This window comes from Mytilus edulis, chromosome 3, assembly GCF_963676685.1.
Source record: "Mytilus edulis chromosome 3, xbMytEdul2.2, whole genome shotgun sequence".
NCBI lineage: Eukaryota > Metazoa > Mollusca > Bivalvia > Mytilida > Mytilidae > Mytilus > Mytilus edulis.
The window spans coordinates 93,994,845-94,139,023 of NC_092346.1; the positions used below are offsets into that span (position 1 = coordinate 93,994,845).

A 144,179-nucleotide genomic window follows, 5' to 3' on the forward strand; every position below is an offset into this window, starting at 1 on the left:
CACAAAAGTCAATTTTGTCTCACACAATTGACTTTTGTGATTTAATTTCCATATCAGGTAACAAAAGTCAATTTTGTATGCAAATATTGCATACCTTTTAGACAAAATTGACTTTTGTCATGACAAATATGAATTTTGTCTACAAAAATGAATTTTGTCATCACAAAATTGAAGTTCTCACAAAACAAGTCTGTAGCACATAGTTTTGTAAGACAAAAATGATTTTGTTATGACAGAATTGAATTTTGTACAAAACCACAAGAGTCCCATTCGGCGCCCCGTAAGTATAGATGGCCAAATCAAGATTTTGCACATTTTTCAACGTCCATATTTCCTAGTCGTTTCAGCTGTTTTGATTTGAGCGTAACTGACGAGTCTTCTGTATACGAAATTCTATTAAGACGTACACTATATTATAAACGTGTTGTATTTGATAAGGCTCCTGTTTTTTTTATATTAAGTTTAGTCTTCTTATACATAGATATAGGAAGATGGTGTATGAGTGCCAATGAAATAACTCTCCATCGAAGTTACAATGAAAGTAAACCAGTATAGGTCAAGGTACGGCCTTCAACACGGAGTTTTGGCTCACACAGAACAGCAAGCTATAAAGGGCTCCAAAAATTAATAGTGTAAAACCATTCAAACGGGAACACCAACGGTATAATCTATAAATAAATAAATAAAATGTATGTATTATCAAGGATTTGTATAGTAAGAAAACAAATCCTTGGTATTATAATGAATTAATTGCGTATCATTTGTGGGATTTGATATATCAAGGATTTGTATTATACAAATCCTTGGATATATATAATATATATTTACTTTTAAATTGATACCCAATTAGCATTTATTAATTTTTCGTTCATTACCTCATGTACATGTACTTCAATATCATCCGTGTGATTTATGGAACCAATGAATGGAGACGTCACCAAACGGTTATAAAGTTTAATGTATCTTTGACTGAATTTAGAGTTTGTATCCATAATTAGATTGTATTAATAGTAATAATGATTCTTTTGTCGTCATTATTTGTATAATGATAGACCTCAATAACATTCATTGTAGGTCAATGTTACCCATATAATAAAATAAACCATACCAGGTAGAAATAGAAATCATTACAAGACTTTCAACTATTTAAAGTTTTACAGCTAGTTTGACAGATGGTGTCACAAGGAGTCGTTGACAATGCGGCCTAATTATACCTATAAATCTTTTTAATTTCAGATTTTCAATAAATTTTGTATGCAAACATAAAAAAGCCATAGCAAACTTTTAGGGACGACATAAAAAAATCAAGGGTAAAAAACTTAATTAAAATAGTTTTTTTTGGGGGGGGGGGGGGGGGGGGTGTATATATACAAGTCATGAATAAAACGCAGAATACATGCGAATGATATCTATACGAGAATCATCTATAGATCAGTCTTTGCCTGGTACTTGTAAGACTTTTTATTCCTTTATTTGACTCACGAGATAATAAAGTCCATCTTGTTTATAATGGTGAACATTCTAACTTGTATGGGCGTTTTTCAATAAAAACGTTCTTTCTTGTCCAAGCAACTTTAAAAAAAAATGTATTTGATCTTTGCAAGTAATTTTTTGTGCAGTCAGTACATTGAATTAGATTTAACATTTTAAAGCAAAGAAACAGTTTATTTTTAGAGGGATTGATAAGATATTGATTCCTGAATGATTCAAAACAACCAGAATGGCATGTCCCTAGACCGCCTGTTCAACAAGGGTTAGTTTCATGTAAATCAATGTTTATTATGTTTTTATTAACATAGAATAGGGGTGATGTCAACTACGAAACTTTTTGTCCACTACGAAACGCATCAAAATGTCCACTACGTAACATGAGTTGTACCTTCATATAGGAAGTACTGTCTAATCTTTATCGATAAAAAATGGTTCTCCAATTAAAAACAAAATTGAGATTTTTCTAGTATATAAAGTAGCAAACTGGAATGTCTATAGGAAACATTTAAAATTGCAATAATATGTGTGTTTACAAGCAGTTTCGTAGGGGACTTTTTACGAAACAGTACATACATTATGAAAATAATATCCTTTTAAAGAATATTTAAGATTGCACTTTTATTTACAAACAGGTCTATAATAGAGGTATTCAAAATAACTCTTGAAATAAAATTTTAGAAAAGTTGATTTTCCATTCTTTTTAGGTCTGAAAGTCACGCTTTTATTGAAAAACGCCCGTATACGGGTTGACAATTATAGATGAGTTCATGTGTAACTATGTAAGTTGACCGATGAAATAGTTCAAATATATTATTTTTTTTTATCTTTAGTTAATTTGTTTAAATTATTCAGTTTTCAGTTTATTATAACAATATTAATTTCATGTATTTGTATAAATCCACGCAAATGTTGTAACTTTTCAACCGGTAAATTTTGCTCAAACGGAATACGTTATGTGGCGCAAACGTGGATTGTTTTTCGCGCAAATGTAGGATCAATCCGCGAAAACGTAACGCTTCGGAATTAGCAACATTAACCATGGAATTATCAACATTAATCTTGGAATTTCCTACTTTGATCTTAGAATTATCAACATCTAAATATTATATATTTCTGTAACTAATATCCTTCATCAGTAAGATATCAATGGGTTGGTACTGTAACTAATATACTTCATCAGTAAGATGTCATATGGTTGTTATCACAATGTAATAGTAATCTTGAAAGTTATACAAATTATCACGAATCATCAATAATTTTCAATATCGATGTTTTAGAGAAGGAATAAAATTAGAAGAGTCCTGTACTGAAGCAAAAGAAACAAATGATAGTAGAGACTAATAATTTATATAATAATAATCCTCTGATAGAACCATGGCAATGGTTTTACCAATATAAATCATGAAACAACGTTATATGTAGATGAACTCCAGTGAAGTTGTCACAACTCCAATTATCGAATGTCATGTGTACACTAGTCTCTCGTCCTTAGTGAATGGAATATTGAATAGAATTGAATGTTTTTTTATGTGTGTAACTTACACAGAAACTATAAACTAGAACTTTGGTTCAGATCATTTCAATTCTATCAACAAAAACTTGAATGAACTTCAACTTAGACACACAGAACCCCAAGGGTGACTGGGGTATAGAAATATGGTCACTTGGTCTTCTCCCGACCGGCAGTAAAACGCTTGCCGAAGTGGGGCGTCCGTTTGGCTGTGCGGGATGTATCAAGTTCGCAGTCACGTCCGTCAGAAGGGGACGTTAAATCCGATGCCTCGTGTAAAGAGTGTGCCACGCTCTTTGCACGTTAAGAACCCTTGCAACAACTCTTTGAGGGGTCCGTAGGTGGCCTGTTGCAAGGCAAAATTTCTGTCCCTATCCAATATACCCTCATTTTCCAGTGGCAGTCCAAATTTCCCCGACTATCATCCTAGATGGCCTCTATTACAACAACCTACCTATTGTATTTATTGTGAACTTGTTCTCGTCCTGAATATGCATGAAATATTTGCCACTGGACGTTAAGCAACCATCAATCAATCAATCAATCAATCAACTTAGACACATACATTTTAAATTAGTTGTTGTTAGTTTTCAACTTGCTTTCCACTTTGTCTTCACACGACTTGCCAAATGTTGGTCGTCCGTTTGGCTGTGCAGGATGTATAAAATTAATACGTAGTCACGTCTGGTCAGAATGGGGACATTTAATCTTATGCCTAGTTGTAGAGAGAATGCCACTCTTTGAGGAGTTCGTAGTTGGTCTACCGAAAGGCAAAGTTCCTGCTCCTATCCAATAATCTCTCATTTTCCAATGCAAGGCATTTTCAAATTTCCAGACCTTCGTCCTGTACAACACCTATTACAGGACTAAGCTCCCTGTTGTGTTTATTGTAAATAATCAAATTTTTTTTGTTCTAAACTTGCATAAATATTTTACACTGGATGTTTAAAAATCAATCTATCAACTAGCTTCCAGTAGTTTTGAGTACTCTCAGATCTACGTGTAATGCCCACAATTATTCAAATTCCTGAGCAGGTAGAGATTTTACAGTAGAGCGGGATATAAAGAAATACGAATTTCTTGAATTTTGTTACGTTAGTATGAACAGACCAGAACTTTTGTATTAGGCATCGACTATGTGTGTATGTGTTTGTGTGGCTAGGGTGAAGGTTTAAGAATCAAAAGATTGATGGTTGATGTCTTTCTAGCCAAAAGGATAGTGTTATTATATAGTAATATCAGTGTTTATGTGCAGGTGTCTATTTTTTTTAATGCAAGATCGTCAATATGTACTATCAATTAAGTTAAACGTATATATCGATCATAACGGAATAGATTTGAAAATACCAAACAGGGTGTACTGCTTAATTAAAGGGATACGCGGATCTATGCTGGGCAGTATAAGTACCCGGCCACGTCCACTTGTATTTTTGTCCATCTGATGAGTTAAGCCTTTTTCAACTGGTTTTTATAGTTCGTTCTTATGTTGTACTGTTATACCACTGTCCCAGGTTAGGGGGAGGGTTGGGATCCCGCTAACATGTTTAACCCCGCCACATTATTTATGTATGTGCCTGTCCCAAGTCAGGAGCCTGTAATTCAGTGGTTGCCGTTTGTTTATGTGTTGCATATTTGTTTTTCGTTCATATTTTTTACATAAATAAGGCCGTTAGTTTTCTCGTTTGAATTGTTTTACATTGTCTTATCGGGGCCTATTATAGCTGACTATGCGGTATGGGCTTTGCTCATTGTTGAAGGCTGTACGGTGACCTATAGTTGTTAATGTCTGTGTCATTTTGGTCTTTTGTGGATAGTTGTCTCATTGGCAATCATACCACATCTTCTTTTTTATTTGGGCAGTACATATTGTAAATATTTTCTTTTTAAATATTTGATGGTCCAATTGTACTGCGTTATTTAATCCACCATTCAGATGTCATAATTCTTCGAACTTTTTATCATGTATATTATAATTATCAATTTAATATTTTTGTGCATAAAGTTTTGCAGCCAAAACGCTGAAATCAGTTTTCCGAGGCCCTGAAATCCCTATTGCTGTGGGCCTTGAGCGCCCCCAGACCCGCCGCCGATTTGTGCCTACAGTTTAATGAATACCTAGCTACACCCCTAAAAACCCATTTTGAGTTTAATATGTATGTGTATATAAGTTTACAAAAATGCGCTCTATAACATATTATAATATTTAGAAGAGAAATCCTCTCTGATTTTTATTACATTTTACGTCGAAAGAAAGGTGCCGGGGAAAACTGCTTCCGAGACAATAGGATGTTACTTGATCAACAGAAGTATTTAACATTGTTCTATGAAAAACAAATATTGTAAATATATATAAACATTACTGTACCTGTCATTTTATTTACTGTTTTTCCTTTTTAATATATAAATGTAATATATTTTTGTACTTTAACCGTTAGATGTTCGACTTCTGAACCTTTAATTGACAAGATGTTACACGTTATTGCCATAAATCATCAAACAATCGCATCAATACTGTAATAATTTAAATAGCAAATTTCCCTCGGCAGATTAATGATATTCCGCCCGTATTGATGTCCGAATGAAACACTAGATATTACAGTGGTTAGTATGTGCACTGGCTAACACTGATTGATGTCGATTATGTTTGAGGTGTCATTTCTCATAATTGATGATTGATTGATTGATTTGTTGTTGTTTGATTAACGTCCAGTGGAAACTACTTCATGCATGTTCATGCAGAAAACAAATTAACGATTACATTTGTGTAATACAATAATATGATACAGGACGGGAATAATGAAATGTCATTAGAAAATTAAGGGTATATAATTAAACTCATCATAGGATTGAAATTTGGTACGTCGCCAGAGGCGCATTTCGTCTATAAAAGACTTATCAGTGACGTTCGATCAAAAAAAGATAAAGAAGTCAAATAAAGTACGAAGTTGAAGATCATTGGGAACCAAACATTCTTTAAATTTTTCCATATACAGCTGAGGTTATCTATTCCTGAGATGAAAAAGCCTCAGTATTTAAAGACTTCAAAGTTTTGTTAGCAGTTAATTTACATTTATGACCTTATCAATGATAATTCATTCCAGCACAGACATGCTGACTACTAGGCTGGTGATACCTTTGGGAATAAAAACTCCACCTGCAGTGGCATTTACCCAGTGGTTGTAAATAAACTCATCATAGATACCAGGATTGCAATTTTGCCAGACACACGTTTCGTCTACGAAAGACAAATAACGTACGAAGTTGAAGGGCATTGGGAACGAAAAATTCCTTAAAGTTTTGTCATATACAGCTCAGGTAACTAATCTATTCCTGAGGTAGAAACTCTTTAGTATTTCAAAATTTTATAGTTTTGTAAGCAGTAAATTTATTGGACTTTATAATTATGACCATATGAATGATAGTTCATGTCAGCATGTGCTGACTACTGGGCTGATGAAACCATTGGGGAATAAAAACTTCACCAACAGTGGCATCGACCCAGTAGTTGTAACTCATCATAGAAACCAGGATTGAAATTTTGTATTTCGCCAGTCTCGCGTTTCGTCTACAAAATACACTCGATAAAAAAACAGACAAAAAGGCAAGATAAAGCACATTTGTACGAAAATGAACAGCATTAGAAAGGGACAGAAATTTAGCATATCAATAGCCCATCAACCGATACTTTTTGGCATTCATGTTTTCCCTTTTTTATTTTCTTTTTATACAAAATGGCAAAATGCAAATATTATGGAAGTTCATAATAATAATTATATAATAATTATTGCAATTTCAACATCAATATCAATCGAAGGTCATTTGAGGCATTTTCATATTAATAAGGCCTTTGACTCATTTCATAAAACATGAATGATCCATTCATATATCGCCTTCACCTGGCTGTGCACAAGTAATAAATCTAATTATAATACTTAAATTGATAAATTAACAATAAATTCTTTACAAAAAGTCATATTAGATAGAATCCCGTTATGTCCTAATCTAATAAAGCATAGTTTTTATTTTAGTTCTCAATTATTAAATTTTTTTTCTGTTTTGGTTAAATAATTTAAAAAGCTGCTATCGTATCAACTCATACAAAACGTTTAAAAAAGGATAGGGTGGAAATTTGAAATGATTGCCAATGAGACAACTGTTATTTACCAACGACCAAATGACAAAGATGTAAAGAACTACCGATCAACGTAAAGGTTTATAATAAGCTGTAAATTCAGAAATTATTGAAGTATTTATTATTGCGATTTTGTCATTTAAGACTAAAATGCTATTTTAATTTTTGCGATATCGAGAGAAATCTTGTTTAATTCATGTAACAAATTTGAAAAATTAATGCGAGTTTAAATTATGGCGATTATAACCCTGTCGCATTTTTCGCAATAATAAAAACATCGCATTAATTTCTGAATTTTCTAATTTGTTCTCATTGATATCGTTAAAAAAATCAGTAGTCAGCCAAAACGCTTGCGGCTGATATTTCACGTTATCTATATATGAAGCAGAACATCTGATAACATGCTTACTATATTATGCGAAAAAGATACTGCTACAGTCATAGTTACATTCTGTCGATACCTTGCATTTGGTTTTGCACAATGTTATGTTTTTCTATGAATGTCTATGGCGTCTTTACTCTTAAACTATTGGATGTTTGATTGTACTAATTGATAGTTTAGTCTACATTCATGATGTTTTGGGAGTAAAGTTTGCAGTCTTGCAATCAAATATTTGGTTTGCTTGATACAATGTAGTTATCATGTTTCCCGATTTAATATACAAAACACATTGAGCACAACATTCTATACATACTACCTAACCATATCAATAAAATTACATAAATTGTGCATGTTTCATGAACCTAGTAGTATCTGTTTTAAAATTATTTTGAAGTTAAAGTTGAGTTATCTTCCTTTTTACATAATTGTTGTTGAAACCATTCTCCAATTAATAGACCTTTTCAACATCTCTCGACACCTACAGTAGTCTCGATCATCCAGCCGCTTTATTTTTCAAAGTAGAGCGTCTGGATGACAAGTGATATAAAAATGGTAATTTATGACATTCGGAATAGTATCGGCTTTTTTAGCTAGTTTTTAAAGATAATGTCCAAGACGAATAACCAAGAAGTTGGTTATTGACTTCGGAAGAAATTATATTACGATAATACTATTGAAAAGCCCGAGTGTACCGATTGTTGTTTAAAGCTATTTATATTTTGTTTGTGACGACATACAAGTCGTGGAAAACACCAGACAGCATGGCTTCCATGACCGCGAAGGAAAATAACAGCACATCAAACCTTGGTAAGATGATATAACACCACAAACTGTTACATAAATTTTAATGCAAACTGAAACAACGAGTAGTTATATATTCTTTCATGCATGTCCGTGCTACGTAAGCAAGTTAATAATCATACAATAAATGGCAATTTTTGTATTGACTGGGACCACTCGAACAGTCGTGTGTACGCTATAAATACATTTTGGGGTTGTTAACTTTAAAAATACTTGATGGAAAAGTAATATGACGCCGAAATATGAACTTCATCCAAGATAAGTTTGTTGTATTTATATGTAGTGTATAAAGGAGTTTGCATTTTGATATGTGTAAAAAAAAAGGGGGGGAAGGAGAGATGCGCAATGTTGTACACATTTGAAGGAGGGAACGCAATTCAAAAACATAAGCAGACGAAAAACAAACAAAGTATATCTAGAAGATGCCACTGATTTTGTACATACACCAAACGGTCCAAATGATTTATGCTCGATTTTTTTTTTAAACAAATGCATTTAGCTTATACAAACATTTAAGAAGTGCGACACGTTGTTATGAAAAGTAATTTAAATATACTGTTAGTAAACAAAGTCTGGACTGGTCAACTTAAAAACGAAAAATATTTTTTTGCACTTTAAGAGGCATTTTTTTCACACTAAAAAAAGTCCTTAAAAGAATACAAATGTTGTCAGTGAATATATACCAATTGGCTATCTAAACCTTGAAACAAAACCATGGCATGAGGAATACACTGTAAATTTGTTTTTGATGTAAAACAAGACAGTAAAACAATAGATGCAGCATCAATGAAAGGAGGTGTCAATGAGGCAGCAACCGGTGAACCCAATGACATACATTACCAAAAGTAGACATCAACATGATTAAGAGGACATCTTGTTGACTTAAACAAAAATTGAGAATAAAAGTACCAAAAGGTCAACATTATACAAGCAAGAACATGCGGTATGAATACAAATGAGACAATTATCCACCCCAAGTTCAAAGGAGGTGGATGAGAGCAAGTATAGGCAACTGCATGTATGGCCTTTAACAATGATAAAAATTCATGCATAATTTTGATAGAGAATACAGACAGGGAATGTGTCAAAGAGACATTAACCCGACAAGAGAGCAGGAAACAACCCAATGCCACCAATGGGTCGTGTCATCACCACAGCGAGATAATCTCGCATCCCGTAGCGGAATTCAGCTTGCACCAAGACATTTCTAAATGTATATTTCTATATGATTTATGTTTTTTTCCAAACATTTTGTTTTTCATATATGCTATGCTGGTGACCAAAAATTAATATGATTTTAACATTTACTTTATTTTGTAGACAAACCAATGATGATTTCGGGACACAGTTGTTATGTGTAAAATGTGAAGAATTAAAAAAAACTATATAAATATTCGAATTTTCATTGTATCATAAACAGCTTCAATTTTATAAGAAAAAAGATTCAAAGATTTTTTTTTAATTACTGCAGCAGCAATCATTATAAATAAATCACAGTATCAAAAATGTTGGGTTAACATTATTTTGACAGCAACCACAAAGCGAAAAAAGGTACACAGACATATATTAAGTAAATGAAACAAACATCAAGAAACACATTGTTGTCAGATATGTCGGAGAATTTTAAAGATTTGTATTAACAAATTAAAAATCATATAAACAATTTAACAGTTTTCATGTTTGCGTTGTATCTCATTGACATGTCTGGCCCTTCTCAGTTAACTATATGGTATGGAGTTTTCTTAATATTGGAGGCCGAGCAGTGATTCTATTTGCGAATATCTATGTCATTTGAACTCTGCTGGGTTGTTGCCTCATTAGCAATCTCCTTATTTTATATAAAGGTTCACATGTACAGGAGAATTCGAAGTTGTTGTTTTTGTGAAGCTGCCCTTTTATACAAAAGTCATGATGGATATTATAATAGTTTGTAGTAGGAGAATACACTTTTCAGTTATTTTTTGTATTTTTCATGCAGTATGGATAAATCCCATTCCACCTTTTCAATGTGATTGATTCAAACATGCATTCAAAGAGTATTGGGTTTCATGAATGACTGGTTAACTTCTGTATTTCTTCATAGACACGGAGACTGGCAAAGTGGTATTGTGTGAAGGTTGGTCCCCAAATGTTTTCTTCCCAAAAGGATTAGGCGATATAGATTATTGGTGAAACATTCAGACTATTCTGTCGTTAGCAATTTTAAGATCAGTTAATTTTGTAAATACAAATTGAGTTGACTCATTGTGTGATCTCACTGATCTGCCAGTGATAAGTTGTTAAACAGGGTTTTTAAATTTTACATTGTAATCTTAGAGTTGTTTTTCTTTCCATAAACGTAACTTGATGTGTGCTTTTCGAGTAAGGTCAGTGCGTCAGATATTTGAAAGATTATTATAAAATGGAAAGCATAAATTATAACAAGAATTTACAGAAATAAGAATGAGACAAAACTAAGAAAAATGGATAAAAATTAAAATTAAGGAATACAGACTAACGTGGCTACAATATACCGACTGTTGGTTGCTTAACGTCAAGTGGCAAATATTTCATGCATGTTCAGGACGATGTGATACAATATAAAGAATAGAGAATATATATAGTGGTGTGCTATAATATGAAAATAGAGAAAAATGGTAGTTTATAGTATGAAGATAAGAGAATATTAAACGTGGTGTGTTAAAATATAAAAATAGATCTTCAAGTTGGGTTGCTTGGTTATCGTCTTGTGGATAAATAATGGTAATGTTCAGGACGAAAAAAAAATAACAATAATTATAAAGATGAGGTCCTAAATTATAGCCCGTTGGGGATACATGTTCGAGAAATTATAACTCGCCAGAAAATTAAGGTATATTGGATTATGTACAACGGTCCACCTACAGATCCCTCTCTTAGCGCACAGAGAGCGTGGTATCCTCTATACACGACCAGTGGCGGATCCAGAACTTGTTATAAGGAGGGCACTATACAGTCATGCTACAGTGTTTCCTTATATGATATAATCAACCAAATTTTTCCCACGAAAAAAAACCATGTCTTTAATTTTTTTTTACATGTGACAAAAATTCAGAAAAAAAGATCGCCGCTAATTACAGTATTTTTTATCGTTCTTTTAAGATTGCCCATCTGCAAGTTGGGCAACAGGATCAGCCACAAGAATGTCAGTTTTAATAGATATACATGTAACGTTACACTGTTTACTGATCTTTACTGTTGTTATTATTTTTTTTTAAAATATAATGGGGATAACGGAAGTGCTATTTATAGATATGTTCTATATTTAATTATTTGTTACGCCCCCTATAAATTTCTGACCAGTCCGGTTAATCACCCCAGACGCTATATATATATGCGTCTGGGTTATCGAGACTACACCTACAGTTGAGAACGACTACGACAGGTAAAATATGAAGGGTCGTCTCAAAAATCAAAAAAAAAAAAAATGAGGTCATTATTGATTTTATTGCTTTCAATCATTGACAATGATACAGCTTTCCTACAGAGTCCAAATGACATGGTTTTTTTATTTATTATAAAGAAAATGATATACTTTAAGTCACATTTCATCTTTTAGACGTTTAGCTTCTAGCTGTCCTGGTTGAATTTGGAAAACGAAAAGAACAAATCATGTTTTATTTCAGTTGATATTTAATTAAACAATGATTATGTCGGTTGACAAGGGCGGCACATGTCTGTTAGTTTTGGCCTTTGGTGCCTCCATAATGTACTTTTACTTTGTGTCATTTCAATTCACCAATTGGGTGTTCCACTTGAATTCTGTGTTCACCAATCACTGCTTTAATGTTGTAACATTGAAACGAGGGGTCAATTATATTTTTTTTCTCAAAATTCATCAAGGAAAAACTTTACCTCGAACAAGATATCTTGAAGCGGAGGAGACCATCGTTGATAAAAAAAACGTGATATTTTCCTTCGACCTAAAAATTGAATATGTAATTATGTAAAAATTGAATATGTACATCAACTAAGGTGAAGATCGGTAGAAAAACACAAAGTTGGTTGTGTTCACAAGTGTGATACGGACGGACGGTCCAGTATTCTTTTTCATTTTTGAAAAAAATCATAAAAGCTTTTACACCAACAAATTAAATCGTTATTGGCATGCGGCAAATATTTGGCGAAAGACTCACATAATCACAAAAGTGAAGAGAAAATGGGTAAGGATTCTGAATGATTGGAATGTCGTGCAAATACATACGAAATAAGAATATTATATGACAGAGACATATGTATGGTGGTCGGATGCGGACGTTTCCCCTTTTCGTGTTTTCGGGGAAATCCAGAAATCGAGAAAGCGAAATCGACAAATTGAAAAATCGGGAAATCGAGAAATCAAGAAATTGGGAAATCGAGAAATAGAAAAAGCAAAAATGCAAAATCGAGAGTTCATTTCGCGTTTTCGTGTTCTCTCTTTCTTGTTTTGGCGTATTTACTTTCTTGATTTCTCAATTTCTCGATTTCCCAATCTTATCTATTTCCCAATTTCTCGATTTCCCTTTTTCTCGATTTCCTGATTTCCCGATTTCTCAATTTTGCTTTCTCGATTTCTCGAATTCCCAATTTCGCGTTTGCAAAATAAAAGGAGAAGTCACGAAAACGCGAAAAGGTGAAATAAATGGCCGCATCCGGCCACCATACATATATTTATTTATTTATTTGGTTGATCTATATTCTTAAACTATATAGTCAAATCAGTATAAAACCGCCAATCCAATATGTTACGTAATGGTAATCATGATGGTTTTTGTCTTTGAAACGACCCATCCATTTTACCTGTAAACTGTAGGTGTCATTAGTCGATGTCGAGAGATGTTGAAAAGGTCTAATAGTAACTAGAGCATACCCGCGAAATCGCGGGAATTAGAACCTGCTTAAAAGTATGTAATCTGTTGAAGGATGATTTTTTGTAAAAGATTTTAAGAGTGGATAATTACAGGAAAGGTATCAAAAGTATCTTAAACATGAACTGGTATCAATATAACGTTTTGAATTTTTCTTCACTTAAGTTTTGTCATTAACTTCATTATGTAAAAATGTGTGGGCTATGGAAGGTTTCTGAAGAATTAATAGTGTGTTCTTATGTGAAACATGCGAGGATGGAAAAGAGGAAAAACTGCGGAAATTAGTTTGACGTGACAACTGACAACGACAGGCCAATGGCCTGAAATTGTGACTGTATTGAAATGAATCAATATTTACAATGAAATCCGTAAATATTAGGTGAATTCCATTTAAAAAATAGATGTGAAATATGACAATTTATTTATTGAGTAGTCAATGATGGATAACGCCTTCATAAACTATGTTGTCTGTATAGTATTGTCCATCAAACAGAGAATCAGCAGCAGGTAAAATGGATATTGATTTAAAGTCTCTAACTCTTGAAAATGCAACATAGAGCTGGCCATTAGAGAAAACAGGTTTTGTTAGATCTAGTCCTATTTGTTCTAAAGTTTATCCTTGAGCTTTGTTAATTGTAATGGAGAATGCTGGCCTAATAGGGAACTGACGTCGTTTTAGATTGAATGGAAGTCCTGCATCTGATGGGATTATGGTAATTCTTGGAAGGAAGACAGTGTCTCCTGCATGTGTACCAGTCAGGATTTTTGTCTCGATAAGGCGAGTTCCAAGATTTAGAACAGAAAGTCTAGTCCCTTTAAGAAGTCCTACAGCTGGGTTTAGGTTACGTAAAAGCATAATTGGTGCATGTTTTTTTAAAGTCAATTTATGTGGTGGTGTTCCAGAGGGTGTAATAGTGTTGAGGAATTCTGTAGGATACAAATATCCAGTAGATTCATCTTCAACAGTATCAGCACTGAGACAGGTTTTACTTAACAGTTGAAGGAAACATGTCCATAACCATTGTATTAATTGTGTCTAATTCATCATTTGTTGTTGTTAAAATGGCGCGATCTGTAAATTTTGAATAGTCTGATGATTCTAAAATATCACCATAAAGTTTATGTGTAAGATTCTTTAATCCATTTTTGTCTGGGCATATGCAAAGGTCTTTAGGGAGCTGTATTTTTGCAGATCCAACGTTTGGATATAGTTTTTCCTTCCCATTACCAATACGTAATAAGAAGTTTTCGAAATCTGCTTGATTGTTTGAATGTGCGTTACTACGTACTCTCATGTTAATTGTTAAATTGAACATGGTAATGCTTTCCCAGACTGCATAATATTACTATTAATTATTTCAGCTTGTGTTCCTTGGCGAATGACAGGTAACACCTGCCTGAAGTCTCCACCTAATAAAACAACTTTACCACCAAATGGTTCTATCTGTGTTATATCACATAATGTTCTATGAACACACTCTAACACATGCTTATGTATCATTGGCGCCTCGTCCCAAACTATAATTGCAGTATTTTTAATAAGATTAGCAAGTGCACTGTTTCTTGAAATGTTACATGTACTTGTCTCTGAAATTGGAATGGGTATTTTAAATCTGGAATGTGCAGTTCGTCCACCTTCCAACAATTGAGCAGCGATTCCTGAAGACGCTACTGCCAGTGCAATTTTACCTTTAGATCTAATACGGGCTAAAATTGTATTATATAGGAATGTTTTCCCCGATCCACCTGAACCATCCACAAAGTAAGCTGTAGTATTTGTATGGTGTTCTGTAGCATCAACTACTTTTTGGTAAACATGATGTTGATCTGAATTGAGAAGGGATTCATTTTTGTCTGCTATTACAGTTTGTTCTTCAATTTTGTACTGACATTGTTCATGTAGTAAATTTGATGTAAAGGTAATATTAGATTCATCAATGTTTGGAAATCCAGGAAAATCTGCCAAGTTTTTACCATGAGATTTCAACAGTTGCTGTATGAGACACAGGACTTTGTTGCATACAAATTGTTTTGAATTGTGTGTTATATTATTGTTCATGTTATGAACAATGTCTTCTGACATGCAGTCTTTAAATTGTTCCCACAACTTTGCTGGTTCAGATGGCTGACAAAAGAGAAGAATTGTTACAAAAAGCAAACGAATCTGTGTTGGGGTTTCAATAGCAGCAGCTTCTGTAAGACATTCTACCCATTCTACATCATGTTGTAGAAAACCTCGTCGCATTGCAGTTTCTTTACAAGTAGTACAACCAGTACCATCTTCCAACTTTCTGAGGTCCTCATTACATGTGGCACCTGGACAATGGTGTAGTAATAGCCTTAAGAAAAAACGTTCTCCTTCTGCTGGGTTTGCCCTATAAAGTCGTCCAATAACATTACCTTTTTTCGGGGTGCCCATGTATGTGAAGACTGATTCCATGTAAAATGTTCCGGGAAGAGGTGATATGGTATTGTTGTAGCCAAAGGATTAGTCTGGTTTATTTTAAACCAACCTGTCAATGTTATGTTTTTATTGTGTTGAAGTGCCTGTTGTGCTTTTCCCTCACTATAAACTACCTGCTCCTGCCCTTGTAAATGAACTGCAAGTCTCTGAATTGCTGGCGATTGAGTATGTAAATCATAGTGGAATATGCGCCAACATGCCTCTGATGCTGAAACATACCTAGCATCAACATAATGAGTAATCTCATTATACACATTGGTTCCTTTCTGGTCAGAATCACTGGTTTCTGCTTTTTGAAGTCTTACCATTATCTCGTCATGTCCTTTATAAACATATTTATAAAGATATTTGACTGGTTTTACAGTAGAACATATTTCAACATTTATATGAGCGGAATATTTGGTGCAAAGATAAGGATTATAAGGCACAACCCACCTATTATCCATATTACACCATTTTTCTCTACATAGAGTCCATTATCTCTACGTTTATAAAGTGGATAGCCATCTGATGTTTGTAATGTTGCAGGATTAAAATCTTTTGGAAAGCCTTTTGAGCATTTTCCATCATTCATGCATGAAGATTGTTTATTGGCTTTACCACATGGTCCATTGATCATATGCTGTGTAACAATATGATGAAGATTTGGCAATAATGCAGGGTCCGGTATTTCAGCTGAGACAAAGTCATCGAAATGATCAGGAGTTAAAGGTTTACTGTTGGGTTGTAAAATAAGAAGAATGTGTGAGTGGGGTAAACCACGCTTTTGAAATTCAATCACATAGACATAAGCAATAGTTTTGCCAAATACATTGTTTTGTGTAATGTCATGAAGAAGCATTTGAAGTTTTTGTTTGAATACTCTTGTAATCAAATCAGGTCTACCTGCTGGGGTTTGATTTTTAAGTAGGCTATGAACGATTTCTGGCCATTTCGGGTTGCATGTAAAAGTAATAAATAAATCGAGTTTTCCAAAGCGACGTACTATGGACATGGCATCTTGATATTGTTCATACATATTTCTTGGACTGCCAGTGAAAGATGATGGCAAAATAATTTTTCTGCCAACTGTGACGCCATCAACATCTCCTGCATGAACAGCATCATTAAGTCCCTGATATAGTTCAGCTCGTAAGTCGTTCTGGTGGTAAAAGTAATAATTTAGTCTAAGTTGCTCAATCTTTGCAAACATATCTACAATATACTGTTGTAGTAATCTCCCTCCTCGAAGCAAAATGTTAAAGTTATCTCTCTGCATCAGATGGTGTGCATAAAATTGCATTGTTGATACATGAGAATTAGCATTTCCACTATGAGAATTAGCATTTCCACTATCAATTGTCCAACCACTATGTCCATATGGTAGAAAGAGAACATAATGCAAAGGGTCATATTTCGGGTGAGTTTCATTTATATGTAAGATTTCATACCCCTTAGGGTGATTTGATGAATTTTTGTAAAGTACAATGTCTCTGTTTGTTGGTTCTTTCATTTGAGAACCTGGTATGATGAGTGATACTTCAGATGCTGTTGGTAAATTATAGCGCCGTGTGTCTTTACTGGTATCTGCATGTAATACCAATTTAATATTTTGGTGTGATGCATTATGATCATCATGCATTATTTTTGCTGCATTTTTAAAAATGTCAATGAATGGATTGCAGTCGTGTAGCATATTTTGTAATGTTAATAGCACAGACTTATTTAAGGTATCATTCCATTGCATTCTATTACACAATTCATTTTCAGTATCATGTATGTATATTTGTGCAAATTTAGGTGCTTTCCATTCTATGATGGACAGAACCACAAATACGGAAATTATAAGGTCCATTATGTGGAAAGACATCTTCATGAACACCTAATGAGGCAAATGCTAAGCTTGAGTTATATGCTCTTATGTTTGTCCTGAAATGTTTTCCCTGTTCAGTATTCAAAATGAATAAATTTTGCAAAGAATGTGGTGGGTCTTTAATAACAGGCAGTACAACTTTGCCTTGCATGCAACAGGTGGAAAATTTAGAATTTATATTTATTTGATCACTATGAGTCTCATTTTTCCACATCAGAGCTTTGCAACATTGACATTTATATTGCATTTCACCAATGTCACTATATTCAGGCAGTTTTATGTTTGTGGAATAATAGTCAATCAATGATCCTAATGCACTGTATAGTCTTTTTGAATTTCTTTTTGGTGCCACAACAATAGCGTCTGAGTTGGATTTGTTTTGCGTTTTAATTCCCTTTTTTGTCGTAGAGTCTGTTCTTGTGGTTTGTGTTATTTCGGCATGTTACTGTACTGTAAAAACAATTGTGTCATATTAAATGAAAGCATTGAACTGAGCTTTAACATGTTTCATCACTTCAGCATATTATGACTATTTAGTGATGATAAATAACAACCTACATTATAATGGTAAGTAAATGAAGCATAAAATATACAATGTCTTTCCCGTGTATTTTCATTTAGGTTTGTCCTGTGTGAGAAGTTTTATGCAATAATCATAAATAGATACTTTCTGTTTCATTACACATGCAGAATACAGAATAATCGATATGCTTTTTGTTTCGTAAAAGAATTTGTTTAAGTAAAATGTTGTTTAGTAGGAAATTTTGGCAATCAAAATTTAAGTCAGAGGTTACAACATATGTAAGGTTGCGACTAAGCGGTTACTGAAAACAAATATTTGTATGTGTCATAAAAAAAAGTGTAGAAGGCGAACCGCTGTGCTCATGGTTTTTGTTGCGTTACACATGCCATGCATGCAGAATAGAGACTACATGTAAGCGGTTACTGAAAACACATATTTGTGTGTGTCATAAAAAAAGGTGTAGAAGGCGAACCACTGTGCTCATGGTTTTTGTTGCGTTACAAATGCCATGCATGCAGAATAGAGAATAATCATAATGTTAACCTTTTTGATTAAAGTTGATCAGTAGGAAATTTTGGCAATCAAAATTTAAGTCGGATGTTGCAACATGTGAAAGGTTGCGACGGAGCGGTTACTGAAAACACATATTTGTATGTGTCATAAAAAAAGGTGTAGAAGGCGAACCACTGTGCTCATGGTTTTTGTTGCGTAACACATGCCATGCATGGAGCATCTATAGAGAATAATGATAATGTTAACCTTTTTGATTAAAGTTGATCAATCAAAATTTAAGTCGGAGGTTGTAGCATTTGAAAGGTTGCGACGGAGCTGTTACTGAAAACACATATTTGTATGTGTCATAAAAAAAGGTGTAGAAGGCGAACCACTGTGCTCATGGTTTTTGTTGCGTTACACATGGCATGCATGCAGAATAGAGAATAATCATAATGTTACCCTTTTTGATTACAAATGAATCTTTTTTGATCTTTTTTTTGTGTAAATAATCAGCAGAAGAAGCAAAAATAAAAGCACGGGAAGAAAGAGAACAGAAAAAAGAAGAAACTAAAGATAAACGACATAAAGAAACGGCCGACATGTTAAGAGCAATTGTAGATGCTTTACAAAACAAAAATCAATTTAAATATGCTACTAAAAATCAACATACATTGAATTAAAAAATATCAATATTCATTCATTGTATTCATAAGTTTGGAACAAGATTATTTCTTTTCTGGTTTCCACTTTCTACAATTCCTTGTAGTACATGTCCATTGTTCACATGATCGTTCACTACTATTTCTTCATTATTTAACGAGTATCGCTCTGTGATGCAAAATGCAACAGAAAGTAACAGAATCTGTCGATTTTGGTAGTGTACAATCCAACATTTTCAATTTCCTAGATCGTCCCTTTAACTGACCTATGGATCTTTCTACTACCGGTCGGGTGGAACTTTGAACAAAATTGTACCGCTGCTGTTCCCTGGTTAAAGTACCAAAGTCTTCAAATGGTGTCATCAGATTTTGAAAAGAGGGTTTGGCCGGTATGCTGCATCCCCAAGCAAAATGAAACCTCTCAGGCTCAGGCAAGATGGTTCTATTTATAATCCTCTTCCACATTTTAGAATTTCGGAAAACACGAGCATCATGAACAGATCCCGGCCATCCAGTATTAACAGGAATACAGTTCATCTCATGGTCGAATACTACCTGGGCAACAATACTATGTAATCCTTTTCTGTTAATATCGCTCACAACAAAACGACCTGCAGTTGACATATAACACTCTGTATTTGCATAATACCACAAAATTAATATTTGTTTCTCTAATGTTAGTTTTGGTCTACCTCCTTTATATTCTCGTCGGTCTACCTTTCCAGCAAGGTGGCCTACAATTCTGTGAAAAGTACCTACAAAGCAATATATCCTGTAGAGTTGAATAAAAAATATGGATATTTTTCACAATAGTCAAAAGTAGATACGGTTAAAAGTTAGCCTGAGATGCCAAAAAAAATCTACCCACTGCTATCACGTTAAAAACTGGACAATTTGAACAAAAATTTCCAAAAATATCAAATGTTATGAAATAATAATTTTTTTGAATATTTTGAAATGAATACGTACCCCTTGATAGCCTGAAATTTCTTCGAAATTCCTGATACTAGTAGTCATAACTTAAAACAATGTCAACAAATGATCCATTTTTAGGTATTGTCCGCCTCTCTATCATTGAAGTAGCTGTTTTTAATAAAAGAGATTCATCATCACTGTCTCCAGATGTTTCATCAGATGAAGATGATAACTGTCAATAAAGTTATCTTTGTATAGGAGAGATAAACGGGCGATATTAGCCATTTTCCGCGGAATAAATCTGTTTACCAACACCATGTGTTTGCATTCTTGAAAGTTCAAAACAGGGTCAGAAAACACTGATTCAACGTATTTGTTTCTACTTTTGTACCGTTTAACAAACGATAACAAACGCCACACAACGTTCAACCAATTTTAGTAAGAAAGAAGTGCACTCTTTATTTGCTATCAGAGAAAAAAAAGATATAAAAAAGACTACCCCAGTTTGTTCCCAAATTTAGGAAACAGTAGATTAAAAACAAACAGTTTGTTGTTAACTTTTGTGCACGATTTACAGTCAGGACATTTGGAGGATGTATATTGTAAGGAGATTCGTATTTTGAAAGATTGATATATTTATATTCATCCAATGCAAGCATATGCCTACATGATACAAGATAGACTTCACTACAGATATATTTGTGATAGTCATATAAAACATATGTTACGATGCAAAATAAAATAAGATCATCAAAGGTTGTCTCTCTTTTCTGGTTACTGAAATGAAATGTATGACCCGTTATTGCCAGTGTTACAGTGCTAATTGAAATCCAGAACGCTGCCGTTTACTTGGATAAAAATACAGTCCGCTTATTCTGATACATTCTAGTCAAATCGGATATTAGAACTCATAATTGATTGATGTATATATGCTGTACAAAAATATCACAATTTAGATTTGGAATCCATATTTTTTCACTGTGCTTAATAAGTGGGAATAAGAAGCAGTATAATTATAACAAATATCCTATTCAGACAGCGGAAAGTATATTTCATGCCAACACATGGGTCTTCAATACGGCGAGGAAAGCCCGCATCCGGAGTTGGTCTTCAGCTGACCCCTTAATAAAATGTACTAGTTTAGTGCAAAAGGACGTCACACTAAACTCAAACACATATTAACACACACTCTTCTTTGTGTTCAGATTGTGACACAGTGATGACTGTTGTAACCATATTTTGACTATTTTACCTATTATGTCTGTTTTGTTCACGCATCGTTGTAAATATAACGGAATTTGATGCGACTGTCATACAAGTGAGAGGTTTAGCGCTTTAAAACAAGGTTCAATCCACCATTTTCTACATTTGAAAATGCCTGTACCAAGTTAGGAATATGACAGCTGTTGTCCATTCGTTTGATGTGTTTTATCCTTTGAGTTTGCCATTTGATTAGGGACTTTCCGTTTTGAATTTTCCTCGGAGTTCAGTATTATTGTGATTTTACTTTTTTCAATATCTAAAAAATGAAACATAAAAAAGTTATCATTTCAAAAAGGCATTATTATACTTATGCATCATGTTTCTTTTTGGGTTCCAGTATTGTCAAAAGGAATGTTGAAGATTGGCTAATTAAGGGAACTATTTGACCTTTCACAGTGTAGGAACTTCTTGATTTTCCTCTTAGCATGTCAATTTTGTAGTCTTGCCTCCATGAAATGAATTGAAAATGTGTTGCTAAAATGTGATTGTTGATATCTTTGATATACAGATCATCTGGTTTGCCTTTGACATGAGATAACAAAAAATTGTGTAGGTTCCAATGCCTCAGGCAAAGATGATATTAGAAGAAATTTACTATCATTTTAGGTCCTTTTTGGTCATATCGCTCTTAACGTGTTTTGACACATATACATCCTTTGCTTTTGAGCGTTCGATTTCCCGATGAAGGTAAATCCTGAAAAGCGCTTCACATGCATAAATTGTATAGCGTGCTTTTTTCGTTGTTTCTTTTCTTTTCTGAATTACGTACGAAAATTCAGTATGCTAAACGTTTGGAGAAACAACAGTTTTATGTTTTCTCAGCTACAAAATGTATCCGTATAATCTATGTTTATATATAATATTTGATTTGTTGTATTTGTTTTTCTTCTGTTGACAATAACTCCTATGTAGTGCATTCATTGGTGTTCTTGCTTAAGCATAAAAAAACCCAAACAAACAACCATCTCAAATAAATAATAATAGTTAGTCTATGTTGGTTCAATTGCCGTTTTTGGCAAACAAAAAATGTTTTATAGATAAATGAGGTTAAACTTTACTTGATCATTTTTTCGGAGTGTTCATATCAGATAACAAGGATAGGATAAAGAAAAGTGCAATACAAACAGTGTCTCCAATTGCATATAACATTTCTGCAAGTTTCTACTGACCGTCGTTTTGTTTAGTGCATTATAGTATATTAGATTAACTCATTTATCGATTTTTCTGAGACATATAGTAATTAGTCTGTCTCATTGTTAGGCAAATTTTACAAATAACAATAACGTTTAAAGATTTTCCTATTAAGAAGTCTAAAATTACAACATCCAATACCGAAAAACACATCAAAGGAATGCGCAATACATCATTAGGTGTACTAATTTCTAGTTTTCTACAAATTTAATACTACTGCAAAGTCTCATATTCCATAATATACTACAACATAAGTATACATTTGAACAGCTATATTTAACTTGATGGGATATAAAAGAAAAGAAATTCTTTATGTTCACTTCATTTAGAAAAAAAAAGTTAAAAGAAGCACTAACATAACATGTCTCGTCAGTGATGCCCGTGCATGGCTAAAATATTTCTAAGTTGCATTCAAAAGTAGTGAGCGATCTTCCTAAAAAAAACTAAAGACGTCAACCAACGTTAACAAAACTTATCGACCAGCATGTAAACATTTCTTTCTTACCAGAAGCAACTGTCCTACCCGAAACTACACACACAAAGCTGATCATTAAATTTTCCAGCAAGAATATGGTACTAAGTCTCAGCATTCAATCAATCAATGTACTGAAATTTGCGTTTCGAGCACAAATTTGAACTCTTTGAGTATTGAGTAAAGTTTTATAAACGAGAGCCCGTTATCATATTTCGCCCGAGTTTGTGACAGCCTTGACCCGAACATGCCGCCACAAGCACATGCTGCCTTACCTATGAATGCAAGGCACCATAAGCTACTATTTTCCTAGATCTCGGAACAATAATCAGCAACCTAATAGGGCTTATCTGCAGAGAATCCATTCGTACCCTACTCAACACTTGAAATTCAAGGAAAACCTAAAATAATAACCAAATACCAACCTGATATTAAATATTTCTCCTATACGTAAAGAGTTTTTTTAATTAACCAATTTAAACGACCGTGCTGCATTCTAGTTTCAGATGAGTAAAGAGTACCCCCCCCCCCCCAAAAAAAAAAAAAAAAACAAAAAAAAACACTACATGCTTCTTGCGTAATAAGCACTTTTCTAAACTTAATTTGTTGACCGTTAAGACCAATCTGGATAAAGATGATGACTACATATATTTTCTATATGTCGTACCCACAGTTCCACCCTCAATTAGATAGATATCGACATGACTGAATTCGATTCGGAATCAACATTTTACTTGTCTGGAAGAAAACGACTGATTCCATTGTTGGAGTAGGAACAGACACCCGATCTTATCCAACGTTTGGTGGAGTTCACATTACTTCTGTGTTTTGGTTTGTTTGTCATTTGACTTTATTTCGTCGGCAGTGGAAGATTTTTTCGACTACTAGTATTTCAACTTGTTCGACTATTTGGTTTCAGATCATTCATAGCAATGGAACTGTACCTGTTGCTGTCTTTACTAAAATGTAAAAAATTAAGAGCTTGCAGTTATTTTCTTTGTTTTGACGATACACATGTGCAGTTTCCATCCTTAAAGAATCATACCAAACAGTAGCAGAAATAATTAACAGCAAATAGCTCAATAGCTACAACCGTTTTTGCTGTCTGAACGATATATTATTTCTTAATTAGTTTGCCTGTGGATATCTTTTCCAGCTTTTACAAGCATAAATAAAATAAGCATCACACAGACTGTTTATTTTCTTTATATATCTTTGAAGTTCAAAATGTTAATGTCGTCATGTTTACTTTGTAGGCATTCTGGACGATTTAAATCAGAGATCCAAACGATAATGGTATGCCTAAGAGCGAATATTTTAATTATTGTGAAAATATATATATGGTTCAGACATGTTAATGGATTAAACGGCATAACACAAGAGGATGATTCCCAATTGTTATCATTTAGTCAAACATTTGTTGTTTTAGAGGTGCATTTTTGGGCATTAAATCTTTATTAGTACATTGAGTCAAACAAATACAATTTTTTATTGGAATAATTTCCATTTCAAAACTATACGTGATATATGAAAGAATTAACCGAATTTATGTATGATGGTAGATATATGGAGTGCAAAAAAAAAGAAATACTCATTTTATGCGACTACAAAATACCTTGTCAAATCAAGCACACATATATCAATTGATTGAACACTTCAGTAGGAATAGAGACATCTCTTAAGAACTTTTTTCACTCATGCCACATATTATTGTGACTTTCTGTAGTCAAGAACCTTGTCGTTTATTGTCTCAATGTCATGATATATCCTTTTTTTAATTACTTTTAGAATGTGCTACCGACGACAAATCCTTGATAAGTTTATTTTATTCAAACAATGTAGTTCGTGGTTCCCAACTTCACATGTATTGTCTTTTCTAGTGTGGTTCCAAGCATCGCATGTATTGTCTTCTCTCGAAATTTGAAGTGTTTCCGATGAAGTCAAGATAAATAAGGAAGCCCTTCGGTCGCACGCAATTGTTAAACGTTCAATTCTTATAAGAAAATCTCCATCATGTTAAGTGAATTATAAAATTCCAAGGTCAAACACATCTATTTTTATAAAGAAAAATGAATTATATCGTTTTGCAAATAAACTTCATCAGTTTCCATATATAGGAGATGATTACCAATTTTAGTATTTTTACCTTGTACGCTTAAATATGAAAAAGATAGACCGACACTTTGAACATAAAAAAATATAAGCTGCAAAAGATATACAAACAATCGTGTTATAACAAGATTTGTTCTTCTTCACCTTAATCATAATTTAATGTAAAGGCATAAACTCGGTTCAGAAAAAACGACAGCATGTTTGCCAAAGGAGTTTTCAAATAAATCAACACATTCAAATATTATTACATTGTACTAATTTGATGCAAAAATGCCAAGTGAATGATGAATTAAACCTATAACCTATTGTTACTGGAACCAATTCACCCAAACTCGCGTTCTAACTTGATCCAAAACTTCTATAGTTTCTTTTATTTACCATTTATAAAATGTACTTATCAAATGGAACATCGTAGATTATTTTTTCATATGAATTAAGTATATTATACGCCGGACTTAATAAACACAATTAAATGTCTTTGTCTTTTCCCGTTGCACAGGAAACAGATAATTAGCTTTGTCTGCAGTAATGTTTTGTTGTTTCGGAATGATTTCAGACTGAAAATTAACTGAGATTCTGCAAATTTGGATAAACTATAATGTGTTTTTGTTTGGATCTGTACTTTTATTTCTTGTGGCTATTTTTTATTTTAAATTTGGGATAGTTTTACCGCAATAATCGTTAAAAAATTTAACGAGCACAAAACATTTAGAAAAAAACCGCAACACGTCATGATTGTAACATGCTGCTGCCAAGCAGTCTTATAAATAGATGGACCCTGGGGAATCACCCTATATATCATTCAGATCGTCTTGACATACAAAACAAGATAACAAACGGAGTAAGGATGGGGGATATTAAATAATTTAAACTAAAGATATTTGAACACTTTTAAATGACAAGAGTGGGTTGATCCGTGGGGATTCTTTCTACATATGATTTTATTCATCTTGACATGACAATCGAGAAAGTATGAAGTATGAGTAATTGGGATTTCAATGCATTGATTCAAGGTTGTTTTACGTCAAGTGACAACTTAACCCACAGGACGTCAACATGTTAGTTCGAGAATATGAAACCTGCTTTGTTTGTGTAAAAATTTAACCGGATTCTTAAGTACACTAGGTAACAGTTAGCAATCTTTATCTGTTTGAGACCAACAAGCCTCCGTACAAAAGGATATAACTAATTTTAAAATTATCAATTTCCCCCACCTTAGTAGCAATATACCAACTTCACCTGCAAATGGGATAAACATTTCCCAACTTATTCGGTATTTAAGGGCATGCAGCAACTACTCAGATTTTGTAAATCTTTACCAGTGTCGGAGCAGAGAGCTGATGAACCATGGGTGTGTCAAATAACGTCTCGTCCACATTCTAATAAAGTTCATCAGAAGGTATCAAGACCTTGCTGATGAATATTGCGTATCAACTTCACAAATAATACACGATGGTCTTGAAGTATAGATTATTAGTACTGACGTTGTATATCATCTTAAAAACGTGTTATATTGTTCTTTTATTTGTCTTTGTTCTATTATTAAAATTAATTTTACTGTTTGGTCTGTATGTATTATAGTATTGTTTTATTTTTCTATATGAATTTATTTTTACTGCTTAGTCTATCCTTTTGTTGTTATCCACTTGACGTGGCTATGTACTTATACATCTCGTCATTGTGTTATTGTTCTATGATAATTTTTGTATTCTTGTCGTTCGTTTTTGCTATTACTAGTATGCTTTTTCTGTATGCCTTTGTGTGTTTCTTGTTACACTGTACTTACACATCCCGTCATTGTGTTATTGTTCTATGATAATATCTGTATTCTTGCCTTTCTTTTTTTGGTAATGCCCTCGATCGTCTGTGTACCTGTTTTGTGCATTTTTCTTGCATGTTACGTGGCTCTGAACTTAAACATCTCGTTATATTAAATATCGTGTCATGGGAAATGTTTGATTATATATTTCTTCAATTTATAGTGAGTATGATAATAAACCAACGTTGACTGCCGTACCCCTATTTTTGACATTTTTACATATTATGACTGTTTAATTTGTTCACACATCGTTGTAGTTTTAAACATATAGAGTGGATTGGAAAACAAGTTATTGCAACTTTAGTTATATTAATCTCTTTCCAATATGTGGGTGCGAGTGCTACCTTATAACGGCATTAGCCTGCTCATTTTCGAAATCTATACAAGGGTGTCTGTTACATGAAATGTATATGGCTCTCTCTTAACACGGGGCAGTCATTTATCGTCCCCTTCCGACGGACTAGCATCGTTTCCTGAAGACCATACTCGAAAAAGGTGACAAGTGAGATCCAAAAAATTCAATCCCTGAACATTTCTGTCCGAATTTGTAAAAGAGATGTACAGCAAAGTATATAATGCATAAGTATATCCGTATTATATAAGTTACACAAGGAGCATTTGCTCCTAATTTCACAAGCGTCATAAATTTTGAATTTACAGATCGATAATTTACCGCTAGTCGTAACAAACAATGCTCCGTCAAACATGTATGTATTTTATACATGTAGTACCGCTTAAGTTCTGGTCGCCGTTCAACTGAGTGTTTCAATTTGTTTTCTTCGTATATGTCTAAAGTCTGTTTTACAAATTTGCTCCACAGTAGTTTGTTCTGGAAATTTGTTTTCAGCCATAAAGTTTTCAACAAAAACATCAAATTCATATGTCATCAAAATTTTGATATAATCATAAGTCAATGATATTTGACTGGACTCACCGGTTAATATTTATCTCAAACGAAAATTAAACATCCGTTTATGTATTGTTGTCGATTGTGCACGACACAATCTCCCGAAAAACAAAAGTTTCATTTTATCAGTATTTCCTTCGACAGACCACAAACCAACATTACTAATACAAGAGTTAGTCGGACTTCACGGTAGGGTAGCTGACCCCAAGTTTCACATACATAAAGTGCAGTTGTAAGGATAACTCTTATCCATATCAAGTTATTTGTTAAGGCACTCATCCCTGGTAGATTAACACGAACAGTATATAGTGTGTGAAGTTTCTGTTTTAATTTTTTACTGGATTTATCTGATATATGGAAAGTTTTTCCATCTGAGTTAATAAGTGTTCCAGCGTAAGTACATATACGTTTTCTTTCGAGTAAAATATTACCTAGGTTAAGACATGCTGCAGAGTCATTATTGTTGCGAGTCTTTCTTGGTGGTGTAAAAGTGTGACACAACATAGAACTTTTTGATTACCAATAAATATGCAGAAAAGAAACTTTTGGTTAAAGAGAAATAGACCATTTTGAGCCAAAATTTACTGGTTTATGAGTTTGCATTACAAATTGAGGATTATTGCGCCTCAATGTATACTAATTTAATATTTCCAGGGGTTATTTTTGGAGTACCTCTGTTCAAAGGTTAGTTTTTTTTCTTGAGAAGGCTTTAACGGTATGTTGAAAATTGGCTTGAAGACAGCTAATATATGTACAATTCAGGATATACCTGGTTTGTTTGCAGTTAAACTTAAGGTACAATAATTAGAAAGCTTTGAAAATTGCAAAATCTGGTTGAAAATATAGGGATTCTTAATTGGTGGTCTGACACATTGGGCTTTTGATTTTGAATTTTCCTCGGAGTGCAGTATTTTTGTGATTTCACGACACGATTATACATCGGTCCACAAAACCGAAATACACTAAGTACAAATCGGAGAGTACTCACAGCTACTGACATTAAGTTCAAATCCAATAACAATTTATGAAAAATCATACCTCTATTAAAGACTAAAATTTAAATCAGTACACATCAAACATCCCTTGAAAAAGTGTAAAAGAAGTCCTCAACAGTCAGAGAAAAACATGACCTTGTGCAATGCAAAGATACAGGTACATCACGTGATACATTGTATGTCTTACATTGTTTCCAACATGAAAACCATTGAAAAGAAAGGAGTTCATTACATAATATATAAATAAAGCCGCGGTTGACAATGTTTTCTAGGGTCACCAATCTACTCAATCACCCTCTCAGCTATGTGTTATTTGATTTATTATACTGAATGTCCTATCATTATTGTCTTTTACAGATATTTTATTTAAAAGTATTTTCTAGGTACGTCACGTTCATAACAACGTTACGGGTATTAGAACGATAAACAGTAGTGAAGCAAGATGTTTTATTATTTTATTTTGACTGTCAAATAATAGAATATGAGCTAAAATGTAGCACTTAGACATTGTCTTTAATAACTTGATGTAAATTCAATTCATTGTCCTTTAAATTATCGATTTTGATTGGTCTTGACGAGAGGGTGACATTCAAAATAATTGTCACCCTCACAGCCATGTGATAGAGTAAATTAACACCCTCGTATCAGCCAATCAAAATATGACATTTTAACGTGAAGTATAATAAATGAAATAACTATATTTTTTTTCAACCATAAGAAATTGAACATCAACATCATGATTTAAAAATTCTTTTAGTGAACTAGACATTATTGTTACTTTTAGCAGGCGTTATGAGTTTTGCTCAGCATTGTTATAGGTTTCCTCTAAAATAAGTGGTAATTCTATATTTTATATCTATAGTAAAGGGTTAATTGCTTTTACTGTTTTTGTATGTTTGATCTATCATAAAGTTTTTTTTCAGTTTAATTGGTCATTATCATTCCACTGCTGTAGAAACATCCTGGTAGTTATTGAGCTATTGTTGATTTCTCTACGTCTTGATTTATAAACTTGCGGTTGTTTAGTCTGTGAAAATGGGTGTGTAAGCACTAATGTTTTGTTTTGTATCCATATATTGATCTTTAGATCTTCTTTAAAAGAATAAGTTGGTGGGCTGCTGTTTTTATGGACATACCTAATAACCCACTTCTTATTATTGAATGGTCAAATTCAAGAATTTCACATGATCCATAAAGGATGTACACCTCTGAGGAGCAAAAAATGTCTTGATTTTTGTTGGATTTCACAGAGTTGAGTTTGATATAATATTTTTAAAATTCATTGATAATTTCCACTTGTATCACATGTTTTGGAAATAATTCCAGAACAACATGAACAAGATTTCAACGATACTGAAACGTCAGAAGAAAACATCCTTAAATCAAACTGCTTTTCAGGTAAAACATTACATTTAAAGAAAATTCACTATCATTTATAAATATGTTATATTTCTTATGTAACAAAAATGAATCGATTTACATTTTAAAGACTGGAAATACAACTTTAGCTACCCGTATAACTTTCATATTGTTTTTTTTTGTCCTTTTTATTTATTTTTGAAAAGTCTAGCAAAATCACTGTTTTAGGGTAAATCACTTAAACTATCTATAATCGTTTAAACTTATTCAAAAATAATATACGCTGTTTTAGAAATAAAGTGTAACTGTGGTGTGGGAAGACATATATAGACTTCATTGTGAAATGGAAAACTGGCCGTACGAATATGGTTTTGTACTATTTAATTGACATACATTTTGTTCTTATAATAACCAGTATTTCCATTTTTGGGGTGAAATATTCAACCTAAATCAGAATGATTTCCTTATGACGTAATTGTATCAGTATATATATAATATATATTTATATTTAGAGTTATATCATCGTTAATAATGTTTTCTCTTATATATTTGGTATAAATAATTGGAGGAAGTTTTAAATTACTTCTTTTGATGTTTTTTTACAAGGGATTGCAATGGTTAAAATTAATTAAGGGCATAGAAGCTGCAGTATGGGAGACACATTCAAAGAGAAAACTAACGGCCTAATTCATGTACACAAAATGAACGAAAAACGACTGAATCTGTTTCTTAGATACTATAAGCGATTTTTCAAGTATATTTGATGCGTGGAATAATATTAAAGTGTATATGTCTCTCTGGCAGGGTTTTTCTGACCTTGACCTCATAATCATAGTTCATTGGTCGATTTAAAGTTTTAAGTTTTGGTCTGTTTTTATGAAATTCGAACAGCGGTATTCTACTGTTGCCTTTATTTAGTAAACTATAATCAATATGTAAACTATATTCTGTGTGTGTAATGGTTGTATGGTTGAAAAGATGGCGTCCGATGTGAATGGACGTACATGTATGACGACAGGTGTTGAATTGTCTGATACAAGTATTATTTCTGATGTAGGAGCTGATAAAAGTGGTAACGTAGATTCCTTATACAATATGAATGACACTTTCAAGCAATACTCCCCACAGAATAGTCAAATAGTGCATATATTAACAGAAATCGGCACCCCTGTCCGCCAAAATGTAAACATTGATGACTCCATTGTTGATAGCCAAGATTTTCAAGACTGTATAGTCAAGGGACACATTTTATGCCTAACCAAGATTTTATTGCAAAGTTAGATCTTGAATTGATAGATCTTCCTAGAGACTCATATATCGTAAAATTAATTGAATTAACGAATGATTCTGATGATACTATTACATGGTATAGGAGTATGTTGACCAGTCGAGCCAAGTCAATACAGGGGTGTCCGTTAGGGAAATTAATCACGAGGAAAAGTACAAACAGAGGTTCATCCTCACAAAAGTATGCAAAAGACTGTTACTTATTACAACAGTTTATTTCTGGCGACCCGTCTAGCATTGATGAAGTTTTTCGTAAGGACGAGCCTAAATCTGTTAGCGAACCTAATATATTACCACTGAATTGCCATCTTATCGAATTAAGAACAACTCTTCATATGACTATTGATAGGTTAAACGAAGTTGAAAAAATTCTTTTTTAATCACTAAATAACTAACTGAAATACCAAATACAACAAGAAGTATATGTGATATATGTACAAGGAATTTTAAAGATGTTTATGTACACGCTTGTTGCAATTGTCCAAGTACTAATGCACAGCGAGAAGTCTGGTGGGACATTTTAAGTGACAATTTTCCAGTGCAGCTTTACTGTGAATTAAACATGTATGACGACGAAATCCTGTTTCAAATGTTACTCGGTCGAAAACCACTGACAATTTTTTCAAGCATAGATGAATCGGTTCAATTTCTCAAGCTGTGTCATGCACATGTTATTCAGTGTGTAGCAGAATATAGTCGATCTCTTAGACAGTGCTATTAGATGTGTCAATACACGATGTGTCAATACATGATGTGTCACTGCAGTTATACTTTAAATATTGCTTTTATAGAAGTTATTTGTATATCATATTTTTTACCTTATACTTTGCTCTTATACTAATAATTTGTGTGTAATTATGTTGTAACGTTTGCTTATATTCATTAATTGTATGTTCATTGAATCTCATTTATGAGGAATTAAAGATATGAATGAATGAATGCATACAAATGATACATCAAAAGAATAATTAAACATGAATTCGTGCGCCACCTTCAATGACGATTCTAAATTATCTTTATGACCAATAGTTGTAAATCTATAGAATAGTGACAGCTAATGAATGCTTACCCATAGTGAAATACAATTGTTTGAATTCTTTTTTTACCTACTCGAAAAAAATGCCCAAACTACTCAACATGATTTCCATAGCTCAAAATTAAAGTGTTTACACATTGATAAATTATGGTGGTTTAACATTATAAATCTATAACAGTTTGCCATTCACTATGACCTCGTATGCTTGCATCAACTTACCCAAATATATATTTATTAAAAGCCAAATATTTGTATTTGTTTACATTAAAATCCATCTTGGAAATTTTAAAATTATCACAAATCCCGGTTAAGATTTGACTAAATACCAACATCCAGGTATGTTGAAGTAAATATGCTACCTAATTGGCAAAGAACTCGACGTGACATGTAAATAATGACCAAACAGTTTCCCTTTAGAAACTTACTGGTATTTGTTTATACTGTCAATTAGAAAATGTATAACTGGTATTTCGCACGAACATCTGGACTAATATTACGATTTCAAATTGGTATGAAAACGTTACTTAATCTAGATAATAATTGATGTATACAGATATTGTAAACAGAACTTCGAAAAATAATCATCAGTCGAGGGAAATGACTCCAATAAGGAGTCGGCAATGTTGACTTATTTGTTATTCTTATTGTCCTGAATACTTTATGCTCATTTTTATGGTGACCAATGGTGTTGATTTAAATGTCATTTGGTCTCTTGTGGAGAGTGTCTAATTTGCAGTCATATCAGATCTTCTTATTTCTAAAATAATTCTTTACGGATCGATTATAGTTTTCAAGATAAAATGCAAAGCAACTCAAATAGACATTATTATTTAACGTGATAATAATTGGGATCCAGCTGCCGAAACTGGGTACACATATTTCACAGACGTACATGTACAACACAAGATACTGAAAGATTTAAACAATCAAATAATTAAAGAGGGACGAAAGATACCAAAGGGACAGTCAAACTCATAAATCTAAAACAAACTGACAACGCCATGGCTAAAAATGAAAAAGACAAACAGAAAAACAATAATACACACGACACAACATAGAAAACTTAAGAATAAACAACACGAACCCCACCAAAAACTAGGGGTGATCTCAGGTGCTCCGGAAGGGTAAGCAGATCCTGCTCCACATGTGGCACCCGTCGTGTTGCTTATGTGATTACAAATCCGGTAAATAGTCTAATTCGGTAGGTCACATTCATGAAAGGGAAGGGGATTGTAGTTACGACGTAAGGAACATATCCGATATCATTTGTGAAACGGTTATTCCATAACGATCAACCAACTCGTGATGGCGTCCGTAAAATTTACGAAGGAATGATTTCAACTTCACCATTTGGAACTCTTGGTTAAATAGCTTCCTTGTGAGGAGTAACCCTCTATCAAGAAAATCGTGATAGGAAATGCAAGCACGGGAATATCGTATCAATGGGAGATATATACCCCGTATGCAGGTGCTGCTGGAATGTTGCTACTTAGAAATGGAAAGTTCACAATTGGAAAGCTGAAATCATCTCTTTTGTTGTAAAGTTTTGTTTTCAACCGACCCTCATTGTCAATTTCTAGATGTAAGTCAAGATATGAAGCCGACTTAACTGTATATGTAGTATCCTTTATCTCCAATTCGATGGGATAGATGCGTTCCACATAGTCACCAAATTTTGAATTGTTTAGTGAAAGAACGTCATCTATATAGCGGAAAGTAGAGTTAAAGGATATTGCTAACTTCTTATCTTTCTTCCTAAGAAGTTCCTGCATGAAGTCAGCCTCATAATAATAAAGAAACAAGTCGGCAAGTAGAGGGGCACAGTTTGTTCCCATTGGGATGCCGACAGTCTGTTGAAAAACACGACCTCCGAACGTTACAAATATGTTGTCAATCAAGAAATCAAGCATCTTGATAATATCGGTTTCAGAGAATTTTTTGTTTCAATCAGAGTGATTCTTTACAAAGTATGATTTATCCCTCCCTAAGACAAGATACTTGTATCTACGTTGGCCATTCTTTTTTATGAAGCAAAGTAATACCAACTCTTTCAATTTGTCTTTTAGTTTGGAATGTTGAATACTTGTGTACAGAGTAGAAAAGTCAAATGTTTTAATACTGTTACAAGATGATAGAGAGTTAGATTGTATGTATTCTAAAAGATCTTTGGAATTTTTAAGTATCCACATCTGATTCACGCCACCTCTAGAATAGGCAGTTTCACAATAACTTTGAAGCCCGTCTTTGATTGCTGATAAAATAGATGTTAATAATTTAGAAAGAGGTTTCGTGGAGCACTTGGAAGACCCAGCAATATACCGTTGTTTGTAAGGACACTTATGTAGTTTAGGTATCCAATACAGTGATGGAAGATCCAGTTCTTCATCTTTGGTTGAAATACCAAAGGAACAAAGAACAGACCTATGATTATGCAGGATTTCCTCTGTGGTAAGTGTCGTGAGGGTATATGTTGAGTTTCCAAGTGAATTATCTATACCTAATTCGTTTATCAAGCAATTAATGTAGTGACTTTTACAGACAAAAACGATGTTATTTGGGGCTTTGTCTGCGGGGACAACAACATATTTATCATGGAGGTCGGATAAGTGTTTAGCATCATTTGGGTCTTTAAAGATTGACGTAGCATGGGCATTGATGGACCCATTCAGTTTCTTAATTCTGATTTGTATTAACGACCTCACTGCCTTAATCCATTCGGATAGAGTGTCTACGTCTTCCTTTTCACGTTTAGCCCATTGCCTGGCATAATCCTCGACTGAGTCCATCAAAATTTTAAAGTTGTATTTCCAATTGATGGATTTAGGCTCTCGATATTTCGGACCTTTCGATAACACATTTCGTAGAGAAGTGTTATTAACAATGTTAAGGTCCCCGGTAATAACGTGGCCTGCAGGATTATATGTGAATTGGGAACTAGCACAAGTGCAATCAGGAGGTTTAGACTTGAAGTCGTCAATATCGAGATTCTGCAAAACGCGTTTGTAATTGAAAATTTTAGTTGCAATAGGTTTGGTATAGGTATAAGAAATTATTGGTACATACTAGTCTTTGGAATAAGGAGGTATTTTCGATTGAGCTAATTTATGATAATCTGACACAGACACCAAACCATATACATGTAGTTGATAGTCCATATAGTATAGTGTCAAACATAATGTTATATACATATATGTAATGACTCAGATAAAGAACAAACAAAGTAAAACATAAATACAAGGGTATACCAAAAGAAAACACTATAAAACCTCATGCTCCTGAATGACATCTCTTGATCTATCCACATCAGGATCACCAAAACGCCAAAAAAAGATTTTAAAAAAGCCGGGCGCAAAAATTTCAAGCTTTGCAAGACTCACACACCCTATTAAAGCTATTAATTAAAATATAGAGAAGAATAAGACGCAGAATACACAAAGTTCTTGCGACCACTATCATACTACAATCCATTCATTGTGTCATTGTTCTATAATAATTTTGATATTCTTGTCTTTCAATTTTGCTAATGTGCTTTGTCTTTATGACTTTTTGTGTGTTTTTTGGCACATATGACGTGGCGCGGTACTTAAACATCCCGTCATTGTGTTATTGTTCTGCATGTATTATACATTTTTGTATTCTGATTTGTCTTTCAGTTTTGCTATATGATTTTTGTGCTTCTTTGTTATATATTTGTATGTTTTTACAGTGAATAAGATTATAATACAATGTTGACTGCTGTACCTCTATTTTTGACTTCAAAATGACGGCTACATATAATAAAATATGATACATGTACATAATATGTGGAAACACTCAGACACACACATGTGTAAAAACAGAAATAATATATATTATTATTAATCACATTTTTTAATGTTACTACAAAACAATGTTATCATAATCATATAACTTAGACTTAATAATTTAAGTAGCTTCTTAATTAATAGTGATAACTAATTTCCTCATAACTTATGTTGAAATTTAAAGAAGGTCTTTCTTTTTCTGTACACATGGATAAATGTAGATGAGATCAGAATTAGCATAAAGTTTACATTGTCATGATTGTCCAATAAGCCATGACTTCATATTTTGAATAGGAAGCTTTGGTATACATTGCAATATCTCATTACATTGCTCCTTAAACACAGGTAGTAGGTGTTAATTTGTTGTTACATATATTGTTTGCATTTACATATTCCACTTTTAGGACTAATGTTCAGGAACTATAGTATAGACTTCTTAATGGATAATATTTATACCAAAGATGTTCATAAACATGCAATGAAACCTTGGCAGTGAAACTTGAAAATTAAAAAAAAAAACTTTAGCTAAAACATTCTTAGGTGACAATTTAGGAAAAGTAAAGACAAAAATAATTTCAAGATTTAACACAAATCTACTTTTCACAATCAAAGGGAAATAACTCAAAAGATATTCATTGCATTTGGATTTTTTTTTTAGTATATTTAAAAAATATTAACTAATTAAAACTGTAAAAGAATGATGTGATGAGTACAGCTGAATTATTCATAAATCAAGTTATATTTTCAACTCAATGAATGATCATTTCATAATGTTAACCTTTGATCAAAGTATAACAAATACCCCCCCCAGAAGACTATAAATTGTAATTTCAGTAAGCTGGGTGACTATACCATTTGCAGGTATATATCTTGTATTTTTTAACTAACTTGCTCTTAGGCCACACCAATTTAATTCCTTGTTCAACGGACCCGCCCGCACCTATTTTTTTTAAAACAGATTTTTTAATTTTTTTTTATAGTCCCGCTTCCCGCATCCGGAAATGTAATCATGTCCATTTCCCGCACCGGTTTTTTTTGGTAAATATAAAAAGATCTCAACATTTGTTTTTAAAATCACAGTCTTACTTGTATGTAACGATTTTAAAACTTTAAGCACCCCACCACACTGTAAATAGCCGTGAAACCAATTAATCCCAAGTGGGTGTGCTCCGATATAAATATGTTACAGCGGAAATACCTGTACAGAACAAAACATTGGTTTCTGTCCCCCTTACTTATATTCCCTATAAAAAATGTTCGTTGTTAGAATAAAGTATGTAAAGAACTTCTGAAAGAGTTGCCTTCAACTGCAATTATATTGTATGTTGGTGATACTAAACTATCCACACTTGCTGCAGGTTTGATTCAGGGACCTGTCGTTTAGCAGTTATGGTTTTTGATGGGGTTCATTGGTATTTTCCCGATTGGATATATAAATTAGATCGTTGGTATTCCTGTTCGAATTGTGTACACTAATAATTTTAGGGTCCCTTATAGCTTGCTGTTTGGTCTGGATCAAGAACTGTGTAAAAGGCCGTACTTTGGCCTATGCTATGTTTGTTATTATCACGTTGGGAACAACCCTCCCTCAGACAAGAGGTCATTTTACTGTTGTAGAAAAGAAAATAGAAATACCAAGGATTTGTATTGTGCTACTATACAAAACCTTTGAAAACTTAAAGTTTTTTACTCAAAAAGAGGAGAAATACATCATATTTTAAACAACTTTTCTAAAAGAGGGGTCCACTTATTTTGAATAATATTAAACTGTTAAAGTGAATGTGTTAACATTGTTAAAGTCCAGGAATATTACAAAATTCTAGTACAAGATTTGACCATTTAATACCAGATAGATATTATAGTTCTTTGGAAAATATGAGCCCTTGTGTACTAAAAAGTGTTTTTTTTTTGTTACATAAAAATAGATTATAACTTATATTGACCCCTCATAAGAGGGATATTTATATATTAAGGGGTTGTTCTGAACCTGATTATGACTTGGATGAAGAATTGTCTCATTGTCAGTCACACATACATAGACCAGATTTAATTTTCAATTATTTCTTGTTGAAAGGGCAAACAATACTTCTTAAATTTAAGAAATGTCAAAAGTACAAGTTTAAATCAAGTTTTAATATTGTCAACACCTACTATTTTATGTTTACAAAAAAAAATATAATCGCTCGACTTTGCTTTTCAAGCTTCGCCTCCAAAATTTGCAAATTAAATATTGTTTTATTAAAATTTTCAAATCGCTCGCTCGCCCCAATTTTTGGAGTCTAAAAATTCGTAGAACAAGAAATTAAATTGGTGTGGCCTTATTTATTATTTTCCTTTATTTTTTACTCAATGTTTTTTTATTTCTTTTCTTTACAATGTTTTTTTATTTTGTTTATTATTTTATTGGCATTATACATGAAGATATAGAAATCATAGCAGAAGTATTACCATTAACATCATGTTTGAATCAGAGACCAGACCATTACTACATAACACACATTGTGTTAACTTTGCTTAACTTATTGCCAGTTGTGTGGGACTTTTTCTGTCATTTTATATATAAATTATGTTTCAAACTATTTGTGTCATTTATACTCTAAATGAAAAATAATCTTATTCAAATTGTCTCATACAACTGCCAAGGACTTAATTCAATTGAAAAGCGAAGAGATGTTTTAGACTATCTAAGAGCAAATGATTGTAGCATGTATTGTCTTCAAGAGACACACTTTTCTGAAAAAGATGAACAATTTGTTAAGAATCAATGGGGTGGAGAATGTGTCTTTAGTTCCTTTTCTTCAAAAATTTCAAGCTTTGCAAGACTCATACACCCTATTACAGCTATTAATTAAAATATAGAGAAGAATAAGACGCAGAATACACAAAGTTCTTGCGACCACTATCATACTACAATCCATTCATTGTGTCATTGTTCTATAATAATTTTGATATTCTTGTCTTTCAATTTTGCTAATGTGCTTTGTCTTTATGACTTTTTGTGTTTTTGGCACATATGACGTGGCTCGGTACTTAAACATCCCGTCATTGTGTTATTGTTCTATTATACATTTTTGTATTCTGATTTGTTTTTCAGTTTTGCTATATGATTTATGTGCTTCTTTGTTATATATTTGTATGTTTTTACAGTGAATAAGATTATAATACAATGTTGACTGCTGTACCTCTATTTTTGACATTTTTACCTATTATGTCTGTTTGTTTTGTTCAGTCATCATTGTCAATACAATGAAATTTGATGCGACTATCATACAAGTGTGAAGTCTAGCTAAATACCAAAACCAGTTTTAATCCACCATTTTCTGCAAAATAAAATGACTGTTCCAAGTCAAGAATATGACAGTTGTTATCCAGGCGTTTGATGATTTAGAGCTTTTGATTTTGCCATTTGATAAGAGACTTTCCGTTATGAAATTTCCCTCGGAGTTCAGTATCTTTGTGATTTGACTTTTCGCAGGTTTTTTTTTGCCATGATCATAATAATTGGTTTCTCATCGACTTTTGAATTTGAATGTTCCTTTGTCTTCTCTTTGTTAAAGAAAAAATATTTGGACTATCATAACGCTTATTGGAACGTTTGACTAGTTTGCCCTAGTTGTAAGATGGTAGCCCTAAGCTTATACACACCCTAAACAATCCTCCATTTTTTCTTAAGATGAAGAACATCATTGAAAGCAATGATCATTTGTTACATTAATTATTGTCTTGTATTCCTGAAACTGTATCATTCATATTTTTCCATTTGTTTTTCTTTTACAATGCACGTCATGTTCTGTCTCATTAACACGAAAAGGGTCGATTTGCTTAGACCGACTAGAAACTTTGGTCTTAAAAATTGAAGTATAAGTTGATCATGTATGATTCAATATTAAAGTAACCTTGATAACCTTGATCGATTTCTTATTGCATATGACTTATTTTTAAGTTATACACTCATGTATTTTTAAAGTATCTATAAAAGATCTTCTTGATCGTACTATTGTGTTAAATGTTTACTCGTTTGTCTTTCGTGCACAATAGCTTGAATGAAGCTTTTAGTTTTCTTTCTTAGAAAACGATTTAAAATTTGAAGAAATTCTCGAATGAAATGAAATATTCTTTATTTTTATAGACATCTCGGACTTCTTTAACTTCAGAAATCTTAAACATAAAGTTCCCTAATGTTATAACAACAAAACAATGACAGACAATAATTCTTGTGACCTGCTAAGAAAGCAAAATATTTCATACAAAAAGAAATATGATACATGAACCACAAAAGGACAGGGTTGTTAAATATCAAACGAAAAATAAAAGAACTCATTTTTATTGTATACAAATAACGATGAATGTATCACCCTAATAAACAACAACGTGAAATATCTAATTTCTAATCTGATACTTAATGATCAACGGAAGCTCTTAAAACTCCAATTATATTTGACTTTTTTGAGTTATGACGCATGCATACTTATTAAATCGTTCTTCTTCAATTTAATTGGAAGGAAGATTCTACTAGTACTATACATTCCTATGCCATGAGGAATTTGAATTGTTCTTTCTGAGATGACAACAGTTGAATTTTCAGACTGTAGCTGTACATAATGCGTGACCTCTGAATCCCTTGTCGACATTTTATACCATGTTAACTGTAGACACGCATATAAGTAGTAGTGACCTTCCTGTGGAATAATTACTCCGGTTTCAACGTTATTGCCTTGTGCTCGTAATAAAGCCTGTTGAGTGTTGGGGTCTGCAATTGGAAAAAAAGGTGTGTACTTTAAAAATTGTTAGTACATACATTTCCAGTTAGAGTTTCACGTCTCTCACTATTACATTCTTCTACATAACGTTATCATAGAATTATTGGTAATATGATAATAGTTGTGAGCATAGGATTCTTTAATAAACTTCATAGCAAAAACAAATTGATGAACATAAAATAAATTTCTGTATCTGTAAAATGTGAACATGACAAAATGATATTCCGATAGTGCATGGCTTACACGGTGAAACTGAAATTACGGCTTCGTTTAACGATTCGTTCAGAGTAACGTTAATTTGTTTATGAAATAATATTTCATGAGTATACATTTAAGAGTTTACAATACAATATTGTTATCTCAATTCTAATGAAACTAATAGAAAACAACGTTAAAACATACATTTAGAATCTGGCATACGTTACAAACGATGTTGGAGTGCATTAGAATATCTTTTAAATTGACTAACAACGCTTACATTTAGTTTCTTTTATTTATATTGTGCATGTTGTTGCATGTACATTTCTATATCTGACATAGAATTATACTTGTCTATTTTTGGCTATTGTGTAATCTATTTCCGTTTAAATATTTGTGTGTTTATTCTTACTCTTTATATATGTATGCATAGTTTTTGGAATTTACAAACCTGTATTAGATGCTGAGTATTCTTCTTTAACCAGTTTAAACACTGCTAGGTCTTTAAGTTTCTCTTTACCAGTGTAAGAGTTGGTATTGTTGGTTGTTTCGCTTTCTTTTGAACAGATATGCTGACCTGAAATCTAAAAGCTTTCGATTGTGAATTATTTAATCTTTCCATCACAAGGTGTGTTTTGAGTTAGACCACTATTATATTAGCAGATTTGGAGATTGCTAACTTAATCGAATTCAACCGTAAAAAGAACTAGATACATTAACTTCCTAATATCATTGGTTAAAATACTTTTACAAATGATTTGCGAATGCAAATTTGAGCACATTTTGTACGAAAAAAAGACAAAATTAGAATATTCTGTACAAAAACATGATACCCTCTTTATTATTTTGTACCGCCTATCATTAATTACAACTCGTGCTTGGCATATTGTTTATTAACAAGTAACTTAAAATTAAAGGTAACAAAGACTGATATCCAAAAGTAAAGGCTTACCACAGTTTACGTTTGTATTTAAAAGGGACAAGATTGATTGTATAAAGAACTTACCAGTTTAATGAAAATAACAACAGATTCTGTAGTAGAAACCATGCGGTACGGAACTCTCTTCTGTCCATTCCGCACTGATTTTGTGTCATTGATAACATGTGACGGCATCAATATGTGGTATGAATTCTCTTGTGTTTTGTTTAGTTCTATTTGATGTACTTTGTTACGATGAATAGTTGAGATACTGACGCATATAGCAGTCAATGTACAGCAAAATACGACACAATTAATTATTACTCCAACTTTATAACTCGAATTATTACGATATTGTTTTGGAATATATGTTATTTCGTTAGATTCATTATAGTCAGAATTCATGTCAGAATGTTGTAGACACTAGACATTTATAAAAAGAGATAAGAAATATCGATACTTGATGCAATGTGTATTTTCCCATGCTGATTATTAAAATATCACCAGTTCATAGTACATGTAGTATATTTATTTATACTTCCTGGGTTTTATTTTATAGTAAAAATAGTTGTTAAGTACGAAAAGTGATTCACATTGTGTAGGGGTTTGTCTCACACGTAAGAATTTCAATCTAACATAAATATTTAGCATATATTTACACGCAAGTCAGTCATTGACATGTACACTGATTCATGAATGAATGAACTCAAATCATAAATAAAATTGTATTTTCTCCATATTAGACTTATGATACATGTCGTACTTCCTAGTTATACTAAAGCTTTCTTACAATTTAAGGTACGGTACGAAAGCTCTACTTTACGGATACAAATAAGAAAAATACAGTGTTGCTGTTTGTCGACACTATCTTTTTACATACATGCATGTTCTAGTTATCTACGTCAAACGATTAACAGGAAAGAGACTCAACTGCATGGGAATGTTTTGCCTTCGATGACTATTTTGCCCCCTAATTGCTCATCATGTTAAACAAACAATCATTTTCCATTTAGCGAAACATTTGTGGCAAATGCACTTTCAGCGTCATCACTGTCCCCACGTACTACAGGTATTATTTCTGTTTGCAGTTTTATCGTTATGCAAACGGACACTGCATTTACTTTCTGGAAGCGACGAATTAGACAAAGCCTATAAAGATATGTCCTATTATTCTGTTCTACTTTAAATTGTTGTGAATTAGTCGGCTAAAAGTATTAAATCGAAAGTTCATAGTATTTATAATAAGCTCTAATGTTCAAAAAATCTTTGGATTTTGGAAAATCCATATCAAATAAACAAAACATGTGCGAACTCAAATAAAATCATTCATACGTTTGTTATATTTTAAGGAAAATTAACAAATTGAATTGAAATGACAAGGCACGAATTTTAGTCAATTAATTCCACATTCAATGTGTACACATATTTGATAAACTTTAGTTGTGAATAGGAACATGCGTTATTCAAAAGATTTTTTTATTTCAATTTATTCGTATTTAAAAAAAGAACTATGACATGTGATGAAATATACATAAAAATGCATTCATTCAGGTATCATTTAAGAAACGTAACAACATCAACGTTTACAGAGTTATTACTTATTTCTGGCGGTTTCTTACAACTTTCTTTCTCTAATATGAATGGTTGCAACATTAGTACGACTATCGCCACATTGGTGGACATTAACTATACTTCTCAGAACTGAAGAAGAACGAATTTTGCCATGTCAAAAATTGATAGTGAAGTTTTCCTCGATATCAGTTTGTTTTATTATTGAATTTATTTTCTTTGTTAGTAACACAAGGTTAAAAACCATGTATGTTTTTTTCGAAGACACATAAAACAAGTTTCTTGAAATTTTAACGTTATCGAAATTATTTAACCAATGCCATTATATATAGTAAACTAAGTCTTGCATGCACGTTTTTTTTTAAATACACTTAGTAATACGGGTGCCCCATGTGGAGCAGGATCTGCTTACCCTTCCGCAGCACCTGAGATCCCCCCTAGTGTTTGGTGGGGTTCGTGTAACTTATTCTTTAGTTTTCTATGTTGTGTCATGTGTTCTATTGTTTGTCTGTTTGTCTTTTTCATTTTTAGCCAAGCGTTGTCAGTTTATTTTCGATTTATGACTTTGACTATCCCTCTGGTATCTTTCATCCCTCTTTTACATACAAATACATTTACACAGATAATATTTCATTCATTAGTTGTTGATCGCAAGCTAAATAGCTTTAAAGTTTTAAAGTAGTGTGACAATGATAAACAAGATCACGTGGTAAACGGGGCAGATAAATGAATATACAAAGTTTCGACATTTATTGTTATATTTTCTATATTGAAGATGAAAAACATGTTTTATTAGAATGCACAGATTATGTAGATTTAAGTACTATATTTTTAAACAGTGAATGTAATATAGATAGTAGTTTTAGTAATTTGAGAAATGAGGACAAGTTTTTATTTGTGTTTCATGATGATAGAAAATTGATATTTTACAGCCATAATCTGCCACGAAGTACTTTTTAAGAGAAAGTGTATTTTATACTCGTACTACGTGTATATAAGTTTTTTTTTTTTGTGTATGATTGTTTTTAATATTATGGTGTTTTATGCTAAGATATATTGATATATGTTATAGATGTAATATAAAAGTATTTTAATGTGTGTTTTACAGTCTTTCATAACTCTTTTTAGAGTAGTTCTTTTATAAATTGATCTTTTAATATGATATTTGGCTGTTAGAGTATATAAAATGTTTTAAAGAGGCGAGACTCTTATAAATTATTTGTTGTTGTTTTTGTTGTTGTTGTGATAAATGAATATAAAAAGTTTCAACATTTGTTTTTATATTTTCCATGAGTTCCCATTTGTTAATTAAACTGTTCAGTAACAGTTGTTAAATGTTTTGTTGTATTTGATTTTTCTATAAGAATCAGTTATAACTGTTTACCGTAAAGAGCCGATTCGTTTACATTCTTTCATCACATGTTTCCTCTAGCACTTGCGTTGTATGGTGGCTGAAGTTAAAACGAGATTTCTCGTAGTTAAGGTCACGGCGTAATGGAAAATATCGGCAAATTAATTTCTATGAAGACAATAATTCAGTATCGGTTAATTTATAAACATTTTGATAATATAAAGGATTTTCTTTTTAAAAAAGTTCACGTTCCATTCTGTTAGGGCAAAACTTAGCCATTTAAGTAAATAACACATATGCAACTTATTTTTGAAATTAGAAGTTTCAAAGAATATAAGTTATAGTTCACTATAACAAACTAGATGTGTGCTCAAATACAGTTTGACTGCTTATTGTTTGCGTGCAGACTAATAACAACCATACGAGTGTAAAGAGTTCTGAACCTAACAAAACAACCTACTAAATTTATCCTCTATCATGTATTACCACGAAAAGATAGTTACATAATTGAAAATATACATCTTTTATTACCCAGATGGGCGGAGTCCAAAAAAGGTCTGATTTCTTTAATTCAATTGTCAGGTAGATATTTGCACATTATAAAATATTGACACATTTATATTATTTAGACCTACCGTCTTCATTCTGATGATTATTATTTTGTTCTTCTTCTGCCAATTTTATTTCTTACATGTAAGTTTTGTTTGTAAGATATTTGTTATTTGGTATAATATATGATATCACACAGTTAATGCAGAGCAGGAGCAGGATCTGCTTACCCTTCCGGAGCACATGAGATCACCCTAAGTTTTTGGTTTGGGTTTGTTTTGCTTAGTCTTTCGTTTTCTATGTTGTCTTCTGTACTATTTTGTCTGTCTTTTTATTTTTAGCCATTTTCAATCTATGAGTTTGACTGTTCATCTTGTTTCTTTCGTCCCTTTTTAATGTGCCTTTGAAAATTACCCTGCTTAACAGAATACTTTTCTTTGTGAGTCCACTCTACCATAACTGTAAGAGAAATCGAAAATTTCTTTAAAAGAATCGTTAAATCCTTATGAGGCTTTGTCCAATTTCGACCGAAGCGACATGAAGACTCCATATGATAGTAATTTCTCTATCTGTATTTGTCAACAGTGATATATCAATGCATATCATGAATGGTAAGTGTTAGAAACCTAAGGTATTTTGTTTTGAAGTCCTTGGTTCACTTAAATTAAATTGAGGTCAAGATTAAAGGTTAAGGTCATATTCTAAGTAAATTTTGACTTCCTTATTTTATTATCTCTACAGCTACAGGTATCAAATAAGACCAGAAGGGACATTTTCTAGACAGGAAGTTGTCAATTATCTCCCTTATTTCTGGCCACACTCTGCATTAACCATGTTCTCATTGAATCAGAGTGAATTCGCCTAAATTTTACTCTTGTTTAGTTTAAGTACAGCTTATTAGAAAAAAATAATAAAAATATAGGTCACCGATGAGTTAAACAAAAGTTTCAATTTTAATCCAAACAAATGGCATATTTGCACCAAAATGGAGATAATTTGGAGCTTTATCAATAATATAAACAATTTAAAAGTCACCTGGGGTCAAAACGAATCGACTTTCTTGGTTGATTTTTGTACCATATCATGAAGTAACAATTGATAGTGTAATAAATAAAATATATAATGAAAAAAAATACCCTGGAGCCTCATTAAATCAGTTAAATATCTTTAACGATACTGGTTTTATAGTATCAAATACACAGTTCGACGATTAATTGTCCAGTCAAACTAAATTTTAACCTTAAACTACTTGCAACAGAAAATGTTCTAGTTCTAATCTATAGCATTAACCCTAAATACAAACAGAAAAAAGATCCAATTAAATCTAACTTGAGGAAAACTCAAAATCAGCATTTTAATTTGCCTATGGAAATTAACATTGGAAGGGGAGATAACTACGCGTATTTTTGTCAGTTGTTTGTTGATCTTCTTAAAATTTAGGTAAAGTATGATACTTTGAAGGTCTTATAACTTCGTATTTGACTATTTTGATTTTATGATTAAAGGCGACAAGAAATCTTTGGTGACCCCACAGTTTAAATGTCTATCGTAGGTACGTCGTTCACAGTGGTCGTTACAGACAAACGTTCACGTAAATTGTCCCAGTCAATACATACTTGAATTGAAGTGGTTAAGTTATAATTTTTATTGATATTTCTGTCTTTTTTACAGAGTTATCTCCCTTTTTAATGCAAATCTCCATAGACATTTTAAATTGTGATTTTTTTAGTCTTCCTCAACTAAAATTTTATGGGACTTTTTATATGTATATTTTGAGTATAATTCTAAAGATTAAAACTTTAAAATCCTCTGTTGCAATTACTTCAAGGTTAGGTTCAAATGTATGCTATATTGACTGGACTACAACGTCTTTTAAAGAATAGTCTTTGCCAAACTTAGGAATATATATAAGACTTAAAGGACCACTAGTTACGAGATATATAAAAAAATATATGATATATTTTTTTGTTCATTGATTAATAAAAGTGAAATAGTGAAATACTTATTCGCTTATTGCATCCAGTAATGTTCAATATTTTCAAAATAAGCTAAGAAACATTGATGATAAATTATTCACTTGCGAGTGAATAGTTTGACCTCATTGAATCCTTATTCAAACTTCAATTTTACCACTTAGTTAGATCATGAATTGTGGGTGTGAAGAGTTTTTTTTAAAAGGAAAATAACATTGAAAGTGAATGAATTTAGTCTTAAATTGGTCCATGTGACCTTAACATCATCTTAAACTTTTACGAAATTATTATAATGTAAAGTAAAGTATATTTTTATATATTTCATTTCTAAGTTGATTTATTTATTTATTAGATTGTATGTGATTGTATTTTGTATGAATTGACCTCTTGTTTCACATGTCAATGTGATAGAATGTTTCAAAATAAAGCATATATTGATATTAATATTGATTTTAGTATCTAAGTAAATTTTCTAGTGTTGTCAATTCGGTATTTAGATAGATATAGGAAGTGGTATGAGTGCCAATGAGACAACTCTCCATCGAAATAACAATATTCAGAATATTCTGCTTGCAATCAATACAGTACAATGCAGGCAATTCGGTTGCAGCCTAAACAGTACTTTTCGCACATTTCAGTATGATGTTGATTTTTTAAGGAAACAAATATTGAACAGTTTCAACATGGACTTAAAATGTTAGTATTCAGTCGTTTTTAATAGAGCTGTTCAGATCATAATGACTCATTGTCTATAGAGTATCTTCATGCCATTTGTTTTCTTTGATAACATATATTTGATTTTGTTATGCGAGGTCCAAGGACCAAGTTATCGTCCTTCAAAAGGTGTTGTGTGGACAGTGCATATTATAGAAATCATTTTGATATACTTTCGAAATTTATTTCGTATTTCTCATTTATATTCTTTATGTGAAATACAGTATGTAAAGGGATGACATTTCATGTAAAATATGTATGAATTTTTAGGTGATTTTTAGGTGAATAGATTTGGTCAAGTTTGAAATGTTCACAAATTAGTCTGTCCGATGCTGACAAACTGAATTAAAGACCCAATTAATAAGCATGAAACTACATGTATCCATATTTTGAATTAGAAACCTATGTCTGTTTGGTTTGCTCACATATATGTGTCAATATAATGGAGTTTATGCGACTTTTGCACAAGTGAGCGGTTAACCTGCCTATAAAACCAGGTTTTGCCCACTATGTTCTTCATAAGGAATACAATAACCGTACCAAGTTGTTTTGTATTAGTTTAATTAGTTTGGTATATTAATATCACTATTTGTTAAGGGATTTTCTGTTTGTAATTTCCTTGTAATTCGAAAATTTTAATTTGACCTTTTTTCTGATTGAATTAGATGAATAGTGCGAGATTACTGATTATCCCGGGCTGTTTGTACAATTAATGGTAGACAAAGCGCCATATCTGTTATTACATACAAGACTATGTCCTAGATGACATCTAGATATACAGAGTGACGTCCGAACAATCATTCATTCAGATCTCAGTTTTACGAAGAATATCTGTTTACGATATATTTAACAATTCATGTTCTTCCAAGGTAATTAATTACTGAACTTTACCTTTTCCTTGCGAATGGAAATTGTGTAACCTACACAAAGGATTCAAAGAATTTACGACCTCATTCCAGTTAATTATAACTTATACTTTTTACACTCAACATGCTCAAGACACTTTATTTATCCATTTTCTTGATATTAAGACATAATAGGTACGGAACAAGTTTATATGAAACATCAGTTGCACATGTCACCAATAGATAAAAAGAAGACACAAGAGAGATCGATAACAAATGGAAAATATCCCTTATATAAGAACATCTAAACATAACAGCTTACTGGTTTGTTTACTTTCGAAATACGTCAGATGCAAAAGAAAATAACATACCACAGTAAATCATTGTATGTTCTATTAACAATTGTGTATGTCTATGAGCCTTTCAAAGGTCAGCAGAAATTATGTAAGATGAATGATATGTCCAGTAAATAAAACAGTCGATTCTTTATAACAGCCGTCTGAAGGATAGCTTTATAAGTTAGTAAAATGTCAATTAACTAGAAGAGTAAATCTAATGTTCTCGTATATTAAACCTGCTGTAAAACACTCCATATGCGGGTGACAATTAGATGTTGCTGTTAATAGTAGATAATGAGTAATCATCATGTATGTCATAGTGTTTTTTATGCATTCTGTACATTTGTATTCATGTATAAAACATTAAAAAGGAAAACGAGACAAAGAATTGTATTTTTAATAGTTTTTATGTCAACAGTCTGGATGAATAATTTGTATCAAAGTGGCAAAAAGAACAGCTCAGTTATCAATTTTATCGCAGACATTGATCGTTTTTCCACTTATTTAATGTTTTCACTTAATGTTTCAGTTGATTTATTAAAGTAAGAAAATAGATAGACCGGTACAGTTTGGCAATAAGTTCCATTTTGAACATTTAAAGACCAGACAACAAGAAAATGGTACGAGCTGAGACACAAAGAAGGACATGTAAGTGTCCTTTTTATTGAATGTTGTGATGTTGATTTTATTCTTTATACAGTATTTTAAAAAAGAATTGCTTCGACCTGTTGTCTGTTAATGATAAAATGCAACACATATATTCGATAATTCAAACATAACTTTCAATTAGAAAATATACTGATTTATTACGTTTTTTCCAATTGCATTTTTTCCAAACATGTCTATAAACATTGTAAATAATCGTGGTCCTCATACATTGCTTTATGACATCTATTACAATTTAGAGCGCATTACTAAATACAAGTCAACATTAAAACAAATAAAAAATATGCTTTAGATCTCAATTGATTAAAATACTTTACACAATCACGCGTTGACTTATAATTTGATATATTTTTATATTATACATTTATTTAATATGTAACTATGCAATAGATCAAAATATTTTTCCCGAGGTATGAAGATCAGCTCATTGTTCTATTGCCTGAAGCCAATGGATGAGGGCAAAAGCAACAATGAGCTGATCTTCATACCAAGGGAAATATATTTTGATCTACTTTACTGTAACACATTCAATAACTGTTTTATTACCTAATATATACTGAATCAGTTCTAACAAATTCTCAATAATAAAACGCATGAAAGTAACAACTGTATTAATTATAATGTGTAAGGAGCATACAGGTACAACCAATACTTTAGAAATTCAATAAAACAGACATGAAATCACAGTAATTTTAATGACAAGAAATCATTAAAGTCAACATAAATATTCTTCAAAAGTTAACGGCTATACCAAGAACGTTCAAAAGACCCAGTTTGATTGGACTCATGAATACCTTTCAACTAATCATCTTTCAGAATAAGATGTCATAACAGGTCAGTGCAACAGTCTGCACACAGGTGCAGTAGAACGATTATTTCCAGTGCAATAGACCATGGAGCAAAAAATGGCAGAAAAATAGCAAATAATATAGGAATATTAATAAAACAGTAAAATACTCTTTATTAGGTAATAAAAAAAATGTAGTGTGTATCTGTTTTGTAATCTGTTAAACTGGTCAAATTTATCAGTTGTTATGTTAAATAATCTCACTTATTAAGTCCGTATAAGCCATGACTATCAGTAGTTGTTTTCGGAGCATTTTATTTTTTTGAAAAACCACTACTAAGTTAAACGTTCATTATATTAGATTATCTTGAATTTATATGTGCATATCCTTTAAACCAGTGATTTTATTTCAAATCTATAATGATCCTTAGCTCTTAATGTATTGTTTATTTACTTCTTATTCGAAGCTCACCTGACACAAAAATGCGTGTTAGCTTTTCTTATTACTTGGTGTCGTCGTTTCTTTTCCATCGTTGTATGCTAACGCTTGTTTGAAGGATTTCTTACAACACGAATAGATTAATCTAGATATATTTGGCAAACCTTTCGGAATTGTTGATTTTTATCAACTTACATGCGGGAGAATATTTCATAATACTAGCGTTGTTTATCATTCTAATTAACTGTTGTATTGTTCGTTTGTATATTTTAAAACTTTGGTGTTTAATTCTTTTTTACTAGTCTATTATAATATATGCCTTTTTGTTTTTCTATGTTGTAATATGTATTTGCTTTGACAGAAATGTTGACTGCTATATCCGATTTTTTGACAATTTCACCATTTTATTGTTTTACTCACTCATGATTGCTGCCAATATAGTTATATTCATTTGTTGTAGCTCGCTACTTCTACATCTCATATTATTATGCCATGATAAATGTTTGTAATCAGGTTTTTCTGTTTTGCTAAATGTGCTTAGTCTATATACATTGTTGCGTTTCTTTGTTACATTTTTTTTCGTTATCATAGTAATTAAGTTGAATAAACAATGTTGACTGTTGTTCCCTTTTTTTTTCCATTTTTTCCTGTTTTTGTCTGTTTGTTTAGTTCACACATCTTTATCGTGAGAATAATGGAATTTAATGCCACTGACATACAAGTGAGACTACTAGCTATTTTCTACATAAAGGATGTCTGTTCCAAGTCAGGAATATGACTATTTTTGTCTATTCGTTTGCTGTGTTCGAGGTTTTGAAATTTCGATTTGATAAAGGACTTTCTGTTAAGAAATTTCCATACATTTCGGTATTTTACTTTTTACAGGAATGACTGCCTTTATATAACGATTTTTGTGAAATGGTCAAATACTGAAGAAGAGAAAAGAAATCGTCAGCAGTACATGAAAAAAGAAATTAATTGTTGTCATCAATTATTCATTCTAGGTTACAATGTTTGAGAAAATCCATTGTTTAATATAACACCTTTGCAGACTCGTTAATGTCTTTTTCATTTCTAAGGACATACATCGACTATGCAAACAATATTCGTCGACTATTAGTTTTTACCAATAATTGAAAACGTTTGAAGAGTCTGATATATCTTTTTACTGAGTACGCCACTTTTTTTAGTCACGATATCAATGTTGGGCTTTAAAATATCAGAACATGGACTTTTAACTGATACAGAGAGTAATGCACCATGTAACGTAGGCTTTTTGTGATACTTTCATCAGAGACCAGCCAATCATATTGAGATTTACCATATTATCTAATAGAATATCATGGACTTTGGCATCGCATTTATTGAGTAGACACTCAATGTAGGTTTAAGGTTTTGTAATTGATTTTATAGCATAATCTTTCTTTACTCTTATTTTGTTTTCATTTTTAGCCATGGCGTTGTCAGTTTATTTTCGATTTATGATTTTGACTGTCCCTTTGGTATCTTTCGTCCCTCTTTTATAGGATTTAACTACCAGTATCTTGGCAAAATTATTTGTTACACAATAAAGGCACTCCCTGTAAAGAACGAGACTTAATATATCTGTATCTTTAACAAAATCAAAGGATAATAGCACCGTAGGTGATGGAGTTTACATGTATCATTTGTAGTTTCAAGTGTTCAGTCAACATATTTATTAACGCTCAACAGTGATATACAGTTGTTTTGTATTCTTTCTGATTTATACAGCCGACAATGCCCCGAAATTTAATATTCCGAATGGCATAACAAAAAGATATATAATAGATCATACACAGACTATGTAGTTTAATATGTATTGAAAACAGATTTGGGTCATTTGCTTGATATATATATATATATATATATATATATAGCATAGAATGAAATGAAGACGTGGATTTCGAATGCGAAATGTTAAATGACACGATTCTGCGGGCAAAGTTCTCGTCGTCGTTGTTAACATTTTCTAATGAGATTTATCGCAATGGCATTGTGTTTTTTTTTCATTTTTAGCCCACCTGTACTGAAAAGCTAAATGGAGTATTATCTCATTTGAATTGACGTCATTCGTCGTCATCTATATAACTTTTCAGCAATATTCCCCTCTTAAATTACTGTGCAAATTTTAACAAACTACGCCGCACTAATCATTTGGGTATCTTGTTTATAACAGTGTCCGATGATTTGAAAACAATAATCTTTCATGTAATTGCATTAAGCGCGGTCACCATTTTTAGCAGGTACCTTTGAAAACTATTTACACTAATGGGTCGATGACACTTCTGGTGAACGTTTCTTCCCTGAGGGTATCACCAGCCCAGTTGTCAACACTTCGGTGTTGACATGCATATCAATTATGTGGTCATTTTTATAAATTTCCTGTTTTCAAAAGTATGAATTTTTCGAAATACTACGGATTTTCTTATCCCATGCATAGATTACCTTAGTCGTATTTGGAACAACTTTTTGGAATGTTTTTTCCTCAATGCTTTTCAACTTTGGACTTGTTTGGCTTAATAACTCTTTTGATTTGAGCGTCATTGATGAGTCTAATGTAGACAAAACGCGCGTATGGCGTATCAATTTATAATCCTTCAGTGTAATTTTCAGTGGTTCTAAAATATTCTCTAGCTAAGTTTTGTCATCTCATATATATACATTAGCTACCAGTAGCTTCGAACGTGGTAATGTTTATATGCATCATTTGTCATTCTATTTTTTCAAGTGTTGAATAAAAAGATTTATAACATCCATCATTGCTATAAAATTGTCCTATATTGGCCTGGATTTATCAAGCCGACAATGCCTTGAAAAATCTATATGCCGAATATTACAACTAATACTGTATTAAACGTAGATTATGTAATTTAAATTTTGTAGAATTACACTGGGTCAATAGTCTGGACTACATATTACATAGAATGAGATCAGAGAGTGTGTTTTAAATCCATAATTTATAATAATCAGAATGCCTCATCCATTAACAATGGATGCATGCAATTAGATGGTCAAAGGTTATTTGAAAGATTAATCAGATTACCTCACAAATGTATACTTTTCTCGACCTTTTTATTTCTAATACACTAAGGTCCATATTATGGAAATCATTTATTTTTTGACCTAACTGATCATTTATGAACTTTGTTATATGTAAATAAGTTGAATTTCGAAAGTTGATTTATCTATAAAAAATCCCGGTTAGGAAAACAAAAACTGACATTTGTTGTTGAAAGGAGACAGTCGTGAGAAAGGATTTTTGTGATTAAACATGATCACTCTTTTTTTTTTGTTTACAACAATTTGTCTTTTTTTATCGATTTGAAACGAAAACAACTCCCACAAAAACCATATATATTAGTCACCACAAACAGAAATTCTAAAAAAAATTAGCACAAAACATTCGACACATCTTCAACTTATATGGTCCAAATCTGTCTTCCGTGTATTGGATACCAGAACGTCACCCAAATCTCACAGAAACGTTATTATGCAGGCTGGTCGTGATGTGTTACTAAATTCTTTTTTTTTTTATTATTATTGCTCGATGTTAACAATTACTCCACTGACACAGCTAAATCAGTGAAGGTCCCTGTTTCATTAGTACTAGAAGTTCAGGGATTCTTCAGGTAGATAAACTGCATATTGTTAGTCGTTTACAAAATATTATAAATATTACATCAATATATAAATAATGCTATTCTAATTATATTAAAGTATTTATATCATCTGGCGTTATTTTCGGAATTTCATAGTTCATCCGGGTTTGGGATGACTTCTATCAGTTTCGTAACATCTTGCTACAATTCATTCTACATTAAAGGTTACGTCGTAATATCTAGCTATGTAAATCAGATGTCATTGAATTTTTTTTAATTTCAAAGTCTTTATAAAAATCTTCAACCACAAATGTCATCAACAATATCAAAAGTTTCATTTTTAAAACTCTATCCTTCCTTTAAAATGACTAGCTACATATTGTCTACCAAAACATTATTCGCATATAAATGATATCTTTTAAAGCAACAAAACGTCAAATCACATTGATCAAAGCTACACATAAACTTGAGGCTATATTATAACAACACTTGATGAATGGCTATTTCAACTAGAAGTCGGTATTCAAATTTGATCATGTTGTGCACGCTGCTACTTGTCTTGGAATGTACCTTACTAAAGACTAATTGAAGAGATTACACGTGTACATAAAACATTCCGAATGACAGATAAGCAAGCATTATATTAGTTCTTTAGTTTTACATTCACCTGAATCGAGGATGTTCTGTCCTTCGTTGCATATGACATATCACAAATAACAGACATTGAGGATGAGATGGAAACAGAAAGATATATTTCTTATCTTGAAAAAGATGGATAATGGCAAGTTAAAACATAATAAAGGTCAATCAAAATACGTCAGTTCAAGAGAAACTGACACCGCCATGACAAAACGTGTACCCGTCGTTAGAGATCTTAGATTGTAATATCAAAACCTAGTGGCATCAATAGTTTGTCTTCTACAAAATATGCTGATAAGTTATTTCTAATGCTTTTAAAAACATCACGCAATAGCGGACAGGAAATTTACTAACCATAAGACATTTCCACGTTCGTGAATATTCGGTCATGTTGATATTTTAATCATTAAACTCAACCAAAGTTTTGAATTTAAACACGATTTAAGAACAAAGGATAGCCAATAAAACTGAGAATGAAAAAACTGGAGAATTTGTTAAAGAGGCAACAATCTGACCAAAGAACAGAACAGACTATAGGATCTGTTACAAACGTGACAATTACAGTCTGCTTGTCAACTTTCAAGTTCTGTACAGAAACATACACTTTACTCTATGCTATGAAGATTACTTCCATCACTTGATCTACCTGCGAGTATATGGTGTATTTCATAAATGTGTAAAATCGTTCAATTTACACACTAGACAAGTGTTCGGCAGTTTCAAGATCGAAGACAACTAATCTTGTTTAAGTGCCATGAGACATAGACTGTGGAAACGTCAACTTGTGCATAATGAGGAAAGAACAACTTCCTTAGTGTTTTTTTGTCTCTTTACTATTCTTGCGGAGATTTGCGTTAAAAGAACACCTTTGCTTGTTCCATATTGGGGTGTGTCAGTTTGAGTTAATATTTGCATGTCGAGTGATGAAGGTATAATAGTAAACGTTTTCCCTTGTCGATGCACTCATTATCGTTCAATTTAGAGATTTTATTGAGCTGAAGTTGATGTAAGATTCTGAATTATCGATATAATTCTATTGCCTCAGATTTCGTATAATTGCAGGTGCCAATTGCAAGTTATAGTCATACATATGGAACTACTATTGCTGCTGAAGTCACACTGTAAAATAAGATTTCAATATTGAAATATTTTTATTTTCCAAGCTCATGTTATTATGAACACAAAGTTATCATTTAGTTTAATAAATTGATATATATATCAAAAGTAGAAGAAACAAATAATTATAAACCCTGAAAATATTGATGACTAGACAAAGAACAGTCCATAAATGTGCAAGTATAAAAAAGAAGATGTGGTATGATTGCCAATGAGACAACTATCCACAAAAGACCAAAATGACACAGACATTAACAACTATAGGTCACCGTACGGCCTTCAACAATGAGCTAAGCCCATACCGCATAGTCAGCTATAATAGGGCAGATAAGACAATGTAAAACAATTCAAACGAGAAAACTAACGGCCTTATTTATGTAAATAAATGAACGAAAAACAAATATGTAACATATAAACAAACGACAACCAATGAATTACAGGCTCCTGACATTAGATAAAACACCGCGAACCAACTAAATATTCATTGCAAATGAACTGGAATGGTGGTTAGTCTTATTAACACCATCTTAAAATAATATATAATAAAACATTTTGCAATAGTACCAGTACACGAAATCAGTTAATAGCTATTATATGACTTTTGAATTTTAAAAGCTTTATTTTTGTTCGTGCATTTCATCTGTAAAGCCGACTTCGTATTAGATTTAGCAGAAATACAATGTATAGTTTAAACTAATGGTATTTTATAAGCTGAATAGATATAAGTCTTCGAAGATTTATACTATTTCTCCTCTTAATCCAATTGTATAGCAACATTATAGTGAGATATTATTGTAGAATTATTTAGATAAGTTGTAAAAGTATCTCTCATGTTTATCTCATGGTATATCTTCGAATAAGGGATGGTCGCCTTAGAAGCATGTTGTACATGTAGTTACATATTCTTAAATTAATCCTAAAATTTAGGCTGGCAATGAACACCCGTTTGATTTAAACTTCATATACAATTTTATTGTCTTAGACAGAAAAAAGTTGCACGCTATTGGTTAAATGTTATGAATTACAACAAAAAAACTTCATGACATATGTTATTCTCCTTATATATCACACATCACAAGATACTCGGTGGCCGTGTGGCGAATTTTTCAAACTGTATATTAACTGGTCAATTTTAAGGTTTGCATGTCTGGTGCGCTCGACTCCAATCCTGAATGACAATAATTATCATTTTACATACCTAAGGTCAGGGGGTCACTCCGGCTTTCTCCACAAATAAAAGTGAAAGCCACAAAATAGCACAATATTGCTGGAGTAGAGGCAAGTACCTATTCGTCAGGTAATCACTTCTTATCTATCAAGTCTTTCATGAATCTTACATAATTCCAAAGTATAAAAGAAGAGCAGAGATAAGTGTGGTTGAAATTAAACATGTCCTGTGATGTGTCGTAAATGGGGTTACTCAATTTATCAGGAAATGTACAAAGTTAAAGGAGTAGGTTCAGTAAGACCCTATTTTGGCCCCAAAGTATAGCAGTTTTGCAAAATTGTGAAAATGTAATCTTTTAGATATTTATTGGAAAGTAAAATGTTTCTGCTACACAAATATGGGCTGTTTTTGACAATACAATGCACATATATCGGGTACTATCATCATTAAGTCATGCTTAATTACTGAAATCTTCACAATTTAGCATATTAGTTAAATTTTAGACGGTTTCCGTCTTAAGTGATAGTGGCCGCATTCGTGTTCATTCATAATATTGAAATGCAAGTTGCATTTGATGATAATACATAATATATATAAAGGTTGAGGATGAACACGAATGCGGCCACCCTCATTTTTGACAAAAACCATCTGAAAAGTGAGGTTTTTTTGCATATTTGATAGATTTTTCATATTTAAGCTTGAATCGGAGGGTTTTTAATGACTTAATCAGTTAAAATCTGTCACATAAACTAACTGAATCAATTGAAATAGACACTTAAGGGTTTAAAAAGAGTCCAAAATCTTTCGTTAGATGAACCTGAACTTTGAGGCCAAAACCGGCCATTACCGGACCTTCTCCATTGTGTTCATTACTACTTCCATCGAATGTCAATAAAAGATATAGAACTGGATCTTCCTTATTTATACTTAAAACAAAAAGGACACAGAGTGTTAACAGCATGCTGCCTCATAGCCGCTAAAATGTCTTTTTAAATCACTCGCGTCTATTCTATAGTCATACTAGAGGCAACATAATTAAACTGATGTTACAATCTCATAAATCTAATTACAAGATACATATCAAAGTTTGTACATGAACTATACTAGATAATAGTAGCTACGTAACTTATTATGTTGCCTTGTATAGGCTTATTTAACATCATACTAGGAATTCTTTTAAACTAAGTTTTACTTTGTGCATTACTGTGTATTTTATTTATTCCACATTTAATAGATGTATAAGGGGTGGGTAAACATCTCAAATAATACAGTCGCATTGTTGTGCTAAGATAAGAGATGTTGGTCAATTTTGACAAATTCGGCAAGATTTCAACCAAATTTAGGACCAAGAAACATAGAGCGCAGGCGTGGACACACTTAATATTCAAATAAGACACGTAAATTTAAAAGGAATACTTTGTTATTAATTTTAGTCACTTTCAGTAATTATAAACATGCTTTTATATGGAACTTGTTTTCTCGAATTAACAAGAACGAGCGTATGAAAATTATGTCAAAGATGCAGCAATCTTCGAGTCCGATGTCATTATCGTCGTAAACATTATGGTTCGGTCTGCGGTTAACATTTTATTGAGATAATGAAGTTGTCAAACCTCTTGATGGTGACTATAGTTACACACACATGTCTTTGTCTAGCTTAAATGGATTTGTATGATACCTTGTGTGATTCAGAGATATTTTTTAAGCTAAAAATTGATCTTATTTTAAAACATTATAATACTGGAGATAGTCTATGATTAAATTTTTAAAGACCCGATGAAATCTTCATGGATTGCTATGAAACTGCGACAACAGCTAATCTTAAAGATCAAGAATAGACATCTGGACATCGAAGGCGAGTCACAGTACCCGTTAAAGAATACTTTTGTGTATTACATACTTTTAACTTGTATTCGTCGCTAATTGATATCAAAATTAGGAGGGGAAACATGTCGTTTAGATCTTAGTTTTCTTTTTATATATTTTTCAAATATAAGAAACTTTGACTTGATAAAGCCGATAGTTTCTATTGAAAAGACCACTTTCGAGTTTGTCATACATCGGGAAAAAACTCGTCAGCTATGCTTGACTTTATGACGTCATTTACTAAATTGATGGATCGCCTGTATACCTGCACTAGTTGCGTTCATCAAGCGCCGTCATTGTACATTGATTAACTAGAAGTAATGTTTGTTCAGTAGATACCTAATCACAATTCCCCGGTGACAGCAGTGCTGATAGTCATTTATGAGAATTCAATTTGCTGAATAATTCGTGCAATATAGCAGCATATTATAGTTTTAACATCAATTGCTCAACATAGGAACGGGTATGACGATGCCCCTAGACGCAAAAATGATGTTTACTAAGTTTTTGACGAAAAAGCATCGAACTCGAAAGTTGACTATTTAATAACCCTATGTTTGACATATTATTTATATATTTCAACCTTGCTAAACCACTTGTGTTTACCACTAGACTTATGTATATTTGTATAATCGAAAAGATAAATGGAATCAGTCAGTAAATTTGGTTATATTTACTAATACAGTTTTAATTTCTTTATTTAGTTCTTCTATTGTATCAAATGACTATCTCTTAAAATTGGTTACAATATTTTAAATTGATTTCGTTTATTATTGATAATAATACTAATGATGATGTAAGATTGGGAGCAACAATGACAATTTGGCAATTGTCCAGAAATTTATATTCATAAGCCTAAATGTAATGTTCTTATATAAGAAATAATAGAAAACAACATACAAAATGATTATTAGCGTAACTTGGCAGTTGTCTTACTACCAATACAAAAATTATTAATGAAGATTCCGTTATCGTTACATGGGAATGCCTTAAAACCTATGTGACCCTCGTCTTTTTATAATGCGTCTTATTCCAAGAATAAAAAAAACTGGTTAGTTCATAGCATGGATACGTTAATTGTCTCGTGGTCTGTAGTTACCCTCTGAAATAGATATGATGGTCTTGGTCTCATTTCATGACTCAATTGTTAATTTGGCTTCTAAGCACGTGACCACAACACGAATTTAATTTAAGCTTAATGTAATGCAACAAACAAGATAATAGCTTCCACCTGACCAAACACCATGCATCATAAAATTGCGAATGCAAAAGGGGAATGTGTCAAAGAGACAACAACCCGACAATAGAACAGACAACAGCAGAAGGAACATTTATATCGTATTGACTGAAGACGTAAATTCTTCTTGATTTAATGGAGTTCGCATCATACAGTCTTCTTACTCATTATTAAACCATAACCGATCAAGATGATTCTTCGCAATGTTAACTAAACCAAAACCAATCAATGTAGTTTTCTCACTATTTTCTTCGCCATAAGATATCTAGTTGGTTGTCACTCTTTATAAAACATAAGGTTTATTAAGTTGTATTCAGTAGAAGGTCCGAGTAAAATCATACATGTAAAATATCTACATAGAAATAAAGCAATTGGATTTGTCAGCAAGATGGAAAGAGCTCAGAGAGACAGGTTTATAGCTCTGACGTAGTTTGAAGAGTGCATAGAAGACAAACAAAAAAAGTTTGACACATTGAGCTTTTGATTTTTCCATTTGATACGAGACTTTCCGTTTTAAATTTTCCTCGGAGTGCAGTATTTTAGTGATATCAAGACAGAGTACTCTCATTTACTGAAAGGCTTGTCATAGCCAATAAAAACAAATACAAAAATCATGTATCAAGCAGTAACTGTCCACGTCCAATGGAAAAGTCGTCATCAACACCCTGAGAAAACTATAACCTAGTGCAATGCCAAAATATAGGTATTGACAGGACCGTGAATGAACATATACGTATAGCAAAGGATTTAGTTTAATCTATTGATAACAAAATCAATTGTTATACCCATAAAACAGTGTTAAATTGGTAACTAGTAAAAGGGAGAATTTCTCTAAAAAACCCGAATAATGTTCCTAGGCAAATTATAGAGAACACTAATCAATCTATTTTACTTTTTGTAAACCCGGTTTATTTTTTTGTTTAATTCTTAGGCATATAAGGTGTATGTTTAATCTTATTAAATTTCTGCATGCAATGTGTTCGATTTTAGTGTTTACTAGAAAGAATAGTATTATATCATTCTGTTTAACCTACAACTGATCATGATGTTCATGTTCGTTGACAATGAAAGGTCAGTTTACAAAACAAAAGACAAGATAGTTTATTCTGGTTTTGATGAGTAGTTCATGATCTATTATAAGACTGAATGTAACTTAAATGATCATTGATAATAATAAAATTAATAATATGTGGTAAAATGATTGTCAACTCTCCACAAGAGACAATGTGACAGAAATTAATATCTACGGGTCACCGTAAGACCTTAAACAATGAACAAATAATTATCACAGGTACCAGAATTATAATTTAATACGCCAGACTCATCAGTGACGCTCATATCAAAATATTTATAATGCCAAACAAGTACAAAGTTGAAGAGCATTGAGGATCCAAAATTTCAAAAAGTTGTGCCAAATACAGCTAAGGTAATCTATGCCTTGGATAAGAAAATCCTTAGTTTTTCGAAAATTTCAAGGTTTTGTATGTGGGAAATTTATAAAAATGACCATATTTTGATCTTGAGATCTTGTTAAAAAAATACCTAAAAATCTACCACTTATTGTTGAATGTTTTCAATTCAAGAATTTCTTATAAGTCCATTTAGGATGTACACTCCTGAGGAGCCAAACATTTCTTAAAATTCTGGGTTTTCACAGAGTTAAGTTTGATTATAATATTTTTAAAATTCATTATATTTTCCACATGTATCTAATATTTTGGAATTGATTTCAGAACGAGATTTCAACGAGACTGAAACTGCAGAAGAATACACCCTTAAATCAAACTGCTTTCCAGGTTAAACATTAAATCTAAAGAAAACTTAATGATTTATAAATGTGTCATATTTCTTATGTAACAAAAATGAATCAACATTTTAAAGACTGGACATATAACTTTAACTTCCCGTTTACTTATCTCGGTTTTTGTGTCCTTTTTATTCATCATTGAAAAATCTAACAAAATCACAGTTTTAGGGTTACTCTCTTACAATATCTATAATCTCGTTCAAACATGTTAAAAAATAGGGACGCTATTTTAGAAATAAAGTGTTACTATGTTGGGAAGACATAAAATCGCCCTCATTGTGAAATAGAAAACTGGCCGTAACTAATCTGGTTTTGTACTTTTTAATTGACATACATCTTATTCTAGTTATAACCATTATTTCCATTATTTGGGTGAAAGATTCAGCCTAAATCAGAATGTTTTCCTTACGACGTGTAATTAAATATATGATATATATTTATATTTAGAGTAATATCATCGTTAATTACGATAGCTTATCACACCGTTTTATCTATCATATTTGGTATAAATAATTGGAATAAAATGTTCCGTGAGGAAGTTTTAACTTACTTCTTTTGAAGTTTTTTTTTATACAAGGGATTGCAATGATTAAAATTAATTAAGGACGTAGTAGCTGACGTAAGAGAGAAACATCCGTGAGATTATTAGAGTTCTGAAAAAAAATAGTAGTGGGCATACATTTTAGAAACAGGAACAACATGATAAGAAAAACAAGCCTAGTAATATCGCATCAACTGTACGTGTATTTGTCTATCTTGTAGATATTATCTGTCTACCATTAACCTCATTTCGATGGTCTATTGGTCAATGTTAAGTGTTACTGCTGACATTAAAAAAGAAAATGAGGTATGATTGCCAATGAGACAACTTTTCACAGGGGACCAAATGACAGAAATTAACAACTATAGGTCACCGTACGACCTTCAACAATGAGCAAACCCCAATACCACATAGTCAACTATAGAAGGCCCCGAAATGACAAATGTTAAACAAGTCAAATGCGAAATACACGGCCTAATTTATGTACAAAAAATAAACGAAAAGCAAATATGTTACACATCAACAAACGGCATCCACTAAAGTTGGTTTATTAAATACTATAAGCGATATGTCAAGTATATTTGATAATTTTAAAGTTTATATGTCTCTCTGGCAGGGTTTTTCTGACATTGGCCTCATAATCATCTTTTATTGGTCAATATAAAGTTTTAAGGTTTGGTCTGTTTTAAGTAAACTATAATCAATAGGTCAACTTTATTCTGTGTGTGGAATGAATGTAACCTTGTGTACGTGTGATTCCGGCTTGGTTTTTCCGACCTTGACCTCATTTCTTCAAATGTGTTTATGTTTATGTGATATACATCCTGTTTGTCTTATTTATTTTTGTTTATTGTTAATATTAATCTGGCCATAATTTTTCTCGTTTGATTTCTTTACGTCATTTTTGAGTATTTTATATAGATTCTATTACAGTATCATGGGTTTTTGCTTATTGTTATAGTCTTATGATTGCTAATTTCTACATCACTTGTGTTTTGGTGGAGTGTTGTTTCGATCATTGGTATTTTTAATGTTTCAATTTTGATAAAGAAATAAGTAAAACATAAATACAAGGGTATACAAATTGAAAACATTTTAAAACTAATGCTCCCGAATAACATCTCTTTATCCACCCACCTCAGGATCGCCAAAACGCCAAATAGATAAAAACAAAACAAAAGCTGGGTGCAAAAATATCAAGCCTTGCAAGACTCACCCTATTACGGCTATTTATAAAAATATAAAGAAGAATAAGACGCAGAATACACAATATTCTCGTTACCTTCACCATACTACAATCGATCATTGTGTTATTGATCTATGATAGTTTTGATAATTCTTGTCTTTCATCTTTGCTAATGTGCTTTGTCTTTATGCCCTTTTGTGTTTATTTGATACATATGGCGTGGCACTGTACTTACACATCCCGTCATTGTGTAATTGTGCTATTATACATTTTTGTATTCTTGTTTTTAGGTTTACTAATGTGCTTTGTCTATATGCCTTTTGTGCTTTTTTGTTAAATATTTTTTTTTTTTTTTTTTTATAGTGAATAACATTATAACACAATGTTGACTGCTGTACCCCTATTTTTGAAATTTTTACCTGTTACGACTGTTCATCTTGGTCATGATCATGATGATCTGTTCCACTTCGACTTTTTACATTGAATGTTCCTTCTCTCTGTTAAAGAAAAATTTCTGGACTATCCGTGTATTTAACACGTTTGACTTATTTGTTCCAGTTGTACGATATTAGCTCTTTATTCACACCATGGACAATCCTCCAATTTCTTTTAAGATGAAGAACTATGCGGTAAGGGGTTTGTTCATTGTTGAAGGCCGTATGGTGACATATAGCTGTTGATTTTTGTGTCATTTTGGTCTCTTGTGGAGAGTAGTCTCATTGGCAATCATACCACATCTACTTTTTTCATAATCATTGAAAGCTATGTTCATTTGTTATGCTCATTATTGTCTAGTATTTCCTGAAATTGTATCATTCATATTTCTATTTTCCATCTGTTTTTCTATTACAATGCAGGTCATTTTCTGCCTCATTAACTAAGACAAGGACGGTTTACTAAGACCAGCTAGAGTATTTTGTCTGACAAAGTATAAGTTGGTCATGTATGATTCAATTATAAAGTCACCTTGATAACCTTGATCGATTTCTGAAGATAATGTTTATTTTTACACCTTATTGCATATGAATTATGTTTAAGTTAATCATGTTAATATACACTCATGTATTTGTAAAGTATCTATAGAAAGATCTTCCTGTTTGTACTATAATTTATTTTTTTCTCGATTGTCTTTCGGGTAAAATACCTTGAATGAGGTTTTTAATTCCCTTTCTTGGAAAAAGCTTTAGAATTTGGAGGAAGTCTCGAAGAAAATCAAATATTCCTTATATAAATTAAACCATACAGTTTCCTCATGTTAGAACAACAAAACAATGGCCGAGAATGATGCTTCTAAAGTATGAATTAAGCCAAAAGATTCATAAAAAGTGTGCTATATGAACACCAAAATAAGAGCGTTGTAAAATATCAAAAGCAGGATAGATTTTTTTTTATTGTAAACAAATGAATTGATAAAAATGAAACTATCTCACCATAAAACAACAACGTTAAATATCTTACTTCTAATCTGATACTTAATGATCAACAGAAGCTCTAAAAACTCCAATTATATTTGACTTTTTTGAGTTATAAACGTAAGAACTGTCTGATACATGCATACTTATTAAATCGTTCTTCTTCAATTTAATTGGAAGGAAGATTCTACTAGTACTATACATTCCTCTTCTTTGGGGAATATGAATTGTTCTTTCTGAGATGATAATAGTTAAGTTTTCAGACTTTAGCTGTACATAATGAAGGACCTCTGAATCCATTGTCGACATTTTATACCATGTTAACTGTAGACACGCGTATAAGAAGTAAATGCCTTCTTTTGGAATAACTACTCCGGTTGTAACGTTATTGCCTTGTGCTCGTAATAACGTGTTTGTTGTCTTTTGAGTATTAGGATCTGAAATAGGAAAAATATAATCAACATTATTAAGCCGAAAATATAAATATTTTTAAATACAATGTATGGCTTCAATCATTTACATTCTTATGTATAACATATGTGACCCGCCATGACATTTCCATGCTTATGGAGGTAAACGTCATAATGCGAAAACGTCGATGTAAAGTTACGTAACGTAATCGGGGCACCTGTTATTGAATGTCTGATTTGTGTCATAAACTAAAATTGACTTTTTTCTTATCTTTAGGAACTTAAATATAATTTCGAATATGTAAACGGCAGATTTTTTTACGAACAATATTTAATCATCATGGCAGGATAAAATAGAATTTATAATTCCCGTGTACAGATTTGCGACATAATTAATTTACGCAACTTATTACTTTAAGATTTGATGTTTACAACTTTGATCTGCATCATTGAAAGGGCCTTTGGTTGGTATCTATAAATTACAGTAGCATTGCAGATAAATCGTAAAAATAAAATAGTAGAGAAGGACTATAAAATACGTAAATTAATTTCCTGTCCCGTATTAGTTTTGAGCTCTAGGTTTTCATCAAGGGGGATTACTCACGTTAAACTATTTTTAGACAACAAACGAAATGTAAACTCGAAAGACAAAATATATTTTGTACATACTTTAAAGATGAAAAGGAATTTACTAGTAAGGCAAATTAATGGAGGGTAAAACGATATAATAATATGGCAAGTCAAAGTAGTGTTTTCTCTAACGCAAGTACTATACCGCTGGATTTGATTGATGAACAAGATGAAGATTTCGTCAACAAAATTGAAGAAGTCGATAGAATTTTTTTTGGGAATGTAGAAATAAATGAATTCAATGAATATGACTTTAACACAAACAATGATGATGACACAGATAATGACGAGTCTGATAAAGAAAATACAGAGACTTGTCAGATAGCTTTCAGTGATTTAGACATAAATGAATCTGTCAAAGAAAAACAATTTCTCGAAAACACTTGCAAATGTGAAAAACTACACAATAAAGTACCATGCAGCACTATTGTTAACCATGAAGTATTGTCTGAATATAGATATAGTTGTTTGGAAATGGACAAAAATGAGCTTGACATGATAATAAAAGTTCAACTGTTTGCACACAGAAACAATGACTCAAATGTTGATGCCAAAAAACATAAAAGCAAAGAAAGAGAAAGAATAAATCAGCAGTATTATTTTAATGGCCACCAGATATGCAGAAAGACTTTTTTATTTGCACATGCAATTGGAAAATCTCAGCTAGATTCTATATCCAAATCATTGGAAAAAGAAGGTTTAAAACCCAGGACTCATGGAAACACTGGTAAAACCCCTAAGCATGCTTTGGCCATAACTGATATCCAGAGAGTGAAGCATTTTATTCAGGAATATGGTGTAAAATTTGGAGTCCCCTTGCCTGGTCGTTTGCCAAATCACAAAGACTTAAAGGTGACTTTACTGCCTTCAGATAAAACTAAAGCTGACATACATCAAATATATCAAGAAGCTGCATCTTCACTTAACTACAGGGCAATAAGTTTATCTGAGTTTAAGAAGTTGTGGTTAGAGCAGTGTCCACAAATAGTCCTCATGAAACCAGCAACAGATTTATGTTCAGCTTGTCAAAGCTTTACTGTCAGTTTAAGTAACACAGGAAATATGACAGAAGAAGAAAAGACAATTTTGTTACAAAACTATGGTGGTCATGTTGAAAAGGCTAAGAAACAGAGAGACTATTACAGAGATCAATGCCAAGAAAGCAAGGAGAATTATACTCAGTTACCAGACAATCAAAGAAACAGAGGTAAGTACATTAAAGTTATATATAGTAATTGGTAAAAAGCATACATTTACATTTTTACAAGTACAAATGTACATGCATGTAAATTTACATTGTGAGGATTATAATGTCATGAATGAACAAATCCTAATTGTGAACAACATGTTATAGTAGTCATGCTTATATTTGATTAAAGTGTAATATGATATGAGCATGTACAAATGTATATATACACATACATATCTGCATACAAGCATATTACATTTGTTTATACAGTAATACATGTGTATATATACAATTTATTTGAAAATAGTAGATGTGGTATGATTGTCAATGAACAGACCTGTACAAAATGTACATTGAATAAACAGGTTCTGTATTTTCATGTCAATAAATAATTTTGTGTAAAATGTTCAATTTCATTCACATACATGTACATGCATGCTTAACATGTTTATAATTTGTACCTTACATGTACATTTGTGTATTACAAATGCATGTTATTATTTAAGGCACATTCAAGTTTTGAGTTGTATCTGTGAACATTTTTCAAAGTATTAATAATTTGAGACTAATTTGGTGATGCATGCATGTATCAGCCAGTTGATGCATTATAAACTATGGCAAATACCACATTTGCATTCCCTGTTGAATTGCATTCATAAACAAAAACACACAAAAAACTTATAAATTTTTTAATAATTAAAGCTGTATACATGTATATTATTTGTGGTTTATTGTACATTATTTTTCATTATTTTGATTGTTACACATTATGTTTCAGGTCAACCACCACTTTCATTTGAAGGAAGCATGCATTACAGCTTTGATTATGCACAGCAAATACACTATCCACACTATGCACAACAAGTGGGTCCATTGTTTTTCAAAACTCCAAGGAAATGTCAATGTTTTGGTATCTGTGCAGAAGGTTCAGGTAAATATTATGCTACAATTTTGTTTTTATATTCCTTAGTGAATAAATGTTAGTACAATGCAGTCAGCAGATGTTAAAAATATAGACATACATGTACTGTATGTGTTGTTTGCACTTTTATAAGACATGCATCTTATGTTTTTAACATTACTTTGGTTGAACAGTAATTTTTGTACAGTTACTATAGTTTGTTAGTTTGATCTTTTTTTGTTTATATAATTTAAGTGTGAGACAACTCTTCACAAGAGACCAAATGACACAGAAATTAACATGGTGTAAACATAATTATGGCATTCATTCATTGACCTTTTAGGATCACAGATATTTTACCTTGTTGATGAAAGTGAAGAGACTGGAAAGGGTGCAAATAGTGTAATTAGCATGCTACACCACCATTTTTAATATAAGTCATATGGGGAAACAACAGTCAAACTTCACATGGACAACTGTACAGGGCAGAACAAGAATAACTTTGTAATTTGGTATGTTTTATTTCTGTCATAAATATTAAGTGAAAATTTGCAATAAATCTTCATGTTGGTATAAACATGTAATTTTACATGCAAGTACCATATGTGAATGAAAATAGGCTTCTGTAAAATATTAGTGTATTTCCTTTTCCTTTTTATGATTCACCACTGAAACTTAAATTATTTAACTGTACATCTTCAACCAGGATACCAGATAGGATGAATACACAATGAAATTATTCAAATAAATGTCTGTGATTGATTCAAATAAATGAGATTTAATATTTTGTTAGTTTTAATATACAAAAAAACTAGATGTTTGTATTGTTATGTAAGTTAAGACTTCATTTGATCATTAACATTACTGTTATTAAGAATATATTATTTTTCAAGGTATGGTATGTGGAGGGTATTGACAGGCAGACACAACAGTGTGGAATTTAGTTGTATGGAAGCTGGGCATACCAAATTTCATCCAGACTGGCATTTTGGATTATGGAAGGTATTCAAAATTATTATACATTTACGTGTATGTGTCAAGAACTATAATAAAAAAAACATTTTAAAGAAAGTATTGAAGTAATGCATTAATTTCATCACTTTATACTTCATCAACAAGAACTATTATGGTTTCATATTTATCCCACTTGATTCAAGTGACTTGGATATTCATGGTTGTTTTAAGAACTTACATTGACTTTTAATTTAACATGGCATATCAAACATTAGGTCCTTTGCATCACATAGAACATTTGTCTTAAACAAAGAAGATTAAAACTAGGGAATGGTCAAACTTGGTCTAACTTGTAAGAACATGTTTTGCAAGTTGCCATCTTATTGTTCTCTGGTACAATTCTGGCAAACAAAACTTGATATTTAATTTACATTTTGTTCTTTTTAAGGTGAAATGGAGACATTATTCAGCAGAAACCTTACTGGAAATAGCCAAATCTGTTACAGATTCCTCAAGGAATAACCATAATATAGCACAACTTTTTGATGATGAAGATTGCCCTGTTAAATTTTTCGACTGGAAATTATATTTACAGCAATTTTTTAAACAGTTGCCAGCACTAACAACATATCATCACTTTCGGATGATGAAGGAATCACCAGGAGTAGTTTTTGTTAGGGAGTATTGTGACAATGATGAAAAACAGTTTCGGTTGTTAAAAAATAGAGTTGTAATTAACCCATTATCTGAACCAACGGAATTGCCAAAAAAGGGACTTGGATCCTCAATGCTCTTCAACCTTGTACTTGTTTGGCATTATAAATATTTTGATGTGAGCGTCACTGATGAGTCTTATGTAGACGAAACGCGCGTCTGGCGTACGAAATTATAATCCTGGTACCTTTGATAACTATTTGACTATTGTGAAATCTGTTTTCGTTTCTATTTCTGACTGTCTGATCGTATTTTTCATATGTGAAAGCATTAAGCAGCCAACTATCATTTACAAACCTGTGTTAGGTGCTGAGTATTCCCCTTTAATCAGCAAGGAAACTGTTAGGTTCTTTAGTCTTTCTTTACCAGTATACAAATTGGTATGGTTGGCTGTTTTGTTTTTTGTAAAGAGGACATGTTGACCTGAAATCTGTTTGCAAGTTATTTAATTTTTCATGAACAGATTCTTTAATTATTTAAAAAGAAACCGTATATGTAAAATGTAACCACACACCTGAATGTCAGTCTAAAAATAAGCTCATTCTGGTATAATTTTTAGAGGTTCAATCTTTTTCTTGGTGTAAATCATTTTACTGTGATACAAATTTACACATTAAAGATTATTGAAAATAGATAACATTACTTTTTTTATAATATACGAAAATATGATAATCTCAAATAGATGTATTTTATTTATTTGATAAACGATTATTGATTTTGTACATCTATTATTAACAAAACGTGATTGGCATAAAGTACAGTAACGACATATGTCAAAGATAACGAATTCCGAAATAAAGGATTTTAAAAAGATCAATATATCCTACTAAGAGGGGATACTAACGAAAAATTACTGACGAGAAAAAAAAAATTAAATTTCTTGAGCCAACAAGCGAAGGAATTTGCTTCCCATGAATAAAAAAAAAAACAAAAAAAAAAAAAAACGAATGTCAAAAGGAATGGTAAATTGAGATTTCCCATTCAATTACATGTGATCACTTTAAAAACGTGACAAACAATTGCAGTTAAAACAAAACACAAATAGCTTAGCGTCTCCGTGCGCGGTTATTAGATACCATGGATAACATACTCGTGCAAGTATATGACGGAGTTGAAACATAAAGATATTCTTTAGATGAAGGAAAAACACAAATATAACACACTAGCTACCAACCAATTAATATCTAGCATATTTATTTATGATTATTACTTTTCATGAATCGTTTTATTATTGATGTGAATATTTTTTTTCTCGAGAGAGTACTTTGGTTTTTTATATGTTGTACAAATCCGACTTAAATCACTTTTATTTGTCCATCTATAGTATAAGGTGTAATTACACTAAAAATATGTAATCACAATGAAGGACAGGCACTTATGATACTAACAGGCACTTACCATCATAATGAAAATAATAACAGCTTCTGTTGTAGAAACCATACTGTATGGAACTTTCCTCTGTCTGTTCTGTACAGCGTCGATGTCATTAATAGCATGGGACGACATAAATATGTGGTATGCATCCTGTGTTTTTTCTAGTTTTATGTTTTGTACTTTGTGACGTTGAATGGTTGAGATAGTGGCACATACAGCGATCACTATACAGCAAAATACGACACAGTTAATTATTATTCCAATTCTATAATGGCAATGTGGACGATATTGTTTTGGAATATGTATTTTTTCTTCTGTTTCATTAAAGCCAGAATTCATACTCATTTGGAGTGAGACAGTAATTTATATTATAAAACAAATGGGCGATATCGAAACATGGTGGAATTTCCCATTATATAAATATCGCCAGCTCATATTCAGTTAATATAACTTCCTGGGTGTTTTCTTTTTTGCAGTGTAAATATCCTTTTTAAATAGTTTCATCAGGATTATATACTTCAATATGTCTTATTTTATTTTAAGAAGTGTTTAAAGGAAGTTAAAACTAAGATTAATCATATTTTTCGTGACATTGTTTCTAATCGGAGTAATTTAATGCTATCATTTGACATACATATCCGTGCGCAAGTGTATTATTAAACGGATGAGTTGAAACAATTAATTAAAAAACTAATCATAGATACAAAAGAAAGTTAAAAAGGCCATATGAAGTACGTACGACCTTGAAGAGCATTGAGAACCAAAAATTCCAAAATTTGTTGCCAAACACAGTTAAGGTAATCTATTCTTGAAGAAGAAACGCCTGATTATTTCAAAATTTCAAAAAAGTTTTGTAAACAATTAATTTTTAAATGTGACCATATCAATGATAACTCATGTCAACACAGAAGTGCTGACTACCTGGCTGGCGATACCCTCGGATATGAGTAAAAATTCCACCAGCAGGTGTATCGACCCAGTGGTTGTAAATAAACTCATCATATATACCAAGATTAAAATTTTGTATTAGCGCAAGACGCGCGTTTCGTTCCTTAAAAGGCTTATCAGTGACGATCGAAATCAAAAAAGTAAAAAAGCCTAAATATAGTACGAAGTTCAATAGCACTGAGGACTAAAAGTTTTGCCGAATACATCTAGGGTAATCTATGTGTTTGTTATACATTTTCGAACCATATAATTAGGTCTTTCCACTTTTCCGTGGAAAGACCTATTGCTTTTCTTCTGATTATTATTATTTTTTTTTTCTTCCGCCAAATTTTTTTCCTTCGCTGTTTTTTTGTTTCGCAAGATGTCGCTTAGATATTTGGAATATGATATCGAACAGTTTATGCGCTTTTGAACCTGACCCTGTGAAACCAAATACTTTCCTATATAAGAGTTATCTCCCCGTACACTGTTTTTCTTGTTATCGCTTAATCTTCGCAACGGTATAAGAAACCGACAAATTTATTTTACCAAATTGCTCGTTATCTCCTCAGGATGATTTGATTAATTTTGACCGAAGCTATCCGGATACTCCCTATGAGAGTTATTTCCCCTTTTATATTTGATATAAGTGATATGCATTTTTAACTGGAAAACTTTAAGTGGTAGAGGCCTAGGGTCTTTTGATTTGAGGTCCTTGGTCCTAAAAAATGAAAATGAGGTCAAGGTCAAAGATCAAGGTCATGATTAAAATTTTGATTTTGGCTTGTTATCTCTTATTTTCAGAAATCATATAAGATATCAACAAAATATTTTCACACAATTGTTAGTTACGACATGTCGTAACACATTAATTTTAGTCGAAAAGGGTACGTAGACATTTGACGCGAGTTTTCCCCCTTTTTATATCTAATATCATACGTATGGTAATATAACTCATTAACAATATACAGTAGAGGACTAGAGTCTTTTGATTTGAGGTCCTTGGTTTATGACCTTGAAATTGAGCTCAAGGTCATATGATAATTAAACGTTCTAGATTTTGACCTTTGCTTTTACCTCATATGTACACATGATAAAGCCATGGGACTTTTTGCATTCAGTTGTAAGCAATGTGACCTTAAAAAACACAACCGGAAGTGACCTTTTGTAAACCGGAAGTAGCTATTTTTTGTACTAAATCAATGTAAAAGTATATGGAACCATATATTTTTGGAATCAGTGTCAAGTAAACTATCAAACAATACCGGAAGTAAACTTTTTAAACCGGAAGTAAAAGATTATCTCCCTTTTCTGTATATTTTTTTTATAGAAACCATATATTTTTGGAATAAGCGTTGAATAAGCTTTCATTTGACGCTAAAATTGACATTTAAAACCAAATTTTAATATTTTCATATATAAAAAGGTCTAAACTGGTGGAAAGACCATCAATGGTTCTCTGAACAATTGGTTTTTAATTATAATAGATGTTGTTTTTTTCTCATTTGCATATATAAACATCATGAAAAACTGTTTGGTTGGGTCCATGTCGTTAAGTGTATGGTTTCCTACGTTGTGTTTTGTGTATTTTTGTTGTCTGTTTGTCTTTTTCTTTTTAAGCCATGGCGTTGTTTGTTTATTTGAGATTGAAAGCCTTTATTTTACTCATACCACTATTATGTGTCAAAGAGAATTCCATGAAGTTGTTTAATGACTTCATATTTGTAAAAATGTATAGACGAAAGATACAAAAATGTATAGATGAAAGAAAAATGTCAACACATGTCGATAAACAAAAACCGATAAGACGTTTTATTTTTTGGCATATAAGTTTTGAATATCTGCTTGGAATCGTCTTCCTGCTTAATTAATTTATCTTTCTACCTTCAGTCCATAGACTTGCCTACCCATTTTGAATTCACCTTGGTGCTCGCTACCTTTGTAATTATATTTCATTTCCTAACAATTTTGTATCAAACTATATCAAATTGTAAGTTTTTTAATCAATTGATAAATAAAGCATGTTTTTTTTATTTGTTTTCATGTTGACTTGTATTGATAAATGAACTCTAAATTGTGATAGATGTCATAAAACAATGTATGAGGCCAATGATTATTTACAATTTCTATAAACATGTTTAAAAAAAGTCAATTGGAAAAAACGTAATAAATTATAATTGTCGAATATATGTGTTGCATTTTATCACAAAAAGACAACAGGTCAAAGCATTTTATAATACTATATAAAGAATAAAATCTACATCACAACATTCAATAAAAAGGACACTAAAACGGCCTTCTTTTGTGTTTCAGCTAGTACCATTTTCATTTTGTCTGGTCTTTTAACGTTCAAAATGGATCTAATTGCCAAACTGTACAGGTCTATCTATTCTCTTTCTTTAATAAATCAACTTTAACATTAAGTAAAAACATTAAATAAGTGGGAAAACGATCAATGTCTGCGTCATTATTTATAACTGGACGTGCTGTTCTTTTTGCCACTTTGATACAAATTATTCATCCAGACTGTTGACATACAAACTATTAAAAATACCTTTCTCTGTCTCGTTTTCTTTTTTAATGTTTTATACATGAATACAAAAGTACAGAATGCATAAAACAACGCTATGATATACATGATGATTATTCATTCTCTACGGCTAACAACACATCTAATTGTCACCCGCATATGGAGTGTTTTACAGAAGGTTTAATATACGACAACATAAGATTTACTCTTCTAGCGCAAATACATTTCAAAATTGACATTGTTCTAACTTATACAGTTATCCTTCAGACGGTTGTTATAAATAATCGACTGTATTATTTACTGGACATATTGTATCATTTATATTGAATGATTTTTGTTGACCTTCAAAAGGTTCATAGACATACACGATTGTTTATAGAACATTCAATGATTAATTGAGGTATGATACTTTCTTTTACAATTGACGTTTTTCCAAAGTAAACAAACCAGTGAGCTATTATGTTTAGATAGTCGTATATAAGGGATAGTTTTTGCATATTTTTGCGATCTCTCTTGTGTCGTCTTGTCTTCTTTATCTATTAGCGGCAAGTGCAAAAAGTAAAATCACACAAAAATACTGAACTCAGAGGAAAATCAATTCGGAAAGTCCATAACCACATGGCAAAATCAAATAACAAAACGCATCAAAAACGAATGGACAACAACTGTCATATTCCTGACTTGGTACAGGCATTTTCAAATGTAGAACATGGTGGATTGAACCTGGTTTTATAGCTAGCTAAACCTCTCACTTGTATGACAGTCACATCAAATTGCATTATATTGTCACCGATGCGTGAACAAAACAAACAGACACAATAGGTAAAAATGTCAAAAATAGGGATACAGCAGTTAATATTGTGTTATCATCTTAATCTCTATAAAAACAACAAATGTAACGAAGTAGCACAAAAAGGCATACATCCAATTAACATCCTCATTTTGATTATATTATACGATTTTATTTGTCTATGTAAAATGCAACCATCAAGGAAGGAGGGTTTTGAGTACTGGTGAAAAAATTGCGCGTTTGAAATTCGCACAGGTAGACATGAAATTATTTTGTCGTTCAAAGTATGACGTGTTGCATAAATACAGTCACGCAAAATAGATATAACAAAAACTGACTTGACAGTTAAAGTAATAAAAATAAATAAAATAATAGTGTGGTTCTTAGCTCCATGTTTTACCATGTTTTATATAAACTGGTTCCGTACTATTTATTTCTTAACTTTATGAAGAAGAACAAGTGTTTAGATTATCAAAAGTATAAATTATTATTAACTGGAATTACGTCGTCAATTCTTTGACTCCTTTGTTTAGGTTACACAATTTTCATTCGCAAGGGTATAAGGGAAAGTAAGTAATTATTTCCTTTGGAAGAACACGAATTGTTAAATATATCGTAAATAAATATTCTTCATGAAACTGAGATCTGAATGATTGCTTGTTCGGACGTTGCTCTGTATATTAATGTAAGTAAGAAGTCATCTAGGACATAGTCTTGTATGTAATAACAGATATGCCACTTTGTCTACTAAAGAGGGACGAAAGATACCAAAGGGACAGTCAAACTCATAAATCTAAAACAAACTGACAACGCCATGGCTAAAAATGAAAAGGGTAAACAAACAAGAGCACACACGACACAACATAGAAAACAAAAGAATAAACAACACGAACCCCACTAAAAAACTAGGGGTGATCTCAGGTGCTCCGGAAGGGTAAGCAGATCCTGCTCCACATGTGGCACCCGTCGTGTTGCTTATGTGATAACAAATCCGGTAAATAGTCTAATTCGGTGATCACATTCATGAAAGAGAAGGGGATTGTAGTTACGACGTAAGGAACATATCCGATATCATTTGTGAAACGGTTATCATTTATACAAACAGCCCGGGGTTTTTAAATTCAGATAATCATTAAACTTTCAATGATACTAATACTAGTACTATCACTTGCACTATTTATCTTATTTAATCCAAAAAAAAAAAAAGATAAAATTATCGAATTACAAGGAAATTATACACAGAAATCCCTTAACAAATGGTGATATTAATATACCAAACTAATTAAACTAATACAAAACAACTTGGTACAAGTATTGTATTTCCTTATGAAGAAAATGGTGGACAAAACCTGGTTTTATATGTAGGTTAACCGCTCACTTGTGCAAAAGTCGCATAAACACCATTATATTGACACAGATGCGTGAGCAAACCAAACAGTCATAATTCTCTAATTCAAAATATGGATAATTTCATGTCAATTAATTGGGTCTGTTATTCAGTTTCACAGCATAAGACATACTAATTTGTGAACATTTCAAACCTGACCAAATCTATTCACCTACAAATTCATACGTCATTTTTTTTACATGAATTTTCATCCTTTTACTTACTATTTTTTACATGAAGTATATAAATGAGAAATACGAAATAAATTTCGAAGGTATATGAAAATGATTTGTATAAAATACACTGCCAACACACCAAATTTTGAAGGACAATAACTGGGTCCTTGGACCTCGTATAAAAAAACAAATCTATGTTATCAAAGAAAACAAATGGCATGAAGACACTCTATAGACAATGAGTCATTATGATCTGAACAGCTCTGTTAAAAACGACTGAACAATAATATTTTAAGTCCATATTGAAACTGTTCAATACTGTAAATTCAGAAACTATTGTGTGCTTTTATTATTGCGATTTTGTCATTTAAGACTTAAATGCTATTTCAATTTTTACGACTTAAAGAAAAATCCTGTTTAATTCATATAAAATATTTGAAAATGCGAGTTTAAAATTATTGCGATTACAACTCTGTCGCATTTTTCGCAATGATAAAAACCTCGCAATAATTTCTGAATTTACAATATCAGTTTCCTTAAAAGATCAACATCATACTGAAATATGCGAAAAGTACTGTTTTGGCTGCAATCGAATTATCTGCACTGTTCTGATTTGATTGCAAACAGACTATTCTGAACAATACCGAAGTGAAAACACTAAAAATTTACTTACATGCTAAACATTTAAGATGATGTTAAGGTCATATGGACCGTTTATGACTGAAGACTATTGGCTCCTTTTAATATAAATAAAAAGAAGATGTGGTATGATTGCCAATGAGACAACTCTCCGCAAGAGACTAAAATGACACAGAAATTAACAACTATAGGTCAACGTACGGCTTTCAACAATGAGCAAAGCCCACACCGCATAGCTAGTTATAATTGGCTCTGAGATGACAACGTTAAACAATTCAAACGAGAAAACTAACGGCCTTATTTATGTACAAACATCAAACCCTTTTCTCAACAATGACTTTAACCGTTATTATTTTATTCTTTATTCAAAAAATGTATTTTACTTTTTAAAAGAAATAAAAAAATAGAAGATTACGCATAACTGTCACTGAAACAACTATTTATTAAAGTGCAAATAACGAAGATAATACAATTAGAAGTCATCGTACAGTTTGTTACAATGAAACCCATATCGTATAGTCAGTTATAAAAGTCTGATATAAAACAGGTAAAAATGAAAGTAAAACATCCCTGCGACTACAATGTAGGTACGCTTCTCGTACCACAATATGCGTGAAGTTTATATCAAAGAAATCAGAAGAGTGACTACTTACAAAAATGTAAGACATTTGTAAGGTATCGCCGAAAGTTATAATATCGTAGAGACTGTTTCTGGCTGTATCTTCAAGCCTTATTTTCATATATGGTTCACACGAAAATTGAACTCTAAATTTGGCCAATAATTGTATAACGTTTCAGTTAACAAATTATTTGAAAACGGTCCCATATATTCCAATAAAATACTTTTTTTCAAATATTTACTTAGGGTTCCGTTTTGTACACTACAAATTGATTTAGAAAATGTCTGTTAGAGAATACTTACCCTCCTTTGTCGAGTGCGTTAACCTTAATGTGATTTTGTTTTAAAATTTATATAGTTGTATCATTCAACTCTCTCATCGGCTTTCAATTTTGCTTTTTACGTAAACTAGGCGACAATTAGCGCTAATCATGAAATAAATTGACAACAGTTTTAATCTCTGTTATGATTATAACGAATTAGTTTGTATTGGATTTATCTAATACTGAAATGGCACAGTTGTGCAAAATGTGTCTTGGACAATCGAAACTGATATATAATGAATATTTATGAAGAAGTATAAAATGTAAAAAATGTTTAAACAAAACCATTTTGAGAGGTGTAAATCTGTCATATGTGTGCTCTGAGTGAAAAACTCCGTAGGTTAGTGGCTGATTTGATACCAGAATCAAGTCCATTAGAACACTTAAAGAAAAAAAACCACCATTTATTGAAAGAAAAAAACCCAGACTAGACACGTTTAGAAGTTGAAGACTAATAGCCGCAGATAAGATACTGAAGATTTAACATTTTACTAAAGTACTGCTGTTGTAAGATCCATAAGTAAAATTTATCGTCCAGGGTGTTTGATTTTGTCACCTTTTATGAACATTTGCGTTTTTTAATTGAGCTTGGACAAACCTTAAATGCCAGTGAATAGTTGACACCTGTTTGTATAGTTCATTTCCATGAAACAGTTAATATTTTTAAAATGATACAATATTGTGTCGCATAAACAACACAAAATAGTAAGTAAAAAGACATAAAGTTTCAATAATTAAATAAGCACATGCCCAATATACATGTATTTGATCTTGTAGATCGTATATTGTCAGTTTTTAGTGTTATTTTAACTCGTTTACTGACAATATAAAAATCATTGACGCTGAAGCGAGATGATGTTTCATTTATTTTGTCTGATACAGATAAACGACAAAGCCTGGGATTTGGAACAAGCTTGACATTGACATCTGTAACTATTCTAACCATATAAACAGATGAACAAAGTTCAACACTAGTTAGTAGTTTTTAACATATAATAATCATGATCGAGTTTAAATTTCCGTGGCTTATAAAATCTACCTTGCATTGATATTTAATGTGTATGCAACTTTAAAAAAAACAGACATCGTCGCTATCTTTTCTCACAACTCAATTTCTTCGATAGACATTTTCAGATATTTTTTTACTGAAATTCCTTCTAAACATTAGAATAAAATAAAACTTATTAGACATATGGATAGTGATAAGCTTATGTATAAAGGTCAAGGCTTAACATTATGTTCGTAATCGAATTGGCCGCCTTTGGGGAAATCTATTATAGTAGCCAGGTGTGTACGTGGTGAGCTATCATCATAAAATATATTAGATTGGTCGAATCTTGGTATACATGTGATATACTTTACCACATACATGTATTAAAATACAAATGAGATTTAATGTGAGGTTATATTTATATTATACCCCTACTTGTTTATAGCCTGAAATATTATCGCAGGTATATTTTATTGACCTTCACCAATCAAATATTACAAATGAATATTAAACAAATATAGATATACCACAACAAACATATCATATTTTTTGTCTTGCATTGGATTTCGTTCGATATATATCTGATCTGTTTAATGCATGATTAAGCAACTCTTCAAAATTGAGAAAGAAAGATTTTAAAGGTCCAATCAAAAACAATAGCTCAAATAAAGAGAGACATGAGCAAAGCCAAAAGATAAGAAAGACAACCTCACTAACAACACTTACTAAAACACTTTACAATAACAGGATATCTAATGGGTCGGGAAAGCACATTTTGTTTCACTAATGGCACAGATAAAAAGTATCGTTTGAAAACATTTTTTTATTATCTATATTTTGTTAACTATCTTTTAAAGAAAGGTAAAACTTTAACAAAATAATAATCGAGTTCCACTAAATTACAGTTCATACATCGTGCATTTTAGTTCAAAACACTGACCGGCATCTATAAGCTGCCTGATTGGGATTAGTTTGTTTTACTTTTTCAAACATTAATCCAATTGCTCTGCTTCCTGAAAAATGTGTTAATCTATTAGAAAATATTTTAATCGCTTATTATTATTATTTTTTTTTTTTTTTTTTTTTTTTTTTATCTTTTATTTGTTTTTCAATAGTCAGGATTTTACAATACCCCTACAATCACCACCTGACTATGGTTTTTGGGGTAAATATTGAAAGTTATATACAAGACTATCCATTTGGTTTTTTTAAATTATCTTCATAATACAAGAATATAGTTATTAAAGAAAAAAAAAGAATATAGCTGCTCACACTCACACTTTCTCTCACTACTTACACACAGTCGCTGCAATCTTACCATTAGTATGCATGCATGTCTATATATAAAGTAAAAATTCAAAATATTCAAAATACCACTGCTCACTATAGTATAATTTAAAGTATACATGATAATATAAATCATGAAAAAATTGTATGTAGTGGGGACCAGAATCTTTCATAAGATGCTGCTCTATTATTTTTGTTTGCAATATAAAATTCATTAGATTGGTATTGTTTTATTCTGAATTTAAGTCCTATAAAACTAGGAGCTATATTTCTTAACTTACATCTAAAGATGTAGTTTTTAGCTATAATTATTAACAAATTTATAAACAAACTCTTAGTAATAAATCCCAATAAAATTTCTGTCTTACTAATGCTGAAATGCTCATCAACTAATTTAATTTTCTGTAAAAATGACAACCAGAAATTGTATGTAATATTACAATCATAAAATAAATGTTCTATTGTTTCCTCTTCCTCATTACAGAAGGTACATAGACTTGTTTCCTTTTGCTTAATTCTATATAAAAATGTATTAGTAGGTATAATTCTATGTAATATTTTATATTGAAAATTCTTTAAATATGTATCCCTACAACATCTTTTTAAAAGAGAAAAATACTTAGACCATTCTGAGATTTCAGAATTTGTTACATTTCTCATATGGGAGTATGCATATTTTATCTACAAGATCTCTGTATACAAATTTTAACTTCTTATTTTCCAAGAAAATGCATCAAAAGGAACAAAGTTTTCTAAGTTCAAATCACAATAATCTTTGATGTATTTTTTTTATATATTTTGGAATGTTAGATAATAAACTATAGTATCTCAAAAAAATTTCCAAATTAAGTTTTTGTCTTACTTGTTGGAATGTTAGTAGTGATTTACTTTGACAATCTACAATGTCCCTTATAAACTGTATACCATATAACTTCCATTTCATATAAACAGGGTATTCAGATATTGGTATCAAGTTTAAAATATCCAATGACAAAATTTCTGGAGCACATAACTTTGTATAAGGCTTTGCCATGTGTAGACATTCAAATATGTCTTTCCAAAATGAATTTTTTAAGCGATTAGAAATTTCTTTAATCTTATCATTTTGTAATGTAAAGACTCTGTCACCACCTAACTGTTTTAGTTCTGCTAGTAATAAATTCTGCCAAGTACCATCTGAATTTGATAAAAATCTCTTTACCCAAGATAATTTAAGATATGTACAGAAAGACTGCAAATGCACCATATTTAATCCTCCCTGTGAAAAATCTGCAATAAGAGTACTACGCTTTACTCTATCAGTCTTACCATTCCAAATGAAATTAAAAAACATAGCACTCAGCTCATTTAATTGTGAGTGAGGTAAATTTGGGAGGGCAGTCAACAAATGAATCAGTCTCGGCAATGCCAGAGTCTTAATTACAGTAATTTTACCTAGTAATGTTAATTTTCTATGTTGCCAGCTTTTTAGTATAGCTGAAACCTCTTTGATCTTTTTTCTAAAATTAATATCAAGAATACTTTTTAAATCAAGTGAAAAATCTATTCCTAAAAGTCTAAAGTTTGTGTGTGACCACATAAGATTGTAATTAGGACACAATATTTGATCAGAATATTTTTTGTTACCAATCCAAACAGCTCTTGTCTTTGATTTGTTCATTTTCAATCCAGATAACATATAAAAAGAATCAAAACAATTGAGGCTTTCTTGTAGTGATGTCTCACTACCATCTAAAGTTAGAAAAGTATCATCTGCATACTGACTTAAAAGTGTTTGTTTTTCATTAATGAGAATACCGTGAATTTTGGGGTTTGACTTAAGTTTCAACGATAATAACTCTACACCAATAACAAACAAATAAGGGGAGAGCGTGTCACCTTGTCTGCAACCTCTCTCAAGATTGAAAAAATTTGACAAATTGCCATTGTTGATTACACAACTTTTAGCACTTTTGTAGAGAGTCTCGAACCATCTGCACATCGAAGGACCAAAATTAAAACTTTTTAATGCTTTTTGTAAAAATACCCAGTTAACAGAGTCAAATGCCTTTTCAAAATCAACTAATAAAAGTAAGGCGCTCATGTTGTGATATTCAAGATAATGCATCAAATCATACAATAATCTAGTATTCTCCCCAATGAATCTCCCCTTGATAAATCCCTTTTGAGTGTCACTAATAATAAATGGTAATACAGACTTAACTCTGTTTGCTATAGCTGCAGAAGCTATCTTTATGTCTGTATTTAATAGGCTGATAGGTCGCCAATTACCAATATATCGCTTATCTTTTCCTTCTTTTGTTATACAAGTTATGACACTTTGATATTGAAAATCTGAAAAAAGTCCAGATTCATATCCATAGAATAATGATCGATAAACAAATGGTCCAAAATCTCTCCAAAAGAATTTGTAAAATTCGACAGTAAATCCATCGCTTCCTGGGGATTTCCCATTTTTCATCTTACTCAATGCTATAGCACATTCCTCATATGTCAAGTTACCCTCACACAGGTCATGTTGTTCCTGTGTGAGAGTAACATCATGAGAAAAAAAGCTTTCACTTGAACAATCAATTTTTCTCTTTGAACACAAATTTTTATAAAAGTTATGTTGTTCTGAGAGAATCGTGGATTGGTCAGATGTATGATTACCCTGATCACCAATCATTTCAACCATTGTCTTCTTTATAAAATTTCTCTTTTCTAATTTTAAAAAGTATTAGGAACATTTTTCACCATTTTCATGCCAGTTTGCCCGGGACCGTAATAGTAAACCCTCTATCTTCTGTTCTCTCATGGATTCTAACTCCACTTTTTTATCATTTAAATTGGTCTGTACAGCTTCAGTCGGGGCTGTATTCATAATTATATCTAAATTTTGTATATCTTCTTCAAGTTTCAGAGTAGCTCTTTTTTCTTCTTTCGATTTAGATATACTGTGTGTAATGGATAAGGATCGGATTTTCATCTTCAGTACTTCAAGAAAAAATTTATCGTTACAAGAAAATTGTACATGAAATAGGTCATCTCTACTGTCTGAAAGATAGAACTCAGAAACAGTATCCTTTATACACATCTTTACCTTTTCAACATATACAGTATCTCTCAACAACTGTGAATTAAACTTCCAATATCCCTTACCCCTTTTATCAAGACTGGCAGAAAATGTGAAAACAATGGCTGAGTGATCGGTTTTGTATCCAGGTATAATTTGCATTTTTCATAAGTGAAAATAAGTCTTCGCTCACTAAAAAATAATCTAATCGCCTCTGCTTGATAGGAGAGGTTTGACGCCAAGTAAATTTTTTGTCATCTGGATGACAGGTTCTCCATGGATCTAAAAGTTCAAAAGTTTGTGAAATTTCTTCAATCTTATTACGAGAGTTCAAATTTCTATTGTGCAGAATATTATAAGTGTCCATATGAAAATCTTGTACAACATTCCAGTCACCACACATTAAGATGCTAGTATTAGTATAGCAAGAGATGTTGTGTAAAATATCACTAAACAATGATGGTTCATCAGTATTAAATCCATAAACAGTGACAAAGGTTAGCCTTTGTTCATATAATGATAAGTCTAAAACAATAAAACGACCTTTCTGGTCTATCTTAGAATCATGAATCTTAAAATCTAGACCCTTGTTAAACATCACACTAACACCAGCACTTTTATTGTTGCAGTGACTGAAAATGCATGTATTACCCCATTCATCTTGCCAAAGTTTCTCGATATCCTCATTACTGTGAGTCTCTTGAAAACAAACAATAGATGCATGTTTACCTCTTACCCAATTAAAAATATCTAATCTTTTTTTCTTGCTTGAAAATATGCCCCTTACATTCATAGATAAAACTGTAATATTATTATCAATACTCATTAAGTAATATGTTCAATCAGACAATAGAAAAGCAAAGCAGTACAATACTTAAAATAAAAATGCATACCCATACTAACTTCACATTTATACATCACAAATATACACAAAAGATGGCGCTTGAAACAATATTTAATATACATCAGATACTTTTTACAGATTGGCTTCATATGATAAATAGCATATATTTTTTTATTCTGATAGTTTGGTGTTAAATGCTTTATTTTCTTTTTAAATTAACAGAAATGAGAACCTAGTATAATATTTTCTTTTTTCAATATTTATATAAATTTTTAGTGTGTTGAGAACGATTTTATGATAAAAATAAAAAAAAAGTTTTTGAAAATGGAGAATTAGTATAATTATATAGTTAAAAATGTTTTATTCAACTCTAAGCAAATCTTTGAACATATTTTCCTTAGAAAGTTATGAGGGAAAATTTCTTATAGTATATATAATATATAATAAAACATTCTAGTAATATAGAGTTACCTCCCATTAATCAAGAAAGCTTTTCCACTATTGATAATTAGAGTTACCTCCCATTTATGAACAAACAAAGAAGCAAAAAATTACCACAATTAATAAGATAGAAAATATTTACATACTTGAAAGTTTATATGCTTGAAAGTTTTTTTTTAATTTTCTCATCTATATTGTCATAAAGATCAAATTTGATTCTGTACACACTATCCTTCAATTTATCATATACACTACAGTTGTAGAACCAGGCATTATTTAGCATCACATTTGTATTTAGTCTAGCTAATAGTCCAAGATTTCTTTGGGTTATATCGTCATGAAATTTAATGTCATTCTTCAACCCCTTCTTATTTCTCATTATCTTGATTTTAATTTCTGTGTTACGGACCTTTGCTATCACAGGTTTGATGTTACCTTCTTTTCCTGGGATTCGATGTATTGCTATGACATCTGATGGTTCTATCTCAACATTTAAGTCTTTCTTCACCATTTTCACGAAAACATCTCGTAAGTTCTCATTTCTCTTTTCTGGAAAATTCACCATTCTTATATTATGTTTCCTGGAGTACTGTTCATTATAGTTTGCAGATTTAAGTGCATCTATGGACCTATGGTTGTGAAGTGTTTGTGTGGGCTTGCTAATAACTTACCAACAATAACTGTCAGATTAGCGTAGCTTCTATAATATCTAGATTTCTTGTAGGAGCTGTGTAACACACCTCAGACATAGACCATGGGTTAGAACAGGAAGCCCCGAATTGCACGATCTCACTTCCGGCTAAGTATATATATTTCTCCTGAGAGTAGGAGCACCTCTGAGATTCACTACACTCCTCCCTGTCATCTTCTTTTTGTTGATCATTCTAGGGATTGTGAAGGCAATTGCAGTAATGTTCCTATCCGCAGAATTTTCATTTTTATCCATGTCTTGATATACATAACACGTTATTGCGAATTTCCAAATATTAAAAATATAATTCAATGTTATTAAATGTTAATGACTTGTCGGAATGACAGGTGTGGTTGTGAACGTTCCTTCACCATTCCGATCTCCTTCCTTACACAAAACTTTAGGTGAACAGCACAGCTGTCGCACACTAGAATTCTGCATAACATAAATTACTCCGATTCTTGATGATCCTATTCTTACACAAAATCCTAGATGGACAGCACAGCTGTCACACACTAGAATTCCGCATAACATAAATTACTCCTGATTCTTTATCCTCCTATCCTTACACAAAATCCTAGATGGACAGCACAGCTGTCACACACTAGAATTCCGCATAACATAAATTACTCCTGATTCTTTATCCTCCTATCCTTACACAAAATCCTAGATGGACAGCACAGCTGTCACACACTAGAAATCCGCATAACATAAATTACTCCTGATTCTTCATCCTCCTATCTCATTCCTTCCACCAAGGAATTTAATTACATATATACATATAAATGTCCATCATTTAAACATTCTTTAAATCCTTTTAAAGAAGTAATATTACTATAGGTCCACATAAAAAATATGTACATATATATAAGAAGTCACAAGTATTTATATCTCACTGTAATTTATAGATTTTCTTTGAATTTTCGGTAGTAATTTTGAAAACATCTTCAATGGGTTGTTGTAAAAGTTCAGATATTTTAAGTGCAACTGCATGAACGGAGTAAGGATTTCCAATGGTGTGAGAATGTAGTGGGATATATGGAGCATCTAATTCCAAAACTAAACGTGTAATGCCAAAAGTTTTCACAATTTCTACAATATTGGAGTATCGGTCCTTCAAAATAAATGGGGTAATGCCAAAAACAATGTTAGAGAATTGACTGACGGCTGCTGAGTACAGTTGAGTGGAACATGTGAAACAATGCCAATGAATTAATTGGTCCGGTTTGCATATTTCACTTAGAATGGCCAAAACATGTTCATGCAGTGATGGTTTTCCTCTTGAGTGTATAACGATAGTTAAATTCAATGCTGCTGCCAAATACAGTTGCTTTCTAAAATATGTAATTTGTCGGTTGAAATCTCTCCTTGAGGGGTTGGTAGAATCATCTAAAACAATCTCCCCTACTGCCACTGTTTTTGTTGATTTTAATAAATTTTGAAGATCAGTCCAATTATGTTCCAGAGATGAAGTTGATGATGAGCTTATAATTTTAGGATGAATGCCAAAGGTGAATCTTAAACGGTTATCTTTCCTGAATTCGCTGCGCTGTGCTGAGTTTGGCCAAGCTGACGGAAAAACAAAGTTAACAATGGCATATTTTAGTTCTGTCTTATAAATGCTTTGGGAGCCAAGGTCATCCAGATCCTGGAAAGCTCCACTACCCATCTGCCTACATAGTTGGTCTAGATGGAAGTGAGAGTCTATGATGGGTAGTGGTCCGGATAACTTTGTGCTCAACTGTCCAATTTGAAGTCCGTCTTTGTCCTTTCTTTCCTCGAATTTTAAAAGCCAAAGTTGTTCGTCTGAATTCAAATAACCAATGAGATTTTTGAGAATTTTCCAGTGAAGAATATGATAGATTTCCATTAGTGGAGTGGCAGGAATTTTGTAATCAGCAGCAGGCTCCATACAATTCAATTTCAAGAAAGAATCCACGAGTTTAACTTCAGAAATATGGAATTCTGTAGGCGGCAATTGTGTCCTAATTTTCATTATGGCATTCAGTTTCTCTTCAAGGCCTACTGGGTAGGAAGTGCCTAATGAACGTGCTAACTCTAGAAGACCGTTCATTAGCTCAGCGTACATCACTTCTCTGTTCTTAAAGGTAGCATCAATGGCATTTGTGGGATGACAGCGAGTTATGTGCTTGTTCAGGAAATTGGCTGTCTGTTCCTGAGTACCACCAATCCAACAGGCAGTCTCTGGCGCCACATACCATGGTAGATGAGTTTGAATGGTGTGTCTTCTTGGGTTGGTAAATGTGTGAAAGCAAATATCACACTCCCTGTGTCTCAAGCGGACATTTGTAGCCTCACCTCTGATAGCTATCTGCCTTTTAGGTTCAGTTAAGTGGTCCTGGTTCTCCTCCTCCTCATAATCCAATTCTTCCTCACTCATTATACCAGTCTAGAAAATACTGAATGAACCTACTAATTATTTATTGTTACTTAATTTATTTTTTTTTATAAGGCTTTGAAAATGAGCAAATACTATTACCTTTATGTGTGTTACCTTCGGCTGTTGTTTGCTCTATGGTCGGGTGGTTGTCGCTTTAACATATTCACCATTTCCTTTCTCAATTTTATCATAAAAATAAAAAAAAAAAAAAAAAAAATAGGAAAAATATTACATACTTTAACATACTATACAAAAATATTTAAAAACATTTGTGACGAACATCATCACTCAAAACTCTTCGCTAACTACATCCACCACATAATCTGACAAATAGCTTGGCAGAAACCTCTTTCTTTTTACTCTATCTGATATTTCAGTTTTATCAGGTACTTTTAAAGTATTCTTATCAGGAGACAAGAGAACAGCACTGCTGTCACTATTGCCATTACTCATGTTAGCCAAATCCAATGGATCAGCACAACTACCATGATTAATATCATTCTCACTGTCTAAATCCAATCCAGGTACTTTTAAAGTATTCTTATCAGGAGACAAGAGAACAGCACTGCTGTCACTATTGCCACTACTTTCATCATTCCTATTCAATTGGACAGCACTGCTGTCACAGTTTGAATATGGAAGTGAAAATAAAACATCTGACCAACCATCAGGCAACTCGTTTTCTTCTTTTCTTGAATCCATATTCCCCTCTGGAACACACTGACCAAACAGACGGTTTCGAAGTCTCTTTATCCACAATGGGACAATTTCGTCGTCACATTGTTTTATCCTATCATGATGTATTACCATCTCTTTCTTTCTACTTGTAATTTCATACAACACAGGGGACAATACTCTGGTTACTACATAGGGTCCCTGCCAGGGAGCCCTGAGTTTCTTGCTCTGACCTTCTTTTGATGTTGAATCCAACTTGAAAACAATATCACCTACTTCGTAAGTTTTATGATACAATTTTATATCGTAAGTTCTTTTCTGACGAAGCTGAGCTGCCTGTAATTTTTCGCGCGCAAACTTATGAGCTTCCTGGAGAGTATTTTTTAGGTCAATTACATGATGAACGGTTTCCTTGGCTTCAAAATTGACAGAACAAGTTCCTGTTAGTAAATTGATTGGATGTAGTACTTCCCGACCTAACATCATCATGTTAGGTGTAAACCCTGTCTGTCTATTCACAGTTGATCGTATAGCACCAGAAATGGTTTGTAAATGAAGGTCCCAATCTTTCTGTTTTCCCTTCAAATAACATCTGATGGCTTGTAAAATGGTTCGATTAAATCGCTCAACTTGTCCGTTAGAACATGGTCTATATGGAGTGGTCCTAGTTTTGACGATTTGTAACAGTCTGCAAATATCATGAAACAAATGACCGTCAAAATTTTTCCCTTGATCGGTGTGAATTTGGACTGGACATCCCAATCTTGAAATGAAACCGTCTAGTAATGTTTTAGCCACAGTAATTGTGTTTTGATTAGGTAATGGAAACATTTCCATCCATTTTGTGAATTGATCTACTAACACTAATACATATTTGTTAGCAGAAGAACTCTCGTGTAGTGGTCCTAGAATGTCCATGTGCAATTTTTCCATAGGAATTCCTGCGTGAAATTGACCTAGAGGCCCCTTTGGTTTGACGTTGGCTTTTTTGTTGACATTACAAGTATGGCAAGACTTCACATAATTTCTCGCGTCTTCCCTTAACCCAAACCAAATGTAATTCTGTTTTAATCTTTCAATAGTTTTTGCCTGTCCAAAATGCCCTGATAGTTTAGCATCATGACAATTCTCTAAGATTTTGTGTCTTAAAGATCTTGGAACAACTAATAACAATCTTGAATGAACTGGATCTAGCCATTTATAGCATAATATACCATCCTTAAGTACTAATTGATGTTTACAATTCCATAAATGTTTAATAGAAGGGCTACATAAATATAATTCATGCTCCTCTGGTTCTTTTTTATCCTCTAACCATACTATCAATCTGTTAAGTTCCTGATCTTTCCTTTGTTCAGCTCCCATATTGGTAATTTCAGACTCGCTTATCCAATTACAATTCACTAAACTATCTAAATTGGTTTCGTCCAAATCTTCTTCTTGCTCTGAAACACTCCTTACAGACAATGGAACTACATAATCGACATCATCTTCAAACGAACTCCAGACTTTTTGTGCTCGAGTACAATATGAGCAACCACCGCAAGGTAGCAATTTTATATCTGCACCAGCATAATAACAATTACAAGAATCTAAATCATCTGGTCTCCTTGATAGTCCATCTGCATTGGTGTGTAGTTTCCCTGCTCTATGTTGTATTACCATGTCATATTGAGACAATTCCTCTAACCATCTGGCTAGTTGTCCTTCAATCATTTTAAACCTTAGTAGCCATGTCAAACTGTTATGATCTGTCCTTATGATGAATTGTTGGCCTAATAAATAATTCCTGAATTGTCTGGTAAATACTACAATCGCTAACAGTTCTTTCCTAGTGGTACAATATTTCCTTTGGGCTGGTGCCAATACCCTACTTGCATAACATATTACATACTCTTTTCCACCAATTACTTGTAATAATTCTGCTCCAATGGTGGTGTGGGAGGCATCGGTATCTAGAAGGAACTTTTCCTTTGGATCTGGATATGCTAATGTAACTGAGTTGACAAGTGCCTGTTGTAATGATTCAAAAGCTATCTGGTGTTGCTTTTCCCATTGAAAAATTACTTTCTTCTTTGTCAGAGCATACAAAGGCTCGGCAAGGGTGGCAAATCTTTTAATATGTTCCCTATGATAGTTGGTAAACCCAAGGAAAGATTCAACAGCTTTCTTCGTCAGAGGAACCGGCCAATTCAATATAACTTCTCTACTAGAGGGATTAACAGCTATTCCTTTCTCATTTACCAGTTTACCCAAGAAAATAACTTCTTTTTGGAAAAATTTGCATTTTTGTGGCTTTAATTTCAAATTATTTTCCCTGAATCTTTCTAGTACAGTTCTTAAATTTACAAGATGATCTTCAAAATCTTCACCCAGAACAATAACATCATCAATGTATGCTAGACATATTTTCCATGTCAAACCTGTCAAAATTAACTCTATCATCCGCTGAAAGAATGCAGGACTGTTACATAATCCAAAACTGAGTCTTATGTGTTCGAAAAGTCCATATTTAGTTATGAATGCTGTCTTGTGTCTATCGTCCTCGTGTATCTCAGCCTGATAATATCCTGATGCCATGTCTAGACAGGACATAAATTTACTACCTCTCAAAGTGTCGATACAGGTCTCTATTCTTGGAATCGGAAATGCGTCTTTTCGAGTAATAGAGTTTAATTTCCTGTAATCAATACAGTACCTGATCTTCCCATCCTTCTTGCGAAGTAGTACTGGGGCTGCACTCCATTCTGATGATGATGGCTGTATGACTCCTCTATTTAATAAATCTTTGAGATGCTTTTCTTCTTCTTCTTCTAACCCTAGTGGTGTTCGTCTCATTCTTTCTCTTACAGGAGCTGAGTTTCCAGTGTCGATCATATGCTTAACCTTGGTATAATGTCCAATGTCGAGATCATGTTTTGAGAAGGTATCTTTAAAGTCCAGCAATAGTGACGCCAATCTCAGATTTTCGCTTAAATCTAAATTTTCCTTTGACGAATCTAATAAAGGTTTTAATTGTACAGGAAAATTGGAATACATTTCATCCCATTCATTTCTTAAGTCTCTAAGTTCCCTCTCCACTGTGTTAACTGACCTTACTGATGCTCTGTCCTCATAATCACACCTTTCCTCATCTATCACCCCATAAATTTCCATTGCTGTACCAATGAAGCGATTTTTCTTCAGACTTATGGACTTATCTGTCAAATTGTTTAGGATAATAGGTACTCTTGAATCAGCTTTGGTCAAAATATTTGGCATAATCAGCCCATTCAAAGACTTACTTGGTTGAATAGCCACTTCATTTTTAAATTCCTCTGCCAATCTTACTGGTAGTCTGACAGTTGAATTAGGTGGAACAATAAGAGTCTCTTCCAACGTTATGCGGCAAATTTTCAAACTACTGTTTTCTGATTTAACTTCATTAATAAAATGTTTTTCACCTCTAATTGTTATTGACAAATCAGTCAAATCTATCACGGCATCAAGATGTTTAAGAAAGTCTAATCCTAGTATCACTTGATCATTGATTTTAGCTACTATAATTTTCCACTTGGTATCAGTCTTCCCTACCTTAACTGTAACACATTCTGTGTACCTTGCTGTAATGCTATTGTCTTTTCCAGCACCTTGCAACATTAGCGAGCCTTTAAAAATTACCGGAGGCTTAAGTTTCTTTGCAAATTCTTCACTCATAAGTGTGACCTGGGCAGCTGTATCAATTACTGCGTTTACAGTTACCTCATTAATTGAAATACCTAACACAAGAGTATTGGATTCTGGATTTCGATCACTTGGATACAGTTGAACCTCACGTAATTGAGGATTATCAATACCATTCTTTGTATCTTCCTTTTGGCCACTATTGAAGTCTGTCAAGTTACAATGAACAGCACTGCTGTCACTAATTGTAACCTGTTTTTTCCCGAATACCTCTGGTTTCAATTCTCTAAAGGGAGATAATTGGCCTATTTGAGGTTTTTGGACTGATGAGCGACCTACATCTTCAGTCCTTGCTCGTTTAAAGTCCCCTCTCTAAGATTATTATTTGGAGATGGTGATCTGTTGCGTCTCATTGGCGACCAACTTTTCTTTGGACACTGTGTACTGTAATGGCCCATTTCCCTACACGTATAGCATTGTATATCCCGTATATCTCTGGTTGGACTTCGTCCTCTTGGTGAAGGCGACCTTTGGCGATCAGCAGTGGTTTTGGGACTGATTGAGTTGATAATCTTCTTGATGTCTGATTTAATGGTCCAGATATGTTGTTCTGTAGTTGCCATTCTTGTTTCCATAGTCTCATACTTTTTCTGTAAGTCTTGCATACTAGAATTATTTGCCGTTTTGACTTGACGTACTAAACATTCTGTACTTTCTTCATCTGAGTCATCATAAAACTGAACCCTTTTTACCTCTGGCTTTCTATACCCTAATAAAATCTTTTGGTTGTGAATGGAGCTCTTAACATATTGTAACGCTTGGTCCATTGTATTTGGGTCTTTCTCCATGGCAAATAGCGCTGCTTTTTTGTCCGTACACCCCTTCAAAAAAGCGTCAACGGCTATAGTATCAACTACATTCTCTGGTGTATTTAGATAACCATCTGTTGCTAGTTCCTGTATCCTTTCGGCAAACTCCTCTATCGACTCATCCTCTTGCAATTGACGCCTAATGGTGTGAGGTAAATCTTTATTCCCAAATCTTTGACTCAACTTTTGAACTAACACGTCATAGTCCTTTTGAACGGTCTCTTGGCGAGTACTCACAAATTTCAGAGCCTTATCTCTGAGGCATTCAATTAGACGATCTAATTTTTGTTCATTAGACCATTCATACTTCCTGGCTATATGGTTAAATTGCATGAAATACGGCTTCCATTCTGATTTCCCATCAAAAATGGCTAGCTTTGGTGGTGTTGGTCCAGAACGTTGATTGGATTTAACATCCTTACAGCTCGAGTCATCTTTTCCCTTCCCTGATGTTGGAGTTTTCCCATTGTTATTAATCTCTTCTTTTGAGTCTCCAAGTTTATCTGGGCTAAATGTTTGTCTGGATTTAAGCTTTGCAGAATCACTATACCAGGAACTAGCTGACATCTCAGTTACTTTACCCCTAAATATATCTCCTGGAGCTAGCTTTTCAGAAATAAGTCGTGATGTTTTAAAATGCTGTAATTGCTCTTCTAATGCAGTTAATTTCCTGCCATGTTCTGCATCCCTTTGTTTCATCTGCTTATATTGCTCCTTGCTCCTTTCTCTTTCTTTATCCATCTCTTGAGCCTGTTCCATGACCTTATCCATTAATGTTTGACGTTCCCGTTGCATGCTCTCCATTTGTTCTGAAAAACCACCTTCTTTTTCTGCCATAGTACTCTCATACTGATGTTGTAACTCACTCATTTCTTGTTTAATTTGTGTATTTTCAAAACTCAACTCTTTTTGACTTTTTTCCCTTTCCAGTTGATCCTTCTCCACTTCTCTTTGAAAATTATCTTTTGTTTGTTGGAGTTCAGCAAGGCATTCCTCTATCTCTGCTGACTTACGCCATAGTTGCTTCTCAAAAGTTACTTTTAAATCTTCAAGTTCTTTCGTATATTCCCTTTTTGAATGAACTTTGTCTTGTTCTGCAATTAACAACTTTGTCTTATACTGTTCTATTAATGCAGAAGTGTCACCTTGTGCTGTTGGTTGCTTTTCTGGAGTTTCTTCCTCTGGACTAACTTCAACTGTGCCATTCCTTATCAATGGGTCCCAAATCGTGTTTGGTACACCTTCTATCATCTTTAGATCTTCTAATGTCAAGGTGCCTTTAATTTTTCTTGCTTTTATAATTAAATTGGCTCTGGCCTCCCCTATGTCTCTAATTTCCATTAACTCTTCTTTTGTCGCAGTATTGATGTTAATTGTCGACATCTTCACTTTTATTTAATACACAATAATTACTTCTATATCAAATAAATTTTAAGATACGTTTTAAATACGGCCAGCACAGCTGACTCACTCAATGATACGTTTTAAATACGGCCAGCACCGCTGACTCACTCAATACCCCTAAATTAATTTTAACACGGCCAGCACTGCTGACACGATCATGTAAATTTATTTATTTATTTTTCTAGATTTCCGTTTATATTCTAATGTTTTATCTCAAGTATGCTCAATCAAAAAATTTACTTTAATCAATATGATTATCCATAAATATATATATATCTATCTATAGTTTGAAAAAATTACAACAAAAATAACACCAAAAAACACAGCAAATATAAATATAATAACCAAGTATATGTGTAGAAAAAAATAATAAATCTTTATTTCAATTATATGTGTAGAAAAAATAGTAAGTCTTTATTTCAATGTACAACAATTAGACTAATATAACTATTCTGAATATCTATAGCATCAAATCAATATCTTTCTTGCTTTGTAATAATAATTTATATATATTCAATTACTAACATGTATATCACACAAACTGAATATATAATGCGGTATACTTTTATTATATACCCCAAAGAAAAATATACACACTGTAATAGTATCTGCCAATTGCTCAATTATGTCTATTTCTAATACTTTTATTAGTTTAAATTAAACAAATAACATACATTAGGACAGCACTACTGTCTCAATAATCATATTTTTGAATTTTGATAATTGGCCAGTACTACTGACTCAGATTAAATAAAAATTTGCCTAAAGAATTTCAATCTTTTGATGTTTTGTTTTTATAATTGTCTCCCTTTTCGTGTAACAACTGGTTTTTGTTTTTGTTTTGATAATTGTCTCCCTTTTCGTGTAACAACTGGTTTTGTTTTTATAATTGTCTCCCTTTTCGTGTACAAACTGAAATTCAGTTCATACGGTTTATATTTTGTTTGTTTTCACCTTTATTCAAGTGAAGTGAGTATATTCAATTCAATGGTTCACAGTTTTATTGGTAATGGTGTGGAAATAATGCGTGAATGTTTAATTCACAGGGATAACACGGTTCAATTGACAAATTTGACCCGCGAAAATCAAAATTTCAACACGACGCGTTTCGCGTTGAAAAGACTATTTTCCACCTGTGTCAATGACTTTTACATCTGACACCAGTGAAGTGTTTGTGTGGGCTTGCTAATAACTTACCAACAATAACTGTCAGATTAGCGAAGCTTCTATAATATCTAGACTTTATGTAGGAGCTGTGTAACACACCTCAGACATAGACCATGGGTTAGATAGAACAGGAAGCCCCGAATTGCACGATCTCACTTCCGGCTAAGTATATATATTTCTCCTGAGAGTAGGAGCACCTCTGAGATTCACTACAGTTGCAATCGCTTATTATTGATTATGATGTAAGTGTGTGTAATATTAATCGGTTCTCTTAGTTATGTATAATAATTGACCATTCACATGTTTTAGTATTTGAAAAAAAACTTTCGTTGCAATCCTTTAAGTGATGAAATGATATCTTTTTTTATAAAAGTCAATACAAAAGGATGTGAACGAGAAGTTACTACAGGGAATCAAAGTTGCATAAACATTCTTTGTTATATTGTACAATTACCCTTGCTGACTCGATGGTCGGTAGTTGTCAAATTAAGCATAGCAAATACAAAGAACAATTCAACTAAGAAAAAGGACGCTTATCTATTATAAATTTCATTACATATGTTTGCGGGACATTTCACACAACAATGATCATTTATATGGCATCGTGTTGTCAACCTGTAGCACACATTACCGCAAAATTATAGGCTTGCTTATGACGTCTTGAACGTTTAAGGAGATGTGAGCAATTGCTCTCTATTGCAAACAGGCGTTTGATTCAAAGGAAAACAGTGAGAAATGTCCTGGTATTGAAAAGTATGTAAAAGGGGTTCGTGTCATTTATTTAAAATCATTGCATCACATATCAATATGGGTTTGTTGTTTCATATATATTTACATTTGTATATAAAAGTTTATCGCGCTCGAACAAAACATATACCTTAAAAATGAAGTCTCTTATATATTTATAAATTTATCTTAGAATGTTATTCAAAAAACATTATTTGTCAAACTGCGTAAACTGGTTTCGTTAAATATATTAAATTAACCTACGTTAATAAAAAATAGAAGCACCACGAGTGACTAAAAGTATGTATTTTGTCTTTGAACGTGCATGGTGAAGGTATATCCAGAATAGAGCTTCGAGTGCATACAATTTTTAAGCGCTCTTTTTCATATTTTCTATATCATAATAACAACCAACTCAGGCCCGATGGTATCATCAGCTCAATTGACAGTGCTTTTGTACAGCAGTTATTACATACATTTCCCTAATTGTCCGTTTATAAATTGAGAAACACGCACAAAACAAATGTTCAAACCTGTCTTTTTAAGGAAACTTGCCTTCTTTTCTCCAGTTCGTTTGCCTAATTGAGGTTTTGTTTTGAAATGATTCTTTATAGTATTGTATCATTCAACTGTCTTCTTAGGATTCAATTTGACCTTTCACGGAAGCTAGATAAAAATTATCACTAACAATTAAATAAATAAACAACAGTTTGAATCGTTGTTATTCTGATAACGAATTAGTATGTTTTGAATGTATCAAAGACTTAAATGAGTTGTGCAGAAAAGGTAAAATAACAAAAATACTGATCTCCTAGGAAAATTCAATTACAAAAAATTATCATAGATATAAAAAAAAGTTAAAATGGCCGAATGAATACGAACTTGAAGAGCATTGAGAACAAAAAATTCAAAAAATTGTTGCCAAACACAGTTAAGGTAATCTATTTTTTGAGGTAGAAACGCCTGATTATTTCAAAAAATCAAAAAAGTTTTGTAAACAATTAATTTATAAATTTGACCATATCAATGATATCTCATGTCAACACAGAAGTGCTGACTACCTGGCTGGTGATACCCTTCGGGTATGAATAAAAAGTTCACCAGCAGGTGCATCGACCCAGTGGTTGTAAATAAACTCATCATATATACCAGGATTAAAATTTTGTATTTGCGCAAGACGCGCGTTTCGTCCTCAAAAGGCTAATCAGTGACGTTCGAAATCAAAAGAGTAAAAAAGCCTTAATAAAGTACGAAGTTCAAGAGCAATGAGGAATAAAAATTTTGCCAAATACAACTAGGGTAATCTATGTGTTTGTTATACATTTTCGAACCATATAATCATAATAGATGGTTTTTTTTCTCATTTGTATATATAAACATCATGAAAAACTGGAAGCGTATCACAAGTTAGACTAAAGATGCATCACCTCTCCCCCCCCTATTTTTGGTTGGGTTCATGTCGTTAGTGTATGGTTTCCTACGTTGTGTGTTGTGTATTTTTGTGGTCTGTTTGCCTTTTACTTTTTTAGCCATGACGTTGTTTGTTTATTTGAAATTGAAAGCCTTTATTTTACTCATACCACTATTATATGTCAAAGAAAATTCCATGAAGTTGTTTGATGACTTTATATTTATCAAAATGTATAGACGAAAGATACAAAAATGTATAGATGAAAGAAAAATATCTACACATGTCGATGAACAAAAACCAACAAGACGGTTTTTTTTCGGCATATGAGTTTTGAATATCTGTTTGGAATCTTCTTCCTGCTTAATTAACGTATCTTTCTACTTTCAGTCCATAGACTTACCTACCCATTTTGAATTTACATTGGTGCTCGCTACTTTTGTAATTATATTTCATTTCCTAACCACCTACTATGATTCTCAAGTACTCGTCTTTTGATGAATCATTTGGGTTTTCAGTCTCTTACAGTATCTCTCACTAATAAGTGATGATATAATACTAATGAGAAAGTGTTTCACATTAATTTTTATTTTTTGTTTAATAAAGGGTAAAAAGTAAAATCACAAAAGTACTGAGCTTATAGGAAAATCAATTCGCAAAGTCCATAATCACATGGCAAAATTAAATAACAAAACGCATAAAAAACGAATGGACTGTCATATTCCCGACTTCGTACAGGCATTTTCAAATGTAGAAAATGGTGAATTAAACATGGTTTTATAGCGTTAACCCTTTCACTTTGATAACAGTCTCGTCAAATTTCGTTATATTTACATTGATGCGTTAACTAAACAGACAAAATAAATAAGATAGTCAAAATATGGGTACATCAGTCATCATCGTATAACAATTTTAAAAGGAACAATTTAACAGAACACAAACTCCTCAATCTGCAAACACATTCATTGATTTGTGTGTCTGACGTCAGAAACTTTTATACGTCACATAGATTTGTCGTTCAATGTGCCTACAAACAATTTTAAAATTTACATAGGCAATGTTAGCGTACAGGGTTAAAAAATCAAAAGTATGTCAGAATAAATTTCAGAAATACACCCTAGATTTAAAATAGTCCAAAATTTATCTATAGAATTTATAAGAATCCCCAAATAGTTAATTCTACTATGCGATTAAATGATTTTGACGTTTGTGGTTCAACGTATTTTGTAATTGTTAATAGAAATATATCATAATGACATAATATAGAACAATATCAAACTGACGGGATCTTTTAAAGTACAGAGTCACGTTATAAGAACCAAAGATATACAAACAGTCGCATATACAAAACACACCACAAACAAATGAAGGACAATACAAACACATTGACGAGATGTATAAGTACCGAGCCACGTCATGGTAAACGATACAGTTACAAGGTAGGGATAATGTCAATAATGTTAAACAGTTATTTTTCGTGACGTCAAAAGTAAAATAACAAAATAATGACTAAATGGAATTTTCAAAATGGAAAGTACCTTATCAAGTGGCTAAATCAAAAGTTTAAAACACACCAAACGAATGAAAAACAACATTACTGTTATATTTCTGACTTGGTACAGGCATTTTTTCGATGTACAAAATGTTGGATTAAAACATACTATTCATGACTTTAATTTAATATCTATAATTTTAAGTTATAAGTTATAAACTTGATATGTGATCGAGTTAGTTTGACTCCTTATCGCATGTTTGCTTGACGACTAATGATACACTACAACTGTGAACAATTTGGGTATAACTATACACATTTCAAAGCATATACTAGTAGAACGTAGACAATTACAATATGAAAAACTGACAATAAATACCAAGAACAGGTTCTGTACATTTTAATGACGGACTGTACAATTAAATCGAACAACAAGACGGTATATTTGATATGGTAAAACATGTTAGCCTTACAACAGATCCCAAACAGAGAAATGTCATATTTGTTTCTTAACGACCAGACGATGCTACGTATTTTTACATAAATAATTTTCAAACAGAAACATGTGTTAGAAACATTTTATTAATGGTATGCGTCGATTAAATTAAAGACACCTAACCTTTGAGACACTTTTTTAAAAGCAGAACATTTCTTTTCGAATGCATCGCCTTTTATCAATGAGGCAATTGCTCACTTCTCTTTCAGAATTTCAGACGTCAAAAGGTAGGCACATGTTTAGCGGTATTATGTGCTAGATGTTGGCAAAAGATGCAATGTGAATGTTCATTGTTGTGTTAAAAGTCCAACAAAAAATGTAACTGAAATTGTAATACATCAGGGTCCCTATCCTAAGTTTAATTTGTTTTCAAAATTCTGAATTAATCATTCAATATGCTTCGAATTCATTGGACGACGGACAAAAATTTAATCAACATGATTGATTGTAGAATATAACTATGTATGTTTGCGCAACATATGGAGCTGTGATGTCACTGCAGCAACTTCTCACCCACATCCTTTGATATTGACTTTTATGAAAAAACAATATCGTTTCCCTTCTTAAAGGATTCAAACGAGAGAACTATTCTTAGTATTTAGTTGGAATGAAGTACACAATGCATAATTTGTTATTGAGTGGAACACGATTATAATTTTTGTGAAAGTTTGACCTATCTTCAAATGATAGTTAACAAAGTATAAGTTATAAGAAAAATGTATGTTTAAGTATAAGATTCATTTAATCTGTGCCATTAGTGACACAGGAAGTGGATCCCTCGACACATTAGAGATCCTGATATTGTACGTTTGTGTTGTTTGTTTGGTCGTCTTTCTAATCTTTTGGCTTCGGTCATGTCGCTCTTTATTTGAAATATTGTTTTTATTGGACCTTTCGTATCTGTTTTTTCTGTTCATTGTCTTGGATTTGACGAATTTCTTAATTATGCATTACACATTTGCCTATGTGATATGCATCAATAAATACGAAATCCAATGCCAGTTTGATTGGTCAGTTCTCATTTTGAAATGCTATCACATCTAATTAAACAGTTTAGCTCTGCACAAACTGAAATTTAAACTACAGTCACGCTCGTCGGTGAAGGGAAATTATATATACCTGTGGCAATATTCCAGGCTATTAACAATTTAAGGTTTGTTAAACGTCACATTAAATCTAATTAGTAATGTTAAATTAATATAGTGCATTACATGTTAACCCAGATTCAACCAATCTCATTTGTAAGTACTGTATAAAGAGAGGAATATGACGCTAAATCACCAGGTGCACACTTGATAATTAAATAGATTTCCCCCGAGGCGGCAATTCTATTAACATTATTATAAGCCTAGAACCTTTAATACATAGGCTTACCATTATCCATATGTCTCATACGGTTTTTTTCTGAAAATCTCTATCAAAGAAATTGAATTGTGAGAAAAGAAACCGACGCTGTCCGGCATTTTGAATTTATTTACACATCAAATATCAATGCAAGAAAGAAATCTTTACTTTGATTTTATAAGCCACTAAGATTGAAACTCGATCTTGATTATACGATGTAAAAGACTACTAACTAGTGTTGGCATTTACGGATTGTTTACACCTGTTTCTATGGCCATTAAACATTACAAGAAGCTGTACAATATGTTGATGTATCTTCTGATTTATACACAATGAATATCATTGAGCTAAAAGAAATCATGCATCATTGGTTATTAGGACTATCAAAGTCAAAGTTTTGTAGATACAGATAAAATTGGATCTTGAAAATGCATATATATTAATCATATTGAAAATTTAATAAGGGACTTTCCGTTTTGAATTTTCCTCGGAGTTCAGTAGTTATGATTTTTCTTTTTACCAATGGAATGATAAGATATTGATCAGATTAAAGCAAGTGTTTGCTACTATACACTAGTATTTTTAAACGGTCGCAATAGTAAAAAGTGTTTTGAATCAAAGGCTATATTGCTACTTAGGCACGGAAAGTTCACAATTGGAAAGCTGAACTCATCCCTTTTGTCGTAAAGTTTTGTTTTCAACCGACACTCATTGTCAATTTCTAGATGTAAGTCAAGATATGAAGCCGACTTAACTGTGTCTGTTGTATCCTTTATCTTTAGTTCGATTGGATAGATGCATTAGACAAAGTCACCAAAGTTTGAATTATTTAGTGAGAGAACATCATCTATATAGAGGAAAGTCAAGTTAAAAAATATATATAGATATTGCTAACTTCTTATTTTTCTTCTGCAGAAGTTCCTGTATAAATTCAGCCTCATAATAATAAAGTAAGTCGGCAATCAGAGGGGGACAATTGGTTCCCATAGGAATGCCGACAGTCTGTTGAAAAACACGTCCTCCGAACGTAACAAATATGTTGTCAATCGAGAAATCAAGCATCTTGATAATGTTAGATTCAGAGAATGTTTTGTTAGATTCAGAGTGATCCTTTACAAAGTACAAATGTAGGATTTATTCCTCCCTAAGACAAGATACTTGTATCTCCGTTTGCCATTCTTTTTTTTATGAAACAAAGAAATACCAATTCTTTTGATTTGTCTTTTTGTTTGGAATGTGGAAAACTTGTGTAAAGTGTAGAAAAGTCAAATGTATTAATACTATTGCAAGATGAAAACTGCACATCTTTTGACAGTTTTTCACCTATGATTATTTATGATCCAGACAAAAGTTTTCTGTCTGTGTTTATTATATAGATGTATCCTTATTTACTCTATAAAATTTTTTTTTTCTTAAGTTCACATCCTTAATAATCGAATTACAGATGTTTTGTTTTATTTCTTCAAATATTTAGAATAATTTGATATCAGTCCATGAATACTATTAATTTGTACCAGTGAATACATCATCTGTTGATATAATCTATGAACGTTTTGTTGATATCTAAATACATTTACTTATTTGAAAGACATGCATAATGTTAAATAATAAAAACACATATTTTTTTTAATCCCTACAATTTACGGTGAATTAGTAAAATTTAGGTACTTGTTGCAATTTGGGAACTGTGACGTTATATACAAATTGAAGTCGATTGTTCACTAAACTTGTCCTTTTCCAAAAAGGTATAATGTTCTATTGAAGCTTGATCTTGGTATCAAATCAGACAATATACTACAGGTTTTGTTTAACACAGATCGAAAAAACAAATAAAATTAGATACATAGTACAGATCTGCACCGTTCAAAATCTTGTTTATTAAGCCCTGGTCACACCTAACCCATGACACATCTATGCAGCGCAACGGCATTGAAATTGGTTAAATCGAGGGTCATTTGTGATCTTCGTACGATAGTCGCACGATATTTTGAGCATCGTGGTGCTGTCTTGTGTCGTGTGACGAAAATGGACATGCACCTTTAATGGTCTACGATTTTTTGTCGTGTCAATGTCTGGTGGCTTTTGTGAGAGTATCTTATCACAGTCGTGCGACTGTCGTGCGATAAACACATTGTCGTGGGTACGAATATAAACCATTTAATAGAACATTTTACCACTTTAGCACGACTGTCGTACGACAATCCTACGGCTGTCTCAAGCTAAGACATTTGTGATACAGCCGCATGATTGTCTAACGAATATCAAATTTCGTACGATGTTCGCACACCATTGATTGTCTGTCAAACGACAGCGGAAGGTTCGTCGGCATATATTTTTTTAATTATAATAATTTAATTCAGCGGGAATGAATGTTTAGGAAAACATACCGTCTGCCGTTAAAGAGGATGGCTATACCACCAGAACGATTACACTTGGCCCTGCTAAATAGGCGCCTTGCCGGACTCCAACAAGAGAAGAATGTGGCCCTGTTATCGTTGATTCGAGCCCGTGAACAGTATAGGAACCAGCGAAATGCCCGACGATGTTAGATTAGGCAATGGACCAAACCGCGCATGATGTTTAAGCAGTATAGTATACACTGATGCAAGAGCTGGAGAGACAATCTGCCGGTGATTTCGTTGGATTAATGCCGATTGAGCCTGGCATATTTCAAGACAATGTCACGACAGTCGTATGAAAGTGGCACGACAATGACACGACAGTAACACGCGCATACTATGACATGACCTGAAAAATAGCCCCAAACAAATCACTAGTGTGGTTCGACTTTCGCACGACCGACTTGGTACAATTGCAATATGTTGTCTCTGTTGTGTACCCATCTTGGACATGTCGTAGCTGATATGACCACACGAAATATTGTTTTGACATTTTATAGATCTTCCACGACAAAATAAAAAACACACAATCTGTTGTGACCGGGGCTTTAAACAGCATTGTTCTTTTTTTTTGTTTTAACACTCTAATTGATTCTTTATTGCACATTTTGCTGTTTAACAATTAAACTTGGTGTATCGCATTTCATCAAGTTTCCCTGTTAAATTACCACTGAATACCCAGGGATAATATTCAGTAAAATCAACTAATAAAATACATTGGTTTAATTCACACATTAAACTATTATTATAGTTGTTACAAATAGTCTTTGCTACTTTACAAAAAGTATTTTCAGATATATTCATAAATTAAAGAACCTTAGTGAGCACGCTCACATACCCCACGTCCCCACATTGTCATTGGAGAAATTAAATAAGTGTAAGAAAAAAAATTGTATAAGAAAAAATATTGAATAATAATTTCCTGTCAATATGCACATCAACATAGTTTGTCCTTATTATCTACAAAATTTCATGAAATTCTGTTGTGTGGTTTCAGCGGAATTGAGATGACAAACTCTTGCAGAAGCAAATTGAAGCAAATAAGTTCAAAGGGGCGTAACTCCTAGAAAAAAAAATTGAATCGTAATTTCCTGTCGATATGCACATCTACATAGTATGTCCTTATTATCTACAAATGTTCATGAAATTCTGTTGTGTGGTTTCAGAGGAGTTGCGATGACAAACTGTTGAAGTAGTACCTTAAAGCAAATAAGTTCAAAGAGATGTAACTCCTAGAAAAAAAATTGAATCGTAATTTCCTGTCGATATGCACATCTACATAGTATGACCTTATTATCTTAAAACGTTTTATAAAATTCTGTTGTGTAGTTTCAGAGGAGTTGCGATGACAAACTGTTGCAGTAGTACAATAAAGTAAATAAGTTCAAAGGGGGGGGGGTAACTCCTAGAAAAAAAATTGAATCGTAATTTCCTGTCGATATGCACATCTACATAGTATGTCCTTATTATCTAAAAAGGTTTCGTGAAATTCTGTTGTGTAGTTTCAGAGGAGTTGCGATGACAAACTGTTGCAGTAGTACATTAAGCAAATAAGTTCAAAGGGGCGTAACTCCTAGAAAAAAAATTGAATCGCAATTTCCTGTCGATATGCACAACTACATAGTATGTCCTTTTCATCTGAAAAGGTTTCGTGAAATTCTGTTGTGTGGTTTGAGAGGAGTTGCGATGACAAGAAACAGGACTGACGGACGGACGGACGGACGGGTCAAAAACATTATACCCTCCGCAACTTCGTTGCGTGGATTTAAAAAATATCTACACAACGATTTTTTTACGGAAATTGATCATTCATCCGGAATGACTTTTCGGGTTCTTTTATTATCTAAACAGAAACGAATTGCGGTCAAGTGACCTCACACGACTTTTCTTTTCCTAGTGTTTGGACAATATTTTTTGAAGTGTTTCGAGAATTTGGATTATTAATTTCGATGTGGTTTTGAAAGCTTGGAATAATATTGCGAAAAGGTAAGTTGGAGTGTAAATATATTTTTCATATTTGCACCTTCAATCTTTATTAAATTTGTTATTGATTTGACCCAGATAAGTACCGTGTCGTGACCTTTACCTGCCAAAGTTTGTTAACAACATTGATTTTTTTTCAATTGCTATACCTTTTGAAAAATATTCGTTTTAGAAATCAATTTTTAATTGCTAAAAAATCATTCGTAAACATAGCGATTAAGATTATAACACAATGTTGCCCTTTTACCCCAATTTTGACATTTGTGCCTTTATTATTGTTTTTCTTTCACACATTATTGTCAATATAATGGAATTGTATGAGTCTTTTATGCAAGTGAGAGATTAAGCTAGGTATAATACCAGGTTTACCCCACCATTTTATGCACAAGAAAATGCATGTACCAAGTCCGGAATATGATAGTTGTTATCCATTGAGGTGTTTTAGCTTTTGATTTTGTCATTTGATTATGACTCTCCGCCTGAATTTTCGTAGGAGATCAGTATTTTTGCTATTTTACCTTTTCTGCACAACTCATTTAAGTCTTTGATACATTCAAAACATACTAATTCGTTATCAAAATAACAACGATTCAAACTGTTGTTTATTTATTTTATTGTTAGTGATAATTTTTATCTAGCTTCCGTGAAAGGTCAAATTGAATGCTAAGAAGACAGTTGAATGATACAATACTATAAAGAATCATTTCAAAACAAAACCTCAATTAGGCAAACGAACTGGAAAAAAGAAGGCAAATTTCCGTAAAAAGACAGGTTTGAATATTTGTTTTGTGCGTGTTTCTCAATTTATAAACGGACAATTAGGGAAATGTATGTAATAAGTACTGTACAAAGGCACTGTCTATTGAGCTGATGATACCATCGGGCCTGGGTTGGTTGTTATTATGATATAGAAAATATGAAAAAGAGCGCTTAAAAATTGTATGCACTCGAAGCTCTATTCTGGATATAACTTCACCATGCACGCTCAAAGACAAAATACATACTTTTAGTCACTCATGGTGCTTCTATTTTTTTTAACGTAGGTTAATTTAATATATTTAACGATACCAGTTTACGCAGTTTGACAAATAATGTTTTTTAAATTACATTCTAAGACAAATGTATGAATATATAAGAGACTTCATTTTTAAGGTATATGTTGTGTTCGAGCGCGATAAACTTTTATATACAAATGTAAATATATATGAAACAACATACCCATATTGATATGTGATGCAATGATTTTAAATTAATGACACGAAACTCTTTTACATACTTTTCAATACCAGGACATTTCTCACTGTTTTCCTTTGAATCAAACGCCTTTTTGCAATAGAGAGCAATTGCTCACATCTCCTTAAAAGTTCAAGACTTCATAAGCAAGCATATAATTTTGCGGTAATGTGTGCTACAGGTTGACAACACGATGCCATATAAATGATCATTGTTGTGTGAAATGTCCCGCAAACATATGTAATGAAATTTATAATAAATAAGCGTCCTTTTTCTTAGTTGAATTGTTCATTTGTATTTGCTATGCTTAATTGGACAACTACCGACCATCGAGTCAGCAAGGGTAATTGTACAATATAACAAAGAATGTTTATGCAACTTTGATGTTCCTGTAGTAACTTCTCGTTTATATCCTTTTGTATTGACTTTAATAAAAAAAGATATCATTTCATCACTTAAAGGATTGCAACGAAAGGTTTTTTTCAAATACTAAAACATGTGAATGGTCAATTATTATACATAACTAAGAGCACCGATTAATATTACACACACTTATATCATAATCAATTATAAGCGATTGAAATAATTTTCTAATAGATTAACATTTTTTAGGAAGCAGAGCAATTGGATTAATGTTTGAAAAAGTAAAACAAAATAATCCCAAACAGGCAGCTTATAGATGCCGGTCAGTGTTTTGAACTAAAATGCACGATGTATTAACTGTTATTTAGTGGAACTCGATTATTATTTTGTTAAAGTTTTACCTTGTTTTAAAAGATAGTTAACAAAGTATAGATAATAAAAAAAAATGTTTTCAAACGATACTTTTAATCTGTGCCATTAGTGAAACAAAATGTGCTTTCCCGACCCATTAGATATCCTGTTATTGTAAAGTGTTTAAGTAAGTGTTGTTAGTGAGGTTGTCTTTCTTATCTTTTGGTTTTGGTCATGTCTCTCTTTATTTGAGTTATTGTTTTTGATTGGACCTTTAAAATCTTTCTTTCGCAATTTTGAAGAGTTGCTTAATCATGCATTTAACAGATCAGAAATATATCGAACGAAATCCAATGCAAGACAAAACATATGATATGTTTGTTGTGGTATATCTATATTTGTTTAATATTCATTTGTAATATTTGATTGGTGAAGGTCAATAAAATATATATACCTGCGATAATATTCCAGGCTATAAACAAGTAAGGGTATAATGTAAATATAACCTCACAATAAATCTCATTTGTAATGAATAATACATGTATGTGGTAAAGTATATCACACGTATACCAAGATTCGACCAATCTAATACTTACCGTATGAACTTAGGATTATGATGATAGCTAACCACGTACACACCTGGCTACTTTAATAGATTTCCCCCAAGGCGGCCAATTCGATTACGAACATAATGTTAAGCCTTGACTTTTATACATAAGCTTATCACTATCCATATGTCTAATAAGTTTTTTTTATTCTAATGTATAGACGGAATTTCAGTAAAAAAATATCTGAAAATCTCTATCGAAGAAATTGAATTGTGAGAAAAGATAGCGACGATGTCTGGTTAGAATAATGTCAATTTTGAAATGTATTTGCGCTAGAAGAGTAAATCTCATGTTGTCGTATATTAAACCTGCTGTAAAACACTCCATATGCGGGTGACAATTAGATGTGTTGTTAGCCGTAGAGAATGAATAATCATCATGTATATCATAGCGTTGTTTTATGCAATATGTACTTTTGTATTCATGTATAAAACATTAAAGAAGAAAACGAGACAGAGAATGGTATTTTTAATAGTTTGTATGTCAACAGTCTGGATGAATAATTTGTATCAAAGTGGCAAAAAGGACAGCACCAGTTATAAATATTGACGCAGACATTGATCGTTTTCCCACTTATTTAATGTTTTTACTTAATGTTAAAGTTGATTTATCAAAGAAAGAGAATAGATAGACCTGTACAGTTTGGCAATTAGATCCATTTTGAACGTTAAAAGACCAGACAAAATGAAAATGGTACTAGCTGAAACACAAAAGAAGGCCATTTTAGTGTCATTTTTATTGAATGCTGTGATGTAGATTTTATTCTTTATATAGTATTATAAAATGCTTCGACCTGTTGTTTTTTTGTGATAAAATGCAACACATATATTCGACAATTATAATTTATTACGTTTTTTCCAATTTTTTTTAAAACATGTCTATAGAAATTGTAAATAATTATGGGCCCCATACATTGTTTTATGACATCTATCACAATTTAGAGTTCATTTCTTAATACAAGTCAACATTAAAACAAATAAAAAAAACATGCTTTATATATCAATTGATTAAAATACTTTACACAAGCACACGTTATCTTATAATTTGATATAGTTTGATACAAAATTGTAAAGTGTATCTGTTAACAAAACTGAGAATTTTTGAAAAACTAAGGCTTTTCTACCTCAGGAATATATTTCCTTATCTTCATTTGGCAAAACTGTTAGGAATCTTTGGTCCTCAATGCTCTTCAATTTCATACTTTATTTGACCTTTTAAACATTTTTTGATTCGAGCGTCACTGATGAGTCTTTTGAAGACGAAATGCGCGTCTGGCGTTACCGTAAATATTAGATTTTAATCCTGGTATCTATGATGAGTTTATCTATTTTGTAATCTGTTAAACTGGTCAAATGTATTAGTTGTAATGTTAAATCATCTAACTAATTAGGTCTGAATTATCCATGACAATCATTTTTTTTATCGGAGCATATTAAAAAAAGAAAAAAAAACACTTCTAAGTTAAACACGACAATGTTCGTTATATTATATTAGATTATCCTGAATTTATATGTGCAATTTCACCTTTAATGTCCTTTTTATTGTTTTACTCACTCATCGTGCCAAAATAATGATATCCATTTGCTCGCTACTTCTATATCCCATTTTATTATTCTATGATAAATAATGTAATCATGTTTTTTTTTCTGCTAATGTGCTTGTCTATGTGTATTTTTGCGTTTCTTTGTTACATTTTTGTTCGTTATCATAGTATTTAAGAATAAAACCCAATGTTGACTGTTGTACCCTTATTTTACAATGTTTACCTAGTTTTGTCTGTTTAGTTCACATATCTTTGTATTTAATGCCACTGACATACAAGTGAGACGACTAGATAATTTCTACATAAGGGATGTCTGTTCCAAGTCAGGAATATGACATTTTTTGTTAATTCGTTTGTTGTGTTCGAGGTTTTGAATTTCGATTTGATAAAGGACTTTCTGTTTAATTCGTCTTTTACACTTTTCGGTATTTTACTTTTTGCAGTAATGACTGCCATTATATTAAGACTTTTGTGAAATGGCAAATATACTGTCGAAGAGAAAAAAATCGTCAGCAGTATAAGAAAAAAGAAAGACATTGTTGTCGTGAATTTTCATTCTATGTTTCAATGTTTCAGAAAATCCATTGTTTATTATTACACCTTTTCAAACTCGTTAATGCCTTGTCATTTTTAAGGACATATATCGAACAATATCCATCGACTATTTTTTAACCAATAATTAAAAACGTTTGAAGAATCTGATATATCTATTTACTGAGTACGCCACTTTATTTACTAAGGTTATTAATGTTTCGTCAAAGACTAGTCAGTCATATTGAGATTTTGCACATCCAATATAATATCATGGACTTTGGCATCCCATTTATTGAATAGACACTCAATGTAGGTTATAAGTTTTGTAATGGATTGTATATCATCATCTTTCTTTACTCTTATATGATTTAACTACAAAGAGCTTTGCTAAAAGTATTTGTCACACAATAAAGGCACTCCCTGTTAAGAATAAGACTTATATTCTATTCGCCAACTCAAACGAGTATAAATTATTTAATGAATAAAACAACACATACATAGGATAGGTGTGCCTACAGCTGTAGCAGCCTTTAATATTAACTTTACATTCAATATGATTCTCAAACTAATTTATAAAAGTCCTTCTCTTTAAATTCAGGCACACTACCAATCCAATCATACAATAGGACAGTTATATACAGTAACACAATCAAAAAAGGAAAAATTCATATTAATATGATGTAATATATGCATATACTCCCATTGACGATAACCATCTCACAAAAGAGGGAGTGGGTGGGTAACCATAATAACGAATGCTGCTACGTTGAACTATAGGCAAACTTCGAATAACTTAATTTTCTTAAACTAACTCCTTAAATAATACTTAATCATGCTTTTCACGAAAATCATGAGGGAATATACCCGTAAAACCGGCAATACGGGTATATGCCATCCAATCACATTGAACGTAAACACACAACTCAAACGAATATAAATCATTTAATAAATAAAACCATACATAAATAGGATAATTGTGTCTACAACTGTAGCAGCCTTTCGAAAGACAAAGAAAGCCAAGTAGATATGAACAAAGAGTAATACATATATAAAGTATATTTATGAAAATTATATTCCCAAACTTTTAGACACTGTCAGTTTTTCTTTTATAGCCATCTTTTGCTTTATCTGAAGCCCATCTACCATGCTTCTTAAATAATCTATCATGAATGCCAGCTGATGCAGCTGCAGTAGCTCCATCTGATCTCAAGCTATGTAATCCAAATTTGGACTTATCTAAACCAACAGATTCAAGAGCTGATAATATAATTTCTCTTACTCTAGTATATGATAAAGGTTTAAGACCTCTCAGTTTATAAGATTTAAATTTTTTACATAAATACATGGATCTAAATATATAATCTGAAGATGATGCGTCAAAATTGGATAATAATAAATATTTCTCTAACATACTAACAGGGCATGTTTGTGTATCTGTTCTAGCAATTAAAACCTGTGTGCCTTCTCTATAATGATTAGTTTAGCTTTTCTGTATGAGCAAAGAGACATGTGTATCAGTAAAATTTAAATCAGATCTTTTTAAATTTACCATTTCAGAAAATTTTAAAACCCTGCATAGCTAATAAGACACATACAACAAATTCTAATTTCTATAAGATTGTTCCATTCTTGACCATATTTAAAAACAATTTTCATTAAAATATCTGGTGTAATTGGTTCTTTTTTATTTACAATAACATGTCCAATCTTTCTATGAGCTCCTTCTTTAACCGATATACACAACACGGATTGGGATAGCCAGCTAGTTTATGAGCCCAGCTTATGGAATAATATGCTTCTTCAACCTTAGCATACGAATTAAATGTCTTTGATAAGTGTATTAAGTACAATGAAACATAAAAATCTGAAGCTGGTAAAGGTTAACACAAGAATAGTTATTACACCACTTACAGAAATTGTTAAATGCATATGAATATTTTCTTTTGGTATTCTCGGCCTTGGAACGCAGACAGAACTCAGGTAGGATAATTAGATAAAGATGACAAATCTTGGTCGACTGGCTTAGGCAAGGATTTCCATACTCCACATGAAAAATATCTGAAAAACGTGCATATGAAATAGAAATATAATCTAAAATACTACTAGCTTACAATATATTTAAATGACCTTGCCAGATTTATTTTCCACACTGGCCATGTCAGTGAGACCTTGCCTATTTAATTTGGCCTTGTCATCAACATACGACCTTGCCAATACATTGGCCTTGTCTTTACTATGCGACCTTGCCAATACATTGGCCTTGTCTTTACTATTCGACCTTGCTGAACAGCCTTGTCGGAAATTCTTACAACAACTCAGCGCGTTCAATCTTATAGCTAGAACACTAGAAACGAATTCAGTAGATCCCAGCAAGAACTTATTATTCATACCATGAATAAAAATGTTCTGATTTGGTTGAAACTCTAAAACATCAATTACATATAGCCTTTGTTAGTCTTGTATTATTTTAATTTTAGTTTCTTGTGTACAATTTTGAAATTAGTATGGCGCTCATTATCACTGAACTAGTATATATTTGTTTAGGGGCCAGCTGAAGGACGCCTCCGGGTGCGGGAATTTCTCGCTACATTGAAGATCTGTTGGTGACCTTCTGCTGTTGTTTTTTTCTATGGTCGGGTTGTTGTCTCTTTGGCACATTCCCCATTTCCATTCTCAATTTTATTGCAAATGCGAACCTCTTTTAAAAATCATTGTCCAAAATGACGAGGAATGCCACTTTGGAACTATCAAAGTGCCTTTAGCCTTACATAAAATCCAATGTTTAATTGCTCTACAGACAACAGAAATTGGAGGAACAATCCAGTTAACTTCATTATTTCAATTTTGCGTGAACGCATCAACTGCTTCAACACCTGGATTCCAGAATTTAGAATTATACCTGCGTAATGTTTTATTTAAATAACTCGCAAACTTGTCCACAGTATGCGGACCCCACATATCATCTATAAATTAAAAAAAAATCTATGCTTGTTCCCCAGTCTCCTATATCAATCATTTTTGAAATATAATCAGCTTTAGTATTTTCAGATCTCGGGATCCAAACAACATCTAACGTAATATTCAATTCAGAACTCAACTTAAAAATATTCATAGCTATCTCTTGTACTTTTGTACTTCCTTTCTGAACAATGAAAACACAGTTATTATTATCTGTATGCCATTTAACACATTTATTTCTTAAACGATTTTTAAACGACATCAATGCCAACAAAATGGCTTGAAGTTCTCTCCATGTAGAACTCTGTAAGGACTCTTGTAAAGTCCACATCTGATGAAAAATATTAAAGTCAATACCTATCGAGTAAGCACCAGCAGCTACATTACTAGCATCAGAATATACAACCACGTGGGGAAAAGAATAACCTGCTTAATGTTTTCTGTTCAATCTTAGAATGTTATTCAGCCAAAATGAGAGCTCATTGAATACACAATCGGGACATTCCAATATTTACTTTAAATCCCACTTTACTCTGTTTTCAATAGCCCAGTGTAAATGACGGGTCATTAAATTAGTTATGTTATCCATGACTGGACACATAGAAATTATCTTTCCCGTTACCTGAGCCAATTTACGTGCTGTGAAATAAGGAAAGTTATTCAAAACATCAACCAATGATGGTAGGGTATTTTCAATCCGTCTATCTGATATTCAGACGAATTCCAAACTAAACCTAACCACTCTAAACATTGGACTGGTTCAAAAATAGATTTGTCCATGTTAATAAGAAACCCTTCTTCTAACAAAGACGTTTTTACAATCATTCGGAATCTTCTTGTTTATTTTTACCCATTCCAAGTCCATCATCTAAGTAAAGTACAATATCTACGCCATTTTCTCGCCAGTATTTTACGATTGGATGTAAACATTTAGTGAATAGATATGGAGCAGATGAAAGACCAAAGGCTAACACTGTAAAACAGAAAAAATTGTTGTTCCAGCAAAATCCTAAATATGTTTGTTGTTTAGTACATACGTCATAATGAAAATAACCAGACTTAAGATCAAACTTAATTGATAGCAATCTTTTCTGAAATAGTTTAAAGCAACTTTCCAGTCTTCAAATGTTTTCTTTTTTAATAAAAACCTTCAAGTCACTTAAATCCAAAATCAGACGTTTTTTGCCCGAACTTTGAACTTCAACACTAACCGGATTTACAACAAATGGTTGAAATGGAGTTTCAATAACACATCCGATATTAAGTAAGTCGAAATTCTAAAATTCTAGATGTAGGAGTCTGTAAAAAAGGAATAACGTACCCATTTCTGCTAGTATGTATAACAAATTCATTAGCACCTATATGTTTCCAAAATTGTATATGCTTGCGTAAACTATATTTACGGAACTAAACTCATTTATTCAAAAACCAGTTGTTGGCATGACACGGGTTATGTTCTTCTCATATATGTTATGATGGTATGATACTCAACCTCTAACGGGAAGGATTGTGCCTGATGTTCATATGATGAAATCATAATCTTTCAGTCAGTTTAATTGAAGTCTGGAGCTGGCATGTCAGTTAACTGCTAGTAGTCTGTTATTATTTATGTATTATTGTCATTTTGTTTATTTTCTTTGGTTACATATATATGCATATTCTGACATTAGACTCGGACTTCTCTTGAACTGAATTTTAATGTGCGTATTGTTATGCGTTTACTTTTCTACATTGGCTACAGGTATAGGAGGAGGGTTGAGATCTCACAAACATGTTTAACCCCGCCGCATTTTTGCGCCTGTCCCAAGTCAGGAGCCTCTGGCCTTTGTTAGTCTTGTATTATTTTAATTTTAGTTTCTTGTGTACAATTTGGAAATTAGTATGACGTTCATTATCACTGAACTAGTATATATTTGTTTAGGGGCCAGCTGAAGGACGCCTCCGGGTGCGGGAATTTCTCGCTACATTGAAGACCTGTTGGTGACCTTCTGCTGTTGTTTTTTTCAATGGTCGGGTCGTTGTCGTTTGGCTCATTCCCCATTTCCATTCTCAATTTTATTCACCCCTTTTGCAACAGATGAAATATCAATATTATCAAAATATTTTGCATGTGACATAAACAGTTCAAACTGTCCGTAAAGATTACTTTCATCTAAAAAAGTAGTATAAAAAAACATATCATTAATTATGTTGCCTTGTTGTCCCTGGGACATCTGATTTTGAACTAAAAAGGGGGCACCGAGTTCGCCAGTGACCAAGATGGTTGCAGTTGAAATAGGTTTGAATATTACAATGGGAAAGAATAATTTTGTAAGGTCACTCGAAAGTGTGAATATGTTCTAAATTGGTCAGACAATAATTGGTCATGTTTTATGAAGATTTAAGCCCTCGGCTTCGCCTTTGCCTTGAATCTTCATAAAACATGACCAGATATTGTCTAACCTATACGTAAAGTATCTATAAAAAGATCTTCCTGTTTGTACTATAATGAAAACAATTTCTCGATTGTCTTTCGGGTACAATAGCTTGAATGAAGCTTTTAATTCTCTTTCTTGGAAAAAGCTTTAGAATTTGAGGGAATTCGAGGAAGTCTCGAATGAAATCAAATATTCCTTATATAACCTAAAACATACATTTCCCTAATGTTAGAACAACAAAACAATGGCCGAGAATGATTCTTCTAAAGTATGAATTAAGCCAAAAGATTCAAAAAAAAGTGTGACATATGAACACCAAAATAAGAGTGTTGTTAAATATCAAAAGCAGGATATATTTTTTTTATTGTAAGCAAATGAATTGATAAAGATGAAACTATCTTACTATAAAACAACAACATTAAATATCTTTCTTCTAATCTGATACTTAATGATCAACAGAAGCTCTAAAAACTCCAATTATATTTGAATTTTTTGAGTTATAAACGTAAGAACTCTCTGACGCATGCATACTTATTAAATCGTTCTTCTTCAATTTAATTGGAAGGAAGATTCTACTAGTACTATACCTTCGTCTTCTTTGGGGAATATGAATTGCTCTTTCTGAGATGATAATAGTTAAGTTTCAGACTTTAGCTGTACACAACGAGTGACCTCTGAATCCATTGTCGACATTTTATACCATGTTTACTGTAGACACGCGTATAAGTAGTAAATGCCTTCTTTAGGAATTACTACTCCGGTTGTAATGTTATTGCCTTGTGCTCGTATTAACGTTTTTGTTGTCTTTTGAGTATTGGATCTGAAATAGGAAAATTATATTCAACATTATTAAGGTGAAAATGTAAATATTTTTTAAAAAATGTATGGCTTTAATCATTTACATTCTTATGTATAACATATATGCGAAAAAGATGGTGAAAAATAATAAAACAAAACAGTTCCTGGTAAATGAAAATCAAGAAAAGCCCTTTGGACGCAAAAGATTTATATCTTGTTGTGTTAATTGTTTCTTTGAAAAACACTGACATTGACTTTAGCGTTAGTACAATGTATATCATTAGAAGTAAAACTGTATACGCATACATGGCACCGCCGTCTATATTCTTTAGCTCGTTCAAATAAACATATTTCAGAATGAAAATTATGTTGTTCCTTACATTGCATTATTTTATTGCTGTAAATACATGTAAAGTTACATATACGCTACGTTGATTTTCTTTATTTATATACTAAGAAACCTTAAATGATACAATCTTATACTTGTCTATTTTTGACTATTGTGAAATCTGTTTTCGTTTCTATTTCTAACTGTCTGATCGTATTTTTCATATGTGAAAGCATTAAGCAGCCAACTATCATTTACAAACCTGTGTTAGGTGCTGAGTATTCCCCTTTAATCAGCAAGGAAACTGTTAGGTTCTTTAGTCTTTCTTTACCAGTATACAAATTGGTATGGTTGGCTGTTTTGTTTTTTGTAAAGAGGACATGTTGACCTGAAATCTGTTTGCAAGTTATTTAATCTTTCCTGAACAGATTCCTTAATTATTTAAAAAGAAACCGTATATGTAAAATGTAACCAAACACCTGAATTTCAGTCTAAAAATAAGCTCTTTCTGGTATAATTTTTAGAGGTTCAATCTTTTTCTTGGTGTATTTCATTTTGCTGTGATACAAATTTACACATTAAAGATTATTGAAAATAGATAACATTATTTTATTTTATAATATACGAAAATATGATAATCTCAAATAGATGTATTGTATTTATTTGATAAATACTTATTAATTTTGTACATCTATTATTAAAAAAAGTGATTGGCAGTACAGTAACGACGGGTGTCAAAGATAACGAATTCCGAAATAAAGGATGTTAAACAGATCAATATATCCTACTAAGAAGGGATACTAACGAAAAATAACTGACGAGATAAATTAAATTTCTTGAACCAACAGGCGAAGGAATTTGCTTCCCAGGAATTAAAAAAAAAAACGAATGTCAAAAGGAATGGTAAATTGAGATTTCCCATTCAATTACATGTGATTACTTTAGAAACGTGACAAACAATTACAGTGAAAACAAAACACAAATAGCTTAACGTCTCCGTGGATACCATGGATAACATACTCGTGCAAGTATATGACTGAGTTGAAACATAAAGATAATCTTTAGATGAAGGAAAAACACAAATATAACACACCAGCTACCAACGAATTAATATCTAGCATACTTATTTATTTAGTATTATTACTTTTCATGAATCGTTTTATTATTGATGTGTATATTTTTTTTTATCGAGAGAACTTTGGTTTTCTATGTTGTACAAATCCGACTTAAATCACTTTTATTTGTCAATCTATAATATAAGGTATAACTACACTAAAAATGTGTAATCAAAATGAAGGACAGACACTAATGATACTATGAAGCACTGTACAGCGTCGATGTCATTAATAGCATGGGACGACATACATATGTGATATGCATCCTCCTGTGTTTTTTTCTAGTTTTATGTTTTGTACTTTGTAACGTTGAATGATTGAGATTATGGCACATACAGCGATCACTATACAGCAAAATACGACACAGTTAATTATTATTCCAATTCTATAATGGCAATGTTGACGATATTGTTTTGGGATATGTATTATTTCTTCTGTTTCATTATAGCCAGAATTCATATTCATTTAGAGTGAGACAGTAATTTATATTATATAACAAATGGGCGACATCGAGACATGTTGGAATTTCCCATTATATAAATATCGCCAGCTCATAGAAAAGTTAATATAACTTACTGAGTGTTTTTTTTTTTGCGGTGTAAATATCCTTTTAAAATAGTTTCATCAGAATTATATACTTCAATAAGTCTTATTTTATTTTAAGAAGTGTTTAAAGGAAGTTAAAATTAAGATTAATCATATTTTTCGTGACATTGTTTCTAATCGGAGTAATTTAGTGGTTTTATTTGACATGCATATCCGTGCGCATGTGTATTATTAAACGGATGAGTTCAAATAATAAATTAAAAAAAAATATCTTAGATATAAAAAAGAAGTTAAAAAGGCCGAATGAATACGAACTTGAAGAGCATTGAGAACCAAAAATTCCAAAAATTGTTGCCAAACACAGTTAAGGTAATCTATTCTTGAGGTAGAAACGCCTGATTATTTCAAAAAATCAAAAAAGTTTTGTAAACAATTAATTTATAAATTTGACCATATCAGTGATATCTCATGTCAACAGAGAAGTGCTGACTACCTGGCTGGTGATACCCTTCGGGTATGAATAAAAATTTCACCAGCAGGTGCATCGACCCAGTGGTTGTAAATAAACTCATCATATATACCAGGATAAAAATTTTGTATTTGCACAAGACGCGCGTTTCGTCCTCAAAAGGCTAATCAGTGACGTTCGAAATCAAAAGAGTAAAAAAGCCTTAATAAAGTACGAAGTTCAATAGCACTGAGGAATACAATTTTTTGCCAAATACAACTAGGGTAATCTATGTGTTTGTTATACATTTTCGAACCATATAATCATAATAGATGTTTTTTTTTTCTCATTTGTATATATAAACATCATGAAAAACTGGAAGTGTATTACAAGTTAGACTAAAGATGCCTCCCCAATTTTTGGTTGGGTTCATGTCGTTACGTGTATGGTTTCCTACGTTGTGTTTTGTGTATTTTTGTGGTCTGTTTGCCTTTTACTTTTTTAGCCATGACGTTGTTTGTTTATTTGGGATTGAAAGCTTTTATTTTACTCATACCACTATTATGTGTCAAAGAAAATTCCATGACGTTGGTTGATGACTTTATATTTATAAAAAATGTATAGACGAAAGATACAAAAATGTATAGATGAAAGAAAAATGTCTATACATGTCGATAAACAAAAACCAATAAGACGTTTTTTTTTCGGCATATGAGTTTTGAATATCTGTTCCTGCTTAATTAACTTATCTTTCTACTTTCAGTCCATAGACTTACCTACCCATTTTGAATTTACATTGGTGCTCGCTACTTTTGTAATTATATTTCATTTCCTAACCACCTACTATGATTCTCAAGTACTCGTCTTTTGATGAATCATTTGGGTTTTCAGTCTCTTACAGTATCTCTCACTAATAAGTGATGATATAATACTAATGAGAAAGTATTTCACATTAATTTTTATTTTTTGTTTAGTAAAGGGTAAAAAGTAAAATCACAAAAATACTGAGCTTATAGGAAAATCAATTCGCAAAGTCCATAATCACATGGCAAAATTAAATAACAAAACGCATAAAAAACGAATGGACAAGAACTGTCATATTCTCGACTTCGTACAGGCATTTTCAAATGTAGAAAATGGTGAATTAAACCTGGTTTTATAGCGTTAACCCTCTCACTTTGATAACAGTCTCATCAAATTTCGTTATATTTACATTGATGCGTTAACTAAACAGACAAAATAAATAAGATAGTCAAAATATGGGTACATCAGTCATCATCGTATAACAATTTTAAAAGAAACAATTTAACAGAACACAAAATCCTCAATCAATTTTAAAATTTACATAGGCAATGTAAGCGTACAGGGTTAAAAAATCAAAAGTATGTCAGAATAAATTTCAGAAATACACCCTAGATTTAAAATAGTCCAAAATTTATCTATAGAATTTATAAGAATCCCCAAATAGTTAATTCTACTATGCGATTGAATGATTTTGACGTTGGTGGTTCAACGTATTTTGTAATTGTTAATAGAAATATATCATAATGACATAATATAGAACAATATCAAACTTTCGGGATCTTTTAAAGTACAGAGTCACGTTATAAGAACCAAAGATATACAAAAAGTCGCATATACAAAACACACCACAAACAAATGAAAGACAATACAAACACATTGACGAGATGTATAAGTACCGAGCCACGTCATGGTAAACGATACAGTTACAAGGTAGGGATAATGTCAATAATGTTAAACAGTTATTTTTCGTGACGTCAAAAGTAAAATAACAAAATAATGACTAAATGGAACTTTCAAAATGGAAAGTACCTTATCAAGTGGCCAAATCAAAAGTTCAAAACACACCAAACGAAAGAAAAACAACATAACTGTTATATTTCTGACTTGGTTCATTCATTTTTTTTATGTGCAAAATGTTGGATTAAAACATACTATTCATGACTTTAATTTAATATCTACAATTTTAAGTTATAAGTTATGAACGTGATATGTGATCGAGTTAGTTTGACTCCTTATCGCATGTTTGCTTGACGACTAATGATACACTACAACTGTGAACAATTTGGGTATAACTATACACATTTTAAAGCATATACTAGTAGAACATAGACAAATACAATATAAAAAACTAACAATAAATACCAAGAACAGGTTCTGTATATTTTAATGACGGAATGTACATTAAAATCGAACGATAAGACGGTATGTTGGATATGGTCAAACAAGTTAGCCTTACACCAGATCCCAAACAGAGAAATGTTATATTGGTTTCTTAACGTTTTCTTTCCATTCGAGACAGAGACCAGACGATGCTGCGTATTTTTACATCAATAATTTTCAAACAGAAACATGTGTTAGAAACACTTTATTAATGTTATGCGTTAATTAAATTAAAGACACCTAACCTTTAAGACACTTTTTTAAAACAGAAAATTTCTATTCGAATGCACCGCCTTTTATCAATGAGGCAATTGCTCACTTCTCTTTCAAAATTTTAGACGTCCAAAGGTAGGTACATGTTTTAGCGGTAGTATGTGCTAGATGTTGGTAAAAGATGCAATATAAATGTTCATTGTTGTGTTAAATGTCCAACACAAAATGTAACGGAAATTGTAGTACATAAGGGTCCCTATTCTAAGTTTAATATTTTTAGAATATTGAATCAACATGATTGATTGTAGAATATAACTATGTATGTTTGCGCAACATATGGAGCTTTGATGTCACTGCAGCAACTTCTCACCCACATCCTTTGGTGTTGACTTTTATGAAAAAACAATATCGTTTCCCTTCTTAAAGGATTCAAACGAGAGAACTATTCTTAGTATTTAGTTGGAATGAAGTACACAATGCATAATTTGTTATTGAGTGGAACACGATTTTAATTTTTGTGAAAGTTTGACCTATCTTCAAATGAAAGTTAACAAAGTATAAGTTATAAGAAAAATGTATATAAAAGATTTATTTAATCTGTGCCATTAGTGACACAGGAAGTGGATCCCCGACCCATTATAAAGCCTGATATTGTAAAGTGTTTTAGTTTGTGTTGTTTGTTTGGTCGTCTTTCTAATCTTTTGGCTTAGGTCATGTCGCTCTTTATTTGAAATATTGTTGTTGTTGGACCTTTCGTATTTTTTTTTCTGTTCATTGTCTTGGATTTGACGAATTTCTTAATTATGCATTACACATATGCCTACGTGATATGCATCAATAAATACGAAAGCCAATGCCAGTTTGATTGGTCAGTTCTCATTTTGAAATGCTATCACATCTAATTAAACAGGTTAGCTCTGCACAAACTGAAATTTAAACTACAGTCACGCTCGTCGGTGAAGGGAAATTATATATACCTGTGGCAATATTCCAGGCTATTAGACATTTGCGAAAACTCGTATACACCTACGATTAGGATTACGATTAAACTGACAGGTAACAATTAAACTTTGGTCGTCTCAAAGTGTAAATACAAACTTTCGTTCAAAACCAATGCTATCTCATTTATGATAATTTTAAATGTTGAACAATTGAGTTTTCAAGCAAAATATGTAACTATAATTAACATATTTAATATTGGTCGTTGTGTTAAACTATAGTTTAAGTATGCCACTCTAAAGTATGCATATGTTGAAGGCCGTACATTGACCTATAATGGTTTACTTTTATAAATTGTTATTTGGATGGAGAGTTGTCTCATTGGCACTGATACCACATCTTCATATATCTTTATATGAAAAAACGAAAGAACATCATTTCATAAAATGATTTGACAACTGAGATTTCTTTTAAGGAGAATGAGATGCAACAAGTTGTTGTTTAAGAACTACATGTAGCGACATAAAGAATTTCGTTGATAACTGTTTTTTTTTATAAGCAACCGATATTCTTTCTTTGGAGTAACAGGTGAAACTCCTGAAACTTTGCTCCAAATTGTAGCCGATGTGAACGTTCTTTTCAGACAGATAACCGGTCGAAATCATACGCTTTCTCCAAGAAACAGAATACTTCTTTTTATTCTCTGGTTACGATCGTATCCGTCATATCACATGCTTTCTGTAATATTTGACGTTAGTGTTTCGACTATTAAAGATGAAATGCATGCATGTATACCTATTTTCGAAGAAACATATAGTCGTCTCATTCATTGGCCTTCTTTGGATAAATGGCAGGACTTACAAGGTGGGTGGGGAAAACTTTCGTTTGCAGTAGGGGCTATTGACGGAACTTCAATTGACATTGATAGGTCGATAACAGAACCACAGGAACAATATTATTCGGGACACAGACAATATCACTGCATTCATACTCAAGTTGTTACATTGAACGAAGGCAGGATATGCTATGTCGAATGTGGATTTCTTGGACATCAAAACGATGCTCAGCAATATATGTTGATGCGAAATATTGGACAACAACTTCCTTTCCCGGATGAACTATTTCTGCTGGGCAACAAAATTTATCAAAACAGACATCCAGTACTGACAGCTTATACTAGACAGCAAATATATATATTTGCAGAGAAAATGTAGAAAGTTAAATAGACTGATAACCCACTATATAGTTAAGGTTGAACACGCAATCGGAGAATTAAAAAAATATAAAGTTAAAGGGACTTTGTGGAGACATTCACGACAGCGATTAACATCTGTTGTGACCATATGCGCGGCCTTCGTTTGTCGCCGTAAAGACTTATTTACATAATGACAAAAATCATTTTACTATGTATCTTTATTTGTTTTTTTTTTGTTTTTTTTTGTTTTTTTTCATTTTGAGATGACCCTTTGTTTTTTTTAACTGTAATCGTAAGTCTAAGGTGTAATCCTAAGTGTAGACCTAGTTTCCGCAAATGTCTATTAACAATTTAAAGTTTGTTAAACGTCACTTTAAATCTTAAATTAATACATGTATGTGGTAGAGTGCAATACATGTTAACCCTAATTCAACCAATCGCATATATTTGTAAGTACCGTATAAAGTGAGGAATATAATGATATATCACCACGCGCACACCTGATAACTTTAATAGATTTCCCCAAATGCGGCCCTTTTCTATTACGAACAGTTATAAGCCGCTACCTTTGATACATAAGCTTATTAATATCCATATGTCTCATAAGTTCTATTTTGTTCTAAGGTTTAGAGATAGTTCAACAAAAATATATCTGAAAATATCGATAAAAGAAATTGAATTGTGATAGCCAATAGCGACGCTGTTTTTAATTTTGAAGCTACATACACATTTATTATCAACGCAAGGTAGAGATCTTAATTTTGATTTTATAAGTCACTTACATTTAAACTTGATCATGATTATCAGATGTAAAAGACTACTAACTAGTGTTGATATTTTTTCAGCTGTTTCTTTGGTAAGACTGATTGAATGAAGCTATACAAATCTTGTGTTATATGTTCTTATGCATCGTCGCTAGACCCTTGGCAGATTGACCAAACATTTGTGATTACATTGTTGCACTATTTAAAATATACCTGTGGATAAAAGTGACAACCACCCCGACATCATTATTTGTCACTCTTAAACTCTATTCAATGTAAAGATTACTTCAAATGTTTAAAATTGTCACAATATACCGTTTTGTGTTCTGGGGGTAAAGACTTGTTGCACAATCAGCACATAGCAATTATGGTTTTTATATTTTCTACATTTACACGTGATCCTCTGAACGGTGCTTTTTGATTGCATGCGCCCTGTTACAACTGCGACCAATAGCAATCTTTGTATATCCGAAAGTCTATCACAATCTGCCAAGGAGGATGTGATATAAGTGGAAAATATCAATAAATTTTAAAAATACTATAATCAAACATAACTCTGTGAAAAAATTGTGTATTTACAATGAATGTTTTTTGAGTAATCCAGTTTTCAAATTTTACGACCAATCAAGTCAGTGTTTTTATCCAAAATTTTGAGAAAATGGGTTAGGGTTACAAAAAATGATTTTACAAGAATGTACATCCCATATCATTTTGATTTTTTAAAATATCTTAGATATGTATTTTTTCAATCATTTTTAACAAAAAAAGTTAAAATAACATGCATTTTGTTCTTGAAACTGCGAAAAATCACAAAAATACAAAATTGACAGCATGGTAAATTTTACACAAAAAAGCGTCAAAATATGACAAAACTTTCTTATATTAACACCTACCTATAGTTTGTTTTAAGTAAAATTTATTCAGATTGGTCCACTTCATCTTTATAGAACGTATGAAAAAAAGTTTTTCGTTCTTTTTATTTACATAAATGAGGCCGTTAGTTTTCTCGTTAGAATTGTTTTACATTGTCTTATCGGGGCCTTTTATAGTTCACTATGCGGTATAGGCTTTGCTCAATGTTGAAGGCCGTACGGTGAGCTATAGTTGTAAATGTCTGTGTCATTTTGGTCTTTTGTGGATAGTTGTCTCATTGGCAATCATACCACATCTTCTTTTTAATATTAATTGTGGAACTGTGTTTTTTTTCACGATAATAGCCCACAAATAGGTAAAAATCGATGAAAAATGGGAAAATCATCAAATTTTGGCATTTTCAAAGGGCCATAGCAAAAAAAGAAATGCACTTCCATATGATTTTTTTCTTCCCCAATTATTTTGTTACAGTCTTATAAACCCAAAAATCAGGTTAAGAAAAAAGTTTAATTCTAGAAATTTTTGGCTCCTCAGAGGTGTACATCCTTTAAGAATTGATGCATCATTTGAATGAAAAATAAACAGTCACATCTCTTTTGATGTTTGATAGCAATTTGATAAATGCAAATGAGTTTGGAACTTGAAAAGGCATATATACATATGTATTATATAACTTATAGGATAAATAATTGACATATAGACAAAATATTAATCTGATTAAAGCACTTATTTTTTACAATCGTATTTTGAAACAAAAACCAATATACTTTAAACAGGCAACAGCCCTATAATGAAGGGCATGCTTTAAATCCCAGGGTTTGTCGTTTAACTTTATCAGACAAAACAAATGATAGATCATCTCGCTTCATGTTTATTCATTTTTATATTTTTAAGACAAAAGTTTAACACTAAAAAACGACATTACACGATATATAAGATCAAATATATTGGTCATGTGCTTATATGATTATTGAACAGGTCGAGAACTCTAGATTTCCTGACGTCAGAATATATTTGCATAGTAATTTCCCAAACACAAGGCAAAAAAACTGACCAATCGACACAATGAACTACATTGCATTGTGGACTACTACGAGTTTACTATCACTTGAAAACACGTGGAATTAGTGGAAAAAGTGAAAACTAATATAGTGTCTGGGATTCTCAAAATTAATGTTTTTGTTGTGCGAATATATTTATTGAAATATATATGACATAATCTTCAATTTGCATGCTCAGATTAAAAATGTATTGTTTAAGGGCTTCACAATTCCACTTTCTTTTTCGCCTTGTAAAAGTAGTTGAACAGGTTTGTTCCATAGTTATGTATTGTACCTGTGCACTAATTTCACGGCGTGAAACAGTGAAATTTCAGATGAAAAATGACCACTATCCAGAATGTAAATGTTTTGAGCTCTTTAAACATGAATAATGTCATTAAAAAATATTTCTGCTTCGAAAACAAGAAAACTGACACAGAAACACGTCTATCTGTACTGAATGTGTAAATTTATCAAGACCTGAACTATAAGTAAGAACATCATAATATTCATTATGTTAAAATAAGTGTTATAAAAGTGGGTAGGAATTGTGCTTGATATTCCAGTGATGAAGACATGATCTTTCAATCAGTGTGCAGTCGATTGCAGGTTAGGTAAACTGCCATCCTTTAAGAGTAGACAAGTCCGATTATAGCCAAATTACATGTCTGTAAGTCTAGACTAATTCAAAAGGAGGGTAGTATACCTTACATAATATCGACTTTACGGCTCAGCTAACAAGCAAGCTAATCAAGGAGTCTACCTTTCATTACACATTCAATGAAATCGGCTGTAATTGAGGTCTGGAGCTGGCATGTAAGTAGCTGCTAGCAGTCCTTTGTTAATTTATATATATTATTGTAATTTTGTTTAGTTTCTTTTGTTACCTATTCTGACTCGGAGTTTTACTGTGTATATTGCTGTGTGTTTTTTTTTACTACATTGGATAGATGTATAGGTGGAGGGTTGAGATCTCAAAAACATGTTTAACCTCGCTGCATGTTTGTGCCTGTCCCAAACAAAAGAACAAAACAAAACAAAAGGAGCCTCTGACTTTTGATAGTCTTGACTGATTTTAATCTTAGTTTCTTGTGTGTAATTCGGAGTTTAGTATGACCTCCATTGTCACTGAACTAGTATACATATTTGTGCCAGCTAAAGGATTCCTCCGGATGCGGAGATTCTCTCTGTATTGAACCTACATTGGTTGCCTTCGGCTGTTGTCTGCTCTATGGTTGGGTTGGTGTCTCTTTGACTCATTTCCCATTTTCATTCTCAATTTTGTACGGTAAATTATATTATAGCTTAAGCATTGCATTGCACAAAAAAATGTGATTCAGTAAATAACACGTGTTCTTGTTTGATTGTAATCACGTAGTTGTCCATCATGCATTGTTGCTCATTAAGCAGGTCGAGAACTCTAGATTTTCTGACGTCAGAATATATTTGCATAGTAATTTCCAAAACACAAGGCCAATATGGCCTGGAAAAACTGACCAATCGACTCAATGAACTACAATGCATTGTGGGCTACTACGAGTAAACTACTACTTAAAACACGTGGAATTAGTGGGAAAACAGTCAATTAATATATTGTCTGGGACTCTCATTACCAAGGTTTTTATTCTGCAAATATATTTAATGTAAAATATATAACATAATCTTCAATTTGCATGCTCAGATTAAAAAAATATTGTTTATTGGCTTCACGATTCGACTTTCTTTTTCGCCTTGCAAAAGTAGTTGAACCAGTTTTGTGCATTGTTATGAATTGAACCTGCATTAATTTCACGACATGACACAGTGAAATATCCAATGAAGTGACCACTGTCCAGTAAGAAAATCATTTGAGCTCTTTTAAACCTGTATAATGGCATTGCAAAATCATTTCTGGACCTGAACTAATAGTAAGAACATCATAATATTCAGTATGCTAAAAAGAAGTGTTATGAAAGCGGCAGGGGCGGGTCCAGCCGTTTTAAAAAGGGGGGTCCTAACCCTGGACAAAAGGGGAGGGGGTTCCAACTACTTGTCCCCATTCAAATGCATTGATCGTCCAAAAAAAGGGGGTCCATCCCCCAGAACCCCCACCCCTGGATCCACCACTGAGCGGGTACGGTATATAGCTTAATACATTTTTTATAGTTTCATCCATCGTTTGTTGCTAATTTTATCACAAAATATACCTCAGAGGTTATTTTATCGTTCGGCTGCTGTCCTGTTGACATATTATGTAAAATATCTCCAATATTAAAAGTCTCTGGATCATAGTGGGTGCCATATTACCTATTATTTTTTTTCTAAAACGTGCTTTGTATATAGAAATAAGATTCTGGAGATGAGGTATGAAAGCCAAATGAGACATCTTTCCAACAAAGACATACTTTGGTAAAGTAAGCAGTCATAGGTCCAATGCTGAAAAGTAAGCTATTAATGACCCAAACATTACTTGTGTAAAACAATCCAAACAAAAAAAAAACCCCAAAAAAAACCGGCCCAATTAAATATATAAAAGGACAAGAAATCTATCCCATCAAAAAAAAATATTGTATAGGAGCTAGCCTGTATTTCAGTGGTTGTCGTTTGTTTATGTGTTACATATTTGTTTTTCGTTCATTTTTTTATATATAATTAAGGCCGTTAGTTTTCTCGTTTCAATTGTTTTACATTGTCATATCGGGGACTTTTATAGCTGACTATGCGGTATGGGCTTTGCTCATTGTTGAAGGCCGTACGGTGATCTATAAATGTTAATTTCTGTGTCATTTTGGTCTCTTGTGGACAGCTGTCTCATTGGCAATCATACCACATCTTCTTTTTTATTATAGATCCAACGCTGCAATTTTCACAAAACATATCAAATTTTCCACCTTGTCGCACATACATATGGATAAAATCATTACTGTAACAGCTTATTTTCCTAATGCATGTGGAGCAAAACTTTGGTTAGCTTGCATGCTTTGTTTGTATATTGTACAAAATATAAAATATACAAGTTAAACTATGCCTATATATATATTGTTTAAAGATGTCAATCTTATTTTCAAAGCTTGTATAAACAACTATACAAACAAAGCAAGCAAGCAAACAAAAAAAAAGAAGTTTTACTTTGCAGGTTTAAGAAATCAGCTGTAATGATTTTATTCAGGATGGAAAATGTCCGAGCCGTTAAAAAACGAACAAACTGAAACTACAGTTGCTGACTTCAATACCTTCAAAAAAAGGGAACAGTTTGGAAATCCCATATACTGAAATGTGACCAACAAAAATACTTATAGATTTTGTTAACACTGCCATGTATGTAAATATTTCTTCGCCTTTTTTACGAACACAAAATTCAAGGATTTGCCTTTAATTATCTATTCGAACATTGCTGTACTCTTAAATATCAGCACCTGCTGTTATCGACGGCTTACTTTACACCAGTAAGTTTGTCTCATGGGTAAATGTGTTTTTTTCGCTGTTGTTTCGTTGCTTCTGGTGGACAAATACATGAAATCTCTGTGCCATCATCAAACATGTTTAAAATGGCTATATATCAGGTAATTCAAACCCTTTTTTCTTCGCATAGAAACAACTCTTCGTTAATCTGAGCATGGAAGTAATACTTTATTTTACGAACTATAAATGAGGATACACAAAATAAAAAACTAAGCGAAATTGTGAATCCCGCATTGCACGAAAAAATGTGTTGTATTTCAGTAAATAACACGTGTTGTTAGTTGATTGTAAACACGTAGTAGTCCATCATGCATTGTGACTCATTTAGTGGATTGGTCAAAAACCTAGGTAAAAATAAATTGCGTCACATGTAAATAAACAATTACATGTGCGAGAACATAAGTATGCTAATTTATGCATTTCCATATAAGGTAGTGGTCCCGACCTGTTGAACCTTTAAATCTTTTAACTAGCTATTTTGTGCTGTTTATGCAACACAATATTGTATCATTTTTAACTTATCAACTGTCCTTTTCTTGTAAGTGAGCTATAGATACAAACAGATGTCAACTATTCACTGACATTAAAGTTTTGTCAAAAAGTAAAGTAATAATACTCAACTTCAAGCTAAATTATAAAATGGAGAAGTCCATAAAAGGTGACAAAATCAAACAACCTTGACGACACATTTTACTTATGGATCTTAAAAATGCAGTACATCAGACAAATGTCAAATCTATAGTATCCTATCAGTGGCTATTAGTCTTCAACTTCTTAACATGTTTAGTCTGACTTTTCGATACATTGTTTGTATTTCTGTGAGTGTTCTAATGGAACTTGATTCTGGTATCAAATCAGCCGATAGCCAACACTTTTATTTACTCAGATTATACATATGACAGATTTTCAATTTTCTCAAAATGGTTTTGTTTAAAGTTTTTTTTACATATAGACATAGATATGAGTGCCAATAAGACAACTCTCCATGCAAATAACAATTAATAAAAGTAAACCGTTATAGGTCAATGTACGGACTTTAACACGTAGCCTTGGCTCACACCGAACAAAAAAGCTATAAAGGGCCTCTTAATTACTAGTGTAAAACCATTCAAACGGAATAACCAACGGTATAATCTATATAAAAAAAACAGAAGCGAGAAACACGTTTAAATTACATAAAAAAACGACAACTACTGGACATCAGATTCCTGACTGAGGGCAGGTGCAAACATTATATATCTTCAAAATATTTATTATATACCAGTTTCGATTGTCCAAGAAACATTCTGCACAACTGTGCCATTCCGTGTTTGAAACATCCAATACACATTAATTCGTTATAATCATAACAAAGATTAAAGCTGTTGTCCATTTATTTCATGATTAGTAATAATTTTTGTATTTGACGTGAAAAGCAAAATTGAAATTCCGTAAGAGAGTTGAATGATACAACAATGTAAATTTCAAAACAAAATCACAATTAGGCAAACGCTCTCTAGAAAGGAAGGTAAGTATTATCTAACAGACATTTTCTGAATCAATTTGTAGTGTAAAAAATATAAGATATTTTGCTAAATTTGTCTGGCAAACGGAACCATTAGTAAATATTTGAAAAAAAGTATTTTATTGAAATATGTGGGAACGTTTTCAAATAATTTTTAAACGGAAACGTTATAAAATTAATGACCAAATTTAGAACAATTTTTCTTGTAAAACATTTATGAAAATAACTTTTAAGGCTTGACGATACCGCCAGAAACAGCATCTACGGTATTATAATTTTCAGCGATTCCTTACAAATGTCTTAATTTTTTTTAAGTTGTCACTCTTCTGGTTTTTTATTTTTTAAGAAAACTTCACACATATTGTGGTACGAAAAGTGTACCTATATTGAAGTCGCAGGGCTTTTTTACTTTCGTTTTTCACCCGTTTTATATCAGACTTTTATAAATGACTATACGATATGGGTTTCATTGTTAAAAGCTGTACGGTGACTTATAATTGTATTATCTTCGTCTTCGTCATTTGCAATCTAATAAATAGTTGTCTCAATGACAGTTATGCGTCATCTTATATATTTTTTACTATTATTTCTTTTAAAAAGTAAAATAAAATTTATCTATACAAATAGAATAATAACGAGTAAAAGTCATTGTTGAAATAAGGATTTAATTTTTGTACATAAATAAGGCCGTTAGTTTTCTTGTTTGAATTGTCATTTCGGGGCCTTTTACAGCTGACTATGCGGTATGGGCTTTTCTCATTGTTTAAGGTCGTACGGTAACCTATAGTTGTTAATTTCTTTGTCATTCTGTGGAGAGTTGTCTCATTGGCAATCATACCACATATTCTCTTTTTTTATATTGAAAGCGGCCAAAAGTCTTCCCTGGTAAATGAATTCAGTCTTAAATTGGTCCATGTGACCTTAACATCATCTTAAATTTTTACGAAAATAAAAATAAAGTAAAGTATATTTTTATATATTTCATTTCTAAGTTGATTTATTTATTTCTTAGATTGTATGTGATTTTATTTTGTATGAATTGACCTCTGGTTTCACATGTCAATGTGATAGAATGTTTTAAAATAAAGCATACATTGATATTGATATTGATTTTAGTATCTAAGTAAATTTTCTAGTGTTGTCAATTCGGTATTTAGATAGATATAGGAAGATGTGGTATGAGTGCCAATGAGAAAACTCTCCATCAAAATAACAATATTCAGAATATTCTGCTTGCAATCAATACAGTACAATGCAGACAAAACAGTACTTTTCGCATATTTCAGTATGATGTTGATTTTGTAAGGAAACTGATACTGTAAATTCAGAAATTATTGCGAGGTTTTTATCATTGCGAAAAATGCGACAGAGTTGTAATTGCAATAATTTTAAACTCGCATTTTCAAATGTTTTATATGAATTAAACAGGATTTTTCTTTAAATCGTAAAAATTGAAATCGCATTTAAGTCTAAAATGACAAAATCGCAATAATAAAAGCACGCAATAGTTTCTGAATTTACAGTATTGAACAGTTTCAACATGGACTTAAAATGTTAGTATTCAGTCGTTTTTAACAGAGCTGTTCAGATCACAATGACTAATTGTCTATAAAGTGTTTTCATGCCATTGGTTTTCTTTGATAACAGATTTGTTTTGCTTTTTTTTCATACGGGGTCCATGGACCCAGTTTTTGTCCTTCAAAATGTGTTGTGTGGACAGGGCATATTATAGAAATCATTTTCAAATACATTCGAAATTGTTTTCGTATTTCTTATTTATATTCTTAATGCGAAAAAAACAGTAAGTAAAGGGATGAAATTTCATGTAAAAAAATTGGCGTATGAACTTTTATGTGATTTCTAGGTGAATTGATTTGGTCAAGTTTGAAATGTTCACAAATTAGTCTGTCCGATGCTGACAAACTGAATTACAAACCCTATCAATTAGCATGAAAAAACCTTTGAATAGACTTATTAAGAAGGGAAATAGTTACAAGACTGTTGTCAGGTCATTAAAGATTGCATATTTTTGCGTTAATATTGATTCACTTATAGGGTCTTTGCATCGGAACTAAACACATTTATTCAAAAACCAGTTGTTGGCATGACACGGGTTATGTTCTTCTCATATATGTTATGATGGTATGATACTAAACCCCTAACGGGAAGGATTGTGCCTGATGTTCATATGATGAAATCATAATCTTTCAGTCAGTTTAATTGAAGTCTGGAGCTGGCATGTCAGTTAACTGCTAGTAGTCTGTTGTTATTTATGTATTATTGTCATTTTGTTTATTTTCTTTGGTTACATCTTCTGACATCAGACTCGGACTTCTCTTGAACTGAATTTCAATGTGCGTATTGTTATGCGTTTACTTTTCTACATTGGCTAGAGGTATAGGGAGAGGGTTGATATCTCACAAACATGTGTAACCCCGTCGCATTTTCAGGAGCCTCTGGCCTTAGTTAGTCTTGTATTATTTTAATTTTAGTTTCTTGTGTACAATTTGGAAATTAGTATGGCGTTTATTATCACTAAACTAAAATGTAGTATATATTTGTTTAGGGGCCAGCTGAAGGACGCATCCGGGTGCGGGAATTTCTCGCTACATTGAAGACCTGTTGGTGACTTTCTGCTTTTGTTTTTTTCTTTGGGCGGGTTGTTGTCTCTTTGGCACATTCCCCATTTCCATTCTCAATTTTATGTATCCATATTTTGAATTAGAGACCTACAAAATGTATGTCCAAATGTCCTATCGCACACGTGAGCGGTTAATCTACCTATAAAACCAGGTTTTGTCCACTATGTTCTTCATAAGGAATATAATCATGATAATACCTGTACCAAGTTATTTAAGGACTGACTGTAATATTTTTTCTGTCTATGAAGAAATAACATAAAAAAATTGGTTCACACTGAATAATGCGCGATTTTTTTAACAGTGTGCACCACATTTTTTATGTTATTTCGAATAGACAGAAAAAATATTACAGTCATTTCTGATAATTTAATTTCTAAATTCCATTTTAAACCGTTGAAAACCATGAAAGAACGTTGATGACGTCACGGTCACATGACTAAATTATGTCTATGGGCTGATAACAAAATAACGTCAGCAAATCAGGAGACGCGTTACATCCAAAATTAAATTAGTTTGTATTAGTTTAATAAGTTTGATGTATTAATGTCACTATTTGTTAAGGGATTTTCTGTTTGTAATTTCCTTGTAATTCGATAATTTTAATTTTACTTTTTTTCTAATTAAATTAGATAAATAGTGCAAGTCAGAGACTAATGATTATCTGAATATAAAAAACCCGGGCAGTTTGTAAAATTGGTAGACAAAGCGCCATATCTGTTATTACATACAAGACTATGTCCTAGATGACATCTAAATATACAAGCATTCATTCAGATCTCAGTTTCATGAAGAATATCTGTTTACGACATATTTAACAATTCATCTTCTTCTAAGGTAATCAATTACTGAACTTTCCCTTATACCCTTAAGCTTGCGAATGGAAATTGTGTAACCTACACAAAGGATTCAAAGAATTCACGACCTCATTCCAGCTTATTATAACTTATACTTTTTACACTCAATACACTTTATTTATCCATTTTCTTGATATTAAGACATAATAGGTACGGAACAAGTTTGTATGAAACATCAGTTGCACATGTCACCAATAGATAAAAAGAAGACACAAAAGAGATCGATAACAAATGGAAAATATCCCTTATATAAGAACATCTAAACATAACAGCTCACTGGTTTGTTTACTTTCGAAATACGTCAGATGCAAAAGAAAATAACATACCACAGTAAATCATTGTATGTTCTATTAACAATTGTGTATGTCTATGAGCCTTTCAAAGGTCAGTAGAAATTATTTAAGATGAATGATATGTCCAGTAAATATAACAGTCGATTCTTTATAACAGCCGTCTGAAGGATAACGTTATAAGTTATTAAAATGTCAATTAGCTAGAAGAGTAAATTTAATGTTCTCGTATATTAAACCTGCTGTAAAACACTCCATATGCGGGTGACAATTAAATGTTGCTGTTAATGGTAGAAAATGAGTAATCATCATGTATATCATAGTATTTTTGTATGCATTCTGTACATTTGTATTCATGTATAAAACATTAAAAAGGAAAACGAGACAAAGAATGGTATTTTTAATAGTTTGTATGTCAACAGTCTGGATGAATAATTTGTATCAAAGTGGCGAAAGGAACAGCTCCAGTTATAAATATTGACGCAGACATTGATCGTTTTTCCACTTATTTAATGTTTTCACTTAATGTTAAAGTTGATTTATTAAAGTAAGAGAATAGATAGACCGGTACAGTTTGGCAATAAGTTCCATTTTGAACATTAAAAGACCAGACAACAAGAAAATGGTACGAGCTTAGACACAAAGAAGGACATTAAATTATCATTTCATTGAATGTTGTGATGTAAATTTATTCTTTATACAGTATTTCAAAAAGAATTGCTTCGACATGTTGTCTTTTTGTGATAAAATGCAACATATATATTCGACAATTCAAACTAATTTTTCATTAGATATTACGTTTTTTCCAATTGCATTTTTACAAACATGTCTATAGAAATTGTTAATAATCCTGATCCTCATACATTGCTTAATGACATCTATCACAATTTAGAGTTTATTACTAAATACAAGTCAACATTAAAACAAATAAAAAACATGCTTTGGATGTCAATTGATTAAAATACTTTACACAAGCACGCGGTAACTTATAATTTGATATAGTTTTATATTATACAGTTATTTAATATGTAACTATGCAATAGATCAGAATATATTTCCCTAGGTATGAAGATCAGCTCATTGTTCTATTGCCTGAAGCCAACGGATGAGGACAAAAGAAACAATGAGCTGATCTTCATACCAAGAGAAATATATTTTGATCTATTGCACTGTTACACATTCAATAACTGTAGTACCTAATATATACTGAGTCAGTTCTAACTAATTATCAGAAATAAAACACATGAAAGTTAAAACTGTATTAATTATAATGTGTAAGGAGCATACATGTACAACCAATACTTTAGAAATTTAATAAAACAGACATGAAATCAGAGTAATTTAAATAACAAGAAATCATTAAAGTCAACATATTAAATATTCTCCAAAATTTAACGGCTATACCATGAACGTTCAAAATACCCAATTTGATTGGACTCATGAATACCTTTCAACTAATCAGCTTTCTGAATAAGATGTCATAACAGGTCAGTGCAATAGAATGCACACAGTTGCAATAGAACGATAATTTCCAGTGCAATAGACCATGGAGCAAAAAATGGCAGGAAAATAGCAAATAATATAGAAATATTAATAAAACAGTAACATACTCTTTATTAGGTAATAAAAAAATGTAGTGTGTATCTGTTTTTTAATCTATTAAACTGGTCAAATTTATTAGTTGTTATATTAAATCATCTAACTTACTAAGTCTGAATAAGCCATGACTATCAGTAGTTGTTTTCGGAGCATTTTTTTTTTTTGAAAAACCACTACTAAGTTAAACGTTCATTATATTAGAATATCCTGAATTTATATGTCATATCCTTTAAACCAGTGATTTTATTTCAAACCCTATAAAGATACTTAGCTCTTAATGTATTGTTAATTTACTTCATATTCGAAGCTCATCTGGCCTAATAATGCGTGTTAGCTTTTCTTATTACTTGGCGTCGTCGTTTCTTTTCCATCGTTGTATGCATGGTAACTTTTACAATAATCTTGTTTGAAAGGATTTTTTATTTTACAACACGAATAGATTAATCTAGATGTATTTGGCAAACTTTTCGGAATTGTTGATTATTATCAATTTTCATGCGGGAAAATATTTCATAATACTAGCATTGTTTATCATTCTAATTACCTGTTGTATTATTCGTTTGTATATTTTAAACCTTTAGTATTTAATTCTTTTTTACTAAATTTTCTTTTGCCAAGTTTTCATCCCGCCATTGTGTTATTGTGCCATGCACGTTGTCTATATATGCCTCTTTGTTTTTCTTTGTTGTAATATGTATTTGCTTTTACAGAAATGTTGACTGCTATATCCGATTTTTTTGACAATTTCACCAATTATGTCCATTTTATTGTTTTACTTACTCATTGCTGCAAATATAGTAATATTCATTTGTTGTAGCTCGCTACTTCTACATCTCATTTTATTATGCAATGATAAATGTTTGTAATCATGTTTTTCTTTTTTGCTAAATGTACTTAGTCTATTTGCATTGTTGCGTTTCCTTGTTACATTTTTGTTCGTTATCATAGTAATTAAGGTGAATAAACAATGTTGACTGTTGTACCCTTTTTTTCCATTTTTACCTGTTTTTTGTCTGTTTAATTAGTTCACACATCTTTGTCGTGAAAATAATGGAATTTAATGACACTGACATACAAGTGAGACGACTAGCTATTTTCTACATAAAGGGTGTCTGTTCCAAGTCAGGAATATGACTATTTTTGTCTATTCGTTTGCTGTGTCCGAAGTTTTGAATTTTCGAGTTGATAAAGGACTTTCTGTTAAAATATTTCCGTACATTTCGGTATTTTACTTTTTACAGGAATGACTGCCTTTATATAACGATTTTTGTGAAATGGTCAAATACTGAAGAAGAGAAAAAAATCGTCAGCAGTACACGAAAAAAGAAATTCATGAATTATTCATTCTATGTTACAATGTTTGTGAAAATCCATTGTTTAATTTAACACCTTTTCAGACTCGTTAATGTCTTTTTCATTTCTAAGGACATACATCGACTATACACACAATATTCATCGACTATTTGTTTTTACCAATAATTGAAAATGTTTGAAGAGTCTGATATATCTTTTTACTGAGTACGCCACTTTATTTAGTAACGATATCACTGCTGGGCTTTAAAATATCAGAACACGAACTTTTAACTGATACAGAGAGTAATGTACCATGTAACGTAGGCTTGTCGTGATACTTTCATCAGAGACCAGCCAGTCATATTGAGATTTACCACATTCAATATAATATCATGGACTTTGGCATCGCATTTATTGAGTAGACACTCAATGTAGGTTTAAGGTTTTGTAATGGATTTTATAGCATAATCTTTCTTTACTCTTATAGGATTTAACTACCAATTGCTTTGCCAACATTATTTGTTACACAATAAAGGCACTCCTTGTAAAGAACAGGACTTAACGCTCAACAGTGCTACACAGTTGTTTTGTATTCTTTCAGATTTATTCAGCCGACAATGACCCGAAATTTAATATTCTGAATGGCATAACAAAAAGATATATAATAGATCATACACAGACTATGTAGTTTTTAATGTATTGAAAACAGATTTGGGTCATTTGCTTGAAATATATATAGCAAAAAATGAAATGAAGACGTGGATTTCGAATTCGAAATGTTAAATGACACGATTCTGCGGGCACAGTTCTCGTCGTCGTTGTTAACATTTTCTAATGAGATTAATCGCAATGGCATTGAGTTTTTTTTACATTTATAGCCCACCTGAAGCTAAATGGAGTATTATCTCATTTGAATTGACGTCATTCGTCGTCATCTATATAACTTTACAGCAATATTCCCCTCTTAAATTACTGTGCAAATTTTAACAAACTACGCCGCATTAATCATTTGGGTATCTTGTTTATAACTGTGTCCGATGATTCGAAAATAATAATCTTTCATGTAATTGCATTAAGCGTTGTCACCATTTTTAGCAGGTAACTTTGATAACTATTTACACTAATGGGTCGATGACACTTCTGGTGAACGTTTTATTCCCGAGGGTATCACCAGCCCAGTAGCCAACACTTCGGTGTTGACATGCATATCAATTATATGGTCATTTTTATAATTTTCCTGTTTTCAAAAGTATGAATTTTTCGAAATACTACGGATTTTCTTATGCCATGCATATATTACCTTAGTCGTATTTGGAACATTTTTTTGGAATGTTTGATCCTCAATGCTCTTCAACTTTGGACTTGTTTGGCTTAATAACTCTTTTGATTTGAGCGTCACTGATGAGTCTAATGTAGACGAAACGCGCGTATGGCGTATCAATTGATAATCCTTCAGTGTAGTTTTCAGTGGATATTAAATATTTTCTAGCTAAGTTTTGTCATCTCATATATATCTATTAGCTACCAGTAGCTTTGAACGTGGTAATGTTAATATGCATCATTTGTCATTCTATTTTGTCAAGAGTTGAATAAAAAGATTTATAACATCCATCATTGCTATACAATTGTCCTATATTGGCCTGGATTTATCAAGCCGACAATGCCTTGAAAAATCTATATGCCGAATGTTACAACTAATGCAGTATATCAAACGTAGACTATTTTGTAAAATTAAGCTCTGGGTCAATAGTCTAGACTACATGTTACATATTATCAGATTAAAGCGTGTGTTTTAAATCCACAATTTATAATAAACAGAATGCATCATGCTTAAACAATGGATGCATGCAACTAGATGGCCAAAGGTTATTTGAAAGATTAATCAGATTACCTTACAAATGTATACTTTTCTCGACCTTTTTATTTCTAATACACTAAGGTCCATATTAAGGAAATCATTTACATTTTGACCTACTGATTATTTATGCACTTTGTTATATGTAAATAAATTGAATTTCGAAAGTTGATTTATCTATAAAAAATCACGGTTAAGAAACAAAAACTGACATTTGTTGTTGAAAGGAGACAGTCGTGAGAAAGGATTTTTGTGATTAAACATGATCACTCGGTTTTTTTGTTTACAACAATTCGTCTTTTTTTTTTATCGATTTGAAATAAAAACAACTCCCACAAAAACCATATATATTATTCACAAAAAACAGATATACTAAAACATTTAGCACAAAACATTCGATACATCTTCAGCTTAAATGGTCCAAATCTTTCTTCCGTGTATTGGATACCAGAACGTCAACCAAATCTCACAGAAACGTTATTTTGCAGGCTGGTCGTGATGTGTTACTAAATGTCTTTCTGATATCTTGCTACAATTCATTCTACACAAAATGTTACGTCGTAATCTCCACTAGCTATGTAAATCAGATGTCATTGAACTTTTTTTAATTTCAAAGTCTTAATAAAAATCTACAACCACAAATGTCATCAACAATATCAAATGTTTCATTTTTAATACACTATCCTTCCTTTAATATGACTAGCTACATATTGTCTACCCAAAAATTATTCGCATATAAATAATATCTTTTAAAGCAACAAAACGTCAAATCAATTGATCAAGGCTACACATAAACTGGAGACTATATTATAACAACACTTGATGGATGGCTATTTCAAATAGAAGTCGGTATTCCAATTGGATCATGTTGTGCACGCTGCTACTTGTCTTGGAATGTATCTAACTGAAGACTAATTGAAGAGAGTACACGTGTACATAAAACATTCTGAATGACAGATAAGAAAGTATCATGTTAGTTCTTTAGTTTTACATTCAGTTGAATCGATGATGTTCTGTCCTTCATTGCATATGACATATCACAAATAACAGGACATTGAGGATAATATGGAAACAGAAAGATATATTTCTTATCTTGAAAAAGATGGATAATCAAGTTAAAAAATATCAAAGGTCAATTAAAATACATCAGTTCAAGAGAAACTGACACCGCCATGACAAAACGCGTACCCGTCGTTAGAGATCTTAGATTGTAATATCAAAACCGAGTGGCATCAATAGTTTGCCTTCTACAAAATATGCTGATAAGTTATTTCTAGTGCTTTTAAAAACATCACGCAATAGCGGAAAGGAAATTTACTAACCATAATACATTACCACATTCGTGAATATTCGGTCATGCTGATATTTTAATCATTAAACTCAACCAAAGTTTTGAATTTAAACACGATTTAAGAACAAAGGATAGCCAATAAAACTGAGAATGAAAAAACTGGAGAATTTGTTAAAGAGGCAACAATCTGACCAAAGAACAGAACAGACTATAGGATCTGTAACAAACGTGACAATTACAGTCTGCTTGTCAACTTTCAAGTTCTGTACAGAAACATACACTTTACTCTATGCTATGAAGATTACTTCCATCACTTGACCTACCTGCGAGTATATGGTGTATTTCATAAATGTGTAAAATCGTTCAATTTACACACTAGACAAGTGTTCGGCAGTTTCAAGATCGAAGACAACTAATCTTGTTTAAGTGCCATGAGACATAGACTGTGGAAACGTCAACTTGTGCATAATGAGGAAAGAACAACTTCCTTAGTGTTGTTTTGTCTCATTACTATTCTTGCGGAGATTTGCGTTAAAAGAACACCTTTGCTTGTTCCATATTGGGGTGTGTCAGTTTGAGTTAATATTTGCAAGTCGAGTGATGAAGGTATAAGTAAACGTTTTCTCTTGTCGATGCACTCATTATCGTTCCATTTAGAGGTTTTGTTTAGCTGAAGTTGATGTTAGATTGTAAATTATCGATATAATTCTATTGCCTCAGATTTCGTATAATTGCAGGTGCCAATTGCAAGTTATAGTCACACAAATGGAACTACTATTGCTGCTGAAGTCACACTGTAAAATAAGATTTCAATATTGAAATATTTTTATTTTCCAAGCTCATGGTATTATGAATACAAAGTTATCATTTAGTTTAATAAAATGATATATATCAAAAGTAGAAGAAACAATAATTATATACCCTGAAAATATTGATGACTAGACGAAGACCAGTCCATAAATGTGTAAGTATAAAAAGAAGATGTGGTATGATTGCCAATGAGACATCTATCCACAAAAGACCAAAATGACACAGACATTAACAACTATAGGTCACCGTACGGCCTCCAACAATGAGCTAAGCCCATACCACATAGTCAGCTATAATAGGCCCCGATAAGACAATGTAAAACAATTCAAACGAGAAAACTAACGGCCTTATTTATGTAAATAAATGAACGAAAAACAAATATGTAACATATAAACAAACGACAACCACTGAATTACAGGCTCCTGACATTAGATAAAACACCGCGAACCAACTAAATATTCATTGCAAATGAACTGGAATGTCTTATTAACACCATCTTAAAATAATATATAATAAAACATTTTGCAATAGTACCAGTACACGAAATCAGTTAATAGCTATTATATGACTTTTGAATTTTAAAAGCTTTATTTTTGTTCGTGCATTGCATCTGTAAAGCCGACTTCGTATTAGATTTAGCAGAAATACAATGTATAGTTTAAACTAATGGTATTGTATAAGCTGAATAGATATAAGTCTTCGAAGATTTATACTATTTCTCCTCTTAATCCAATTGTATAGCAACATTATAGTGAGATATTATTGTAGAATTATTTAGGGAAGTTGTCAAAGTATCTCTCATGTTTATCTCATGGTATATCTTCGAATAAGGGATGGTCGCCTTAGAAGCATGTTGTACATGTAGTTACATATTCTTAAATTAATCCTAAAATTTAGGCTGGCAATGAACACCCGTTAGATTTAAACTCCATATACAATTTTATTGTCTTAGACATAAAAAAGTTGCACGCTATTGGTTAAATGTTATGAATTACAACAAAAACACTTCATGACATATGTTATTCTCCTTATATATCACACATCACAAGAGACTCGGTGGCCGTGTGGCGAATTTTTCAAACTGTATATTAACTGGTCAATTCTAAGGTTTGCATGTCTGGTGCGCTCCACTCCAATCCTGAATGACAATAATTATCATTTTACATACCTAAGGTCATGGGGTCACTCCGGCTTCCTCCACAAATAAAAGTGAAAGCC

At 32.1% G+C, this 144,179-nt stretch overlaps 2 protein-coding genes, 3 long non-coding RNA genes and 1 pseudogene across 5 annotated transcripts; 3 read left to right on the forward strand and 3 right to left on the reverse strand.

Annotated features, from left to right (window-relative positions):
* Nucleotides 1–7,998: 7,998 nt before the first annotated feature.
* Nucleotides 7,999–9,709, forward strand: LOC139517807 (uncharacterized). Its single transcript, XR_011663207.1, has 2 exons — nucleotides 7,999–8,322; nucleotides 9,637–9,709. It is a non-coding gene; the product is annotated as an uncharacterized lncRNA (long non-coding RNA).
* Nucleotides 9,710–16,027: 6,318 nt separating this feature from the next.
* On the reverse strand, nucleotides 16,028–17,266 carry LOC139515512 (uncharacterized). Its single transcript, XM_071305088.1, has one exon. The coding sequence runs from the start codon at nucleotides 17,264–17,266 to the stop codon at nucleotides 16,028–16,030; it is 1,239 nt and encodes a 412-aa protein (XP_071161189.1).
* A 19,115-nt stretch (nucleotides 17,267–36,381) lies between these two features.
* On the reverse strand, nucleotides 36,382–43,416 carry LOC139517808 (uncharacterized). The gene is made up of 4 exons (XR_011663208.1): nucleotides 42,298–43,416; nucleotides 41,743–41,875; nucleotides 38,651–41,083; nucleotides 36,382–37,226 (listed from the first exon to the last, which is right to left on the reverse strand). It is a non-coding gene; the product is annotated as an uncharacterized lncRNA (long non-coding RNA).
* Nucleotides 43,417–49,031: 5,615 nt separating this feature from the next.
* On the forward strand, nucleotides 49,032–51,963 carry LOC139517809 (uncharacterized). The gene is made up of 3 exons (XR_011663209.1): nucleotides 49,032–49,235; nucleotides 50,079–50,197; nucleotides 51,032–51,963. It is a non-coding gene; the product is annotated as an uncharacterized lncRNA (long non-coding RNA).
* A 14,018-nt stretch (nucleotides 51,964–65,981) lies between these two features.
* On the reverse strand, nucleotides 65,982–72,587 carry LOC139517810 (uncharacterized). The gene is made up of 3 exons (XM_071309255.1): nucleotides 72,230–72,587; nucleotides 71,129–71,261; nucleotides 65,982–66,470 (listed from the first exon to the last, which is right to left on the reverse strand). The coding sequence occupies exons 1-3, from the start codon at nucleotides 72,548–72,550 to the stop codon at nucleotides 66,094–66,096; spliced, it is 831 nt and encodes a 276-aa protein (XP_071165356.1). The 5' UTR covers nucleotides 72,551–72,587; the 3' UTR covers nucleotides 65,982–66,093.
* Nucleotides 67,080–71,009, forward strand: LOC139518185 (uncharacterized; annotated as a pseudogene).
* Nucleotides 72,588–144,179: the final 71,592 nt, after the last annotated feature.

What these genes read in the sequence shown, in the direction of transcription:
- LOC139517810 (XM_071309255.1), bottom strand. Translation starts at nt 72,550, where the DNA reads ATGAGTATGAATTCTGGCTTTAATGAAACAGAAGAAAAAATACATATT. An exon ending in TTATTATTTTCATTATGATG is followed by an intron (nt 71,262 to 72,229) that starts GTAAGTGCCTGT and finishes ACTTGCAAACAG; the next exon opens with ATTTCAGGTCAACATGTCCT. An exon ending in ATACTCAGCACCTAACACAG is followed by an intron (nt 66,471 to 71,128) that starts GTTTGTAAATGA and finishes TTCCTATTTCAG; the next exon opens with ATCCTAATACTCAAAAGACA.
- LOC139515512 (XM_071305088.1), bottom strand. Translation starts at nt 17,266, where the DNA reads ATGCATGATGATCATAATGCATCACACCAAAATATTAAATTGGTATTA.